The sequence below is a fragment of the Coregonus lavaretus genome (genome assembly GCF_964263955.1).
Source record: "Coregonus lavaretus genome assembly, chromosome: 12".
Classification (NCBI taxonomy): Eukaryota; Metazoa; Chordata; class Actinopteri; order Salmoniformes; family Salmonidae; genus Coregonus; species Coregonus lavaretus.
Window position 1 is genome coordinate 43,574,593 of NC_139999.1, and position 144,179 is coordinate 43,718,771.

The 144,179-nt window shown below is 43.5% G+C and overlaps 2 protein-coding genes across 4 annotated transcripts; both read left to right on the forward strand.

Annotated features, from left to right (window-relative positions):
- The first annotated feature begins 10,308 nt into the window (after positions 1-10,308).
- Positions 10,309-114,884, forward strand: plekha6 (pleckstrin homology domain containing, family A member 6). 3 transcript variants are annotated; one of them, XM_084173440.1, is made up of 25 exons: positions 10,309-10,404; positions 31,653-31,736; positions 43,826-43,976; positions 44,183-44,287; positions 44,868-44,940; positions 56,105-56,205; positions 83,730-83,905; positions 83,986-84,564; positions 84,849-85,374; positions 85,517-85,603; positions 86,105-86,158; positions 88,207-88,275; positions 88,424-88,504; positions 88,731-88,880; positions 89,265-89,360; positions 90,322-90,433; positions 90,761-90,900; positions 95,279-95,378; positions 96,010-96,116; positions 96,356-96,511; positions 97,194-97,349; positions 103,802-103,935; positions 104,182-104,339; positions 109,909-110,016; positions 111,690-114,884. In XM_084173440.1, the coding sequence occupies exons 1-24, from the start codon at positions 10,349-10,351 to the stop codon at positions 110,004-110,006; spliced, it is 3,549 nt and encodes a 1,182-aa protein (XP_084029566.1). In that variant the 5' UTR covers positions 10,309-10,348; the 3' UTR covers positions 110,007-110,016; positions 111,690-114,884. The 3 variants fall into 3 exon arrangements, with proteins under 3 accessions (XP_084029566.1, XP_084029567.1, XP_084029568.1); XM_084173441.1 differs by lacking the exon at positions 86,105-86,158; XM_084173442.1 differs by lacking the exons at positions 10,309-10,404; positions 31,653-31,736; positions 43,826-43,976; ... (1 more) ...; positions 44,868-44,940; positions 86,105-86,158 and adding an exon at positions 55,437-55,988.
- Positions 114,885-131,259: 16,375 nt separating this feature from the next.
- On the forward strand, positions 131,260-142,766 carry golt1a (golgi transport 1A; the record flags this gene model as incomplete). The annotated part of the gene is made up of 5 exons (XM_084173480.1): positions 131,260-131,284; positions 131,559-131,650; positions 132,037-132,215; positions 142,068-142,131; positions 142,563-142,766. 5 exons carry the CDS (start codon positions 131,260-131,262, stop codon positions 142,602-142,604), a joined length of 402 nt encoding a protein of 133 aa, XP_084029606.1. The 3' UTR covers positions 142,605-142,766.
- Positions 142,767-144,179: the final 1,413 nt, after the last annotated feature.

The window sequence follows — 144,179 nt, forward strand, 5'->3', positions numbered from 1 at the left end:
GAAGAATAGAGAGAGAGAGAGAGAGAGAGAGAGAGAGACCTCAGGCTGTGGTGTGGGCTGCTGACTGTCATAAATAAGGGTTTAGGTGTGTGTGTTTGTGTGTGTGTATGTGTGCGTGTGTGTGTTTGTGTGTGTATGTGTGCGTGTGTATCAAAACAGCTTGCGAAACATTCTTACTTAAATTGATTTGAAGTTGGGTCACTGACTGATGAAGGTTTACGAGGCCAAGCATCCGTATGGAGACTTGGATCTTTTGTAGTAACGGTTGATATATAAGGCCTGTTGTGTCATTGTGGATCCAAATATAGTAATATGTTTAGAACAACAGTGAAGTGTTCCAAGTGTATAGTCTGGCTATTGATGGAGAAACTGTTGCAACATCGATGTGTGTGTGTATGTGTGTGTGTGTGTGTGTGCATGTGTCAATGCGTGTGTGTGTGTGCATACTGTATATATGTCTGTGTGTTTGTGTACCTACTCACAATATCTGTGGGGACAATGAACGGTCAGGGCATTTTTTATCAGGTCAATAGAGACTGTCTATCTGTACTGTTTCATAATTCACCCTGTTAAGATTGGACTAATACTCTTTAAACGTTCCTATCGATCCTCGTGGATTAAGTGTGTTTTGGCTCCTTAGCTCCATAGTATTTTAGATGGATCCACAGAAGCTGGGTTTCATTGTGATATACAGTCACTTTTGGACTCGTACATTACTGTACAGTATAGTTGACCAAGCAAATGCTAGGAGGCCTATCTAATATTGAATGTGGAATAAAAGTGGCTTGCTTGATATAATGTTAGCTAGCTCTGGTCCAGGTAATGTGCACTAACGACCTGGACCAGAGCTAAATAGTAGCTAACATTCCCAGCAAACAAAACAACACATGGATTAGTTAACTTGCAGCCTGGTTGAGAAATTCATGTTGTGTTAATGATCTGCTGATGGACTGTTGATATGGATCTAACTGTTGATGACGATTTAAGAGTGGGTCTTAAGGGATGTTGATAAAAGAAGGGAAAACTACCAAAGACATGCACAATTATATTTGCAACCAATTAGCAAAGATCCTATCCTACACAATTGAATGCAGTGCTTACCACAGCTTTTGCTCATACATGGTAGAATTAGACATAGTAACACATAATAAACCTTGTGTTATTTTGGCTTTCTACCATGCCTCGCGTCGAAAATAACATTATAGTCTGCTCTCATTTAGCAGCATCTGGTTTATGAATGAATCAAGAAACAACAGAGGCTATACACTGTAGTGAGTCATTCTGCTGGAGAGATAGTGAAGGTTGTAAAATGGGAAGTATCAATGAGAAACCGTCTCTACTAGTACAGCTGAGTCTTTGTGTGTGAGGAGTTCTTAGAAAACAGTGTAAAAAAAAACCAGAACCCTACTAAGCCAACTTCAATCATACTAGTGTCCCCTGGACTATCAGAGAGACCACAGTGAGTTATGTGGACAGGGCTGAGGAAGAGTTTGTATAACGGGAAAGGCGAGTGGAGACAGTATCTCCAGGCTGTTGAGATAGAAGGTACTACACTAGACAGGACCTCTACATTGATGTGTACTGTGAGTGACCACGTTAATGTTTCTTGCCACAGCTTAGTATTGCTGGGCCGGAACCAACCGGAACCAACCAGAACCAACCGGAACCCATGACTAAGCTGTGGCAAGAAACTTTAACTGGTCACTTACAGAGCACAACATTGTAGAGCTCGAGTCTAGTGCAGTACCTTCTAACCAGTTATGTTATACCAAGCATTATAGTTTGAACGCTATGTAGCATCAGACTCAGAAGCCTTGCTGAGACAGGTGTGGGTAAGCGGTTGACTCTCCAAGGCCTCCCTAATGCAAAGATGAAGGGAAGGAGGGACGGAGGGATGAGACTGACTGGAATCACTGAGGAGAGGAGAGAGAGATGAAAAGGAAGACAGCTGGAACAGAAGGAGTGGAACGTTAGATGGAAAGAAGGGAGGAGGTGGAACAGGAATAGAAAGATAGATGAGAAGTGTGAAACAGTAGAGAGGGGCATCTGTAACGCATTAAGGGTGTGTCTGTCTGTCGGTCTGTCTGTCTGCCTGTCTGGGACCTTCCAAGGACCTGTGGAATACACAAACCCCAATGTGTTGGCCATATGATTTTATCACTTCTACCTTTAGCTTTTGACCAAGCTTTTGAGATTCAACAGATTCTTCAGAGTTCTTCAGAGTTTAGCTTTTTGCCGTTATGTAACATGCAGTAGCTCATCAGCACAGTCTCACATGGATTCTATGCAGGCATGCGTGTGTGTGTCTGTGTCAGTGTCTGTGTGTGTGTACCTTGCCTTAGCTGTGAAGATGACATGATTAGGGGTGGCCTTGGGGTTGGGTTGAGTGTTGGCGCAACAGATAGAGTGAGATGGCGGGGGGGGGGGGGGGACTGAAGGGGTTAAGCTGGCCACTGTCTGCCTCTGACAAGAGTTAATGATTGGAAAGGAGAAGACAGGCAGAGGATAGCTGGGGGAGTGTGGGAGCACGTGAAGGAGGGAGCGGATGGAGAGAAAGAGGGGAATGAACGTCGTGCTTCAATCCAGCTGTCTGCTCCTCTGGGAATGTAATCCACGAGTTCAGCTCAGGGAGAAAGAAAAAGATATTAGCCGCAAAGGAACAACTGTTTCTGCTCTCTCCCCTGTTTAAATTCCACTCATACTGGCCCCTGGACCTTGGCTCTGAGTCAACTGTCTGCACAGAGAGACAGAGAGAGGGGGAGGGAGAGAGAGAGAGAGAAAGTGGGACGACATTGAGAGTTAGATAGCGAGAGGGGAGTAAGCGAGTGGAGTGTGAGGGTAGAGTAAGTGAGAGGGAAAGAAGAGAAAGAGAGGAGAGGGGGAGAAGACAAAATAGTGGAAAGAGAGAGGGCAGAGCAGACTGCATTTCCAGACTGCGAGAAAGGTGCATTAGACGGAGAGTTCAAGAGAGAAATGAGAGGGAGAAGGGGGGGATCATGGAGGAGTCAGCAGTGAGGTAGGTCTGTCTTCATTCTGCTCTTACACTATATATAACAAAGTATGTGGACACCCCTTCAAATTAGTGGATTCGGCTATTTCAGCCACACCCGTTGCTGACAGGTGTATAAAATCGAGCACACAGCCATGCAATCTCCATAGACAAACATTAGCAGTAGAATGGCCTTACTGAAGAGCTCAGTGACTTTCAACGTGGCACCGTCATAGAGGAGGCTGGAGGGCGTAGATTTAGGAGGACAGGCATCGTAATGACTGGACTGGAATGGATGGAAAGATACTCAAGACAATTATTACACCATTTCATTTATTCCACCCCAGCCATTACAATGAGCCTGTTCTCCTTTATCTCCGCCCACCAGCCACCACTGACAAAAACACATGCAAACCCCAAATCAAATCACATTTTATTTGTCATATGTGCCGAATACAACAGGTGTAGACCTTACAGTGAAATGCTTACTTACAAGCCCTTAACCAACAATGCAGTTTTAAGAAAGAATAAAAACGTTTAAAAAATCACACAAAAAAATACAATATCAAATAACAGGGGGTACCGGTACATTTTACATTACATTTGAGTCATTTAGCAGACGCTCTTACCCAGAGCGACTTACAGTCAGTGAGTGCATAAATTTTTCATACTGGCCCCCCGTGGGAAACGAACCCACAACCCTGGCGTTGCAAGCGCCATGCTCTACCAACTGAGCTACAGGGGACTATGTCAATGTACCGAGTCAATGTGCGGGGGCACCGGTTAGTCGAGGTAATTGAGGTAATATGTACATGTAGGTAGAGTTATTAAAGTGACTATGCATAGATAATAAACAGAGAGTAGCAGCAGCGTAAAGGGGGGGGGGGGGGGGGGGGGGGGGGGGGCAATGCAAAGAGTCTGGGTAGCCATTTGATTAGATGTTCAGGTGTCTTATGGCTTGGGGGTAGAAGCTCTTTAGAAGCCTCTTGGACATAGACTTGGCGCTCTGGTACCGTTTGCCGTGCGGTAGCAGAGAAAACAGTCTATGACTAGGGTGGCTGGAGTCTTTGGTATATAGGTCCTGGATGGCAGGAAGCTTGGCCCCAGTGATGTACTGGGCTTTACGCACTACCCTCTGTAGTGCCTTGCGGTCTGAGGCCGAGCAGTTGCCATACCAGGCAGTGATGCAACCAGTCAGGATGCTCTCAATGGTGCAGCTGTAGAACCTTTTGAGGATCTGAGGACCCATGTACAGTCATGAAGATACTTACATGCATACCTATACACACTCACGTCACGGATGCACACATAGACAAAACAACCTGTATCTCTTTGTGATACAACTGTAGCCACGAAAGAGGAGACCGCGTGGACTCAATGAGAGAGAGGTGTGTGGGTATGCATCTATGATTGTAGTAATGGGACGTGCTTGTCTGTTTGTGTAGCTCACCTAGTGCAGAGAACATGCTCTCACTCCTAAACCAGGTCAGCAGTAGTGAGTGGTACAGTATGTTAATAGTTGACCAGGTGATTGTGAACTTGCCTCCTGTCTAGCTGTTCTGTTCAAGGTTTCCTTTTATATAACTGCTCTGGCCTTCCTATCAGCATATATCATGGTAAATAGTCTGTGTCCCAAATGCAACCCTATATAGGGCACTACTTTTGACCGCCGCCCATAGGTAATAAGGTGCCATTTTGAATGGCCATTCACATGTATTTATTTTCATTTAGTAGACACTCTTATCCAGAGCAATTTAAATACTGGTCCCCCTTGGGAATCTAACCCACAACCCTGGCATTGCAAGCATGATGCTCTACCTGCCTTACCACATGGCCTGTTCACCTGCTGAGACCTTCACTCTATTTAACAGAGCTGCCGTGTCATAGGTTGGACTAGGTCAGGGGTACTCAGTATTTGAGAAGGTCTGGTCACACAAATGCCTTAGGTGGCAAATGTTCAGATGGATATTGTAATTTGTCGGCATACTAACAAACCCCCACCTCGCAACACAACTGTTCAAACTGTACACACCACACTTGTTGCCGGAGACAATTTGCTTTTAGTCGGGACACGCTTCTGGTTCCGGATCCAGACCCCGGTCTGCCTTTTGAGTACGGCTGGACTAGGTAATCTGTATGGAGATCTTACAGTAGTAAAGTGACCAATCAATGGCTAGTGCCCAATCAATGGCATTTACTGAGTACCAATGGGCTTCAGTACCAATAATCATTGATCCATTGGTCTTTCCTGGAGATCCATTGTGACCACCCCTTGTGAGACTAATGATGTTACTGAGGGTGATAAGATAGTTATTCTCCCTGACCTCTTGTTTTGTGGCTGGGTTCAAAGGTCAAAGGAAGGACTCCTGCCTGACTGAACCTTCTGTGAACCTATGCACACATGGACACACACCCCTGAACAGACACACTCACACCAGTGGCGGTTGGTGCCGTTTAAGATGAGGGAGGGTGATCTTTTTTCTTCTTCTACTACAGCATATTGGATGACTGTCATTCATATTCCATTCACCCACCTCAATGTAACATCGATAGGTTTACGCTACTACATGATACTATAATTTTCCCTGTACCCATCATGAGGATGCTACAACGTAGCCTATTAATGAAAGTTTACAACATAGGTGCACAGGTCGAGTAATCAAGTTGACAGACTGTGACACATTCAATACCGCCTTGCACACTCTTGCCTGCATCTAGCTGATCTAGAGCGCAATCATTAGTCCAACAGTTGCAAACAAGCATTTCTATCGGACAAATTCAGTTATGTTTATCCCAGTTTCGTTCCGTTTACTTCCGTTTAAAAAATGTTTTTCAACAGAATTGGCGCAATGAATACACCCCTGATCACACGCAAACACAGCACTTTCATAGTAGCCACATACAAACAGCTCGTTGTATATATAATTCCTTCTTGCATCTATCTACGCTCTCTCCTCCTCTCACCTTTTCCCTTTGCTTGTGGACTTCAGTGGACAACACATCAACTTTCCAAGTCAAACCTTCATATCATGAATGCGAACCGCTACACACAGCCTACATCGTTGTCACGTCATAGTCAACATAGCTACTAGAACTAACGCGTTAGTAAACCCACTACATATATATATATATATATATATATATATATATATAGTAGTATAGTATGCTTACTTACTTAATTGTGTACTTCATATTGCCTATTCTAATTTCTCATGTGTTTTTTTCTAGTAATACATTGTTATTGATTATTCCATTGTTGGGTTTTGCGTTTGCAAGAAAGGCATTTCACTGTACTTGTGCATGTGACATTAAAACTTCAATCATGCAGTACAGTGTACAGTCAGCAGCAAGCAGTTTAGCAGTTACAGCGGCTAAATTAATACAACTAAAAGCTTACCTTGACTTGGAAGAGTTACAGTGTTGGATAGACATAGCCAGTTAGCTAACATAGCATCCCTCTCTGTTTGAGCCGGGTGTTTGAGTAGGCTAAACTAGCTAGCTAAGTAAGTGAAAGTGAAAAAATATATACTACGAAATATACTGTAGCTCTCTCTCTCTCTCTCTCTCTCTCTCTTGCTTCTCCTTAATTTTGGAAGAAATTAATTTGTTCAAAACTGTTCAAGTATTACATTTTTATTTTTTTGAGTCAACTACTCACCCCATTTCATGCACTGCAGTGCCAGGTAGCTGTAGCTTATGCTTTCAGTACTAGATTCATTATTTGATCCTTTGATTGGGTGGACAACATGTCAGTTCAGGCTGCAAGAGCTCTGATAGGTTGGAGGACGTCCTCCGGAAGTTGTCATAATTACTGTGTAAGTCTATGGAAGGGGGTGAGAACCATGAGGCTCCTAGGTTTTCTATTGAAGTCAATGTACCCAGAGGAGGACAGAAGCTAGCTGTTCTCCGGCTACACCTTGGTGCTACCCTACAGAGTGCTCCTGAGGCTACTGTTGACCTTCATTGCAAAACAGTGTGTTTTAATACATTATTTGGTGACTTGTGAATATATTTAGTATAGTTTTTTAATGTTTCACTATTTATATTTTTCTGAAATTCACTGAGGAGGATGATCCTCCCCTTCTTCCTCTGAGGAGCCTCCACTGACTCACACACATACTGAACCTGCTCTTGACCTCCTTTTAAACGTGGCTCATTGTAAGGGAAGGCTAGTAATTCAGTGACCTGAGGAGAGAACAGGAGAGGAGAGGAGTGGAGAAGAGAGGAGAGGAGAGGCCTGGGGTCCTCTGATACACAAACTCTGTCTAGGTGGGTATGGAGGTGAACTGGATGTAGGTGGTGTAGGGTTAGAGGAATGATGGAGTTTTGGTGGTTGGATGTGTGTGAGAGATGTTTGTCCTTGACAGTCAGACCCTGTGGACTGTGGAGGGTAAGAGTGTTTTAGGGGAATGGGTGAGAGGAGAGGATGAGGGCTGTAGGGGAGGGTTGACATGGGGAGCTGGGTTGTCAGAGATGAGGGAGGGAGTCTCTCCCACCAGGACGTTTTCTTGGCAAACAGAGAGAGGAGACTGGCCTGTTCCTCTAGTTCAAACAGAGAGAGAGAAAGAGAAAGAGAGAGAGAAGGAGAGGGTGAGAGAGAGAAGCAAGGGAAGTGTGTGATAAAGAGAAAGTTTGAACACAGTTCACCCACAATAAAGTTCAAGAAGAGGAAAGAGTGACAGACTTTTGAGTTCCCCAAGTGAAACCATTTTAATTCAGCTCTATTTACACTGTGCCTCAAGTCATTTATCACTCTATGACTAACAAAGGGCCCATGCCTGTTCCCTTCAAAGTGGGGCCAAACACAACAATGGTATAGTACAAAACATATAGGCTGAGAACTGTGAGAAATAGAAAAGGACCAGATTCTAGAGGGGCAACCCATCCTTCTCTCAACCAGTCTAGGACAAGTATGGTGTTTGATTCTCTGAGACAAATACAACATACAGTAGAGGGGAACAGGAGCAGATAGTAGCATTTCTGGTGATACTGAAAGTCAGACAGATAACTTTCTTCTCTATGGGTCAGTGCTCTGTCTGGGACTGTCTGAATGATTTGTTGACAGGTGAACATGTGAGCAGGAAGCTGTCACATGATCAGGTGTCACTTCTGTTCACATCTCACCTGAGGGTTCAGAGAGGACATTCACCTGAGCAAGTGGAAAACCACACACACACACACACGCACACCTCTGTCTCTCTACAGTAGTAGGTAGTATCTATGTGTGTGTCGTGTGGGGCCTCTCTCTGGCATTGTGCCAGGGATAGAGAGACGGATGGGGGATTTTATGGCCTGGAATGTTCCGGCATCGCCCCTCTGCAGCTGGAATGTACCGGCATCGCCCCTCTGCAGCTGGAATGTACCGGCAATGCCCCTCCGTAGATGGAATGTGCGCTTAATGGGAATCTTCCCTCTGCAAAACCGGGAATGGGATCAAAATAATCAAACTCTTCGAGAGTTTGGGACTATAAGGTTCTATCTGCAAAATGAGGATTCTCAGGTAATTGGTTTTAAAGTTCCAAACCCTCATTGGTTTGAATGGTGTCAGCAATTTAGCAATTGTTATATTGTATTCTTTTGAACTTAACAACATTAATTGGGGTATTTAGAGTACTATATAGGTACAGAACATTGAACAGAACAAGGCTATGTCAATAACTCAATTTGGATAAAAATGCAGCTAGAACCTTCTAGCCCCAAGCTCTCGACTTCTGGCAGGATCTATTAGCTTCTAAGAGTGCATGCTAGAACTTGATTTTGATTGTAGTAAGAACTTCAGTAAGACTGTACTGTCAGTATGTTGTTCTGGTGTCGTAGATAGCATTGGCCTCAGTCAATGCTGGTATGCTGTTTTGAAACGGTATGCTGTTGAATCACTCCTGGAGGTCTGGGACTGGGGTTGGGAGAGAACGTGTTATGCAATGAGCTCACTGTGGGACTGCGGGAGGTCAAACGAGGAGCCAGAAAACTTGACGGCTGAAGAGTTCTTAAGAGTATGCTTTTGCTTTGAGTGCATTGCTGATATCACAATATGTACATTACTATATGATTAGAAAGGTAATCTCTCCATGTACAGAATCTATGTCATAAATACATAGATTGTATTTGTATTGTATAGTCCCTGTGTAGCATTAGAAGCTTGCTATGAGCATTTATTTACTTAAGCCACTGGGGTTCCCCTTGAATGAGGTTTCCACTGTGAGTTGCCGCTCATTCACAGACTCCAGTGCCAGAGGAAAGTCACAAACGCTCACGCGCACATATGCACGAGCGCACACACCCACCCACGCACCCACAATCATGCATGCATGCACGTACACACACACACACACACACACACACACACACACACACACACACACACACACACACACACACACACACACACACACACACACACACACACACACACACACAAGGGGCTCACCTTTGTTTAAGAGCCTCGCCACCATGACCAAGCTGATTAGCTAGTGTGGTTATGTAGGCTCTAGTAGCTAGCCTGAGCTGGATAAGCTCCTAATTGCAAAATGAACAGCAGGGGAATTCCTAACAGACACGCAAAATCACCTCTTTGTTTTAGCATTCACTCAAACGCATTGGGTCAGGAGGTTTACAAATTTGGATGATAGAGGGGCCAATTTCCTCCAGTTCTATGTGAATGTAATCAGGGAAAGATGCTCCATGCTAGTTAGCCAGGCATTCAGCTCTGGAACATTGGCCAAAAACAGGAACCTCTGACTGAGGTTATTCACCACAACCTGCGTTCAACTATGACTCAGAGCAGCCCTATTATAGACTCCCATGCAACATCTAAATACCAAAGCCATCAATGGCTCCAGGAATAGTCTTTGTACCAGAGTGGTTTGTGTAACAAGCACAGTGGAGACTTTCTGAAGTGAATGTTACCATTTACCGGTTTCTCTGTCTTCATGCTGTTTTTAATCCTCATCCTCATTCTCGTTCCTGGGTTGTTAGCAATGAGTTGAGTATTCCACATGTTATTAGTGTGTTTGTTCTCTGTGTATCGGGGCAGTGCAGCAGGCATATGGTTTATGTTAGCGGTTAGCGTCTAGTGCTAACAGGGATGTTATACACTAACTAGCCTGACTGAATGCGTATCTGCCTGTCTTTAACTAAAGGCCAGGGAATGGCCAGGGCCAGGGGCCAGCCTGTCCTCCGGTTCCCCCTATCCTCTTCTCCGCTTCCCCCTCTCTCCTCCTCCGTTTCCCCCTCTCTTATCTGAGATGGAAGATGCCTGTCTCCTAACTCCAGCTGCTGTTTAATCAGATCCGTTTCTTTCTCTTTCTCCATGTTGACACAGGGCTATAATTGGAAACGGGAGCGATTGAAGGGAATCGGATGTCCCTGTCACAGAGAGAAGAAGGGAGGGGAACTAAAGAGGAGGCAGATTATATGTAATGTTCCTTTTCAGCCTTCTGATTTAATGTAATGTGGTGTTTAGAGGATGGAGGGATCATATGGTTTAGGTTTGACGGACAACCAACAGAACAGATTACTTGTTGTTGTATGTTCTATTCAGATCCAGTTTCACAGAGCCAGATTAAGCCTACAGATTAAAAGCATGTTTAAAACCTCTTAAACGTTAACTCCCTTATTTAGGGGACTGAGCGGTTCTGGACCAATTCCGACTGACATTTTTGTGTACAGAGCGCTCTGTGAACGGTGCAACATCAATTGCTGTGCACTCCGTGAACGCTCTAGTTGTCCTGCTTCGCATATCGTTCTCTGCTCTCGTCTGAGATGCAGAATGTGAAATCTGACACCTCATTTGCATAGGTAGCACCACATCACATTTCCTGGCCTATCCAGACAAAGGATCGATTTCCTCTGCCTGTGAACCTCGCAGCTTCGCTTACAATACGGCATATGAAACGGGAGACACTAGCGATTGCAGCAAAAGCAGTCTCGCTGTGATGTTCGCAGATGGATTTAGAGCTCTCAACCAGAAAAAATACAAAATAATTTTGTAGAATTTAAACAAGACCACGTTCTCTTGGTCACATAAAGCTGAATTTGTAACAAGTCAGTAGGCATTTGAATGGCGTCTTTGCGTCGCCCAGAGGACACTGGGCAGCTATATGAAATGGTGCCAATTTTGAACTGTCACTAAGTATGATCATATCTATTTTACAGTTATAAGAAAGGTGAAATATTATAGTAAGTAATTTCTAATTTGATTGTTATTATATTTAGAAAGTATTTCAATAATTTCAAGCCCTGTTACCCCACTTTTGTTGAGTAGGAAAAAAATAACATATTTGTACTGTGTACTTGAACTTGTGTCCTCAAAAGTGAATACACGTCAGCAATTTATTAAAACAATTTCACCAGAAAGGTGATATTTTAATATTTACGGTAGTATAAGTATAACTAGGTATTGTCTATGGCATTCATGATAAATAATGACTTTGGGGTATGTCTATTTAGGTGGAAATCTACATTTTGATATTACATTTAACAGGTTTTTAAGACAACTCCCCTTTGAGTCCAGGAGTATAGTTAATCTGTGAAACCATAGAGTAGAACTTAGCCTTTCACACAGAAAAGGTAGACAGACAAATAATCCTTCCCCTATCGCTGCTTTGGATTATGTCCCGTTGGTAGCCAACACAGTCCCAGCGTCATATGAGCCCTTTCTCACTTTCTCTGACAGTGTGAGTTAGCAGGATGAATAGGACATGTTAAAGCAGTAAATGTTAATTCCTTCATAGTTCTGTTTTGTCATGATGCTTTCCTCCTCCTCAGCCTCTCTGTGATTTTATCTTGGACTGTCTTGTTAGCTCTGTAAGGAGGTTGACAAACTCCAGCTGCGTTGGTCCAAGGAGTCATTTGTCTAGAACATTCCAAGGCCTGATCATTCTCCCTCTCTGGGCTGTGTCTTAATCCATCTCTGCTTGTCAGAGATTAGCTAGTCTCTTTGTCTTGGTGGTATGCTGCCTTCCGCCCCACTAACTAACTGGCCTCTAGATGTAGAGGAGGACGAACTTGATCACTGTTAGCACATCACTGTGCCCAAATGAAATGGCAAGTTTGTGTTTGATGATACTGAATCACTGGGCCTCACCGCTAAACAAGGTAGAAAGCTGTCTGTTAGCCAAAACAAGAATGGGTTTCATCAATGACTCTAACATGGCTAGCTGCACGCGTGTGTGTGGGTGTGTCTGGGATGACCCTGTCAGGGTAGAGCAGCTTAACTGTGGCTTGACTGTCAGGATGTTAGAGGAGGGCCCCACTAGAGGCTAAGTGAGGTCATTCGACAAACGTTATCTGGAGGAGGTGACATATACAATAGACTGTACATTTGGACTGCTAAACTGATGAATGTCCTTGAATTTTAGTCTATTTACAGAACATGTTATTTGGTATACTTTAATAGACTGACATCACAAACAAAGTTATCTTGTTGGAGTTATCCTCTAATCAAATTTTCTCCAGTCTAATTGGCATCAAGAAAATAGTCTTCAAATTGTCAGTTTCTGTTTAAGGTTGCAACCCCTCTCTGTTAGAAAAATTATAATTATCTATGATTATTTATGCTCCTATCGCTCATTATCTTACATAATTCAGTCAATACTACACCTGCGGCGTTAATACACTTAATACAGGATATTATCTGGTAAACCTGACTGCTTTTTGGATATATCTACAGAGACTGTTGATAGTCCACCTAAACCATGATAGTTTGCTGACTGCTGTACTGTACTGAATTCCAGCCAGTCCACTCCTGTGTTAACTCTGACATGGCTCTGTATGCAGCTGGGCCTGAAGTTTAGGAAATCTCTCCAAATCTCCCCTTAATTACACACACATACAGGATTTAGTTGCCACTTGTAATTAGAAAAGTGTGTGTGTGTTTGTGTTTGTGTCTCTCTCTCATTCTCTCACACGCTCATGTAGAGAACTGCTTTCACTGAGTTTGTGGACGCACTGAGTGACATGTTAGTCTATGAACTTAATCCAGCTGCCTCCAGAAACACATTAACTGCTGGGAGGATTTGCATTGATGTTACCATCACTGATCAATAAAGTTAATTTAGATTAAGGTTTGGTGCGCCAGAGGTTCAACATTAGGTTCTACTTAGGTCATCAGTAAATGACGACGTTGACGGCATGTTTGCAGTAGTTTGTTGCTTGTAGGCTACATTTTACAGTGTTGGTTAACTCTTTTGAAGGCAGTGTGTGGTCAAACAATGTGTTTAGTCCAGGGCTGTTCACTTCCGATCTTGGAGGGCCGAAACACTTCTGGTTTTTGTTTCTACATGGTAGTTAATTCCACTCACCTTGTGTACCAGGTCTGAATCCGCCCCTGATTAGAAGGACCAGAAGTTTGAACTGTGAATGACAGTTTACCACACACTCCAGGATCCTATTCATTAATAATCCCCACTCACTGTTATCGGACCTAGATGGCTCTCAGCTTTCACAGTCATATCGTAACAGTATGGATCACTTTCCTCTCAGCGTCCCGTTAAAAAGACGCTGTCTGACTCACAATAATTAGAGGACACAGATACATTGCTTGTTATGCTCTGCTCTGGGCATCAGCTGATACTCTGAGACAATGGGACTCTCTCTCTCTCTCTCTCTCGTGCTGGGGTCTGTTTCAGTAGAGCTGCAGTGAGTGTGGGGGGACAGAGAGGGACCGCGAAGTGGGCTGATTCAACACTAGAGGGGGCTAGTCTTCTCTAGAATGAGACTGTTCCCCTCACTTGTTTTATGCACCAGTATTAATATCAAAACCATTGGCAGTTGTGAATAATTCCAAAATATCTAATAATTGACACATATAAAAGTGTCTACAACATCTCATGAGCAAGACAATATTGAGTTAAACTTGAACATAGTGGTATAGTTGCAAATGCCATCTCCTCTAGCTAGTATAGTGTGTTCACTACCCTTCTCTCCTGTCCTAGTGCGTAAGTGGATAGTAACCAGTCTGCAGTGCATACTCACTCACCATGCTGTAAGGGTACTAGATTATGTCCCAAATGGCACCCTATTTCTTTAGAATAGGGCACTATTTTTGACCAGAGCCCTATGGGCCCTGGTCAAAAGTACTGCACTACATTGGGAATAGGGTGCAATTTGGGACTCTATTGTCCCCTATAGTACTTCATATCCTCCTGCTATCAGATACAATATTGTGTTGGCTCAGACTTGGCACTCAGCACTCAGCTGCTGACTTTATATCTGTTGGCAAGCAGGCTGTGGCCATGTGAATCTTATTTCAATCTCAATGATCTTATCTGCGTGTGTGTGTGTGTGTGTGTGTGTGCACTTGTTTGTGTTTGTGAATGTATGTGTGTAGCCTACACACACGTGTGTGCATACGTGCCTGTTTGTGAGATACACTTGATGTTAATGTGTGACAGACCCAGAAACAGACTAGCCTAGTTCCCCTTCAGCCATAATGAAGTCCCATGCTATGAAGTGTCCTGGACTAGATTATATGTTAGAGTAATTCATATGGTCATATTCCTGTCAGCAGTACAGCAATCTCATTAAAGAAGCATGCAATTACCATTACAGTATTACAGGCTTGTGTTTGACCTTGTCTACCGAGGGCGGTAATGTCCGACCCTGCTACTCTCAGCTTACTACAGTAGAATACAAATGGTACACAGCTATACTATTTTTGTAGGCCAAGTGTCAATTAGAATAATGTTACAGTATATGCTATGAAAGCAAACACATCATCATGTCATGTAGCTGGCTATCTGGTTGTACTGATGGAAATGCTGTGTTTATTACTTCGTTGTACAGCCAATGACCAGGCAAAATAAATCCTCCAATAGGGGATTGTTGGTGCACTGGCTTTTCATACATTCATCTATCATGGAGGATGAGACTGAAGGTCAAATCCTCAACCTCCACAGAGGAAGCATTCTGTAGGGTGACAAGGAAATAGTAGGATCTCAGGAAGTGATACTGACAGACAGAAATGTGGTGGCAGATAGTCTCTGTCTCCCTCTCTCTCGCTCTCTCTGAGGAGCGACACACATGTTTGTTATTAGACATTTCATTTCTCTGACAGTAGAACTCCCTTCAGACCTCCGAGGCTGTCTGTCATCAGCTTGAGGAAGGCTGCAACCATGTTATAACAACACGCAAACCTACACGGACAGGTCTCATTCCCTCTAGTCCTCCTCCTCCAAAGGAAGAGATAGAAAAAGAAAAGAAAGGGAGAGCGAGAGAGAGAGAGAGGGAGAGACAGAGAGAGTGAGAGTGAGAGAGTGAGAGCGAGAGTGAGAGAGAGAGAGAGACATAGAGTGAGAGAGAGAGAGAGAGAGCGAGAGGGAGAGAGAGAGAGAGAGAGAGAGAGAGAGACAGAGAGCGAGAGAGAGAGAGAGAGAGAGAGAGAGAGAGAGAGAGAGAGAGAGAGAGAGAGAGAGAGAGAGAGAGAGAGAGAAGAAAGATCTCTAGACCTGGCACTGAGCCCCCATCCATCTCCCTGGTGGTATGATGTCATCAGGGTGTGTCTGATAGATTTACAGCCCTCTGGGCACACAATGATGACCCGTATCCATAACCGATACATTACATCCAGATCTGCAGGATCAGTTTTATGATGCAGTTACGCAACGCTGCAACCTGTTTACCGAGATTATGGACCGGTTCAAAGCCTGTGATTGGTTGACTTTCTGTGGATTTCTGTTTATTGTTTCACATTGTGGCTGTGGCAAGAGGCTGTAAAAACTCGGAGACCAATAAATACCTGGTCATGATGTTTCTCAAGGGATCTTTCAATGGGACCAGTTTTCTAGGGCAAGAGTCAGCATGTTATCTACAAAAGTAGCATTCTCTTGTGCTTGTTATCTGGTGGTGTGTTAGTAGTGTAAACTGTGCTTAGCTGTATTCTGTTAGTGTATCTTAGTGAGATACAGTGTGTACATTTATGATATGTGTTGCTGAGGCATTTGTTGTACTGTGATCTGTGCCATGTTGTAATGCTACTGTATATCGCTTTACTGTGCTGACCTGTGTTGTGCTGTGTTAATGTGTGATTGGTAATTGTGGGGGTTGTTCCAAGGAAGGTCCAGTAAGGTCCAGTCAGCAGTCTGTCTGCCCAGGAATCATTGATCTGTTTGCGGGGAAACTGAGGCCAGAGAAAGCCTCAGTCTCCAGAGACCCAGAGATCAATACCCTCAACAGCCTGTTATCATACATTAGACATGGATACACTCAATACACAATACACCTAAACCCATCTCTCTCTCTCTCTCTCTCTCTCTCTCTCAGTTAAATGGTGGCTTAGTGCAGGGCTGGCCAATTATATGGGTTGTATCTCTCTCTCTCTCTCTCTCTCTCTCTCTCTCTCTCTCTCTCTCTCTCTCAGTTAAATGGTGGCTTAGTGCAGGGCTGGCCAATTCCGGTTCTGCTTTTCATCCTGTCCTAATCAGGGACTGATTCAGACCTGGTACACAAGATGAGTGCAATTAACTACCAGGTAGAAACAAAAACCAGAAGTGTTTGTGGTTCAGTCAGCTCTGTGTATCTGATTAAGTAATTGGAGGCCTTGAGGAATATGAGAGGGAATCAGGAAGCCTTTTCATGCTGGACTGTACTCTCTTCTTCCTTACACAACCAACCTAATAGGGTATTTTTCATATGTGTGTGCGCGTGCTTGTGGACTTTTACGTCTGTGGAATATTTCCGGAGAGGACCCCTGTAGTGTCCCACTAGTTTGCCTTCATCCCCTCAGTTTCACCACAGCAGTGATGGGATCACACCCTGCATGAAGTCATGATAACTAACACTCCCAGGCAGGCATACATTACATTACTATTAATACATTTCCTATTTACCTATCCACACAAAGCCTGCAGCGACTCTTTTCGGGTTACATTCAGATAACATTACAATAACAGTCAGATAACATTACAACACAAAACGGTCTGTAGGTCACTGTAGCCTCATTCCTGCAATAAGGAAATATTTAAAATATTCCTTCATGTAATGCCCAGAAGAGAAAGGTAGAGTTTTTTGTATGGAGCTGGGATTTACAGATCTGTACACAGAGATTGCGGTTGTGCCCATGTGGTAATAAATGTAGTCTTATCTCTGGATAATGTACTGTATGTTATTTGAGAAAGAACGAACAACTTGAATGTTTCGACGTTGGTCTTTGCCAGGTTCTGGGTATGAACAATCATTGGGCACTCATTACCAAACTTCCTCCTCCTCCTCCTGTCCTCTTCCCTTCAAGTCCCTGGGCCTTTCTGTGTGATGTGGTTAGGGCCGTGGCCATATTAGGAAGTCAGAGTAGCTATTACATCACTCTGCGACAGAGGCTTTACTGGAAATCTTTGTTTACTGAAATGTTAATATGATTCATTATTTGCCTACCATATCATTAGCATCAGAGCACACTATCGTATAGGCCTTTATAACAGAGTACTGCAGTAGTAGTGAAACAACCCTATGTTAGTAGTTTGGAACAGGCTTGTAGGTACATGCGTTTATCCTGCACTTAGGCCTACTTTTTCTGTTTTACACGTTTTACTGTTTACTTGGATAAAAGTAATTAGCAGTGGTAAGGACTATGAAACTACCTGTACTTACATACAGGTACCTGGTACAAGCTGATTAAATCAGTTGTTGCCTAGAGTATGTGAGGTAAAGCGTTTCCATTGAGGTTTACACAGTAATGGGATGCTTTTAAAAATGTGTTTTAATAGATTACATATGAGTACTGTGAAAGACAGAGGCTGATATTCATCAGAAACTCCAAATGAGCAATTCAACATTTTTGATGAGGAATTCTAAATTCTTAATAAGCAATTCCAAATTCTAAATTAGGAATTCCAAATTACAAGACCCATTACCTATTGTAGAATGATTCCTCTAGCTACACTATATATCCAGAGCCACCCAGCTCTGATGTTCTAATGCGAGGTGCAGTGTAGCTGTAGTTTCTTTACTTCTGTCTACATCTCTGTAGGTTCGATAAGGATTACAATGCCCAAAGACCATTCTCCTGCTATAGATAAAATCGAGTGATCAAAAATGCATGGAGAAAATATCTTTTAGCTATTAGCTATTCATGAGACTCTGAATATTCATCAATTCACACTGAGCGAGGATGATATTATTCAAGAAAGCCATTTGACAAAATAAAGCATTAATGCTCAAATGAATAATTCAATAAGGACATAAGGCAAGATTAATGGAAAATAAGGCGAAAGCCTTCGTCTCTTTCTCACGCACAATGGAAATGCTAGATATTTCTGGGTACTTTCAACAACTCAGCATTAACTTTTTTATTTTATTTTAATAATTTTTTTAGGGGGTAGATCAGCTTTAATATTTCAGATAGATTGTAACTTCCATCAGTGTAATTGTCTGCATCACTTCCAATCCCCCATATGTTTTTTTCTCTCGCAAATATATATATATATATATATATATATATATATATATATATACAGTGAGGGAAAAAAGTATTTGATCCCCTGCTGATTTTGTACGTTTGCCCACTGACAAAGAAATGATCAGTCTATAATTGTAATGGTAGGTTTATTTGAACAGTGAGAGACAACAAAAAAATCCAGAAAGATGCATGTCAAAAATGTTATAAATTGATTTGCATTTTAATGAGGGAAATAAGTATTTGACCCCCTCAATCAGAAAGATTTCTGGCTCCCAGGTGTCTTTTATACAGGTAACGAGCTGAGATTAGGAGCACACTCTTAAAGGGAGTGCTCCTAATCTCAGTTTGTTACCTGTATAAAAGACACCTGTCCACAGAAGCAATCAATCATCAATCAGATTCCAAACTCTCCACCATGGCCAAGACCAAAGATCTCTCCAAGGATGTCAGGGACAAGATTGTAGACCTACACAAGGCTGGAATGGGCTACAAGACCATCGCCAAGCAGCTTGGTGAGAAGGTGACAACAGTTGGTGCGATTATTCGCAAATGGAAGAAACACAAAATAACTGTCAATCTCCCTCAGCCTGGGGCTCCATGCAAGATCTCACCTCGTGGAGTTGCAATGATCATGAGAACGGTGATGAATCAGCCCAGAACTACACGGGAGGATCTTGTCAATGATCTCAAGGCAGCTGGGACCATAGTCACCAAGAAAACAATTGGTAACACACTATGCCATGAAGGACTGAAATCCTGCAGCGCCCGCAAAGTCCCCCTGCTCAAGAAAGCACATATACAGGGCAGTCTGAAGTTTGCCAATGAACATCTGAATGATTCAGAGGAGAACTGGGTGAAAGTGTTGTGGTCAGATGAGACCAAAATGGAGCTCTTTGGCATCAATTCAACTCGCCGTGTTTGGAGGAGGAGGAACGCTGCCTATGACCCCAAGAACACCATCCCCACTGTCAAACATGGAGGTGGAAACATTATGCTTTGGGGTGTTTTTCTGCTAAGGGGACAGGACAACTTCACCGCATCAAAGGGACGATGGACGGGGCCATGTACTGTCAAATCTTGGGTGAGAACCTCCTTCCCTCAGCCAGGGCATTGAAAATGGGTCGTGGATGGGTATTCCAGCATGACAATGACCCAAAACAGCCAAGGCAACAAAGGAGTGGCTCAAGAAGAAGCACATTAAGGTCCTGGAGTGGCCTAGCCAGTCTCCAGACCTTAATCCCATAGAAAATCTGTGGAGGGAGCTGAAGGTTCGAGTTGCCAAACGTCAGCCTCGAAACCTTAATGACTTGGAGAAGACCTCTGTGATTGGCAACAAGGGTTTTGCCACCAAGTACTAAGTCATGTTTTGCAGAGGGGTCAAATACTTATTTCCCTCATTAAAATGCAAATCAATTTATAACATTTTTGACATGCGTTTATCTGGATTTTGTTGTTGTTATTCTGTCTCTCACTGTTCAAATAAACCTACCATTAAAATTATAAACTGATCATTTCTTTGTCAGTGGGCAAACGTCCAAAATCAGCAGGGGATCAAATACTTTTTTCCCTCACTGTATATGAGAAACTGGATAGGAGTAAAAGAGGAGAGGAATTATTGCGTTTTGACTGAGAAAGCCAATCCGCCTACACACACACACACTCTCTGACTCACATTGTTCTGTAGGCCTACTGTATACACACTCTGTCTCTCTGCCTCTCTCTTTATCCGCCTCTCTCTGCCTCATTTCTCTTTCTCTCTCTCTCAATTCCTCTCTCTTTCTATCTCCTTGTGTTTGTCTGAGTGATAATATAACTCTTCCTCCTCCTACGGCTGCTGTTAACACACTGACCCTCTCGCGGGCCCTGGTACTGCTCCCTGAGGGGATTACTGTGTGTGGTTGGAGATACTCAAACATAGTAGAGAAAATACATCCATACAGTGTCCATGCAGTGATTTTTGCGGCACTCTTGTTTTCTTCACAAAAATAATTGATTTTATATAACTAGCCCTTAAGGTACGGGATTATCCTCTACGTAGACACTCTACATGAAAGAAGAACAACTGACAAAGGACCCTGCTCCACCCACCCAGCATTGCTACTATACCCTGATTGGTTGGTGGGAGTATAGGTCTGGCAACACTGAAGTTGGGATTTGATTCCCTATGGGTCATATATGTGTGCTAATGATATCTATAAATTGTGTAAAAGCTTATTTTTCCGGGTGGAGGGAATAATTTGAATCATTACTTCCAATATGATTTATATGGAAAAATCGATGTAATTGAAATAAGAGTATATTATGCATCTCAGCCTGGCTTTCTGCATCAATCCCCAATACATCTCTTGTTTCATCTGTCATCACACACACACACACATACACACACACACACACACACACACACACACACACACACACACACACACGCACATTAAAGCCAAGCCTTTGCTACCATAGGAAAAAACTGCCATTAGAAACAGATACTGGACATGAAAAAATAAATGTCTTACATGGCAAATGGTGACATTCACTGCATGAAAAAGCACATTAATGGGTCGAACACTCCAGTGCACAAGTCCGGAAACGTAACATTTCTGGAAATTTGCGGGCACGTGTCCAGCAGTGTTTGGCCCTGCACACATCCCGTAAATCTCTGATAAAGGACCACTTTTGTTCACGGACATGTATACGTCCGAAAAAGGTTCAGTAAATCACCAGAAACTACCTCTTACGTTCACCCACTTACCAGGATAATAATAATAATAATAATAATAATAATATGCCATTTAGCAGACGCTTTTATCCAAAGCGACTTACAGTTATGCGTGCATACATTTTTGTGTATGGGTGGTCCCGGGGATCGAACCCACTACCTTGGCGTTACAAGCGCCGTGCTCTACCAGCTGAGCTACAGAGGACCATCTTGGCTTGACGAACCAGGATACATCTTGAAATTCCAGTGCACGCCTTTGACATTTACATTTTAGTCATTTAGCAGTTGTTCTTATGCAATACATCTCCATCCATGTCTGTACACGTCTCTCCCATAAATGGCAGTAAATCGCTGTGCACTTGCTCAAGGTTGCGCATGCTTCACCCCCCACTGAATGCTAATACTAGTCATTGCTAGCTTGTCTTAGTGGCTGGTATATTAAAAACACAATAAATTATAACATGAAGGAATGAATTACGTTGAATTAGGAATTAATTAATGAATAAATGACTTTTAATTATTTGTATAATTCTTAATATCACACATCAGGGTTTCTACACTTTTTCAGAAATAACATTCAAGCACCACTATCAAGGTTTTTCAAGCATCTCACAACATCGCTATACTAAAACAACTCTTATTTCCTTGAATAAAACACACAAATGCACTTCTTGAAGGATGACAATTTCAGTAGAGCAGGAGAAAGCAGGTAATAGCATCTGCATTTAGGCTAAGCAGGGCCAAGCTGGATGACTCCTGCCAGTAATCTGCTCGATTCTTTTGAAAACACTTTCATTCATCTTTGAATTTTGAATGTGCTGCTTATATAAATTAAAGGGAGGTGGGGGGTATACCTCATATGGAGGAATATGAACGAGCCTGTTCAAACTTCAAAGATCAACAAAAGTGTTTTCGAAAGAATCAAGCACAGTACTGACAGTAGTCATCCAGCTTGGTCCAGGGTGAACCTCCATTGGGGGTGCTATAGTGTTGAGGGTTGAGGGATCCGTTGGAATACAGGTTGGCTTGATGAAAACTCCCCAGAAATGATCCGTGTGGTGTGGCTTGCCAAGTAGCTCTGGTCCCTCTCCAAGCAGCTCTGTAGTTCTGGACTAAGGGCAGTGAGCACCTCACTCCAAAAGTAGGGGGGCTTGACGAACCACACTGGTTTGCCGTTTTGCAGGCCATCCTCCTAATCGCTCATCAGGTCCACATTAACTCCTCTTCAAATGTCTCTCTCAACCTCTGCAAGCACTCTCGACCGTGCATCTAGAACCAATTGAATACAATAAACCAATGCATCAGTCTCAAGTCCCACCAACCCCAGATTGATAGTAAAGCAGAATTCCAACCTTTGCCCTTTATCACTTACCTTGATTGTAGTTCCCCCAAACAGTGTTTTATATCTTGTGAAATTAATGAGATTATTGGTATTATTGTATTATTGTGAAAAAAATAGTTGAATTCTATCTACCTGGTTTAAAGGGGCTCCAAATGCCTTTGGCTACATGCACTCGATGTATCACCCACAAACACCTACCAAAAGGTAATTAAAAGTTTTGCATGTGATACTGTCAGTTCACAGAGCTACAGGCGAGTAGTCTAGAGTAGGAAAAATAATTTTTGCCAAAATGTGTACCAAGCTCATGATTACTGTTATTTTGAATAAAACAGTCAATGCAGTTCTGATATAGAGGCAATTAGTGTTCCAACAAAGTACCGTAATTGATAATTTATGGAACTATGGGGGCTATAGCAGCCACTCTAGATCAGTCAAAAGTTTGGACACACCTACCCATTCCAGGGTTTCTACATTGTAGAACAAAACTATGAAATAACACATATGGAATCATGTGGTAACCAAAAAAGTGTTAAACAAATCAAAATATATGTTATATTTGAGATTCTTCAAAGTAGCCACCCTTTGCCTTGATGACTGCTTTGCACATTCTTGGCATTCTCTCAAACAGCTTCATGAGGTAGTCACCTGTAATGCATTTCAATTAACAGGTGTGCCTTGTTAAAAGTTAATTTGTGGAATTTCTTTCCTTCTTAACGCGTTTGAGCCAATCAATTATGTTATGACAAGGTAGGGGTGGTATACAAAAGATAGCCCTATTTGGTAAAAGACCAAGTCCATATTATGGCAACAACAGCTCAAATAAGTAAAGAGAAACGACAGTCCATCATTACTTTAAGACATGAAGGTCTGTCAATCTGGAAAATGTCAAGAAATGTTTAAGTTTCTTCAAGTGCAGTCGCAAAAACCATCAAGCGCTATGATGAAACTGGCTCTCATGAGGACCGCCACAGGAAAGGAAGAACCAGAGTTACCTCTGCTGCAGAGGATAAGTTCATTAGAGTTAACTGCACCTCAGATTGCAGCCCAAATAAATGCATCACAGAGTTCAAGTAACAGACACATCTCAATATCAGCTGTTCAGAAGGGACTGTGTGAATCAGGCCTTCATGGTTGAATTGCTGCAAAGAAACCACTACAAAAGGACACCAATAAGAAGAAGAGACTTGCTTGGGCCAAGAAACACGAGCATATTAGACCGGTGGAAATCTGTCCTTTGGTCTGATGAGTCCAAGTTTTTGGTTTTTGGTTCCAACCAAAAAGTAGGTGAATGGATGATCTCTGTATGTGTGGTTCCCACCGTGAAGCATGGAGGAGGAGGTGTGATGGTGTGGGGGTGCTTTGCTGGTGACACTGTCTGTGATTTATTTAGAATTCAAGGCACACTTAACCAGCATGGCAACCACAGCATTCTGCAGCAATATGCCATCCCATCTGGTTTGCGCTTAGTGGGACCATCATTTGTTTTCCAACAGGACAATGACTCAAAACACACCTCCAGGCTGTGCAAGGGCTATTTGACCAGTGATAGAGTGCTGCATCAGATGACTTGGCCTCCACAATCACCCGCCCTCAACCCAATTGAGATGGTTTGGGATGAGTTGGACTGCAGAGAGAAAGAAAAGCAGCCAACAAGTGCTCAGCATATGTGGGGACTCCTTCAAGACTGTTGGAAAAGCATTCCTCATGAAGCTGGTTGAGAGAATGCCAAGAGTATGCAAAGCTGTCATCAAGGCAAAGGGTGGCTACTTTGAAGAATCTCAAATCTCAAATATATTTTTATTAGTTGAACACCTTTTTGGTTACTACATGATTCTATATGTGTTATTTCATAGTTTTGATGTCTTCACTATTATTCTACAATGTAGAAAATAGTAAAAATAAAGAAAAACCCTTGAATGAGTAGGTGTGTCCAAACTTTTGACTGCTACTGTATGTCGTACTAGTTGTGTATGGATCAGGATTTGAACCGGGTTAGTTAGCTAGCTAGTTACCTAGCAACTGTTAGCTAGTTTATCACTAAAGATGGTGGTGTGCAAAACCACTAAATATACACCCATGCATTGTATGGGCAACAGTACAAACCAATTATAGAAGAGGCCTGTGTATTAAATGTAACAAAAACCCATGAACTGCTAGCCAACAACAACATAAACTATAAGTAGCTAGGTAGTAGGGAGAAATGGTAGGCTAGCTAGCGCTTAGCAGTTAGAAATTAGCATACAACCGTTAGATACACATTTCATAAAAAGTAAACTTCTAAAATACATATCTTTAGTGTTGTTTATATGTACAAACGTTTATAAAAGAAATAAAAATCATCTGAGACGCTATCTTGTTCTCATTAACTTACATACAAAGTGAGCGAGCTTAGCTTGGCTACACTCATATGAATGAGAAAATCTCACTTGTTTTTCACTCGGTCAAAATACTTAAATTATACATCAAAATGAGTAGAAAACTCATCACAGTTTAGATAAACATGTCATCTCCAGACTTTGAAAAGAAACCGTACGTTTAAATGTTACAAACCTGAAAACAGGATAAATAAGGAGACACAGAGAGTTGGCTTCTTTTCACTGGGCTTCTCTTCCAACAGATGAGGTAGAGAGGCACGCGCCTGTGACAGTTGAGAATGTACGTGATGTGCACAGACCGGAGTAATTGAGGTAGATATGTACACTACCGTTCAAAAGTTTGGGGTCACTTAGAAATGTCCTTGTTTTCGAAAGAAAAGCAATTTTTTTGTCCAATAAAATAACATCAAATTGATCAGAAATGTAGACATTGTTAATGTTGTAAATGGCTATTGTAGCTGGAAACGGCTGATTTTTTATGGAATATCTACATAGGAGTACAGAGGCCCATTATCAGCAACCATCAGTCCTGTGTTCCAATGGCACGTTGTGTTTGCTAATCCAAGTTTATCATTTTAAAAGGCTAATTGATCATTAGAAAACTATTTTGCAATTATGTTAGCACAGCTGAAAACTGTTGTGCTGATTAAAGAACCAATAAAACTGGCCTTCTTGAGACTAGTTGAGTATCTGGAGCATCAGCAATTGTGGGTTCGATTACAGGCTCAAAATGGCCAGAAACAAATAACTTTCTTCTGAAACTCGTCAGTCTGTTCTTGTTCTGAGAAATGAAGGCTATTTCATGCAATAAATTGCCAAGAAACTGAAGATCTCGTACAATATTGTGTACTACTCCCTTCACAGAACAGCGCAAACTGGCTCTAACCAGAATAGAAAGAGGAGTGGGAGGCCCCGGTGCACAACTCAGCAAGAGGACAAATACATTAGTGTCTAGTTTGAGAAACAGATGCTCATTGGTCCTCAACTGGCAGCTTCATTAAATAGTACCTGCAAAACACCAGTCTCAACATCAACAGTGAAGAGGCGACTCTGGGATGCTGACCTTCTAGACAGAGTTGCAAAGAAAAAGCCATATCTCAGACTGGCCAATAAAAAGAAAAGATTAAGATGGGCAAAAGAACACAGACACTGGACAAAGGAAGATTGTAAAACAATTTTATAGACAGAAGAATCGAAGTTTGAGGTGTTCGGATCACAAAGAATAATATTTGTGAGACGCAGAACAAATGAAAAGATGCTGGAGGAGTGCTTGATGCCATCTGTCAAGCATGGTGGAGGCAATGTGATTGTCTGGGGGTGCTTTGGTTGTGGTAAAGTGGGAGATTTGTACAGGGTAAAAGGGATCTTGAAGAAGGAAGGCTATCACTCCATTTTGCAACGCCATGCCATACCCTGTGGATGGCACTTGATTGGAGCCAATTTCCTCCTACAAAAGCACAGCTCCAAACTATGCAATAACTATTTAGGGAAGAAGCAGTCAGCTGGTATTCTGTCTATAATGGAGTGGCCAGCACAGTCACCGGATCTCAACCCTATTGAGCTGTTGTGGGAGCAGCTTGACCGTATGGTACGTAAGAAGTGCCCATCAAGCCAATCCAAGAATGCCAAAGGTCTGCAAGGCTGTAATTGCTGCAAATGGAGGATTATTTGACGAAAGCAAAGTTTGAAGGACACAATTATTATTTCAATAAAAAAGTATTATTTGTAACCTTGTCAATGACTACATTTCCTATTCATTTTGCTATATTTCCAATTCAAACTCATTTAATGTATGGTTTCATGGAAAACAAGGACATTTCTTAGTGACCCCAAACTTTTGAATGGAAGTGTACATTTAACTAGGAATAAATAAACAGTAGTAGCAGCTTATTTGATGAGTCCAAAAAGTTAGTGCAAAAAGGGTCAATGCAGGTAGTCTATGTAGCTTTTTTGGGTAACTATTTAACTAAGTATTTAGCAGTCTTATAATTGGGGTTAGAAGCTGTTCAGGGTCCTTTTTGGTTCCAGACTTGGTGCATGGGTACTGCTTGCTGTGCGGTAGCAGAGAGAACAATCTATGACTTGGGTAGCTGAAGTCTTTGACAGTTTTTAGGGCCTTCCTCTGACATCACCTGGTATAGAGGTCCTGACGGGCAGGGGGCTCGGCCCCAGTTATGTAATGGACTGTACGCTCTACCCTCTGTAGCGCCTTGCAGTCGGATGCCAAGCAGTGTCCATACCAAGCGGTGATGCAGCCAGTCAAGATGCTCTCAATGGTGCAGCTGTATAACTTTTTGAGGGTCTGAGGGCCCATGCCCTCCTGAAGGGAAAGAGGCATTGTCGTGCCCTCTTCACGACTGTGTTAGTGTGTGTGGACCATGATAGGTCCTTAGTGATGTGGACACCTAGGAACTTGAAGCTCTCGACCTGCTCCACTATAGCCCCGTCGATGTGAATGGGGGCGTGCTCGGCCCTGCGTTTCCTGTAGTCCATGATCAGCTCCTTTGTCTTGCTGACGTTGAGGGAGACAAAGGAGCGGATCGTATTGATGCATAATTGGGAAGTTACTATCCCAGAAATTCCCTTATCACGCAAGTGTTCCGGGATACACAAAAGTCTACAGGAGTCCGTACACTCACATTGGGAAATTCCCACCCACAACCGTGCATCTTAAATTTCACAGGAATATAGCAGATCCGATTTCACACAGAAACTCTGCTTATCATGCAGTGATTGTGACATTTTAACATGGCCGCCCCAGTCGGGGCACTTGGCTCTGTGTTTTAATGCTGAGCTTGTCTCCTTGTGAAATATGGATCTAATTATGACACTATGAGTGACTGAGAAGCTACGTCTCTCTGTTAGGAGGAGGGAAGGAAAGGAGAGGAGGAGAGGGTGAGAAGGGAGAAGAGGAGAGGATGGGGAAGGGAGGGAGTGGCACTGATGTGCTGGCTGTTATACCTGAATGGCAGACGACATACGTCCTTTATTTATCCTCCACCCTCTACCCCGCCATCCCCTGCATCCCCCTCCTCCACCCAGGCTGGGATGCTGTTCCCTGGGGAACAATGCTCATGACTCTCACTGCCAGACTTCCACAGACGCTGGGGATCATTCAGACCTCAATCTGGGGCCCGGCATGACGCCACATGGGTCTCTGTTATACCATCTCCCCACTGGGAGAAAACAATAGCGAGGGAGAGGGATGGAGAGATAGAGAGAGAGTGAGAGTCGGAGAGAGATAAAGAGAGGGAGAGAGAGAATGAGACCGAGATAGACAGCCAGATCCTGGGACTGAATAAGCTGAGCCTTGCAGTTCTGTTAGGCAAGGGAGCATGAGAGAGAGAGAGCAAGATAGAGAGTAGGGGAGATGCAATGGACAGTGATAGAGAGTGGGTGAGTGTGAGAGAGAGAGAGAGGCTGGTTACAGCATGCGTCCTCAAGGAGAGAAAGGAGGACAGCAATTACTATATCCAACACCCCTACAGCGACAGCAATAAAGCGGCTTTCTCCTGGCACTGTGTTAGCTAGCCAGCTGCTCCCCTCTCTTTATCTCTCTCTTTCTCCCTCTCCTCTCTCTCCCTCTCTCTCTCTCTCTCTCTCTATCCCTCTCTCCCTCTCTCTCTCACTCTGTCTGTCTCATCTGTTATATGATTGATCCGGTGAAGGATGCTGAAGTTTCGCGCGGACCGGAGGGTGAGGTAGGTAGGGGACAGCGGAGTAGCTGAGTCTGGGGGGAAGTGGACTGTGCTGGGGCTGGCTCGCAGCGTGTTGGGGGGAGAGGGAACCAGAAGCTGGAGGTCAGAGAGGACTGCAATGCAGTGCTGCTGGAGAGAAAGAACAGGGAATCTATTTTATGGCTTTTATTTGGCAGTTGTGTGAGGCAGAGACTGATACAGTAAATAGGATATGTGTATAGGATTGTGTGTGTGTGTGTGTAGCTGTGTGTGTGTGTTTGTGTGTAGCTGTGTGTGTGTGTTTGTGTGTAGCTGTGTGTGTGTGTAGCTGTGTGTGTGTGTAGCTGTGTGTGCGTGTGTGTAGCTGTGTGTGTGTGTGTGTGTAGCTGTGTGTGTGTGTGTGTGTAGCTGTGTACGTGTAGCTGTGTGTGTGTGTGTGTAGTTGTGTGTGTGTGTGTAGCTGTGTGTGTGTGTGTGTGTGTGTGTGTGTGTGTGTGTGTGTGTGTGTGTGTAGTTGTGTGTGTGTGTTGGGGCTAGTGTTAGTAGCCTAGCAGGAATGGCTAAACACTGCTACCATATGTTTACCCTATATAACGTGAGGGCAGTAATTGGAACTAGTCCATTGTTTTTGTAGTCATTTTGTAGTCCAGTTTGTGGTCATATTAAGGACACTGATGTTACCGTATGCTGTTTAGCCATTTGTTTTTCCATAAGCAGAAGCAGGCAGCGATGTATCTCTCTCTATATAGGTTTGTAGGTTATGCATGAACAGGCATGCTCAGTTGCAGAACCCTCTGAGACCAAGTCACACACACATGTTTGGACCCCAGGAAGAGTAGTGGCTGCCTTGGCAGCAGCTAATGGGGATCCTAATAAAATACAAAAAAACACACAGAGACACACACACACAGAGACACACACAGAGACACACACACAGATCAGCAGCAGCTGTCCCAGTTCCCAGGCAGGCTGTAGGAGGTTTGTCAGTGGTTTGTCAGGGGTTTGTTATGGTTAGCAGCACACAGTCAGAGGGGTGTGTGTATTGTTCCTTTGGTGTCAGGAGGTGCATGCCTTCTGCCTGACTCTGTTCTTGGCTGGCCACCCTCATCCTCTCTACCTATCAGTATGTGTGTGACTTTGTTTGTGTATGTGTGTGTGTCAAGTGTGTGTGTGTATACGTGTGTGCCCAGTGTGTGTCCAATGTGTGTGTGTGTCTGTGAGGAGGAGGATACACAGACTTTCTGCACGACAGGGTCCGGGCCAGATGCCACACACATATTATCATCCAGTAGTGGGTAGAGCCAGAGACAGAGAGAGAGAGCCAGGCTGTGGGGGTGGAGGTGTTTGGCCCTGCCTTACATAGAGCGATGTTCATCAACCCTGGTTCTGGAGACCCCCAGGGTGGTCAGGCTTTTGTTCCAGTCCAGCACCAAAACATCTGATTCAACTAATAAACTAATCATCAAGTTGTTAACTAGCTGAATTAGATGTTTTCAGTGCTGGAACAAAAGCCTGCACAACCTCTGGGCCCAGGAACAGTGCCTTAGTATAATGTACGGCAAAAGACTACCATATGCTGTCTGTCCTCGTCAACTGTTCAAGGCCCCATCTAGTGCTATCTAGAATCTAAAACAGTTATTTGGCTGTGCCCATAGGAGAACCCTTTGAAGAACCCTTTTTGGTTCCAGGTAGAACCCTTTTGGGTTCCAGGTAGAACCCATTTGGGTTCCATGTAGAACCCTTTCCACAGAGGGTTCTACATGGAGCCCAAAAGAGTTATACCTGGAACGAAAAAGGGTTCTCCTATGAGGACAGCCGCAGAACCCTTTTGGAACCCTTTTCTTCTAAGAGTACAGTATATCTATAGGTAAGAAGGGTGTGTTCCTATAAACATCTTTCTGACTCCAGGCCTTTCCTCCTGTCCTAACAATCTTACCAGCCCCTCCTTTGATAAGGCCCTCATGTCTGCAGTCTTTCTTTCAGACTAGCAGCAGGGGAATTCCACAGTCAGCTTTGAGCACACTCCTGTATGTTTTGTAAATCCGCTTAAGAAACAGTCCCTGAGATCAAAAGGGATCCACTGTTATCTTTCACTATACAAAGCACTGTTAGTTTAGCTCCCATAAGGGTACATCTATGTGTACCATATGTGTGTGTGAGCATGTATGTTTTGTCTGTGTGTGCATGCGTGACATGTGAGTGTGTATAGGTATGCATGTAAGTATCTTCATGACTGTACATTACTAGGTGATTAGGGGTTTACATGTGTTTTTGTCAGTGGTGGCTGGTGGGTGGAGATAAAGGAGAACAGGCTCATTGTAATGGCTGGGATGGAATAAATGAAATGGTGTAATAATTGTCTTGAGTATCTTTCCATCCATTCCATTCCAGTCATTACGATGAGCCTGTCCTCCTAAATCTACACCCTCTAGCCTCCTCTGGTTTGTGTTAATGTGAGCGTGCCAGGTTGTTTCTGTATTGAATCCAGTCTACAGTGGGATTGATCAGATGAAATATTGAATAGAGTATAGTATAGCTCTGGTGAGGAGAAGGGAAGGCAGGGTACCACACTGCACCACTCCACCTATAAAACTACAGCTATTTACGACTGGTTAGATTACACTGTGCAGCAGAAACAAGAAAGACGTGCACACACACCAGCCCTTGCCTCGGCTCGCCGCAGTTGTAAAATCAATAGCAGGGAAGGGACACCGACACACAGATCACAGAAACACTTGTACATCCAGACAAACAGAGAAAACCACACCACACCACTCCAGGCATGGACTTATTTCCTATATAGACTGTCTTACTGAGTGCAGACATAATGTTTTAGCATGCTGTCTGATGGACAGAGGAGCTGAGGGAGAACTCATATTGTTTCTTGATCATCTTGACCATCATATTGATGGAGGTGGTTGAGTAGGACCCTGATTGACCACGATGTCATGCTGACCACTCACCACACACTGATTCTGGATCAGTAACTAATCACCTCTGTTGATAATGAAAAGGTTCTGGTTGCTGAGGTGCTGTGTTGCTGCTGTGATGTCAGGGATCAACAGATCAGCCATCGATCAGCTGCTCTCATCATGTCTTACAGCATGGATCTCTCTCCACCAATATTCACTTCTCTCTTTCTTTTTCTCATCTCCTTCTCTCCAGCCAAAATGACCCGAGCGGACCAGCTGGACATCCAGTGATCCAGATCCAGCTGAAAGAGACCGGACCGATTCACACCTACATAACGTGAGTACAACATTAATCTTACTTTAATACAACCTTACCCTAAGTAAGCATGGACCACTACACGATTACCTGACGTGAGTACAAGCCAATTAAAATTCAGAATATAACCTAATCTTAGTTTGAGATTTGGGCAATTCTACTTACCCAGAGTCAGATGAACTCATGGATACCATTTGATGTATCTGCGTGCAGTTTGAAGGACGTTGAATGTCGTTTCTGGAGCGATTGCTAACTAGCGTCAGTGCAATGAATGGAAGTCTATGGGATCAGCTAGCATTAGCGCAATTAGAGTAGAAAAAGTAGAAAAAAGGCTTACTGTCCAAATCTCGAACTATCCCTTTAAACCAACGTAACCATAACCAGACAGATACACAAATACTTGACGAGAGTACAATCCAAGCTCAACCTTAATCCAACTTTATCGTGACCGTGAAACAACACATGTGTCTACATTGAGTAAAACTCAACCACAACCTTCAAACAACCTCACTCTAACCTAACTCGGACCACTACACACATACTTGCAGGAAGAAACATCAAACGTTAACCCTAACCCTAATATCCGTATTCCCTTTACTTTTGGTTGGCACCACCAGCAATACAAGGGAAAATGTAACGTGAAAAATCTCTGCTGTTTTTTTTCAAAGTGTTGCTGTATTCAGAAGAATTAATAAAACATCCCATTCACTCAACTTTACAGCCGACCTGACACTATAGCCTGACACCAGACAAGAGAACAGTTGAGACACACATAATTGTGTCACGCACACAGACAAATGTGCTGTGATTAAGGAGAGGTAGAGACAGTGTGTGTGTGAGAGAGGGTACACTCTTAGAAAAAATTGTTCCAAAAGGGTTCTCCGGCTGTCCCCACAGAAGCACCCTTTTTGGTTCCAGGTAGAACCCTTTTTGGTTGAAGGGAAAACTATTTTGGGTTCCATGTAGAACCCTCTGGGGAAAAGGTTCTACATGGAACCCAAAAGGGTTCTCCTTGGGGACAGCCAAAGAACCCTTTTAGGTTCTAGATAGCACCTTTTGTAGAGAGATGGAATATAGTAGCAGGTTTTCACTGAGTCCCTTTGATCACACCTGTCACTAAGGGGTTTGTCACACAGTCTCTACATGGGAATGCACAGTGCAATTGTTACAGGAAAGCACTTGAGCTGATGTGGCTCAGCAATCTGCTCATATGCAGAGAGCTGGGGTCTGCTTGCTGTCAAACTGTGCATGTGTGTTCGGGTCACCCGGGCTTATCCAAAAAGCTGGCACAAGAAAATACATTAAGGACTATGACATTGAGACCCACCCACCACCCCCCTGCTCAGTCCCCCCCACACACACTCACACAAACACATAACACACTTCATACACTCACACAATGCAACACTGTTTTGCTGCTAGCATATGGGATCCAGGCTCCTATTGGATTTTGAGGGTGGTATTATAACAGTTATACCAATAATTTCACATTCCTGACAGGAAGATAAATGCCCCGGTGGTGTTAAGACAATACTCCCACCCACTTCAGCTTCTGTTTCCCCACCACAATCAATACTGTATCGAGCTGATGATGAATTGTACATTAATAAGATATGATGTTGCCAGTAAAGAGGTAGTGTTTTATAGCAAGTTATTGTTCAAAGCTACAATATAAAATACTGTAGCTAAACGTTACAATGGGGATATTTACTATATTCAGTATTTACCTTCAGTTTACTAGAGGAGTTGATGAAGAACACTTTTACAGCAAAAACCTGAGGAAGAGCTGCAGTGGAAGGGAAATGGTTAAATGATTGAACTGGAAGTATTTTAAAGGGTCAGGTTGGAAACGTAGTCAGCACACCGCGGGGTGAACATGTTAATTGTCATGTCATGGTGTGGGATTATTTAAAATACTCTCACTATGCGAAAAGCATCAATATCAGGGGATATCTTGATCTATATATATCTGGATATGTGACATTTTATTAGATATAAGGAGTAAACATGCTCCAGATACACATGTCCTTAATTGTATATATTGAGCTAGGATATTCTCCGTAATGGGACAGTTTCTACATACATCTAATCCGGACCTCAGAAATCTCCCTGCTGCCGAATGAGTCCAGGGAGGTACCTGGGGTGAGATCCCTTCAAGACATGCCCCTGATGCGTGTACACACGCTTACATATTTGTAGACTATTTTAACTCCGGAAAGAGTATGTGTCAACATGCTGACATATCTAAGACTTTATACTTAGGCATGAACGAATCCATGTATTTTAAGAAATGTACCACGAGTCATTACCTGATCATTTATGGATCCGTATTTTTTTTTTAAATCTTAATTTCAATAGATATCCTTAAATGATCTGTAATATTCATCCTCGTATGTCTGATCGAAAATGGGCTAAATCCGACGCATTATCAATGTCCAGCGCCCAAATTATTTTACCTTTTCAGGCGCCGAAAATCATTGTGCTTCTTCACATGAAGGTGACATAACTGAGCATACATTTCCACTACAAGGCATGGAAAAGCAAACATATTTAATCCAAAGCACATCTATGCTATTTCTGCAACTCCAGAGCTCCATCTCCTCTAACTGAAGCAAATTGTAGAGATTTTTTTTCTATTGATAATGTAAAATTAACAGCCAAACAGAAAGGCTCATGTGAAGGTGAAAGTACAGAGGAACTTCTGGATGCAATTAAAGGATGCAATTAAAGACTTTAAGTCCGGGAAAACTCCAGGGTTGGATGGCATACCAGTCGAGGTATACCAAACCTTTTTTTGATATACTCAGAGGACCGTTATTAGTATGTTTTAACCACTCCTATGTAAATGGTAGATTATCAGACACTCAAGAAGATGGTCTGATTTCATTATTACTGAAACAGGATACAAGTGGAAAATATAAAGATCCAGTCCATAAAAAAAATTGCCGGCCCCTTACACTTCAGTGTTGTGATGCAAAATTTCTAGCAAAATGTATAGCGCATAGAATTAAAAAGGTATTGTCGGACATTATTCATTCTAATCAGACAGGTTTTTTACATGGGTGATACATTGGAGATAATATAAGGCAAGTACTGGAAACAATAGAACACCATGAAAAATCTGGGAAACCAGGCCTACTATTCATGGTAGACTTCGAAAAGGCATTTGATAAAGTACGACTGGGGTTTATATATTTGCCTACGCCTAGCGAACAGTTTTTTAAATTATATGAGAAAAAAATATTCCATTTTATTTGGAACGGCAAGCCAGACAAAATTAAACAGGCCTATTTATATAATGAATATGAATTAGGAGGACAGAAATTACTAAATATTAAAGCATTAGACCTATCACTAAAAGCTTCATTCATACAAAAATTATACTTAAATCCGAACTGGTTCTCTAACAAACTAGTAAGATTGTCTCACCCAATGTTCAAGAAGGGACTTTTTCCCTTTATTCAGATTACAAACCCTCACTTTCAGGTATTTGAAAAGGAAATCATCTCCCAAATATCACTATTTCTAAAACAAGCCATAGAAAGTTGGTTGCAATATCAATTTAATCCTCCAGAAATGACAGAACAAATATTGCAAAAAATATTGTGTTTAAACTCAAATATACTAATTGATAAAAAACCGTTCTTCTTTGGAGGGAGTTAAAAGTCCGTGTTGCCCAGCGACAGCCCCAAAACATCACTGCTCTAGAGGAGATCTGCATGGAGGAATGGGCCAAAATATCAGCAACAGTGTGTGAAAACCTTGTGAAGACTTACAGAAAACGTTTGACCTGTGTCATTGCCAACAAAGGGTATATAACATATTCTGATGCAACGAATTCTGATGCATTTCTGAGTTTTCAGCATATGCTCAATAATTTGTCAAATATGAAATCCATATTATTCTTTCATGCACAAATCATTTTAGGATTCCTTCCGGATATCATACATGGTATGACCAGTTGTTGACTCATTAGATATCCTGAGATAGGCCTATGTGGAAATCATATTTTCTCTATATGATGACAAATACTGACAGTAGGCCTTCATAGTATATTTTCTCAGCATATACAGTGGAGAGAACAAGTATTTGATACACTGCCGATTTTGCAGGTTTTCCTACTTACAAAGCTTGTAGAGGTCTGTAATTTTTATCATAGGTACACTTCAACTGTGAGAGACGGAATCTAAAACAAAAATCCAGAAAATCACATTGTATGATTTTTAAGTAATTAATTTGCATTTTATTGCATGACATAAGTATTTGATCACCTACCAACCAGTAAGAATTCCGGCTCTCACAGACCTGTTAGTTTTTCTTTAAGAAGCCCTCCTGTTCTCCACTCATTACCTGTATTAACTGCAACAGTTGTTGCCTTCTCACCAAGCTGCTTGCCTATTGTTCTGTAGCCCATCCCAGCCTTGAGCAGGTCTACAATTTTATCCCTGATGTCCTTACACAGCTCTCTGGTCTTGGCCATTGTGGAGAGGTTGGAGTCTGTTTGATTGAGTGTGTGGACAGGTGTCTTTTATACAGGTAATGAGTTCAAACAGGTGCAGTTAATACAGGTAATGAGTGGAAAACAGGAGGGCTTCTTAAAGAAAAACTAACAGGTCTGTGAGAGCCGGAATTCTTACTGGTTGGTAGGTGATCAAATACTTATGTCATGCAATAAAATGCAAATTAATTACTTAAAAATCATACAATGTGATTTTCTGGATTTTTGTTTTAGATTCCGTCTCTCACAGTTGAAGTGTACCTATGATAAAAATTACAGACCTCTACAAGCTTTGTAAGTAGGAAAACCTGCAAAATCGGCAGTGTATCAAATACTTGTTCTCCCCACTGTATATGCTGAGAAAATATACTATGAAGGCCTACTGTCAGTATTTGTCATCATATAGAGAAAATATGATTTCCACATAGGCCTATCTCAGGATATCTAATGAGTCAACAACTGGTCATACCATGTATGATATCCGGAAGGAATCCTAAAATGATTTGTGCATGAAAGAATAATATGGATTTCATATTTGACAAATTATTGAGCATATGCTGAAAACTCAGAAATGCATCAGAATTCGTCCTTATTTTCAGCATATCAAAAAGTATATCAATATCCGGATATGAACCTCAGCCAAGAGAAGCATATCTGGAATCAATATAGTTTAATATCTTGAATGTGCTGAGAAAATACAGATATGCGATGTATACAGTCAGTATTTGTCAACATGAAGAGAGAAAATTGGATGTCACATTATCTCATGATATTGAATGAGTCCATATCCGGCCATCGGAAATGTCCATGTGTGATATTCGGAGTAATCCCAATATCATACTGTATATCGAAAAGACACATCTGGATTCAGCATTTGTCAGGATATGGTGCAAATCCACAAAACTCAAAATATGCACTGGAAATGGTCTGTATTTTCTAGAATATCAAAAATGTGTCATGTAAAGATATCCCCTGATATGGACAGTTTTCGCCCCCAGTGTCTATGAAGAAGTAGGGTTTCAGATGTTTTCGGAAGATGAGCAGGGACTCTACTGTCCTACCTTCAGGGGAAAGCTGTTTCCACCATTGGGGTGCCAGGACAGAGAAGAGCTTTGACTGGGCTGAGCAGGAGCTGCCCTCCTGTAGGGGTGGGAGGACCAAGAGACCAGAGGGGGCAAAATGGAGTACTCGAGTTGAGGTGTAGGGTTTGAGCATAGCCTGAAGGTAGGGAGAGGCAGTTCCTCTTGCTGCTCCGTAGGGAAGTACCATGGTATTGTAGTGGATGCGCGCTTCGACTGGAAGCCAGTGGAGCATGCAGAGGAGCGGGGTGACATGGGAGAACTTGGGAAGGTTGAATACAAGGTGGGCTGCAGCGTTCTGGATACATTTCAGGGGTTTGATGGTACAAGCAGGGAGCCCAGCCAACAGCGAGTTGCAATAGTCCAGACGGGAGATGACAAGTGCCTGGATTAGGGCATGCGCGGCTTCCGGTGTGAGGTCTGCTCGTACTCTACGGATGTTGTAGAGCATGAACCTGCAGGAGCGAATCACAGCTTTGATGTTTGCAGAGAACCACAGGGTGTTGTCCAGGTTCACCCCAAGGTTCTTTGCACTCTGGTAGGGGGACACCGTAGAGTTGTCTACTGTGATGGAGAGGTCTTGGAGCGGGCAGGCCTTCCCCGGGAGGAAGAGCAGCTCCGTCTTGTTGAGGTTGAGCTTGAGATGATGGACCGACATCAAAGATGAGATTTCTGCCAGGCACACAGAGATGCATGTCGCCACCTGGGTGTCAGAAGGGGGGAAGGAGAAAAGGAGTTGAGTGTCATCAGCATAGCAATGATAGATACACTATGTGAGTATATGATGGAGCTGAGTGACTTGGTGTATAGAGAGAAGATGAGAGGGCCTAGAACCGAGCCCTGGGGGACACCAGTAGTGAGAGTATGTGGTGCAGACACAGATCCTCTACACGTCACCTGGTATGAGCAGCCTACCAGGTAGGATGCAATCCAAGAGTGTGCAGAGCCTGAGACGCCCAGCCCTGAGAGGGTGGAGAGGAGGATCTGATTGTTAACTGCGTCAAAGGCAGCGGATAGATCTAGGAGGATGAGAACAGAGGAGAGAGAGTCAGCTTTGGCAGTGCGGACAGCCTCAGTGACACAGAGGAGAGCAGTCTCGGTTGAGTGACCCATCTTGAAGACTGACTGATTAAGGTCAAGAAGATTGTTGCGAGAGAGTTGGTCAGAGTCAGTAGGCTCAAGTGTTTTGGAAAGAAAAGAAAGAAGGGATACCGGCCTGTAGTTTTTGACGTCAGAGGGGTCGAGTGTTAGTTCTTAGCTCAACATCTGTGGAGACAAATCACCAATATCACCACACTGGCAGCCAATCACGTCACCCCTGACACTCACTTGGAGCCATTCAGTGTTGTTGTTTATGTATGTAGCTAATGGGTTAAGCTGTAGCATTAGCAATGTTTTTCAAAAATAGATTTTTGTAAATTCTTACAATGATTCTGAATATGACATTGAGGAATCAGATTCTGACAGTGACAGTGAGGAGCTTCCCCCCAACCTTATGGCCATTGAGAACCCTGAATCTGAGGACCCCTTCCCCACCAACAAAGTCCCAGGTCCCTCTGAAGATGCTGGTGGTGATGGAGGCACACCAACAGTGGGTGAAGTACAGGAGGTCTGCGGTAGCTGGAAGGCCTCCAGACATTTCACCCCTCCTGGCACTGCTGTTGGCTTTGATGCGTCCCAGTCTGGAGTGCAAAGCCCCTTGCCATCTCTCTCTGAGGCGTCAAGCTGTTTCTGACAGAGGAGCTGGTGGGAGACATAGTGGAGGAGACCAATCGCTATGGCTTGGAGCTACAGGAGAAGAGAGAGCCTCAGGGAAGGTGGACCACATGACAGGAGAGAGAAAGATCAAATCAGACTGTGCTTGACCATAATTGCAAAATGGGGGCAGTAGATAAGGCGGACATGATGAACAGCTTTGTGGCATGCCCCCGGAAAACCACCAAGTGGTATAATAATATATGTGACCAAACACCTCTTTTCAGTCTTATGTTGCAAAATTTGAAATTGTGTTGTTTACATTGGATAAAAGTACAGACTCAGAGCTACAAAATGATATATCATACACTGCAGTTCAGGAACAAAGTGAAAGTAATTCTGCTTTGAAAGTTGATAAATTTGTAACCCCACTTTTGAGAAAATGGCCCTTGAATGGCCCACTCTTCAGCCATTCAGCATCGTTCCTACCATCTTAAGCCTTTGCCCCCCCCCCCCCCCCCCCCCGGCTAACTTGATGGGTCATGTAATCATCTGGTGAAGTGGAATCTTTTGTTTAGACATGTAGCTAGCTAGCTAGCTAGACAATGACCCATAAACCGAAACCATACAGTACTAGACATACAAACAGATTGTCATAGCTAGCCACCATGCATGAAATGCTGTAGTATGAATCTGCAGGTAAAATCTAACCAACTAGGTTCAATGTTATCTAGCTACCTAACATTAGGCTATAACTAGCAATGCAAATGGATTTCTGAAATACAAATAATATTACTACACAGATCATGCATTTAGCGTTAGCTAGCTAGCCAGCCAGCTAACGTCAGCTAGCTAGCTAACAGTACGCTTTAACTTGCAATGAAAATGACTTTCTGACAAAATTAGAAATGTATAAAATCTGAAAATGTAGCTAGAGTCTTACCCGTATAAATGGATGAACGCTTCATGGCAGACTGGAACCCCTTTAACTAAGACGTCTTGTGTCGTTTCCGTTTTGTTTGTACAGCTTGCTTGGCCCATTGTGTAAGGTCACTCCGGTTCATTGCACATTGACCATGTGCAATGCCATAAAAATCATCAGATCTTTCTATCTCTCTGTCAGGTATGCAATCAAACGCATTAATTTTCTCCTTCTCGTACTCTGCTTCCACCGGGCATTCCACTGATTTCAAAGCTCAGTCAACTTCTTCAGTGACAACAACACTGTTGACCGCCGTATCTTCCCCATCACTGTCATCAGAAGACTACAATGTCTGGTTCAATGAAAATGTTTTTACCTAAGTCAGGGATTTCCTCATCATCTGATTCATTTTCAGAGTCAGAGAGAGTCCTCCAGAAAGTAGCCCATCACAACCTTTTCCCACTGATCTCTGTCGATAGCCCCTGCTAAATTCAGGGCAGCAATGTTGAGAGCAGTAGCAACACTTTTGCAGTTCTTCATGTCTACTATATCTTTCAAAAAGGCTGTGGTAGCAAGGATTATCTACACATGTTATAGACAGAAGCATGCTACAGGGCAGACCAATCAGAACTCATCTCTCGGCATGTCCAGCCCATCCATTATCTCAGCCAATCATGGCTAGCGGGAAGGTTCCTGTATTTTCCAGTGGCTAAACCAACTAGGCTTGTAATTTAACAATTTTATTCATTTTTACAGATGGCATACAAGTTTGTTATTAAGGCAGATGAAAGTTCACATGTTCCAGAAGGCATTTCAGCCAGAAAACGCATAAAAATAAAATAAAATAAATAAAAGTTCAAATGCCTCTCATGTGAAGTAGTGACATGTGACATATGCCTAGCTTCCTGAAACGGGTCACATATTTTTACTGCACAAGGTTTTTTGTAATTGCACATATAGTTAATGTACAAATCAAATACAGTTCCATTATGCAATTATATTGACAATATCTCACCCACCTCCCCACTCCCTCATCATCCCCTCCACTCCCTCACCCTTCCTACTCCCTCTTCAAACAGTATGTTGCAAAATATGTCTCGTTCCAGTTATGATGTTGGCAAGGTATGTTCAATACTGTGTGTGTGTGGTTTCTGAAAGTACAGAATAAAGAGGAATTATTAGTAATTAGAATCAAATATCAGGATAGCAATAAAACAATATTACAAGTAACATAATAACTGAAGAGCTCCACAAGGGCTCCACAAGGGGGCAGAGCTATGCAGGCCAAATGAGTACACAGGCCAAATGCAATGGTCATGATAAGGCCAGGGCAGCTGATCATGGCTAGAAGGGATCCAGCTTTAGTCAAATTAACATCAGAGTTGACTTTTCGTAGCAGGTTAGGAGAACTTACGCAGCAGGTTAGGATAATTAACGTAGCAGGTTAGGAGAATGAGGTTAAGGTTAGGAATAGGGTTAGGGTTAGCTTAAATGCTAATTCTACGTTTGACGTTAATTTGACAAAAGCTGGATCCCTTCTAGCCATGACCAGGGCAACTTCAAAAGATACAACACAAGCTAATACTTATTTGACGCCATTAGCATTAGTATTGTTTTACAGAACTAAATGTAACAACATAACCACAATTGAGTATAACACCATAAAGGTTATGAAATCAGTACCTCGAGGAATACACACAAAATACATTATGCTCCATACATAAATATGGTGTGCTACAGTATAAATACACTACATTACCAAAATTATGTGGACACCTGCTCGTCGAAAATTTATTTCCAAAATCATGGGCATTAATACGGAGTTGGTCCCCCCCTTGCTGCTATAACAGCCTCCACTCTTCTGTGAAGGCTTTCCAGTAGATGTTGGAACATTGCTGCGGGGACTTGCTTCCATTCAGCCACAAGAGCATTAGTGAGGCCAGGCACTGATGTTGGGTGATTAGGCCTGGATCGCAGTCAGTGTTCCAATTCAATCGAAAGGTGTTCAATGGGGTTGAGATCATGGCTCTGTGCAGGCTAGTCAAGTTCTTCCACACCGATCTCGACATACCATTTCTGTATGCACCTCGCTTTGTGCATGGGGGCATTGTTATGCTGAAACAGGAAAGGGCCTTCCTCAAACTGTTGCCACAAAGTTGGAAGCACAGAAGCGTCTAGAATGTCATTTTATGCTGTAGCGTTAAGATTTCCCTTCACTGGAACTAAGGGGCCTAGTCCGAACCATGAAAAACAGCCTAAGACCATTATTCCTCCTCCACCAAACTTTACAGATGGCACTATGCATTGGGGCAGGTAGCGTTCTCCGGGCATATGTCAAACCCAGATCCATCTGTCGGACTGCCAGATGGTGAAGCGTGATTCATCACTCCAGAGAACATGTTTCCACTGCTCCAGAGTCCAATGGCGGCAAACTTTACACCACACCACTCCAGCTGACGCTTGGCATTGCGCATGGTCATCTTAGGCTTGTGTGCAGCTGCTCGGCCATGGAAACCCATTTAATGAATCTCCCGACGAACAGTTATTGTGCTGACGTTGCTTCCAGAGGCAGTTTGGAACTCTGTATTGAGATTTGCAACCAAGGACAGCACTTGGCGGTCCCGTTCTGTGAGCTTGTGTGGCCTACCACTTTGCGGTTCAGCCGTTGTTGCTCCTAGACGTTTCCACTTCACTATAACAGCACTTGCAGTTGACCGGGGCAGCTCTAGCAGGGCAGGAATTTGACAAACTGACTTGTTGGAAAGGTGGCATCTTATGACGGTGCCACGTTGAAAGTCACTGAGCTCTTCAGTAAGGCCATTCTACTGCCAATGTTTGTTAATGGAGATTGCATGGCTGTGTGCTCGATTTTACACACCTGTCAGCAACGGGGTGTGGCTGAGATAGCCGAATCCATTATTTTGAAGGAGTGTCTACATACTTTTGTATATATAGTATAACACGATATAGAGAAACTCTGGACTCCTGCGCTTGACTCCTTCTTTCACACCTCGTCACACCCTGTGCCACCACCGTGATGACCAGATGCTCTCGGATTATGAGAGAACATGTAGTAAGATGAAGAGAGAGCAGCTAGAGTATTTGATTTCTGTATATATTGTTGTCTTTGTGGCTTTTTCTGTGCATCAGAGCTTCCAGTTTGTTTGTGTCTGCATCATGTGTGTGGGTGTTTGTATGTACAGATGCTATTAAAAATGAATCACACATTAGCTTTGCTAACCTTGCTTATGCAAATAATCATGCTCTGCTCACAATTACTGTACTTTCAAAGCGTACTGGACCAGAGAAAATGAGGGGAGGGGGAGAACGTGAGATATAGGAAAATAGAAAGATGGAGGGAGTAAGAGAATGTGATAGAGGAAGAAAGAGGTGAAGATCATGCAGAAGAAAGATAGAGAGAGAGATGTGGCTATAGAGAGAGAGAGACAGAGGGGGAAGCAGGAGGGAGGAAAATAAATAGAGAGAGGAACAGAGAGGGCAGGATTGGAGGTGAGTAAAATAGATAGATAGAAAGAGAGAGAGAGAGAGAAAGAGAGGAGATTGTAAATTCATCCCTCCTGCTTGTCAGTGGATCAATATCTTGCAGGGTGGGCAGAGCAGAGCAGGACTTGGCCAGGCAGGGAGAGGCAGAGCATGCCTCTATAGAGACTGAACACAGAACACAGGGCTGGGCAGGAGCAGAGGAAAGGAGAGAAGTCTTAGTCATTCTCCCTCTTTTCCTCCTCTCTCTCTCTCTCTTTATTCCCTCTCCTCTTCACCCTAAAAGCATTTGAGGGTCATTTTTGACACTCCAACCTCAACTAGGCGGTCTCAAAGATAATGTGTTTACATGTGTTATTAACGTTGAGTGTGTAAGTCACTGACTTTATCTCTCTGTCTCTGTCTCTCTGTGTAGGAGCTGTGATTTGGAGATGAATGGGAAGGTGGGAGGTAGAGGACCTGTGAGTTCACCCAACGACATGAACTGCAACTCCAACAGCATCACCATGGTATCAGACCTATCCTCCCCAGAGTCTCAGACCCAGTCTCAGCCCTTCACACCCCGGGTCAGTACACACACACACACATACACTCAAGCATGCCCGCACGCAAGCACTCCCGCACACACATACACACACCTCACGACACCGTTACACCTCACTACACCACACACCACATCATGGTTTCATGACAGATTCAGTGATACAAAGAGGTGCATTTTGTTCTCTCATCTTCCCTCTGCCCCTTTCTCCTTCCCTCGTTTCCTCTCCAGGCATCTCGTACTCCAAAGAAAGCTGCGATGTTTGGGAAGCGTTCTAACTCCATGAGGAGGAACCCTAAAGCTGTAGTAGCTAAGCAGGGCTGGCTATACAAACAGGTAATTCAGCTCTATACACTATACTGCATCAGCATGATGCACTTTCCCTTATGCTTAGTGGTATAAGGGTTTTAGGCTCGGTTTCTGTATAAGAACTTTGTGTCAACTGCTGTTGTAAAAAGGGCTCTATAAATAAATGGGATTGATTGATAGACAAATGCCCCACAATACCCCATAAATATCTCATAACTAGGACCAGATAAACTCTTCTTCCAGTATTGTCATTATTCTCTACATGTTTCAGTTCAATATTCCTTGTCTCTCCCATTTGTTTTGATCCAGTGTGTTTCAGACACTTACTTTGTTTTGGTCCAGTGTTGCTTTCCCTCTCACGTTGTTTAGGTCTCATAGAATTTTTCTTCCTGTCTTTTACATAGCGCATTATTTTTCACAATGTTTAAGTCAAGTTTCTGTGTTCCCCCTGAAGTTGTTTGGTCCAGTCTAAACTGTTGTGTCTACTCTCTGGAGTCCCATCCATTTCAGTGTGTGTTTTTAGTCCCCTTGTCTGTCTCTCCCTTTAGGCCAGTCAAACCCATCTCAATGTGTGTTATTCTCTCTGTCTCTCTCTGTCTCACTGTAGGCCAGCAGTGGAGTGAAACAGTGGAACAAGAGATGGTTTGTCCTGACTGACCGATGCCTCTTCTACTACAAAGGTAGGTTACTGTCATAGCGTTGCCGTCTTACTTTTAGTTCTCTTTTATTTTTTTGATAACCCATCGCCACCCTTCATCTGAGGACATCTTTATAATTACGCTTTATTTTATTGCATTTTATTGTATGCTTTAGTCAGAATGGTTTTTTCCTTCTTTCTTGACATACTGTTTCTCTTCTCTTGTCAACAGATACGGTAAGTTAGCTTAATGGTATACATGTGTTTCTGTGGTAGTGTGCTCTGTTATTTTGCCAGCAGGTAGAAACCACAGTAACTGACAGATCCGGTTATTCAACCATGTGTTGGCTACGTCCCAATATACTGTATCTTGTTTTCTGAGTGTTTAAAAAAAAAAAAAGACTGGTCAATCTTATCCAACAATCTCTGCTATGCAGATAGGTATCCACATATACATACATGGGGTTGACTTAACATAATATTTACATTCATATTTTACAGTATGTATAAATTTTCTATCTAACCTTTATTTGATCCAGGAAGTTCCACGACATGGGTAGCGTCTCAGCTGACATTATATTCCCTATATAGAGCCCTTTTAAACAGAGCCCTTAGTGGCTAGAATCTCTTTTTCAATGGAAACCTGGCCAAGACACCTCACTACACCTGCTACTTCTGTCTCTCTCTCAGAGTCCTACTCTGTGGATTTGTTTGCTTGTATCTGCTTTGGAAACTGGAAAGCTTTGATCCCTCCTTGGCTTGGTTGTACTGTCATGGGCTGGTGTCACATTTAAAACGGCCCCCTTGTTTGTGTTTTTTACCTTAGCTACATGATGTCATGTCAGTGTGTTCTGTTGGCAGAGTAGAGGGCCGTGTGTTATGTGCATGTCACCAATATGTCAAGAGGACTGTTGACTTGTTCAAGGTGCTTTAATACCACACAGCTACGCAAGTCATATTCTCCTAAGTGTCTCTACTCTCCTCCATGCCAAGTCCCTGAGTCTTTGTGGTCTTCATCTGTCATCTTCTGAGCCACAGCCAGGAGTGGAGAATAAACAATGTGGCATTTGAATATATCACACTGCTTGAGGTATCTTCTTCAAGTTTGATGTACGAGCTAAGTGTGTGTGGGTTTATGTGTGGCTCTGTGTACATATGGAAGTGTGAGAGGGTCATTGTAGTATGTATTGAGAAATGTTTTACAAAAGACATGAGTACATTGGGCTATGTAAACAATCTATTGATGGACATTCAACGCACGCACGCACACACACACACACACACACACACACACAGACACACACACACCTTATACAGCACAGTCTCTCCATCAGGGCAGCGGTGAATGTGACTCAATTTGATTGCACACTACTCTAGAAGTAGACATTCTGAGAGTGTCGAGGTTGTCTCTGTCTCCTAATGTGACAGATGTTAAAGTCTGTAATTCCCCTGGTCCACCTGCAGCCCTCTGCTCCCAATACAACCCATGGCAAATAGAAGGGGAGAATAGTGACTTACAAGATGAAAAAGAAAGAAGATGATGATTGTCTTTCCCCCTTCCCCTCTCTTTCTCTCTCTCTCTCTCGATGTCCCTGAAGGTATAGAGATTTTTTTCAATTTTCTGTCGGCAATGTATGAAGGGAAAGGGGATACCTAGTCAGTTGCACAACTGAATGCATTCAATTGAAATGTGTCTTCAGCATTTAACCCAACCCCTCTGAATCAGGGGTGTCTTAGTGCCACAGTGTATTGCTCATGAGAAACTCTCTCTACTATTATTGCAGAATAGACAACACTCCTTCTCCAGCACCAAAAAGTCTAATGACATTCAGCGATTGCCCTTAGGTCTACACTTTTGTAGCTTGAATTAATTGATGCGTCTTGCTGACAAATTCACCTTTTTTGTCAAAAGGAAAGTTGGGACACCTGAAAAGGGGCTGAAATATGGGACGCAAATACAGCTGTGTTTGTCCTGAGCTCATCGAACTGTTTCAAGTTCGGTAGCGGGCTGGACCCAGTTGATAATGTTGCAAGTTCGCTAGCGGGCTGGTCCCAATCGATACAATGTTGCAAATTTGCTGGCGAAAGATCAAGACAGACAGATGGAAAGGCTGACAGGCAGAGTAGAGAGATGAACACGATTGAAAGACCCTGAACACTGAATGATAGAGAGGCGGGGGGATTGTTTAATTTGGAATAAGCTTTTATTTTAATATTTACCACTGTAGTAGTACAAAATAGCATTTTAAACAAATAGGTGACAAGCTAGATCCCTACAATGTCTCATTGAAGATAACCTTTCTGGACTAAAACCTAATTATGATAAATGTACAATATTGCGTATTGGATCTTTAAAAAATACAACTTTTACATTACCCTGGAGTTTACCTATGAAATGGGCTGATGGTGAAGTAGACATACTTGGTATTTATATCACAAAACAAATAAATGAGCACAATGATTTTCAATAGAAAACTAGTAAAAAATAGACAAGATCCTGCAACCATGGAGAGGTAAATACCTATCTATTTATGGAAAATTGCCCTGACTTACTCCTTAGTCATATGTCCAGTTTACTCACTTACTTATGGCGCTGCCTACTCCTGATTATTCATTTTTCAAACCATATGAGCAAAAAATAATTCGCTTTATCTGGGATGCTAAACCAGACAAGATAAAGCGTGCCTATCTATATAATGAATATGAATTGGTTGGGTTGAGATTATTAAATATAAAAGCACTAAACCTCTCTCTAAAAGCATAACTTATCCAAAGTTTTACTTGAACCCTAAATGGTTCTCAAGTAGATTAATAAGAAAAGCTCATCCATTGTTTAAAAATTGCCTTTTTGCCTTTGTGCAGATTGCCATGTCTCATTTTCAATCAATTGAAAATGAAACTTTTTTCAAAGTATCTCTCTTTTTCAAACAAGCATTGCAGAGCTGGCTACAATTTCATACCCCTGAAAAGATAGAACAAATATTACAACAAAAATTATGGCTGAACTCAAATGTGCTGGTTGATAAAATACCTGTATTTATGGAAAATATGTTTGAAAAGGGTATTTTGTTTTTAATTGATATTGTAAATTGGAATGGCAGAGTTGTGTTTTTCATGGAGTTATCAGAATTGTATGGGAAGGTCTGCTCAATCCAAGATTACAACCAATTGATTACAGCATTACCCCAAAAATTGAGGTCTGGTCTGTCTGCCCAATATAAAGGATCAAAACTGGCGGAGGAATAAAAATAGCATAAATAGGAAAGTATACCAGTTTCATTTGAGGACCAGGATGCTGTGCCATACAGATTACAAAATAGTTGGGAAGAGTTTTTTGATGTACCGATTCCATGGTACAGGGTGTACGAGTTGATATATAAAACAAAGCAAGATTCAAGAATTCTTGCCACCAACAAAATGTTGAATATTTGGGACATACAATCATCACAGCTCTTCAGATTTTGTTGTGAGGATACAGAATCAATAGACCATTTGTTTTGGTATTGCCCTCAGGTAGCCTGTTTCTGGTCTCAGGTTCAGGAATGGCTGAAAATGCATAACATTGATCTAAAATTGACCCTAGAAATAGTATTGTTGCGAGATCTGGAGAGACCAGATATATGGTGCGTAGAAATCCGAAGAGGGTGGCCAGCGGAGATGGTGGAATTATTTTATTTTTCTCAGGGGCAGCTGTTGGGGAACTGTGGGGGGGATCTTGGAGGGCTGGTGGCCTGGCGGTTGGGAGCTTTGGCCAGTGGCTGATGGGTTGCTGGTTCGGGTCCCCGTTTTTGACGTTATGGGAGATCTGTCGACGTGCCCTTGAGCGGGGCGTTGACCCTGGTTGCTTCTGTGGGTCGCTCTGGATGGGAGTCTGTTAGATGACTAATGTGATGTAGATGTTGAGCTGCTTCACTGCAAGTAGATTGTATGTTTTAAATATTCAATATAAAAAAAATATTTAAAAAATAATAATAAACAAATTGGTGAATGGTTAAATTAGAGACCCCCCAAAGTTGGACTTTTGTTGCATTTAGGGGAGCTTATGTGTGTGTGAGCCACCCTTGTTTCTAGGAAATCATACACAAAAGGTATCATTTGTCCAAATATTTAGGAACAGGTCATCATTTCATAGAGTCTGTGAAGGAAGAAACCACATAGAAAAAGTGGTTTCCCCTAGTCAAATTAATGTATTGAATTAGAGGTTTCATGATGCTTGCATCTAAACCAAAGTTGTTAATTTTAAGATTGTTTTGTACTTGTTTAAGATTGTTTTGTACTTGTACGTCAGTTGGAGTCTCTATAAGCTTCAATATGAGGTCCTAAACCTAGCATGAAAGTCATCCTTGTAGCTGTGTGGGCTAATATAGTCAAAATGTGTTTGCCTTGGGGTAAATTGAGCCCATTGTTGAGCCAATAGCAAGTTGAGCAAATTGAAGTGATTTCTTCCCAGGCGTAATGCAAGGCATTATCGCTGGCATTAGGTAACAACAGGGTCTGGCCTATGTTAAAAGTGTTTAAAAAAGTACAAAGTGTTTGTTATGCCAAGAAACCACTTTTTTTGGACAGCTATGTTTTCAAAACTGTAATGTTTACATTAATTCTGATTATTATTTCCTGAAATATACACTGAGTGTACAAAACATTAGGAACACCTTCCTAATATTGAGTTGCACCCCCTTTTGCCAATGAGCTAAGATAAGTAGTGGATTTGCCTAGCAGTGATTTATAGATGGCCTGGAGCCAGTGGGTTTGGCGACGAATATGTAGTGAGGACCAGCCAACAAGAGCGTACAGGTCACAGTGGTGGGTAGTATATGGGGCTTTGGCGACAAAACGGATGGCACTGTGATAGACTACATCCAATTTGCTGAGTAGAGTGTTGGAGGCTATTTTGTAAATTACATTGCCGAAGTCAAGGATCGGTAGGATAGTCAGTTTTACGAGGGCATGTTTGGCAGCATAAGTGAAGGAGGCTTTGTTGCGAAATAGGAAGCCGATTCTAGATTTAACTTTGGATTGGAGATGCTTAATGTGAGTCTGGAAGGAGAGTTTACAGTCTAACCAGACACCTAGGTATTTGTAGTTGTCCACATACTCTAGGTCAGACCCGTCGAGAGTAGTGATTCTAGTCGGGTGGGCGGGTGCCAGCAGCATTTGATTGAAGAGCATGCATTTAGTTTTACTTGTGTTTAAGAGCAGTTGGAGGCTACAGAAGGAGTGTTGTATGGCATTGAAGCTTGTTTGGAGGTTTGTTAACACAGTGTCCAATGAAGGGCCAGATGTATACAAAATGGTGTCGTCTGCGTAGAGGTGGATCTGAGAATCACCAGCAGCAAGAGCGACATCATTGATATACACAGAGAAAAGAGTCGGCCCAAGAATTGAACCCTGTGGCACCCCCATAGAGACTGCCATAGGTCCAGACAACAGGCCCTCCGATTTGACACATTTAACTCTATCTGAGAAGTAGTTGGTGAACCAGGCGAGGCAGTAATTTGAGAAACCAAGGCTATTTAGTCTGCCAATAAGAATGCGGTGGTTGACAGAGTCGAAAGCCGTAGCAAAATGCTTATTGAAATTCGCGATTGGTGATAGTGTTTCCTAGCCTCAGTGCAGTGGGCAGCTGGGAGGAGGTGCTCTTATTCTCCATGGACTTTACAGTGTCCCAAAACCTTTTGAAGTTAGTGCTATAGGATGCACATTTCTGTTTGAAAAAGCTTGCCTTTGCTTTCCTAACTGCTTGTGTATATTGGTTCCTAACTTCCCTGAAAAGTTGCATATCTCGGGGGCTATTCGATGCTAATGCAGTACGACACAGGATGTTTTTGTGCTGGTCAAGGGCAGTCAAGTCTGAGTAGAACCAGGGGCTATATCTGTTCTTAGTTCTGAATTTTTTGAATGGGGCATGCTTATTTAAGATTGAGAGGTAAGCACTTTTAAAGAACAACCAGGCATCCTCTACTGACAGAATGAGATCGATATCCATCCAGGATACATGGACCAGGTCAATTAGGAAGGCCTGCTCGCTAAAGTGTTTTAGGGAGTGTTTGACAGTGATGAGGGGTGGTCGTTTGACCGCGGACCCGTTACGGACGCAGGCAATAAGGCAGTGATCGCTGAGATCCTGGTTGAAGACAGCTGAGGTGTATTTAGAGGGTAAGTTAGTCAGGATGATATCTATAAGGGTGCCCATGTTTACGGATGTAGGGTTGTACCTTGTAGGTTCCTTGATAATTTGTGTGAGATTGAGGGCATCTAGTTTAGATTGTAGGATGGCCGGGGTGTTAAGCATATCACAGTTTAGGTCACCAAGCAGTACGAACTCTGGGGATACATGGGGGGCAATCAATTCACATATGGTGTCCAGGGCACAGCTGGGGGCTGAGGGGTGTCTGTAGCAAGCGGCAACAGTGAGAGACTTATTTCTGGAAAGGTGGATTTTTAGAAGTAGGAGCTCAAACTGTTTGAGCACAGACCTGGATAGTATGATAGAGCTCTGCAGGCTATCTCTACAGTAGATTGCAACTCCACCCCCTTTGGCAGTTCTATCTAGACTGAAAATGTTGTAGTTGGGGATGGAAATATCTGAATTTTTGGTGGCCTTCGTAAGCCAGGATTCAGACACTGCTAGAAAATCAGGGTTGGTGGAGTGTGCTAACGCAGTGAATAACTCAAACTTAGGGAGGAGGCTTCTGATGTTAACATGCAAAAAAACGAATGCTTTTACGGTTACAGAAATCAACAAATGATAGCTCCTGGGGAGTAGGAGTGATACTGGGGGCTGCAGGGGTTAACCTCTACATCACCAGAGGAACAGAGGAGGACTAGAATAAGGATACGGCTAAAGGCTTTAAGAACTGGTCTTCTAGTGCGTTGGGTACAGAGAGTAAAGGGGGCAGATTTCCGGGCATTGTAGAATAGATTCAGGGCATTATGTACAGACAAGGATATGGAAGGATATGAGTACAGTGGAGGTAAACCTAAGCGTTGGGTAACAATGAAAGAGATAGCATCACTGGATGCACCGATTGAGCCGGTCTCCGCGTGTATGGGGGGTGGAACAAAGGAGCTATTTGAGGCAGTTTTAGAGGGACTTGGGGCTTTACAGTGAAATTGTATAATAAGAACTAACTGGAACAGCAATTTGCAAGGCATATTGACATGGGAGAGAGGCATAAAGCAATCACAGGTGTTATTCGAGAGAGCTAAGACAACAACTGGTAACGGCGATGAAAGTTTGGGCTGAGGCTAAACAGATGAACAGGACAGGGTACCGTGTAAAGGAACAGTCCAGCAGGCATCAGCTGTGCAGCTGAGTGATCATAAGGTCCAGTGAACAGCAATATGTGAGTCCGAGAGCAGTTTGAATTGGTGCTACAGCACAGGCTAGCAGGAAGCACGGCTGTTGTTTGCGTGTGCTAGCGGGCCGGGGCTAGCAGATGGATCTTCGTGGTCTTCGCAACGGGAAGCCTGTTGAAACCACAGACGATTACGTCGGCAGACCAGTCGTGATGGATCGGCGGGGCTCCGTGTCGACTCTAGGAGGTCCCGTCTGGTTGACAGAGAGGTAGATAGCCGGGAGATGGGCCTGACTCGAGGCTAGCTCAAGGCTGATTAGCCAACAACAACATTAATTTGGTTGCAGCTAGCTAGTTGCGATGATCAGGAGTTAAAGGTCCAGTGATTCAGTGATTCCGGCAGAAAAACCGATAGGTCGATAACGCGCTGTGCAGACAGTGCAGACTGGCCGATAATAGTCCAGGCTAGAGCTGGCTGGTAGGTAGTGCAGGCCACGGACAATGGTGAAAAACCGCTAATGGTGGCTAATAGCAAGTAGCTAGTTAGCTGGCTACTCCCGTCCGGTAGACAGAGAGGTAGATAGCCGGGATATGGGCCTGGCTCGAGGCTAGCTCAAGGCTAACTGGTGCTTGCTTCGGGGAAAGTGGTGATATGCCAACAGCAATGTCCATTCGGTTGCGGCTAGCTAGTTGCGATCCAGTGTTAATGTCCAGTGATTCAGTTATTCCGGCAGAAAATCCAATGTTCTGGGTGAAAACCGCTAACGGTGGCTAATAGCAAGTAGCTAGTTAGCTGGCTAGCTAGTTTCAACTGGAGATTCTAGATAAAAGGTAAGTCAATAATAGAATCCATTCCACATTGAGTGAGGCGGGTTGCAGGAAAGTATATTTAGTAGAAGGAGGAAAAGTGTGATAGGAAAATATGTACGAAAAATATAAAAAATACAATAATTTACACGGACACACACAGAGTACACGACCGCACTGCTACGCCATCTTAGATCTATTATGTATTATGTGTATGTACATATCTTTGTTAGAAAGAATATTATATTTCCCTTAACGGAGTGATGCTGAATGAAAAGGATGGCTCAACCTTCCCCACTCTACCCTATTGAAACCACTCAAACACGTCTTCCTAGTCCTGAGAGAGAGTGAACTCCAGGTTCTTTGGGTTAAAAGTGATTTTGTTAGTGGATCTACCTGTATTCTGTGAGCTACAGGATGCAACTAGGCCAGGTTTTAATTCCCATTTTGCCCTGTAGTTAACCTCCATTCCCTACCCGGTACACACAGATGCAAATCCGACCTGAATAAGGATGTCTTCAAAGCAAAGCAGAGAAATAAAATGATAAGAATAGAATAGAACAGTCAGAAAACGCCCCCACAGGAATTGGAGCTTAGCAGCTTCTAAGAATCTTTCATATTGAAATGTTCCGGCTGTTCTGTGATTCAATAGCTCAGTGTGAAGCGACGGTCAATTTTCCAAATTCACATTCAACAATATTCACAACTGGCCCCGAGCCCTGTTCGCTTTTCTATCATTTCTCCATTTCCTTTCCTTTCCTTTTCTTCCCCCTTCTCTCCTTCTGGTCACAGTGATTCTTCTCTCTGTATTTCACACACGTCTGATGGGATGTTTTCGTCTCCCTCCCTTTTCTCCCAGCTGTGGAAAAAAGAGAGGGAGGAAGGGAGCATGTGTGACTTACTGCCACGATCACCATGCCAGCAAGGAGAGAGGGCCGAGAAATGGCCAGAAAGATGCAAAGGTCTTTTGTTTTTGGGACTTGGGGGTGACATTGTCAAAGCATGCCAGCTGTCTTGGCCAGTAGTTCATCTGTACAAGGAGATTAGGAGTGTGTATAGAAGTCCCCACTTCTTTTAAGTGCCCAGCCAGGGATTTTAACTAGCAACACTCCAGCTACAGTTCTGCAGCTCTAACCTCTAGCCTACATACCACCCCCATCTCCAAAGTATCCCAAAACATCGCAAATATCAAATTCCCAAAACACCTGACTGCCTAATGCTGTACGTACAATCAGGGACTTGACGTCACAAGTTACCAATGTCCTAGCTGACCCGGGTGTACATATAGAGGAATTCTCTGTGAAATAGAGTGTTAGTCCATTACATAACTAACTGTCATCTTCAGAAGCGTTGAGCTGTTGTTGTTTTGAGATGCTAATATATAGCTGTCAGGGAGCTGATTTACTCTCATCCTGTGTCTTAACACTCACACACACACACACACACACACACACACACACACACACACACACACACACACACACACACACACACACACACACACACACACACACACACACACACACACACAGGTGAGGGAGTCTGTGTGGTGCAAACAGGTGTTACATATAGCAGCAGGAGGGAATGCAGCCAAGAGTCAGACTGCCCTAAAATGAATCAGAATGAGGTGAAATTTCACAATCATTGTAGGCAACCTTTCAAGGACTTTGCTTCTTCAAAAGTGTTTGTGCTAGCAGGAGTGTCTTCAGAAGTGTGTGTTTTCAGAGGTGTGTTTTGCCTCTCCTAGCTTCTCTGTGTCTCTGGATGGGGACGACATTTGTTGGTGAACACTGAGAAGCTCTGCCACAGGTTTCACAATCACAACTCTGTTTCTTCTAACCAGTCTTCTCCTCAGGATTATCTTGAGTCGACTGTGAAAGGCTATTTGGCAATAAATCACATAGTTTCTTATTACATCCGTTATTAATGTGTGACTGTGTTTGTATGATGCTGTATATTTCATTCAACTTGATAGCCTATATAAGATATTTCAGTTGTAGGGTAGAACTGTTTGAGAATGAACACATTTTTTTTTGTCTCTTTCCAAGAATATCTGTGAGTTTTGCAATGAAATACAGAACTTCTGAGGTCAAGTTTGAATTTGTTTGAGAGAGAAACAGGGGGAGAGAGAGAAAGAGACGTGGCTATTTACCTGTCTGTGTGTGGCAGAAAACCCTGCTCTCTGATTGGTGGAGAGAGGGCAGGTACAGTTTGCTGAAGGCCCGTATTCAGGATTCCAGCAACACTGAGTCACATGGGCTGATCGCTATCTCAAACACACACACACACACATACACACAAAGACAGCAGACAGTACTGTATGATTGCACAAACACAACCCCCACAGCTCCCCCTCCCCCGTCCCTCCTCTCGGTCCCTCCCTCCTCCCTCTCTCTCTCTATTTCTCTCTCTCTCTCTCTCTGTCTCTCAAACACACACGTGTGCTCAGCAACAGAGGAAGGCTCTTACGTCTACGCAGTACAGCTCTACTTAGAGAGAGGGAACGAGAGAGGGAACAGCCGAGCGAGAGAACAAGAGAGCCAGGCAGAGCGAGAGAGAGAGAGAGAGAGAGAGAGAGAGAGAGAGAGAAAGAGGGAACGAGGGAACGAGGGAGAGAGAGATAAGGAGGGCAGTAGCTACAGTGGATTCCCTGTCAGCTTCATCTCCAGCCCTCGAAATTGTCATCATCTGCTCCATTATTTAATCAGCACAAGTGCTGCTCTCGCACTCCTCTTTCTTCTCCAGCGATCTGCTCGTAAAAAAAACAATATCTGACCACCGTTGGATTTAAGCGAGTGTGTGTGTGAGAGAGTGTGTGTGAGAGTGTGTCACTTATCACTGGACTGCTGGACGAAAATGGATATTTCCCCTACAGTGGGATGTGGGTGTTGTTCCAGGGATGTTATATGGTAGTGCTGACTGAGCCAGCTAAAGCCACAGCTACCACTAGAGGAAAGGGCAAACTGCCCCTCTTTACTTACTATAGGTGTGGAGCCTTGTTATATTAGATCTCTTGCGTTTTTTCAAATATGTGATTTCTTTGTTTATTTTGATCCCGATCTTTATTCTTTCTCTCTTTTTTTCCCTCTTCCTCCCATCCAGACGAGAAGGAGGAAGGAGTGTTGGGAAGTCTTCCTCTGCTCAGCTTTCGGATCGGAGAAGTGCAGGCGTTGGATAACATCAGCCGCAAGCACGCCTTTAAGGTCAGTACCCTCTAGGACTAAGTATGATGATGATGATGATGAGGATGATGATGACAATGATGATGATGAGGATGATGATGAAGCCATGTTATGATGATAAAGCAATGTTTTTTTGGACTTCTTGAGCTTCCAAGAGGTGGGGGATAACATTTGGGGCAGGTGGTCAGTGAGGTGAGAGGGGGAATGACCTTTAGGAAAGTGGTTGGTTTGAGAGGATACAAGTACAAGTACAATGAGTACTGAGTGTACAAAACATTAGGAACACCTGCTCTTTCCATGACATAGACTGAGCAGGTGAATCCAGGTGAAAGCCATGATCCCTTATTAATGTCACCTGTTAAATCCACTCCAATCAGTTTAGATAAAGGGGAGGAGACATGTTAAAGAAGGATTTTTAAGCCTTGAGACAATTGAGACATTGATTGTGTATGTGTGCCATTCAGTGGGTGAATGGGCAAGACAAAATACTTAAGTGCCTTTGAACGGGGTATGGTAGTAGGTGCCAGGCGCACCGGTTTGAGTGTGTCAAGAACTGCAATGCTGCTGGGCTTTTCACGCTCAACATTTTCCCTTGTTTATCAAGAATGGTCCACCACCCAAAGGACATCCAGCCAACTTGACACAACTTTTTTTTTTTGGGGGGGGTTTAAATGCTGGGCAGACACGTGATCGTCACTCATACAGCCCAGTGACAAGCAGTGACATTGGGGGACAATGGGGGATAATAGGGAATAAGCAGAGATGTCTGGCAGCATTTCAAAACCAAACCCCTATATTTACTCTGTGTTTGTGTGTGTGCGCGCGCCCGTGTGTGCATGTGTTTGTGTGTGAGAGAGAGAGAGTATGAGTGTGTGTTTGCTCACACTGTACTTTGCACCGAAGTGCTCATGAATAAACAGAATGCTGAGAGAGAGGGAGACACACACAGACAGCATGAGAGGGAGACACAGAGAGAAAGAGAGAAGGAGTGATAGAGAAAGAGAAAGGGAAGGAGAGAGAGAGTCCTGTCACAGTATATTCCTCTCTGGTCTTCCAGGCAGTAGCTGAGGGATGGTCAGAGGGAGAGAGGAGGGAACAGTCTTACATAAACCCCTACCCAGCACCACCACACCATATTAGCATGATATATAATATCATGTTCATTCATATGATTTATTTATCACAGCCAATGCATATTAATCACCATCTCAGAATGTGGCGCTGCAGTACCATCTAAAAGCTATTTCCCAACATAGTCCCTGTCAGTAGTAGTATGTCACTAACCAAAAAATCCTGTCTAGTCCCATAAACAAAAATTATTCCAGATTTATCACCATAAAAGTGCAATCACTGTCAAGCTAGAACGCATCTTTGGTTTTCCAAACACACTGTCTGTTTCAGAAAAGGTGATGCAATACCGTTTTGTAATATTCTACAGTTAGTCAAATCTCTTCTTAAAATATTCGGATTACGTGGTCTCATTTGGGTTCGGTGGTTAAGACAATGTACGGGTTGTACAGTATGTGTGTTGCAGTGTTTCTTTGTTGATAGAGTTGCTGTGTGCCATTGGTTGTAGCCCCAGTGTCTCTGTGTGTCGGTGTTGATACGAGACCTGTTGTGACAGCCACGGTGACATGGCATTTGCCTGACAGTTCTACGAAGCAGTAGACTATATACTGTAGACCAGCAGCTAGAGGGTTCAGCTTGTTACACTGGCTCCTCTGTAGACTTTCATATGTCTGTGTGCATGCTTTTAAAGGCAAATAGCAGTAGAAGAAGAAGACACAGGCAAAATAAAGAAATTAACCTTTTCACACATGAGTTCCAAATATCTCTAAACGGTCGCCCCAGCGTGAGTTGTTTTATGCACGTGATGTCAGAATGCGCTCACTGTTCCAAAATGGGATTGTTACGCAACAGAAAAGGTTAAACACCAGTAAATGTTTCAATGATATGTGTCCAAAAGCCTTTCAGGTACAGTACAGGAGAGACTTAATGTTCTTACTTATTGACACAGTATTCTAGGTAGCCTATTCAGCTGTGTTGTTATGGTGGTGGTGGTGCTGGCTAGTAAAAGGTTATTTGTCTCCTTCCCGCCATGCTGTTATCCTGCTGCTTGGTGTTGATTGTACAGGGAGGCAGTGTGAGTGTGAGACAATATGAGTCATGAGGATGGAGCAGAGCAGCCAGTGGTTTGTAGAGAACTTTAGCCTTCCAGGTATTTACAGTGTGGACTGGAACTGTAAGTGCTGCGTAGGTTATGGTGTTATGGTGTTATAACACTGAAGCTTCAGGATCTAGCAATCTCTGCTGAAACAATGTCAACCAAGTACAGTGAGGGAAAAAAGTATTTGATCCCCTGCTGATTTCGTACGTTTGTCCACTGACAAAGAAATGATTTGTCTATCATTTTAATGGTAGGTTTATTTGAACAGTGAGAGACAGAATAACAACAAAAAAATCCAGAAAAACGTATGTCAAAAATGTTATAAATTGATTTGCATTTTAATGAGGGAAATAAGTATTTGAACCCCTCTCAAACAGAAAGATTTCTAGCTCCCAGGTGTCTTTTATACAAGTAAAGAGCTGAGATTAGGAGCACACTCTTAAAGGGAGTGCTCCTAATCTCAGCTTGTTACCTGTATAAAAGACACCTGTCCACTGAAGCAATCAATCAATCAGATTCCAAACTCTCCACCATGGCCAAGACCAAAGAGCTCTCCAAGGATGTCAGGGTCAAGATTGTAGACCTACACAAGGCTGGAATGGGCTACAAGACCATCGCCAACAGCTTGGTGAGAAGGTGACAACAGTTGGTGCGATTATTCGCAAATGGAAGAAACACAACAGAACTGTCAATCTCCCTCAGCCTGGGGCTCCATGCAAGATCTCACCTCGTGGAGTTGCAATGATCATGAGAACGGTGAGGAATCAGCCCAGAACTACACGGGAGGATCTTGTCAATGATCTCAAGGCAGCTGGGACCATAGTCACCAAGAAAACAATTGGTAACACACTACGCCGTGAAGGACTGAAATCCTGCAGCATGGTCCCCCTGCTCAAGAAAGCACATATACAGGCCCGTCTGAAGTTTGCCAATGAACATCTGAATGATTCAGAGGAGAACTGGGTGAAAGTGTTGTGGTCAGATGAGACCAAAATCGAGCTCTTTGGCATCAACTCAACTCGCCGTGTTTGGAGGAGGAGGAACACCATCCCCACCGTCAAACATGGAGGTGGAAACATTATGCTTTGGGGGTGTTTTTCTGCCAAGGGGACAGGACAACTTCACCGCATCAAAGGGACGATGGACGGGGCCATGTACTGTCAAATCTTGGGTGAGAACCTCCTTCCCTCAGCCAGGGCATTGAAAATGGGTCGTGGATGGGTATTCCAGCATGACAATGACCCAAAACACACGGCCAAGGCAACAAAGGAGTGGCTCAAGAAGAAGCACATTAAGGTCCTGGAGTGGCCTAGCCAGTCTCCAGACCTTAATCCCATAGAAAATATGTGGAGGGAGCTGAAGGTTCGAGTTGCCAAACGTCAGGCTTGAAACCTTAATGACTTGGAGAAGAGTGGAACAAAATCCCTCCTGAGAAGTGTGCAAACCTGGTGGCCAACTACAAGAAACGTCTGACCTCTGTGATTGCCAACAAGGGTTTTGCCACCAAGTACTAAGTCATGTTTTGCAGAGGGGTCAAATACTTATTTCCCTCATTAAAATGCAAATCAATTCATAACATTTTTGACATGCGTTTTTCTGGATTTTTTGTTGTTATTTCGTCTCTGACTGTTCAAATAAACCTACCATTAAAATTATAGACTGATCATGTCTTTGTCAGTGGGCAAATGTACAAAATCAGCAGGGGATCAAATACTTTTTTCCCTCACTGTACATTGTTTTCGATGTTGTAGACCTTTGTGCTTAATTGTTTAGTTTTGTAGATAGTAGACAGTACTTGGGGTTAATATACTGTGTGGCACAATTTCTACTTACATGTATAGGAGTGTGTAGCCATGTATGTAGGTCTAAGTGTTGTGTAGGAGACAGACAGACAGTACAGGTATGTCATGGTGTTTACGTGTTCTCAGTACTAATACAGGGTGGTGAACTGGTCTGATTTGGTCTGGCTGTTGTTAGTTGAGGTAAGTGGAGGGAGGGGAGCTTTTGTTTCTGGCCTAGTGGGGCCCCTCGGGGCTGAGGAGGAGAGGAGACAGGATGGGATGGAAGTCGAGTTTGAGCACGATCCTGGAGACTCGGCTGGGATTCCTGTAGAACCCCTTCTTTATGACACCTGTAATTTCAAACTGACCAATGAGAGAGAGGTAGGGTGCGGGGGAGAGGGAGAGGGAGAGGGGGAGGGAGTGAAGACTCTAACCTACATTTTTGCCTTTGATTATAAGATTACCTTTCAGAGGTGGACTGGTTTGACTTGACTTTTCAGTACCGACACCCTTTTTTTTTTTTTCATGAAGGCGTGAATGCTTCATTAAATGCTTAACGGAAATTGTGTAAGTTCTAAAACTTTGGATATGAGCCAGGACTGCAAGGACTGTTGTTTTGCTGCGAGCTCCAAACAGAGAGAGCTGCCTGGGTCTGCTGTTCCAACCTGACCGTACCTGCAGGTTCACTAAGTACAGGCTGAGGTAACAAAAACAGAGGTGTGGTTGGAACCTGGAATAGACCTTATTTATGATCGGGGTCACCCAGCCGTTACAACACTATCTACAGTATCTTGGTCCAACCCTATCTGACCACACTTGGTTCAACCCTGCATGGTTTAGACATGTAAAAGGCTATAATGTCTAACAGACGCCTCTCAGCTCACAGCATTTTTCAAAGCAGCCTTTTCCCTCCCGTGGATTGAAGTAAATTATTAAACGAGAACACTTGGCCCGGGTGTGGTGTGGTGTGTTGTACGGTGTGTATGACTGGTTTACTAGCGTCTTAAGACTGAGTTACAGCTAGATGTGTGTGTGTGTGGTGTGTGTGTGTGTGTGTGTGTGTGTGTGTGTGTGTGTGTGTGTGTCTGTGTGTGTGTGTGTGTGTGTGTGAGAGACCATACGTGTACACCCCCAGGGAGTGCACTAGTTATTAAACCCCCTGTTGAGAGTAAATGTCATGGTCCATACCACCTTCACTCAGAGGGGTGTCACCTGAGTGTAAGAGAGGGAGAGAGAGAGAGAGAGAGAGAGAGAGAGAGAGAGAGAGAGAGAGAGAGAGAGAGAGAGAGAGAGAGAGAGAGAGAGAGAGAGAGAGAGAGAGAGAGAGAGAGAGAGAGAGAGAGAGAGAGAGAGAGAGAGAGAGAGAGAGAGACAGAGAGAGAGAGAGAGAGAGAGAGAGAGAGAGAGAGAGATTTACATTTACAATGCCTTCAGAAAATATTCACACCCCTTTACTTTTTCCACGTTTTGTTGTGCTACAGCCTGAATTTAAAATGGCTTAAATTGAAATGTTGTGTCACTGATCTACACACAATACCCCATAATGTCAAAGTGGAATTTTGTTTGTAGAACATTTTTTAAATTAATACAAAATGTAAAGCTGAAATGTCTTGATGTCAATAGGTATTCAACAGAACTGTCAATCTCCCTCAGCCTGGGGCTCCATGCAAGATCTCACCTCGTGGGGTCAAAATGATCACAAGAACGGTGAGCAAAAATCCCAGAACCACACAGGGGGACCTAGTGAATGACCTGCAGAGAACTGGGACCAAAGTAACAAAGCCTACCATCAGTAACACACTACGCCGCCAGGGAGTCAAATCCTGCAGTGCCAGACGTGTCCCCCTGCTTAAGCCAGTACATGTCCAGGCCCGTCTGAAGTTTGCTAGAGTGCATTTGGATGATCCAGAAGAGGATTGGGAGAATGTCATTCAGATGAAACCAAAATATAACTTTTTGGTAAAAACTCAACTCGTCGTGTTTGGAGGACAAAGAATACTGAGTTGCATCCAAAGAACACCATACCTACTGTGAAGAATGGGGGTGGAAACATCATACTTTGGGGCTGTTTTTCTGCAAAGGGACCAGGACGACTGATCCGTGTAAAGGAAAGAATGAATGGGGCCATGTATCGTGAGATTTTGAGTGAAAACCTCCTTCCATCAGCAAGGGCATTGAAGATGAAACGTGGCTGGGTCTTTCAGCATGACAATGATCCCAAACACACCGCCCGGGCAACGAAGGAGTGGCTTCGTAAGAAGCATTTCAAGGTCCTGGAGTGGCCTAGCCAGTCTACAGATCTCAACCCCATAGAAAATCTTTGGAGGGAGTTGAAAGTCCATGTTGCCCAGCTACAGCCCCAAAACATCACTGCTCTAGAGGAGATCTGCATGGAGGAATGGGCCAAAATACCAGCAACAGTGTGTGAAAACCTTGTGAAGACTTACAGAAAACGTTTGACCTGTGTCACTGCCAACAAAGGGTATATAACAAAGTATTGAGAAACTTTTGTTATTGACCAAATACTTATTTTCCACCATCATTTGCAAATAAATTCATTAAAAAATCCTACAATGTGATTTTCTGGATTTTTTTCTTCTAATTTTGTCTGTCATAGTTGACGTGTACCTATGATGAAAATTACAGGCCTCTCTCATCTTTTTAAGTGGGAAAACTTGCACAATTGGTGGCTGACTAAATACTTTTTTCTCCCACTGTATATATACACTACAGTTCAAAAGTTTGGGGTCACTTAGAAATGTCCTTGTTTTCCATGAAAAAATACATGAAATGAGTTTGAATAGGAAGTATAGCAAAATGAATAGAAAATGTAGTCATTGACAAGGTTAGAAATAATGATTTTTAATTGAAATAATAATTGTGTCCTTCAAACTTTGCTTTCATCAAAGAATCCTCCATTTGCAGCAATTGCAGCCTTGCAGACCTTTGGCATTCTAGTTGTCAATTTGTTGAGGTAATCTGAAGAGATTTCACCCCATGCTTCCTGAAGCATCTCCCACAAGTTGGATTAGCTTGATGGGCACTTCTTACGTACATTACGGTTAAGCTGCTCCCACAACAGCTCAATAGGGTTGAGATCCGGTGAGTGTGCTGGCCACTCCATTATAGACAGAATACCAGCTAACTGCTTCTTCCCTAAATAGTTATTGCATAGTTTGGAGCTGTGCTTTTGGTCATTGTTCTATTGTTGGAGGAAATTGGCTCCAATCAAGCGCGGTCCACAGGGTATAGCATAGCCTTCCTTCTTCAAGATCCCTTTTACCCTGTACAAATCTCCCACTTTACCACCACCAAAACACCCCCAGACCATCACATTGCCTCCACCATGCTTGACAGATGGCATCAAGCACTCCTCCAGCATCTTTTCATTTGGTCTGCGTCTCACAAATGTTCTTCTTTGTGATCCGAACACCTCAGACTTCGATTCGTCTGTCCATACACTTTTTTCCAATCTTCCTCTGTCCAATGTCTGTGTTCTTTTGCCCATCTTAATATTTTTTTTTATTGGCCAGTCTGAGATATGGCTTTTTCTTTGCAACTCTGCCTAGAAGGTCAGCATCCTGGAGTCGCATCTTCACTGTTGACATTGAGACTGGTGTTTTGCGGGTACTATTTAATGAAGCTGCCAGTTGAGGACCTGTGAGGCATCTGTTTCTCAAACTAGACACTCTAATGTATTTGTCCTCTTGCTCAGTTGTGCACCGGGGCCTCCAACTCTTTCTATTCTGGTTAGAGCCAGATTGCGCTGTTCTGTGAAGGGAGTAGTACACAGCGTTGTACGAGATCTTCAGTTTCTTGGCAATTTCTCGCATGGAATAGCCTTCATTTCTCAAAACAAGAATAGACGGATGAGTTTCAGAAGAAAGTTATTTGTTTCTGGCCATTTTGAGCTTATAATCGAACCCACAATTGCTGATGCTCCAGATACTCAACTAGTCTCAAGAAGGCCAGTTTTATTGCTTCTTTAATCAGCACAACAGTTTTCAGCTGTGCTAACATAATTGCAAAAGGGTTTTCTAATGATCAATTAGCCTTTTAAAATGATAAACTTGGATTAGCAAACACAACGTGCCATTGGAACACAGGACTGATGGTTGCTGATAATGGGCCTCTGTACACCTATGTAGATATTCCATAAAAAATCAGCCGTTTCCAGCTACAATAGCCATTTACAACATTAACAATGTCAACACTGTATTTCTGATGAATTTGATGTTATTTTAATGGACAAAAAAAAAGGTTTTCTAGAGAAAACAAGCACATTCCTAAGTGACCCCAAACGTTTGAACGGTAGTGTATATACACTACCAGTCAAAATTTTGGACACACCTACTCATTCAAGGGTTTTTCTTTATTTTTACTATGTTTTACATTGTAGAATAATAGTGAAGACATCAAAACTATGAAATAACACATATGGAATCATGTAGTAACCAAAAAATTGTTAAACAAATGAAAATGTATTTTATGTTTGAGATTCTTCAAATAGCCACCCTTTGCCTTGATGACAGCTTTGCACACTCTTGGCATTCTCTCAATCAGCTTCATGGGGTAGTCACCTGGAATATATTTAAATTAGCAGCTGTGCCTTCTTAAAATTTAATTTGTGGAATTTCTTTCCTTCATAATGCGTTTGAGCCAATCAGTTGTGTTGTGACAAGGTAGGGGGGTATACAGAAGATAGCCCTATTTGGTAAGTCCATATTAGGGCAAGAACAGCTCAAATTAGCAAAGAGAAACGACAGTCCATCATTACTTTAAGACATGAAGGTCAGTCAATATGGAACATTTGAATCATTTTGAAAGTTTCTTCAAGTGCAGTCGCAAAAACCATCAAGCGCTATGATGAAACTGGCTCTCATGAGGACCCCCACAGGAATGGAAGTCCCAGAGTTACCTCTGCTGCAGAGGATAAGTTCATTAGAGTTACCAGCCTCAGAAATTGCAGCCCAAATAAATGCTTCACAGAGTTCAAGTTACAGAGACATCTTAACATCAACTCTTCAGAGGGGACTGTGTGAATCAGGCCTTCATGGTTGAATTGCTGCAAAGAAACCACTACTAAAGGACACCAATAATAAGAAGAGACCTGCTTGGGCCAAGAAACACGAGCAATGGACATTAGACCGGTGGAAATTTGTCCTTTGGTCTGGAATCCAAATTAGAGATTTTTGGTTCCAACCGCTGTGTCTTTGTGAGACGCAGTGTGGGTGAACAGATGATCTCCGCATGTGTAGTTCCCACCGTAAAGCATGGAGGAGGAGGTGTTATGGAGTGGGGGTGCCTCGCTGGTGACACTGTCTGTGATTTATTTAGGATTCAAGGCACACTTAACCAGCATGGCTACCAGAGCATTCTGCAGCGATACGCCATCCCATCTGGTTTGGGCTTAGTGGGACTGTTTTTCAACAGAACAATGACCCAACACACCTCCAGGGTGTGTAAGGGCTATTTTACCAATAAGGAGAGTGATGGAGTGCTGCATCAGATGACCTGGCCTCCACAATCCCCCGACCTCAACCCAATTGAGATGGTTTGGGATGAGTCGGACGGCAGAGTGAAGGAAAAGCAGACAACAAGTGCTCAGCATATGTGGGAACTCCTTCAAGACTGTTGGAAAAACATTCCAGGTGAAGCTGGTTGAGAGAATGCCAAGAGTGTGCAAAGCTCTCATCAAGGCAAAAGTTGGCTGTTTGAAGATTCTCAAATATAAAATATGTTTTGATTTGCTTAACACTTTTTTTTGTTAGTACATGATTCCGTATGTGTTATTTCATAGTTTTGATGTCTTCACAATTATTCTACAATGTAGGTAATAGTAAAAATAAAGAAAAACCCTTGAATGAGTAGGTGTGTCCAAACTTTTGACTGGTACTGTATATATATATATATATATATATATATTCCCCTTTTTCTAATCACCATTACTATTATTTATTTTCTACTTTTATTGTTGATGTTATCATCTCAGTGGCCTTGTCATTCATGCTACTAAAGCTTATCTGTCAGAGAGAGAGAGAGAGAGAGAGAGAGAGAGAGAGAGAGAGAGAGAGAGAGAGAGAGAGAGAGAGAGAGAGAGAGAGAGAGAGAGAGAGAGAGAGAGAGAGAGAGAGAGAGAACCTGTGTTGAAGTAAGGCCTTTTATGCTTACCTTGTCAAAGTGATCAGATCAAGTTACAGTACATGCTAACTGGTGTAGCTGTATCAACTGCTGTCATGTGCAACATCCCTATTGTATTAGCTGGCGTTTCATTTGGTTCAGGCAGCCGTGGCCATGCAGTGAGAACACTGATAGAATATTGATGAAGGGGTCTTACATAAGCTTAGTGCAGCAGCAGTGTATCAGTCTGATGGTTCTCTCTCTTCTACTCTGTTAGAACTACCCCCCTCTGAGATACCAACCATGATCTAACCAGGGAGAAGGAACAACGTTATTGTTTGTGTGTGTGTGTCTCTGTAGTGTGCCCAGATTCATATATGTACACAAACAACAAGGGTTGCAAAATTCTGTCTCACTTATAATTCACTGTATCACAATTCCAGTGGGTCAGAAGTTTACATATACTAAGTTGACTGTGCCTTTAAACAGCTTGGAAAATTCCAGAAAATTATGTAATGGCTTTAGAAGCATCTGATAGGCTAATTGACATCATTTGAGTCAATTGGAGGTGTACCTGTGGATGTATTTCAAGGCCTACCTTCAAACTCAGTGCCTCTTTGCTTGACATCATAGGAAAATCAAAAGAAATCAGCCAAGACCTCAGAAAAAAAATTGTAGACCTCCACAATTCTGGTTCATACTTGGGAGCAATTTCCAAACGCCTGAAGGTACCACGTTCATTACATTTTACATTTTAGTCATTTAGCAGATGCTCTTATCCAGAGCGCATACAATCCTTTTTTAATTTTTAATACTGGTACGCAAGTATAAACACCATGGGACCACGCAGCCGTCATACTGCTCAGGAAGGAGACGCGTTCTGTCTCCTAGAGATGTACGTACTTTGGTGCGAAAAGTGCATATCAATCCCAGAACAACAGCAAAGGACCTTGTGATGATGCTGGAGGAAACAGGTACAAAAGTATCTATATCCACAGTAAAACGAGTCCTATATCGACATAACCTGAATGGCCGCTCAGCAAGGAAGAAGCCACTGCTCCAAAACCGCCATAAAAAAGCCAGACTACAGTTTGCAACTGCACATGGGGACAAAGATCGTACTTTTTGGAGAAATGTCCTCTGGTCTGATGAAACAAAAATATAACTGTTTGGCCATAATGACCATTGTTATGTTTGGAGGAAAAATGGGGTTGCTTGCAAGCTGAAGAACACCATCCCATCCGTGAAGCACGGGGGTGGCAGCATCATGCTGTGGGGGTGCTTTGCTGCAGGAGGGACTGGTGCACTTCACAAAATAGATGGCATCATGAGGAAGGAAAATTATGTGGATATATTGAAGCAACATCTCAAGACATCAGTCAGGAAGTTAAAGCTTGGTCACAAATGGGTCTTCCAAATGGACAATGACCCCAAGCATACTTCCAAAGTTGTGGCAAAATGGCTTCGGACAACAAAGTCAAGGTATTGGAGTGGCCATCACAAAGCCCTGACCTTAATCCTATAGAAAATGTTTGGGCAGAACTGAAAAAGCGTGTGCGAGCAAGGAGCAAGTCAGTTACACCAGCTCTGTCAGGAGGATTGGGCCAAAATTCACCCAACTTATTGTGGGAAGCTTGTGGAAGGCTACCCAAAATGTTTGACCCAAGTTAAACAATTGAAAGGCAATGCTACCAAATACTAATTGAGTGTATGTAAACTTCTGACCCACTGGGAATGTGATGAAAGAAATAAAATATGAAATAAATCATTCTCTCTACTATTATTCTGACACTTCACATTCTTAAAATAAAGTGGTGATCCTAACTGACCTAAGACATGGAATTTTGACTAGGATTAAATGTCAGGAATTGTAAAAAACTGAGTTTAAATGTATTTGGCTAAGGTGTATGTAAACTTCCGATTTCAACTGTATGCTGTAGGGAGTGCCCATGTTGTATAAATAGAGAGAGCTGTGCATTGTAGCGGGTCTTCGATATAGATATGGAGGATCATGTGTTGTAGTCCCTTACGTAAAAAACACATGAATTTCACGTGATCACATGTGAAGTGTTCCAAAAACATGTTTTCATGTGATCACGTGATCATATGTGAAGTTAATGTGATAATGTGACAACATGTAAAGCAACATGTGATATCATGAAAATAAACATGTGAAAACGTGATCACTTGAAGTGTTCCAAAAACAGATGTTTTCACATGATTTCACATGTGAAATTTCATGTGAAATCTTGTGATTTTCCACATTTGAAATCCTGTGGTTTTTCATGTAATGGATAACACAGAGTTGGTGAGAGATGCTTGGCCTGGCGCTATCTCTTTTTCTACCTCCCCTATTGTAGTCCCAAACTCCCTTTCCCACCAGCCTGCCCAACCTCTGATTGTATGTGTTTGTAAAGTTAGTTTGAATGGTTGTCTTTTTTGTGTCTTTCCTCCCTTTGTCGAGTCCCACACTCCCCTTGTCACCACTCTTCCTCGCTCTCTCCCTCTCCCCATGCCGCCCTCTCTCTCTCTCTATTTCTCTCTCTCTCCCTCTCCCCATGCCACCCTCTCTCTATCTCTCTCTCTCACTGTCTCTCCCTCCCTTCATCCTCTTCCCAGCTTGGTGTGGTTTCCCAGGGTCAGGGTTGTAGGGTTGTTTATTGCATTACCTTGTCCTCAGCCTGGGAGCAAGACGTGTGTTCTATCTGTGTCTGTCTGTCTGCCTGTCTGTCTGCCTGTCTGCATGCCTGCCTGCCTGCCTGCCTGCCTGCCTGCCTGCCTGCCTGCCTGCCTGTCTGTCTGTCTGTCTGTCTGTCTGTCTGTCTGCCTGTCTGTCTGCCTGTCTGTCTGCCTGGCTGTCTGCCTGTCTGGCTGTCTGCCTGTCTGTCTGTCTGTCTACCATGGATGCTCTCTTAGGACACACACACACATAGGGACATATGCATGCGCACACATACAGGGACATACACATGCACTCACACGCACAGGGAAACACACACAGGAACAGGCACGCACACACACACACACTCTTACATACACTTTGGTACAGTGCAGGGAGGTTACAAGTTACACTATTACAAATCATCCCAGCTCATGTCTTGGTAAAGTAGGGGTGCTGAGGGTGCTGCAGTACCCCCTGAAAAATAAAAATAAAATAATAACAACATTTAAAAAATCACAAAAGTAGTGCACTGGGCCTTTACTACTATTAGCGGAATGAATTAGAGGTCTGTATTGCGGGCAAAACATATTTTTCATCATCTCTCCTTTGGTAGAAAAGGTAGTTGTATAATAACAGCATCTTGCAGGATTCAATAGTTGGAATTGTTGCCCTGTTCCTTTCTCTGCAATTGTCATTCTAGTGGAATCCAGAAAGAACAAAACCCTGTCATCAAACATTTACATCAAAAGGTGCAAAGTTATGGGAAAGACCCAAAACATCCACAAAATAAAATATTTTTATTGATAAAATAACATGGAATACAACCACTTTTGTGCAGTATTAATTTACCATCCTTACTAACCACTTAATGTAAATGTACATTACTGTATTGTACATAGGCTGGTCATCTAGGTTTATACCTGTAGACCTTCCATCACCATGAAGTAGAACAATGCGCAATACAGTAATTGAGTACATTGAGACATCAAGTGGTTTGTGATCATGTGATGTGAGGTAATGATGTGGCTCAGTTGGTAGAGCATGGCACTTGCAATGCTAGGGTTATGGGTTCGATTCCCACGTGGCACCAGTACAAAAAAGTACAAAAATGTAAGGTCTGGATAAGAACATATACTAAAATGGAAAAGGAATGTATAGACCATTTCAGGTTTCACGTAGAAATAAGTTGCATTTGCAAAGTACAGTGCCTTGCAAAAGTATTCATCCCCCTTGGTGTTTTTCCTATTTTGTTGCGTTACAACCTGTAATTTAAATGGATTTTTATTTGCATTTCATGTAATGGACATACACAAAATACATCCCACGGAGCACCATTAAATCCATTATTAAAAAATTGAAAGAATATGGCACCACAACAAACCTGCCAAGAGCGGGCCGCCCACCAAAACTCACGGACCAGGCAAGGAGGGCATTAATCAGAGAGGCTTCAAAGAGACCAAAGATAACCCTGAAGGAGCTGCAAAGCTCCACAGCGGAGATTGGAGTATCTGTCCATAGGACCACTTTAAGCCGTACACTCAACAGAGCTGGGCTTTATGGAAGAGTGGCCAGAAAAAAGCCTGTTTCAGTCTTCCAGAGATTTGAGACTGGGACGGAGGTTCACCTTCCAGCAGGACAATGACCCTAAGCATACTGCTAAAGCAACACTCGAGTGGTTTAAGGGGAAACATTTAAATGTATTGGAATGGCCTAGTCAATGCCCAGACCTCAATCCAATTGAGAATCTGTGGTATGGCTTAAAGATTGCTGTACACCAGCGGAACCCATCCAACTTGAAGGAGCAGGAGCAGTTTTACCTTGAAGAATGGGGGGGGGGGGGGGTATGCACGCTCAAGTTCTCTGTATTTTTTTTCTTATTTCTTGTTTGTTTCACAATAAAAAATATTTTGCATCTTCCAAGTGATAGGCATGTTGTGTAAATGAAATGATACAAACCCCCCAAAAAATCAATTTTAATTCCAGGTTGTAAGGCAACAAAATAGGAAAAATGCCAAGTGGGGTGAATACTTTCGCAAGCCACTGTATTTAAGGAAACTGGAAAACATATACACTACCGGTCAAAAGTTTTAGAACACCTACTCATTCAAGGGTTTGTCTTTATTTTTACATGACATTTTAGCAGACGCTCTTATGAGTGCATATACATATTCTTTTTTTATACTGGCCCCCCGTGGGAATCGAACCCACAACCCTGGCGTTGCAAACGCCATGCTCTACCAACTGAGCTACACGGGACCACAACATTGTAGAATAATAGTGAAGACATCAAAAATATGAAATAACACATGTGGAATCATGTAGTAACCAAAAAAGTGTTAAATAAATCCAAATATATTTTCAAATAGCCACCCTTTGCCTTGATGACAGCTTTGCATACTCTTGGCATTCTCTCAACCAGCTTCACCTGGAATGCTTTTCCAACAGTCTTGAAGGAGTTCCCACATATGCTGAGCACTTGTTGGCTGCTTTTCCTTCACTCTGTGGTCCGACTCATCCCAAACCATCTCAATTGGGTTGAGGTCGGGGGATTGTGGAGGCCAGGTCATCTGATGCAGCACTTCCCGTTCCATCCCCCGTCTGCAAAACAATCGCTGCACCCACACCCCCAAACTACTTCCCTTAGCTATACTGCTTGCTTTTTGACAGACAGACAGACAGACAGATAGACAGACAGACAGACAGACAGACAGACAGACAGTAGAGAGAGAGAGTTTTGAAAAACCCTCTGCAGTATTATCAACAGCAGACGCCAACATTTACTCAGTTAAAACAATGTCCGGAGCAAATGTCAAATACTGTACGACAGACCACGCATTCACCGTACACACCCTTATTGGCAACCAAACCAAACCAACCAAAACAAAAATAAAGTCTACTCATGCTTTGTTGATAAAAAACAAAAAACATTTGACTAAATTTGGCATGAGGGTCTGCTATACAAATTGATGGAAAGCTGTGTTGGGGGGAAAACATATGACATTATAAAATCTATGTACACAAACAACAAGTATGCAGTTAAATTTGGCAATAAACACACAGATTTCCTTCCTCAGGGCTGTGGGGTGAGAAAGGGTTGAAGCTTGAGCCCTTCCCTCTTCAACATTTATATCAATTAATTGGCGAGGGCACTAGAACAGTTTGCAGCACCCGGCCTCACCCACTGGACTCAGAAATCAAATGTCCACTGTTTGCAGATGATCTGGTGCTTTTGTCCCCAACCAAGGAGGGCCTACAGCAGCACCTAGATCTTCTGCACAGATTATGTCAGACATGGGCCCTGACAGTGAATCTCAATTAGACAAAAATAATGGTGTTCCAGAAAAGGTCCAGTAGGCAGAACAAATTATATCTAGACACTGTTGCCCTGGAGAACCTAAATAATTATACCTACCTCAGCCTAAACATCAACACCACAGGTAACTTCCACAAGGCTGTGAACGATCTGAGGCAAGAAGGGCCTTCTACTCCATCAAAAGGAACATAAAACTTGACATCCCAATTAGGATCTGGCTAAAATTACTTCAATCAGTTATAGAACCCATTGCCCTCTATGGTTGTGAGCTCTGGGGTCCACTCACCAACCAATAATTCACAAAATGGGAAAAACACCCAATTGAGACTGTGCATGCATAATTCTGCAAAAATATACTTTGTGTGCAACGCAACACACCAAACAATGCATGCAGAGTAGAATTAAGACTATATCCGCTAGTTATCAAAATACAGAAAAGCGATGTTAAATTTTACAACCACCTAAAAGGAAGTTATGCCTACACGTTCCATCACAAAGCTCTCATCTACAGAGAGATTAACCTAGAGAAGATTCCCCTCAGCCAGATGGTTCTGGGGCTCTGTTCACAAACACAAACAGATCCTACAGAACCCCAGGACAGCAACACAATTAGACCCAACCAAATTATAAGAAAGCAAAAAGATACAGTTGAAGTCGGAAGTTTACATACACCTTAGCCAAATACATTTAAACTCAGTTTTTCACAATTCCTGACATTTAATCCTAGTACAAATTCCCTGTTTTAGGTCAGTTAGGATCACCACTTTATTTTAAGACAGTGAAATGTCAGAATAATAGTAGAGAGTGATTTATTTCAGCTTTTATTTCTTTAATCACATTCACAGTGGGTCAGAAGTTTACCTACACTCAATTAGTATTTGGTAGCATTGCCTTTAAATTGTTTAACTTGGGTCAAACGTTTCGGGTAGCCTTCCACAATCTTCCCACAATAAGTTGGGTGAATTTTGCCCATTCCTTCTGACAGAGCTGGTGTAACTGAGTCAGGTTTGTAGGCCTCCTTGCTCGCTCACGCTTTTTCAGTTCTGCCCACAAATATTCCATAGAATTGAGGTCAGGGCTTTGTGATGGCCACTCCAATACCTTGACTTTGTTGTCCTTAAGCCATTTTGCCACAACTTTGGAAGTATGCTTGGGGTCATTGTCCATTTGGAAGACCCATTTGCGACCAAGCTTTAACTTCCTGACTGATGTCTTGAGATGCTGCTTCAATATATCCACTTAATTTTCCTTCCTCATGATGCCATCTATTTTGTGATGTGCACCAGTCCCTCCTGCAGCAAAGCACCCCTACAGCATGATGCTGCCACCCCGTGCTTCACGGTTGGAATGGTGTTCTTCGGCATCCACAGGGACACCTCCAATTGACTCAAATGATGTCAAGTAGCCTATCAGAAGCTTCTAAAGCCATTACATAATTTTCTGGAATTTTCCAAGCTGTTTAAAGGCACAGTCAACTTAGTGTTTGTAAACTTCTGACCCACTGGAATTGTGATACAGTGAATTATAAGTGAAATTGTTGGAAAAATTACTTGTGTCATGCACAAAGTGTCCTAACCGACTTGCCAAAACTATAGTTTGTTAACAATAAATTTGTGGAGTGGTTGAAAAACGAGTTTTAATGACTCCAATCTAAGTGTATGTAAACTTCCGACTTCAACTGTAACTATTTGACACACTGGAAAGAATCAACCAAAAAAACAGAGTAAATTGGAATGCTATCTGGCCCTAAACAGAGAGTACACAGTGGGAGAACACCTGACCACTGTGACCGAACCAAAATAAGAAAATCCTTGACTATGTACAGACTCAGTGAGCATAGTCTTGCTATTGAGAGAGGCCCCCATAGGCAGATCTGGCTATGTGCACACTGCCCACAAAATGGGGTGGAAACTGAGCTGCACTTCTTAACCGTATGACCACCTTAGAGATACATATTTCCCACAGATCACGCGAACCCACAAAGTATTTGAAAACAATTCAAACATTGATAAACTCCCATATCTGTTAGTCGAAATACCACTGTGTGCAATCAAAGCAGCAAGATATATGGTCCGTTGCCATGAGAAAAGGGCAACCAGTGCAGAACAAACAACATTGTAAATACCACCAATATTTATCTGTTTATTTATTTCCCCTACTATGAGAGAGAGAGAGAGAGAGAGAGAGAGAGAGAGAGAGAGAGAGAGCTCCTGTCCTATTGTCTCAGAGAGAGTATGAGCTGTAGATGCCCAGAGCAGAGCATAACAGGAAGCGTATCTGTAAGAGAGTAGTCTACCTCTTCACCACATGGAAGAGACTCAGTGACATAGAGAGAGAGACATGTTGCCAATGTACCCCAGGGCGTGTTTGACTAGTCAGGCACACTGTACTGTATCCCTGAATCTGTGGCCCTGGTGTTTACACACACACACGCACACACACACATAGATTAGATCAGGGGGGAAGTGGGGGGACAGGATAGTAGAAGAGAAAGGTTCAAAGAAATGAGACAAAAATAATGAGGGGAGGGACGAAAGGAGAGAGGGGGCATGTTTGCCGTTTTAACGGTTGAGAACATCTGCACTGGTCTGGCACATCTGTCCGTTCCCTGTTCGTGATTCCCGTTGTCTCCTGCACAGTGTTCAATGGAGCGAGGGAGAGAGAGGAGTATTCCATGAACACCAGCTACACCCCTCACCAGTGTCTATTACACTGTAATCCCTATACACCCCTCTCCCCTCTCCTCCCTCTCTCTCTCCATTCATCGCTCAACTCTCCTCACTCCAGATCCCCCCCCCCCCCTCCATGCGGAGCCCAGGTACAGCAGATAATCATACATCTTCAATCCAGACTCATGTTACCAATGACCTGCATCCCTTATAACAGCTAGAATAAAAGTAGAAAGAGAGAGATCTCTTGAGTAAAAGCCAAATTGGATTTATACCAAAACATTGTATGACCGATCAGATTTACACCCTACACACCCTGATAGATAAACATGTCCACCAAAATCAGACCAACATTTATGCTTGCTTTATCAACTTCCAAAAAGCATTTAATTCTATTTGGCATACAGGACTGTTCTAAAAAAGTTATTGAAAGTGGTGTAGGGGGTAAAACATGACATAATTAAATTAATGTATACTGGCAATACGTGCAGCATAAACATTGGGAAGAAAATAACAGAAATTTTTAACCGGGGGCTTTTCAATATTTACATCAACGATATGGCAACTATTCTAGAAAAATCCTCAGCCCCTGGTGTAATTCTCCACAATTCAGTGGTTAAATGCCTGCTCTTCACAGATTACCTGTGCCTGCTGTCACCCACAGCGCATCATCTACAACAAAGCCTGGACCTGCTAGAGCAGTACTGCCAGACCTGGGCCATGGCAGTAAACCCCCAAAATACAAAAATAATGATTTTCCAGAGAAGATCCAGATCTCAGGGAATTAGACCAAAGTTCTCAATTGGTACAAAATATATAGAGTACTGCACACACTACAATTACCTTCAAAATAAAAACTTTAACTGACACCTAAATGAGGCAGTGCATGAACTGAGAGAGAAGGCACTCAGGGCATTCTATGCCATTAAAAAACAAATTCAAATTGAAATACCTATTAAAATTTGGCTAAAACTAATTGATTGTGTCATTGAACCAATTGCACTTTATGGCAGTGAGATGTGAGGTCCACTTGCGAAACAAGATTTCACCCAATGGGACAAACAACCCATTGAAACCCTGCATGCAGAGTTCTGTAAGATTCTCCTACCTGATCTGTGGGCCCCGTGTAGCTCAGTTAGTAGAGCATGGCGCTTGCAACGCCAGGGTTGTGGGTTCGTTTCCCACGGGGGGCCAGTAAGAAAATGTATGCACTCACTAACTGTAAGTTGCTTTGGATAAGAGCGTCTGCTAAATGACTAAAATGTAATGTCCAGAAGAAAACTACAAACAATGCATGCAGGGCAGAGTTAGGCCAATATCCACTAATAATAAAAACTCCAAAAAGAGCAATTCAGTTTTGGAAACATCTCAAATACAGTGACCCCCTCTCATATCATTACTAAGCCCTGCAATGCCAAGAGCTGAGCAAAGAAAAGAGTCCCCTCATCCAGCTGGTCCTGGGGCTGAGTTCACAAACCTGTTATACTAACACACTGAAGCATCAGGACCAGAACATCCAATCAATGAGAATAAACCAAATTATTACACAGTCAAAACAAAACTACATTACCTATTGGTTAACACAAGCACAAAGCAAAATGTAGTGCTATCTGACCCTAAATCGACAGTACCCCATGGCAAACTGTTTGACTATGGTTACTAATCAAAACCTTGACAAAGTACAGGCTCAGTGAGCACTGCCTTGTCATTGAGAAAGGTAGACACAGAAAAACCTGTCTCCCTGTAGAGGAAAGGTAACCACTGCACCACAGCAGAACCCTAGACAGAGCTGCATTTCCTGACTAAATGTAAAAAATATAAAACAATTAGAGTGTAATTTCCCTTACCCTTATTCAAGGTTTCAAAGACCTCTCTGATGACAATAGGCTACCCATCCTGTTGGGGGAGGATTAACAGAGCTATTGGTTGGCAGCGCACTACATTGCTGCCTGCCATAAGATGAGGGACAGTGTCTGACAGACTAACCTGCACCTCTATGCCATTGTTATTGTTATTGTCCATTGTATGGTTATTTTTACCCGTGATTATTGTTGTTACTGATTGTCCCGTTGACAATCTTGATTGTTATTATTTTAATCATGTTATACTGTAAATAAATTACCTAATTAAAGTACGCCTTGGCAATATGTACATTTATACGTCATGCCATAAAAGCAATTTGAATTGAGAGAGAGCGAGAGAGGGAGAGATGGTGAAAAGAAAGATATGGGTATAGAGGAAAGAGTGAGGGCAGACCTTGGTGTAAAGTACCTAAGTAAAAATACTTTAAAGTACTACTTATTCGTTTTTTGGGGTATCTGTACTTTATTTTAACATGTATATTTTTGACTACTTTTACTTTTACTTCACTACATTCGTAAAGAAAATAATGTACTTTTTACTCCATGCATTTTCCCTGACTTAAATCCTTTGTCTTGCCCATTCACCCTGAATGGCACACATTACACAATCCATGTCTCAATTGTCTCAAGGCATAAAACTCATTCTTTAACCTGTCTCCTCGCCTTCATCTACACTGATTGAAGTGGATTTAACAAGTGACATCAATAAGGGATCATAGCTTTCATCTGGATTCACCTGGTCAACCAATGTCGTGAAATTAGCAGGTATTCTTAATGTTTTGTATACTCAGTGTGCATACAGTATACCCTACTGGTGCTGATGCTGCTGTTAATATGGTGTTGCCATGGCTTGCATCAGCATCCTCTCTCCAGGGGCAGGTCCCCTAGCACTCTTCAACGTGCACTCTCCACCCCGGGAGGCAAAGACGTCGATGGCATCAAGTTTGCTATCTAGAAACGATAACGACACACATAAACAAATGCATGCGTTTGTGCGCGCACACACACACACACACACACACACACACACACACACACACACACACACACACACACACACACACACACACACACACACATACCAAACGATGTCTGGACTGCCTATTTCTTCTCACCAGGCACTGATGCCTGTTTTCTAGGTCCAAGTTATAATTACCCACCTGAGGATAAATATAGAGCTTCAGAAACAACAACCTGACAGAAACACTCACATCACAGGCACACACACACACACACACACGCATGCACGAATGCACACAAACTATCACGACTCAGGAGATGACCCAGATGCAGACACAGGAGGCAGACAGTACAGTTCTCAATAATAATTTATTAGAACACTGGGCAGGCAAGCGGCAGGTCGAGGACAGGCAGAGGTTCGTAATCAGGTCAGAGTCAGGCAGGTACAGGACGGCAGGCAGGCTCGGGGTCAGGGCAGGCAGAATGGTAAGAATCGGGAAAACTAGGAAATAAACACTTGAGAAACAGGAAAACGGGAAAGTACGCTGGTAAGACCTGACAAGACAAGACGAACTGGCAACAGACAAACAGAGAACACAGGTATAAATGCACAGGGGATAATGGGGAAGATGGGCGACACCTGGAGGGGGGTGGAGACAAGCATAAAGACAGACGAAACCGATCAGGGTGTGACACAAACACTGAGAAGAGTGGATGAGAAGAAGGAGAAAAGAAAGATAAGGGAGGATGGCTTGGATACAGGCATTGGTCATCATGGCTATGGCATTGGCCTCAGTGAATCACTAGGCCTGGGAGAGACACTGGTCTTGTGGTTGTCTTTAACAAGCATGACTCACAGCTTGGTACTGATTTATATCATTAGACCAGGGATGGGCAACTTTGATGGGGATGGGGGCCACAAAAAGATCTGAAATCATGATGAGGGGCCGCATAGGCTCGGAGGTCTGCGTACCTACATCCATACCCACACATGCAGTCAGAGCCGGCCCTAGCCTTTTGGGGGCCCCCCTCCCCCCACCTTGCAAGCAAAACGTTAGCTGACGTGCTAATTGAGTGACTGTCAGTGACTGACATAACAAAATAAAAACTGCTGATTCACAACCAAATTTCGAAATTGCACCTCGTGTATTCTACTATTCTAACTCTCAACAGTAAGTTGAAACCCCGACTGAGTTCCTAAAGAATATATATATACTCCGTAGGTGGAGTGTGTCACATGTGTGGTAGTACAAAACCAAGAGACAGACAAGGCAGTTCAGCACTCAAAAAAATTGTTCACAGGTAGCCTGGGGAATCTTCATGTCCCAAAAGAATGTTCTCACAAAAAAACAAGGCAAATACTCAAAATCAACAACTGGCCCTTTATGGCAGTAATTGAGCGTAAACAGTGGGGAAGATCTTTTAACCCAGGGCAGAGAGAGCCTCAAACCTTCAGCATTGGTTGCTTACTGGTCCAATGTTTGCGACAGAGGTTCGGCGTGTCCTCCTCACGGCTCTCTCTCTCCCTCCCCGAATACCACTGCCTCCCCATGTTCTGCTGCCCTAATTGCAGTCAGCTGTCCAAGATGTGCAGCTGCAGTCATTTAAGTCTCTGTGGAGATGCCACACCTTGTAATGAGTGGTTTAGCCACCAGGTGGGGCCAAAAGCCGGTCCTTCCCACCCCTACATACCTCGGGTGCTCACAATATACAGTATACATTCACTACCGTTCAAAAGTTTGGGGTCACTTAGAATTGTCCTTGTTTTTGAAAGAATATAATAGAATAGCCTTCATTTCTCAGAACAAGAATAGACTGACAAGTTTCAGAAGAAAGTGATTTGTTTCTGGCCATTTTGAGCCTGTAATCGAACCTACAATTGCTGATGCTCCAGATACTCAACTAGTCTCAAGAAGGCCAGTTTTATTGCTTCTTTAATCAGCACAACAGTTTTCAGCTGTGCTAACATAATTGCAAAAGGGTTTTCTAATGATCAATTAGCCTTTTAAAATGATAAACTTGGATTAGCAAACACAACGTGCCATTGGAACACAGGATTGATGGTTGCTGATAATGGGCCTCTGTACGCCTATGTAGATATTCCATTAAAAATCAGCCATTTCCAGCTACAATAGCCATTTACAGCCTTAACAATGTCTACACTGTATTTCTGATCAATTTGATGTTATTTTAATGGACAAAAAAATTGCTTTTCTTTCGAAAACAAGGACATTTCTAAGTGACCCCAAAGTTTTGAACGGTAGTGTGTCTATATATATATATATATATATGTGTGTGTGTTTCATCATTGTTTTCTTAAAAATTGATCCGCTGGCCTACAAAAGGGGGACCGCTGCCGCATGAGGCTCGCCTGAGGCCAGTTGCCCATCCCTGCATTAGACCTTTCATTGACTTATTGTTACTGTTGTTATTTTTTTGTTTACTTCTTTGATATTTAACTGCACTGTTGAGAGGTAGCAAGTAAGCAGTTCATAGCACAGTTTACACCCCTCTGTATCCTGTGTATACGATGAATAAACGTTGATTTGATTGGAATTTTAGTACAAATATTGAAAATGATTACTTTGAATATCATGCCTGTTTTACTATCTAACTGACTAGCTGCTGTTTCTATAATAAAGAGTATTTTGCTGAAGTTCCTAGACCAAACTGTAAACTATATAAATCATGCAAACCAACAACTGCCAAGTAGCACCCTGTCGACTTCAATCTAAGTAAAGGCTGTAGCTAGCTAGCAGGAGCTGCTGTGCCATGGCCCTTATAGTGAATGAGTCACAACACAACACAGGAGGGGGTGTTATTCTCCTCAACACTGACTCTGGGGTGAGTTCTGCCCCAGGTGTGTAAGGGATCCTGGTGATCACGCATGCACACTCACACTCACACACACACTCACACACACACACACACACACACACACACACACACACACACACACACACTCACACTCACACTCACACACACACACACACACACACACACACACACACACACACACACACACACACACACACACACACACACACAGGGCTCACAGTCTGTGCAGGACTGGTTTTGCCACTGCACTGGGGTGGTGTGTGAGTTGAGCAACAGTTTGAGATCACACACACACTTGAACTTATGGTTGTTTTGTCTTGTTAAAGGACTATAGAGCTAACTTTATCTAGCCAGGTCATCCATTTGAGATTCAAATCTCTTTTGCTGTTTTCTTCCTGTTGTTGTTTTGACCTTGACGATGTACAATAACAATTCCGACAATGTTTTAAAGATAAAATAGCAGAGAAACCATCTCTGAAACCGTCAGTCAGGCTGTCAAGCTAAAACAGCCAGTAGTGTTCTATGTCTTGGGACTAGAATTGTGTTGTTGTCCTTTGGTCTGGGTTTTTAATAGCAGTTTTAATGATTGTGTTGAGTGTGTGTGTGTGCAATGTGTTTGTGAGTGTGTGTGTGGGTGAACGTGTGTGTGTTTGTGTCTCAGCCCTCCCCATTCCCAGTCCTTCCGGCTGGTGTGGAGTTGCTCTGTTCACAGGCAGACTGCTAATGTGCTGACAGAAGGACAGAGAGCTGAAAAGGTTGTTATAGCTCAGACAAACACTGACCTCAGAGACAACTTGGCCGACTTGGTTTTACATTTAGAATATTAATGTACGACATGTTGACTCTCAGAGTTCCAAGACAGTTAGGCTACATTCTAGTTAGAATACAAATGAGAATGTTGTTGTCGTGATTGGTGTTTGGTGCCAACATGGAAGCTAGTTTGGCAGCCACTGTACTGTATACAGTGTCTATAAGCCTACTGTGCTCTGTCAAACACTAGTTTGCTGTTGCTACTGCTCAATACTTCTGTCTCATACTGTATCTCCTTTCGTTCAGAGAGTAGTTCTCTGTACTGACCGTTGTTGACTGTGTTCTCCCCACTGACTAACCGTCTACAGAGGCACAAGGTATCAGGAGGGCTTTCACTAGGAAGACTAATTACCTTTAAGTCAACATTTGCTATGATTGAGCAAATCAATGCTTTAGGTTTTCTTTACCTTCTACTGATTAGGATGTATGCTGTGTACCACTGTGTATGTTCTCACACTACTCCCTACGTATGGTGCCTCGTTAGGCACTCCCTGTCTCCCTATGTTGGACTGCTGCCAGCCAATACCATCTACTAAGAGGCAATATTACTCACATGCGTGCCAAATACTTAGGGGTTTCTAGTTGAGGAGTTTGTCAGGTGTGACTTGGGGAAAGATAGAGCAGGGGAGAGGATGGGTTTCTCTCATGACTCTTCCTGATCAGGGTTATTCTTTGTTGTCTTGGATTGCTGTCTTTGGGGGCTTTGGGTTGCTGTTCAACACCTAGTGACAAATGCATGGTTTAAACCTCCGTAGTAGTCAGGGACCATGGACCTTTGACATAGTGCTTTATCTATTAATATGTTCCTGTGTGTATTATTGCCTTATCTGTACTGTGTCAAAGATGACTGGGGTCAGTGAACACCTGTCCAAGGTCTATATGTAACTGGCAGAATGTGTACTACTAGCCGTCATGTTTTGGACAAAGTGCATCGAAATAGATAGTTTGATGGCTGAACTTACTTGCACCCCTTTTACTGCACATCACACTTGTTTCCACACACCTGTGCCCTCTTGTCTCAGTAACAGATCATCATTGTCTCATTCCTCTCTGTAGACATGATTGTGCACAATGAAGTTATACTTTTACATACTTCTCTGAAGCTGATATGCCTCTACTGCCCTCATTTGGCAGATGAGAGAAATGATGGTATTACCCACATTACCTTTACATGTTGATGTTGTGTAGCTTAGAATGACCTGTGAGCTAGCTAACCAAGCACAGTGGCACCAGGAAAGAGAAAGGACATGAATGTATTATTATTAACCAGTATTTCTTTCAGGATACCAGTCCTTGCAGGGTATTTGTGGGTCCTTGAGTTTCACAGAAATATAAGACATATACTGTAGGTCTTACTGCACCCTTACCTCTGTCTAGGATCCTCACCCATCCCCTTGCCTACCTTTACCCTCTGGGTACCCCACCAATCAATGTGCTCTGACCTCTGAACTTTGACCTTTATAACCTCTGACCCTCACCGATCTCTCCTCTCCTCCCTCTCACCCCAACCTGTGAGGACCCCTGAGCATAGCTGTCCTCCATTGTGCGTGTGTAGAGTTCCCCAGATGATCTTGTTTCATGTAGGTAGTATTCCCCCTTTATTCCCCCTTCATTCCCCCTTTTTCTTCACCTCCTCCCAACCGCATGGTTCCTCTGCTCACTGCATGGTGTTTGTCTCTAACTGTTACAGAGTGAGAACCTGGATTCACCTTGTTGGTTTTACTGTCAAGCGTCTGTGGATGCAGTGACTGTTTTTAAACTGCATGTTAATGGGCTTGTTCGACATTGCAGCCAGCATTGTAGGCAAGGCGCGATTGACCAATCTACAAATCACCTTGCATCATAAATAACAACTTCTTATTACTTGTAGATCAGTGAGTCACAATTTACCCACAATGCATTACGGATTTGATATTTTCAAACACAGCCATTGACTGAGTTCTAAATGGCTTCATTGATATGACCATCCTTAACTGCTGCGGTGCCATTCTAAAGGCTGGATATTCACCACTAACCTGGGCTATTTTCTGTCTGCTCTAAACTGGCTGTGGTTTGCATGCTCTAACTCACCAATAATACATCAGTCAATGAAACAGTTTGTGCAGTATTTGCTTATAATAGAAACCAAATACAGCTGTTTCATCATACTCCACTATACTAGTCATGCTGTGTATGAAAGGTTTGTTGGCCATTGACAATTATTCAATGCAACATTAAAATACATGCTTTTTATATGCATGTGTTTGAGACCTGTGTGCGTATTTTTTGCTTCAAATGCATGAACGTGTGTGATGATGCTGCTGCTGATGGTGATGTTTCACGTGAGGAAGGCTAACGCTGTATCTCCTCTCTGTCTGTTCCAGGTTTGGTACGAGGAAGAGGAGGAAGGTGAGATTAAGGGCCCAATTGTGTTCTGTATGCAGGCTGAACACGCAGGAACACGCACGTACTACTTCAGCGCTGAGACTGCTGAGGAACAGGAGGAGTGGGTCGATGCTATGAACGAGGCTGCACACGTCCAGATACAGCCTACACAGAGGTAAGCACACACACACGCACTCACGCACGCATGCATGTACGCACACACACACACTTTCTAACTATGTCCCTTCCCCACAGGACCACCAACTCCGAGGCCACCACGCCCACAGCAGAACTCCATGGTAACACCTTGGTAACCAAAGGACCTGAACCACACACCCAGACACACACACACATCGAGGACAACGGCCAGACGACTGACCTCCTAGACCCCGTGCGCGGACCACGAGAACCTGCACATCACAAGGTCAACGGGGTCAATGCCATGGAAACTCCCCCTCCCTCCACCAGCCACTCAGAGAAGGAGGGGAGGATGGGGGGAGAGAGAGGGGAGAGGGGGGAGAGAGGAGTACTTGGACCTGGGGGTGCACCCTATCACCAGCCCAATGGGTGGGGCCCCTACGGCCCCCCAAACGGGCCCCCACACCATGGAAACAGACCACCCCAGGGTAAAGGGTGGCCGCCCCAGGGACCTCCAAAGGGAGGGACGCGAGAGGGGAGGGAGGTGAGGGAGCAGCCTGAGAACGTGGTGCTGAGACGGGGCTTTGTGCCACGGACGAACCCTGAGAGACAGGCCCAGAGGAAAAGCTCCATGACCCAGCTACAGCAGTGGGTCAACCAGCGCAGAGTCATGGCTGTACAGGAGGACTTGATCAGGTGAGAGAGACAGAGGTAGAGAGAGAAAAAGAGAGGGGTATGGGAGAGAGTGTGAGAGAGAGAGTGGGATGGAGAGAGAGAGAGAGAGAGAGAGAGAGAGAGAGAGAGAGAGAGAGAGAGAGAGAGAGAGAGAGGGGAAAGGATGGGAGAGAGGATGAGTAAGAGAAGGTGAGATTAAGGGAGTGGTAGAGCGAAGGTGAGAGGAGCAAAGACTTTTATGTATTTTTGTGTCTACAACTACATGTTTTCCCTTCAACCATCTCTCTCTCGCTCTCTTCCCCCAGTCCATCTCAATATTATACAGTGAACCGTGGCGTACCAGATGACTACTACAGCGTCTACAGTAGCGTGGGGGGCGGTCCGGGCTATGTGGAGGAGTACCCCCTCTACCCTCCGGGCGTACGCCCTGACAGCATCTGCTCCGTGTCAGCCGTGGGCTACGACCGCCTGGGCCCCCCTCGCTGGACCAACGAGGAGAAGAGACGCTCACTGCTGGACGGACCCCCCTTCTACGGACCCCCGCCCCCCCGAGACCCATACGGCCCCCCACCCGGCCCTGCCTATTACGGCCAGATGGATGCAGCCCAGACCTCCATGAGGCGTCTGTCCATCCAGCCTAGGTCTAGGTCCGTTCCCAGGTCCCCTTCCTCGTCCACGGGTGGTCCCTACTCTCCCAGCCCCCATAGCTTTGCCTCACCTGTCTGCTCGCCCTCAGCCCGGTTTGACAGAGGACCAGGCAGGCTACGGGAGGATGTGATCTACGCCGACCCCTCGGTGTATGGACTGAGGAGATCACTGAGTTCTCCCAAGGTGAGAGAGGGGAGAGGGTGTGTGGGTATTTGTGTGTGTGTTTCAGTCAGGAGTCAGCCGTTAAGATTGAAGATTTTTGTTTGTGTTGCTAGGCCAAAATCACAGTGATCCAAGAACATCCTGGTTATTTATCTTATTTCAGTATGATTACTCTGGAGACAGGAGGTCGCTAAGCCAAGGAATGTACCACTACAACTACCCTGCCTCCCCCTCTCTACACAGCAAAATGGTACGTCTTCCCACATCATGTTACACTGTCAAGAGATACAGACCAACGAGTCCAATGTCAAGTTTGGGAGACACTTGACTATAGCACTCACACACACTTTCACACACCTACACTCGCTTAGCGGGGGTAAGGTCCTCGACAGCTACCTCTGCTTAAAGTTTAACCAGCATCTAAAGGTATGCTATAGCTGTGCTTTCCTGTTGTATCTGGTTTGAGTTCTTATGTCTGTCCTCCCTGTCTCCACTATCTCACTGTCTCTTTTTCTTTCTTTCTCTGTCACTCTCTCTCTCCCTCTTTTTGTCTCTCTCTTTATTTCTGGCTCTTTAACTCTCTCTTTCTTTCTACACACACACTCTCTCTCTCTCCTTACACTCTCTCTGTCTGTCACTGCGTCTGCTGGTGCCACTGATGCTGCTGCTACTGGTTTCACTGGTGTCTCTGGTACTGGGTCTTGCACTGTCCTTGTCCTTGTCACTGTTGCTGCTTATGCTGCTCTATTAGGAGGACATTTTAGACCTGCAGCTCCAGAGAAATCTGGAGTACCTCGATCAACAGGTACGTACCGTAGGCATCTCTGGACACACCTCTACCCCTGCACAGGAACACTCACACACCAATCGTTTTATACATTCTACGTCACACATTTCGTTGATTCAACCAGTTTGTGCCCAGTGGGGAAGCTTAGGAACTACTGACTACAGAGAAGAAGTCGTGAGAAAATGAGAAGAGTGACATTCGGATCATCCATAAACTGTTGGTTATGTTAAACCCCATCCCATAGTGTTGGTGACAGAATTTGTGTGAGGTTTACCACATTGTCATGTGGAAGATTGTCCATGTTGTCAACTCTACCACCTGCTAAACACCTGTTTCTCACAAACACAGTCCACATTCACTCCCACTGTCTTACCTTCTCTCCCCTGTCTCACTGTCACTGACTGCTTACACCTTATGATAATGACCAGTCCATAGTGATCCAGTATACACACTACTTCAGATCACTCTACCACAGTACTGGAACTCTTTGTTGAACATTTTACACAAACAGAAATGTGCCTCTTTGATGTATCCGATTTCATTCTCAAATGTAAGTAAGATTTTTTTTTCAAATACTAGTCAGGGATTGTTACTGCTAGACGTCAGGCTCCTGTCATTACTGTGGCAACCAGAAGAATGATGGGCAGTGTGTTTCGCCCCAGGTGACCGGCAGAGATCACCTTATCGGCACGGTAACCAGAATGGTGGAGCGATCCTCCCCTAGAGCAAAGCTCTTCGCACAAGTAAGAGAGGAGAGAGTGTCCCAGAGAGACAGGCTTCAGCTAGACCCACAGCCCCCCACAAACAATGGTTTTCCAAATGATTTTCCACCTAAAGCCTTTGAACTTTTCATATAAGTAACCAAGTAAAAATTATGTTTCTAACCATGACCCAGTCATACACCATACCCAAAGGAAGGCAGTTCCAACCCAGTATTTGTAAAACACTGCTCCACAAAGACTCCAATACCCTCACACTATCCCCCTCCTCTAATACTAATAATAAGACACATGTATCTATGTAATAAGACCAGTAAATGTCTACTAATGCTTTTCCAAGATGCCTGGACCATTATAGCACAGATTGTAGCCACAGGGTTTCTGCTTTCAGAGTGTAACTAAGCTTGTGCAAGGTCTCTCTTTCCACAGAGGTCAACTACTGCCCTCTTCAGGGCTTTTCTAGTCACTAGTGATTTAGGCTAGGAGGTTCAGCTGTTGTCTAGACAGAATCAAGGTGAAGGATTCCCCCCCCACTCCACAGTCTCCCCAAAGATCTACACGGCCCAGCCCAGCCCAAGCCTGCCTCTCTCTCCTCTCTCCAGTACCCTACTCTAGCATGTGGATGTTAGAAGCTAGGCTCTCTTCTAGCTTTCGGTTTCTTTGTCCAACCAATTCGATGGCGATTTTAGTTCTCCATTTTGCTTCACCATGCAGTGTTTTATGTGTCTTTGTTATGTTCCTTTGTCATCCCATCTGTGTTCTGTATCATATCCTGTCTTGTGCTGTAGTCTTATTGTGTCTTGTTACTTCACAACAACCGCCCCTCTTCGGCGTACCCATCTCTCTTCACTGTGATGTCATATCCTCCTTCACATACTATCCAATCACAGTGCTCCATAAGGACATGGACAACCTGGATATGACCTTTGACCTTTTGACAGAGGGGTTTGGCATTCCAGCTCATCCTGTTGGCTCTTACTGCTCGATACTGTAAACAACACAGATTTATATATGCTTTTTTAAAGTTATTGTTTTGTTATTATTATGATCTTATTTGTCCAGTATATCAGTATTAATATTGATGCAATATGTATTGTCCTGTGTAGTAGTGATGTTCTATGTACAGTATGTACTATGCACATGGTATGGTGTTTTTACACTTATTCTGTTTGGTTCTACGCTATTGATAAAGTGTTGTTTACAGCCGCATGGATCTGGGCCATTCCAATGGCTCACTCTGGCTGTGAGTTGTTCTACAAACCCTTGGTCTATGAAGGATTTGTTTGAATAGGGTTCTGGTTGATATAATGTTAGTATTAAGAATGAGTCCTGCCTCTGTTTTTCCAGGTGCCTCCGTTCCATGACCCATACAGGGATCTTCACCCCACACTGAAACTCAATGAGATTGAGACCAGCGTAAGGCCACATCCCTCCATCTAACCATCCCATAAACAACCTCACTCCTCCCCTCCTAAACAATCAACCTTCAGTCACCATCCTCTCCCCTGCAAACACACTCTCTCTCTCTCTCTCTCTCTCTCTCGCTCGCTTTCTCCTCTGTTAGAAACTCTTGGGTCGTCTGTGTGAGCAAAACAGGATTCTAAAGGACCAGGAGGCAGTGGTTCACAGGCTGAGAATGGACAAGGTACTGTACGAAATACAAAGCTGCTAAAGAAAGTAAACATAAAAGTACGCGCCGGGGTGAAGTTTCCCCTAGGTAAAGACTTAGGATCAGCTTCCCCTCCCCCTATCCTAACCTTAACCATTATCAAGTGAGAATGCAAAACTGACCCAAGGTCAGCGTCTAAGGGCAACTTCACCCTACTCCCCAACCATTGCCTGACATGTCCCCTGTTACCTGCTGTTCCCAGGACAGCCTAGAGGGAGCGCTGGTGGCCACACATCAGGAGATGGAGCTGTACCGGGATCAGCCGCTGGCTGCAGACAAACTACAGCTGAAGAAGGAGACACTGCAGAACCAGCTCATCAATATCAGAGGAGAACTCTCCCAGGCATCCAGCGTAAGACACATACAGGAGATTATAACAATCCATGATAATCCACAGTGATCCCATTATATATAATCTCAATTATATAAGTAAATCAAGGAGATCCCTTCAACGTATCCTGTGTAAGAGATATGGAGGATAACCAATATCTCTAAATCTAAAATTTGATCATCTATTTGTAATCTATAACATCTGATCACCATCAGATGACAACTCTCCTACTCCAGTGTGATAGATACTGTATAGTCAATGGATTCAACATACAGTCAGGGTTTTTCATGCTTAGGAAAAAACGCTTGTGCCCACCAACTAAGCCCCTTTTTGATCTAGGAAAAACCTTGATAGTGTTCATAGTTCCAGGTCCTGAGTGTGTGTTCTATCCCCTGCTGTCCCCAGGCTCTGACCACCACTCGGATGGAGTTTGAAGCTCTGGAGGACGAGGTCAACGCTATCCATGGGGACCTGTGGGAGCAGCTCAACGCAGGCGGGCAGGTACACGGACACCCTCTCTTCATCAGGACCCTACACTGGCCATCTTTTCTGTGACCCACCTAAATCTTCTGAAGTTTTCTTGTGGCTTACAAAGAAGAAGAAAAAAGTGTTTTTAACCAGTCACCAATTGAACACTGAATTTGAAGCCTAGAAATGAAACGACTAGAATGCATCTGATCCTATAATCTCACCTGCTCATAAACCCACCTGCATGGTTCCATTCTAGAGTTTCTAGGGCTTTTCTTTGGCTGTTTTCCAGTTACCATAGTGTTATCCTAGGTTGCTAATAGCTGAGTGGAAACCTTCCTTCTAATCAATAATTTAAACAGTATATGAATCCCTCATCTATAATAAATTAAGACAATTATGAATTTTCATAATGTCCTATTTATCATCGTGTAGTCAACGTGCCCCATTAAACACCTGAGTGTCCCTCCTTTCCATGGAATATAACCTGGCTCATGGTGGTGAACTGTGAAGAGACTGTCCATAAGAGTGCAGTGTCTGTGACCCACTCACTAACACAGTCGTATTCACTAGGAACGAAATGGAAGCAAACGGGCCAAAACTGGGAGAGAGTACCTGAACTTGTCCAATAAAAACGCATGCTTTCATTTTCTGTTGCGAAATGTTTTTCTACGTTTTGCTACGGTGTGCACTGATCAATGCAACCCTGTTGTTTTCTAAGACAATAATGCTACCTGGTGTCACTCTCTCACACCACCTCTGGTCTTTTAACTGAGCCACCTACTGTAACTGCTCCTGCATCACTCACTAACTTATTTTCTAACAGAAGACTTGATAATAACAAAAACAAGTTATTAACAAGTTATTATTCAGTATTATACTTAAAATATTATTCTCTAACATTTTTCTCTCCTCTATCCTTCTCGTATCACCTTTCCTTCCCTCGTCTTCTCTCCATTCTCTCTTGTCCTCCACCCCTACTCTCCTCGGTCAGAGTGAGATGGTCCATAGACACATTCAGAAGGAGTTCTGGAGAGTTCAGGATGTGTGGGAGGGACTCCACAAGAGCAACCTTTCCAGAGGCACAGACACAGCCAAACACAGGGGTACGCCTGCACCTCACAACAACATAACATACAGTACAGTCTTACACACATATAGTCATTGCCACCCCAACACAACACCTCTGATGTTTTTTTTTCAATCTGTCTGAAATGTACATTATTTTTTAAAAACCCCTTTTAGACACAGTAGATGATATTCAAAAGAAGTAATAAATATGAGTATATGGATGAACAGTATGCTGCATGCATATTTCACTCCCTTCTCTCTCTTTTTTTTATCAATCTCTCCTCTCTTTTTTTGTTTATGCAATTCTCTTTCCTCTCCTCTTCTCTCATGTCCCCCATCTCCCTTTTCCCTCTCTCCCACAGTGGCCAGTGGGGCATCAGGTTCCTTTAGCACCAATAGTCCTGCCAGTCCCTTGAGTTCAGTAAGCCTCACCAGTCCACTCAGCCCCTTCTCCCCAGTGCCTGGCTCCCAGGCCTCCCCCACCAAACAGCTGGGTCCGGAGGTAAGCACTGGCCCTTCCTACCACCCACGCAACCACCCAAATACCCACCTGGGTCTCCACCTGGGTCCTCAACCTAACACCCAACCAGATCAAATTTTCCAACTAGATCCTGAATCCAACACCCAACTAGGTGCTGATCCAAATAAACCAGTTTCTAAGCCAATAACCCACCCGGGTCCTCAACCTATCATCCACCTTGGTCCTGATCCAAACACCAAAGACACCCATATACACTCCTTACCTCACACCCAGTACAGGGCCCCCAGTCCTGAAACACAGTACCAAATCCTGTACTTAGCCACCCAGTCTCTTCCTAAACTGAAATCCCCTACCCCTACTGAAATCCCCCTACTTAAAACCCAACTAAGTCCTGAGCCAAGTAGGCACCCTGGTCTTGAACCAAATGTCCACCCTGGTCCAGAGCCAAACTCCCACACTTGCACTAGCCAAGCCAACCAGCTTGCCCCTGTAGAGAGTACAGACACCCAGCAACATGCACAACCGTACACCTCCCAAGCCAACCAGCATGACCTTAGAGACACTGAAGACACCCAACCAAACACCAACCCCACCCCCAGCACCAGCCAAGTCAACCAGCCTGACAATATGGACAGTACACATCCAGAGCCATACAGCCACAGAGCCAGCGCTGGATTTCCACTCCTCCGAGTAGACAGCCATAGCTTTACCCACTCACCCACCCACCCTGCCAAACTGACCAATCAGCAAGCACCTACAGGCAGTAACCCCAGCCACCAACACACCCAGCTAGCCAATGAGCTTTCCCCTCAGCCAGAACAGCAAGCCATTGGCTACAGGAAAGATGTTATCCCAGACCCACCTTCCTACCGAGCTAGCGACCCTGTCTTCCTCAGGTATCCACCTCAGCGCACCCACCTGACTGTCCCTGAGACCCAGTACTCATTGTCCCGCCAAAACTCCTGTCTGGTTAGCCATCAAGCCTATAGCCATTGTCCAGATCCACATAAACACTCCCTAACACCTCGCCCCAGGTCCAGGGTTCTCAGTACTGAAACACAGTACCGGGTCCTCTACTTAGCCACTCAGTCCCAAGAACAATCCCAAGAACGATCCCGCTCACGTACCCGCACTCGCCCACTCACCTTCCCCAACAACCAGCTAGATGTTAGCGATGGTAGTTACCCTACACCCCACACCCTGTTACCACCACACACCCATCCAAACAACAGGCCTTAGGTCAAAGTGTACGGGAAGACCTGGTGGACTGTACTGTACCACAACTGCAGCAGTTGTAGCCCACACCAGACAGACTTGATACAACAACAGTTATAATATGATGTTGCACTGTGTTATGATGATGCAGCTTATATTACTGTGTATTGCCAATAGTAACAAGCAAAGCTAGAGGTTTGAAACAGAATGTGTTATGCTTTCTGAGGTAAAGTATAAGGCTGAAGGTGACTAATGATCCTAGTCAGTGGTTAATAAAGTTAAAGGTCCGTGTCCAGCAGGCTCAGGGAATCCTCACTGAAGGACATTCCCAGGAGTTCTCAACCTGCATAACATGTCGTTAAATAATTATATATAGTGCCATTTCAACATCAATTACCTCTTCCACTGCCAGAAAATGTGAGATAAAAGCGATGTAAAAAATAAATAGCTCTGAAGTTTGTGTAGCGCTGTTATTGATCAGGGTGCACGCACACATTTTCCTTTGATCTCTAATCTAAAAAGCATGACCTGGTTAGGACATCCAGACTAGCGGTATGTGTGTCCACCGGCCAACAGACAGCCTTCACATATCTCCTGATCCACTTTGCTAAGATTCAGTTAGAGGCAGTTAGGATGACAGGTTATTTAAAGTCTGCTGCGTAATCCACGGCCAACTACACAGACACACATTCTACGGCAAACCAGCTAGCACTGTCAGAAGCCATTATGGAGATGACTTTAACGAATATTGGAAAGCAGACACGCCTGTTTACTGTAAATTATTTATAGAAACATAATTGGGAGGTGGATTAGAAATGTGGCTAATATTCACCTGTTTCTTCATGGCGTCACTCACTATGTGGAACATGGCACTGAGTGGTGTAGGTCTGTAGGATACAGGCAGACGGTCCGTTCAGTTCCGCACCACTGACCAATCAGGAAGTTGTGTTTTCATCCATCATATCTGTGGTTGGATGGCCATGTGATGTAGTCCTTCTGACCTATACTGTAGTAACAGCTTACAAAAGTTTAGCTCCGTATAGCTTCTCTGGTGCTCCTCCTCCCAACTCCAGTCCTTCAGTGTCTGCTGTTCTTCTTTCCTCTATGGTGCTTAATCAATCAATAGATCCATTATTTGATATCAAGGAATATGACAGGCCAAGATATCACCTCAGCGGGTTTCCCAGCTCCTTATCAGCTGATTGATTAAAAGAGAGGGATGTAGTTCAGAAGATACTGAGGCGCTCTGGCACTGGGGTTGGATACTCCTGTTTTAGTATAAAACCCTGACTCTCAGCCAACTCTCTCTCTCTCTCTCTCTCTCTCTCTCTCTGTTGGGAATGGAGTTCATAATGACGCTATGCTGAAATTTGAATTATAGTGCAGAAAGAGCAGAAAATAACAGTTGATTTTGTGAATCATATAATCCTACGTATCATTTGTGTTGCGTAATGACTGTAACTGATTGCAGTGTCTGTACTCATTCAAAATGGTGGTGCTACTTTCTATCTTGTTTTTCCTATTCAGCAGCAATCAGTGGTCTGTATCAGTACTACTAATCTGATTTAGAATGCATCAGTGTGTGCGTTCATGCTAGCTCTCAGTCCAGGCATCTCATTGGACACCTGTGACCCTTCACCCCTGAAGTTCTTGGGGTCAGGGCTCCATTCCTCAAATCGTCCCATAATCCTCTATGCTCTGCACTCCGCCTGGCTTTTGTCACTCCTCCTGATGCACAGCGCTCTCTCTTCCTCCTCCTCCCTTCCTCCTCCATTCTTCCTTCCTTCCCTCTCTTCCTCTCCTCCTCCCTCCCTCCTTCTCGTGGCTGTAGGACATTGGCCCGCCACGGCCACCACTTCCCAAATCCTACTGCCCCCTGGAGTCACCCCCCTCCGTCCCCCCTCTGCCCTTCGACAGCTCCGCCTGGCTACGCAGCCTGGGCCTGGATGACGGTTACCTTGACGACGAAGAGTCCCACGGCAGAAAGGTATTTGGTGACGGTGGGAGGGAGGGAGTTACCGTCCCTGCCATGCCCCCGGCCACGCCCCCTGGTCACGCCCCCAAGCAGGTATATGTCCATAACCACTGATTCAGGGACAGATTTATTTTCATCCCCCTACTGGGTAAAGTAAGGATAAGCGGTAGAATAAACGGATCCTAGATCTGTGGTTAAAGGCATCTTTTACCTCAAGCGCAGTTGTTACCTGTCCTAGAAGCCATCGCTGTCCTCCCCAAAACACTCCCGGACCCCTAAACAACAGAGCTCCAAAGCTCTCTCATTCCCCATCACCCGCCTCACCATCACCCCATCCCTCCACCATACACACTCTCACACCTCTCCATCTGTTCTAGTGCTTCACTACTCATGGCTCCTATTCCAGCTTCTCGTCCTTCTTTCTCTCTCTCTCCATCTCGGCCTGTATCAGCTCTCCAAAAGCACCAGCACTAGAAGTGATTATTCTCCTCTGTGACTCTGGTCTCACCTTAGTCTGCTCTTACACATTGGACAACAGCTGTCAATCAATCACTTTCTGTGGTTGATACTGCAAACTCTTCATGCATTTAACAGCACATTCGGTTATTGTGTGGCTAACAATATATTCATTAGTTGACCAGTAATCAATCAAACAAGTTCTAAAGCAACAATATCAAACAAAAAGTACAAACAAAATGCAGTATTTTAAATATAATCTAACAAATCAGTCTAGTGTACTGGGTGCTTTTGAATGCTAAGGCTTAGCTAAGGGCGAGTTGCAGGTTCCCATAGGAATGCTAAGGTTGTGAGTGGAGTTCTGGATCCATCCACAGCTAGTGGTTCCTTTACCATGTTGTCTGTGTGCCAGTTGGTGTAGTGATGTGGTAGTGATGTGATTGTGCTAGTCCCTGTGCTAGTGCTCTGTCTGTGCTGTAGTGTGTAGACTGTACGCTTCCGCTTATGCCAGATCTACTTCCAACCATTGAACCATTTAATGAATCTGCCACTATATCTGGCAATAACCCCATCATTGCTATCCACACTAATGCATATTATCTAATGCATTCTGTGTTTGGGTAACCATATGGCTAATAGCTACCTGCGTAGCTGGGTATGATGCTATTGCCTGAATAGTGCCAACACTCTCCTGGTGTGTAAATCTCTTACTTTTGATGATTCATTAGCTCCTCCTCGTGCTCTGTGTTGCAGCAAAAGTATGGTTACCGACAGGATGTGTCGCTGGGAGAACGGACCAATAGCAACGAAGCTCAGGAGCTGGATCAGGATCGGCAGGCTAACATGAATAAAGGTACAGGAAGCAATGGAGCCTGGGTAATGAAGTTCTGGTTTGTCAGTCTGCATAGACAGCAATGATGAATACATTGTAGTCTACTGCTTGAGGCCTGTGTGGGTAAAAATGTAACGCTACCTTGCATGTAAAGTAGCAGAGTTATACAATCTCTATGGCGCCGAAAAGGGGAGTTCTATCTCAGTTCACTAAACCTGTACTGGAGCTACTGTGAGTTTTTTTTATTGCTATTACTATGACTTATTTCCCAAATATATTTCTGACCTAATCCCAAACTGTTCGATAACGCTAAACCTAAAAAAAAAGAAGTCTCCCCGTTGGAATGAAATCCTGTTCAAATGTCAAGACAAATCTAATAACAGGTCAAATTACATCATAATCGAAAACAATACAATTAGATTACTAATATGGTCCTCATGACTAGCTGTATCTTATAAAAGTCAATCGTTTATAGAATAATAGATTGGATTATAGCCCCCATGACTCATCCTCTGTGTTTTGTGTCCCAAATGTCACCCTATTCCCTACGTAGTGCACTACTTTTGACCAGAGACTATATGGGGAATAGGGTGCCAGTTGGGACGCAACATGTGTCATCCTCTGAAGTGCTGTTTGTCTGTCCCCTGACCAGTGGGGATTGTTCCTCCCAGAACTAAGTCTCCCATGGAAGACCAGTGCCACTCCTACGACCATGGAATCACCCGACGCAACGGCAAGGTGCCCAATGGAATCTCCAGGGTAGGCAACATGTCGGAGAGGGCATTATGTAACTCAGGAAGCTTACATGCTATGTGCATGATGTGATATGATCCATAGACACTATGTATTGTAACTATATTATGATAGTGTTACTGATTGATGTTGCCTTTATGTTGTGGGCCTACGTCTGGGATATTGATGGGTGCAATCAGATTTATCCTTTAAAGATCAAGACATTTGATGGTTTATCGTATTCCCGTGTCATTCCCATGTCACAGGAGCGTCCGAAGAGTGCAGTGTTCCCTGCGGAGGTCAAGTCCAAGATGAGCATTGAGGAGCAGAACGAGCGTATCCGTAGGAACCAGAGCAGCTCTGTCAGGGACAAGAGACGCAGCCTGAACCTGGGTAGCCAGGCAGGCACCAACTACAGAGTGGTAGGCTCTCATAACTATTTACATGTACATATACATTGATAGCCAGCCACCAAGAATATGTACTGCACGTTGAATTGTAACTTGAGGAGGATCCAATATATTGTTCTGGCTAGAGGTTTTCTCGGGTCCAGAAAATTTGACCTGGACCCGAGGACAATTCAGACCCGGACACGATAATTTTTTAAAAAGGGGAATCTGGACCCGAACAGACCCGAGAACAATCAGACCCGAACCTGAATGGACCCGACGACAACCAGACCTAGACCTGAGTGACAAGAAAATAATGTTTATTAGCCAATTTGCTCTTTTGATTAATGAATAGGTCTTTATATGTTGGCTAGGCCTTCTAAAGGTCAATCAATTCACTTAAATATGCAATAGGCTATGCAGAGCTGTGGTCGGGTCCATTCAGTTCCACTCGGGTCTATCAGCTGTAGTTACATAGACCCGAGACCCGATGACAATCAAACAGGATCCGACCCAGACCTGAGGGAAAAGTTTGAATTTTGGACCCCGACCTGCTCGGGTCCCGGGTCGGGTTTCGGGTATTCGGGTTCGGGTGGACCCATGAAGACCTCTACTTCTGTCTCCTTGGCTGTCTCTCCTGGCCTTGTTGATTGGCTGAGCCTTTGGTCCGGCCTCCCAGTCTCTTTCCCGATTAGTTATCTCTGTGCGTGTCCAGGTGAAGCGGAGGCTAACGGCCCATGAGGTGGACATCAAGGACCTGGAGGCTGCAGTACGGGGCGAGGGGGTGCAGGAGTCACCCCGGGAGGAGATTGCTCGCCTCAGACGGTTACAGATGGTACCTGACCACTACGACCTGGACATCGGCAAAGAGGTGAGACACACTCTGGAAAACCAAACGGTGTAATAAAATCCTTATGTGACTATGATCCAGTCGTGATATCGTATCCCAGTAAACATGACCCCATGTGGGTATTTGGTGGGGAAGGTGGGCAAGGGTTAGCCCACAAATGTACACACCAAGCCCACACCAGCCAAACTCGGGTTAGCCCAGCACAGGCTAGCCCAGAGCAATCCCACATTTACATTTACATTTTAGTCATTTAGCAGACGCTCTTATCCAGAGCGACTTACAGTTAGTGAGTGCATACATATTTATTTATTTTTTTCATACTGGCCCCCCGTGGGAATCAAACCCACAACCCTGGCGTTGCAAACGCCATGCTCTACCAACTGAGCTACATCCCTGCCGGCCATTCCCTCCCCTACCCTGGACGACGCTGGGCCAATTGTGCGCCGCCCCATGGGTCAGATCAGCCCAACACCGTCTAACCCAGCATGGGCTAGCCCGCACCAAGCCCAGCACAGGCTAGCCCGCACCAAGCCTAGCACAGGCTAGCCCACAACAAGCCCAGCTACTTCATAATGTAGAGGCGTGGGCTCATTCAAATATTTGGGGACGTGGTTTGCAAATACCCGAATTCATGTTGTTTAGTAACAAAATTATACAATATAAAAATTGCTGACACCATTCAAACCAATGAGGGTTCAGAATTTTTTCAGCTAGAACCTTGTAGTTCTAAGGTGACAAGTTATTTTTGTGCAACCATTACTGAGAATGTAATTCCAATTGAAGTGTTCTGTTGTGTAATGTAATCTTTTTCATCTTGTACAATGCCAATGATGAAGTCTGTAAAAATATTTAAATAAGTACAGTGAGGGAAAAAAGTATTTGATCCCTTGCTGATTTTGTACGTTTGCCCACTGACAAAGTAATGATCAGTCTGTAATTTTTATGGTAGGTTTATTTGAACAGTGAGAGACAGAATAACGACAAACAAATCCAGAAAAAAATTATGTTATAAATTGATTTGCATTGTAATGAGGGAAATAAGTATTTGACCCCCTCTCATTCAGAAAGATTTCTGGCTCCCAGGTGTCTTTTATACAGGTAACGAGCTGAGATTAGGAGCACACTCTTAAAGGGAGTGCTCCTAATTTCAGCTTATTACCTGTATAAAAGACACCTGTCCACAGAAGCAATCAATCAATCAGATTCCAAACTCTCCACCATGGCTAAGACCAAAGAGCTCTCCAAGGTTGTCAGGGACAAGATTGTAGACCTACACAAGGCTGGAATGGGCTACAAGATCATCGCCAAGCAGCTTGGTGAGAAGGTGACAACAGTTGGTGCGATTATCCGCAAATGGAAGAAACACAAAAGAACTGTCAATCTCCCTCGGCCTGGAGCTCCATGCAAGATCTCACCTCGTGGAGTTGCAATGATCATGAGAACGGTGAGGAATCAGCCCAGAACTACACGGGAGTATCTTGTCAATGATCTCAAGGCAGCTGGGACCATAGTCACCAAGAAAATAATTGATAACACACTACGCCGTGAAGGACTGAAATCCTGCAGCGCCCGCAAGGTCCCCCTGCTCAAGAAAGCACATATACAGGGCAGTCTGAAGTTTGCCAATGAACATCTGAATGATTCAGAGGAGAACTGGGTGAAAGTGTTGTGGTCAGATGAGACCAAAATTGAGCTCTTTGGCATCAATTCAACTCGCCGTGTTTGGAGGAGGAGGAACGCTGCCTATGACCCCAAGAACACCATCCCCACTGTCAAACATGGAGGTGGAAACATTATGCTCCAAGTCCCTCTCAAACTGCCTCAAATAGTTCCTTTGTTCCACCCCCCATACACGCCGAGACCGTCTCAATCGGTGCCTCCAGTGATGCTATCTCTTTCATTGTTACCCAACGCTTAGGTTTACCTCAACTGTACTCATATCCTTCCATATCCTTTTCTGTACATAATGCCCTGAGTCTTTTCTACAACGCCCGGAAATCTGCCCCCTTTATTCTCTGTACCCAACGCACTAGAAGACCAGTTCTTAAAGCCTTTAGTCGTATCCTTATTCTACTCCTCCTCTGTTCCTCTGGTGATGTAGAGGCTAACCCAGGCCCTGCAGCCCCCAGTATCAATCCTACTCCCCATGAGCTATCATTTGTTGACTTCTGAACCGTAAAAGCCTTGGTTTTCTGCACGTAAATATCAGAAGCCTCCTTCCTAAGTTTGAGTTATTCACTGCGTTAGCACACTCCGCCAACCCTGATGTTCTAGCAGTGTCTGAATCCTGGCTTAGGAAGGCCACCAAAAATTCTGAAATTTCCATCCCCAACTATAACATTTTCCGTCTAGATAGAACTGCCAAAGGGGGTGGAGTTGCAATCTACTGTAGAGATAGCCTGCAGAGCTCTATCATACTATCCAGGTCTGTGCCCAAACAGTTTGAGCTTCTACTTCTAAAAATCCACCTTTCCAGAAATAAGTCTCTCACTGTTGCCACTTGCTACATACCCCCCTCATTCCCCAGCTGTGCCCTGGATACCATATGTGAATTGATTGCCCCCCATTTATCCTCAGAGTTCGTACTGCTTGGTGACCTAAATTGGGATATGCTTAACACCCCGGCCATCCTACAATCCAAACTAGATGCCATCAATCTCACACAAATGATCAACGAACCTACCAGGTACAACCCTAAATCCGTAAACATGGGTACCCTCATAGATATCATCCTGACTAACTTACCCTCTAAATACACCTCCGCTGTCTTCAACCAGGATCTCAGCGATCACTGCCTTATTGCCTGCGTCCGTAACGGGTCCGCGGTCAAACGACCACCACTCATCACTGTCAAACGCTCCCTAAAACACTTTAGCGAGCAGGCCTTCCTAATTGACCTGGTCCAGGTATCCTGGATGGATATCGATCTCATTCCGTCAGTAGAGGATGCCTGGTTGTTCTTTAAAAGTAATTTCCTCTCAATCCTAAATAAACATGCCCCATTCAAAAAATACAGAACTAAGAACAGATATAGCCCCTGGTTCTCCTCAGACTTGACTGCCCTTGACCAGCACAAAAACATCCTGTGGCGTACTGCATTAGCATCAAATAGCCCCTGCGATATGCAACTTTTCAGGGAAGTTAGGAACCAATATACACAAGCAGTTAGGAAAGCAAAGGCTAACTTTTTCAAACAGAAATGTACATCCTGTAGCACTAACTCCAAAAAGTTTTGGGACACTGTAAAGTCCATGGAGAATAAGAGCACTTCCTCCCAGCTTCCCACTGCACTGAGGCTAGGAAACATAAATCTACAATAATCGAGAATTTCAACAAGCATTTTGCTACGGCTGGACATGCTTTCCACCCGGCTACCACTACCCCGGCCACCAGCTCTGCACCCTCTACTGCATTAGCATCAAATAGCCCCTGCGATATGCAACTTTTCAGGGAAGTTAGGAACCAATATACACAAGCAGTTAGGAAAGCAAAGGCTAACTTTTTCAAACAGAAATGTACATCCTGTAGCACTAACTCCAAAAAGTTTTGGGACACTGTAAAGTCCATGGAGAATAAGAGCACTTCCTCCCAGCTTCCCACTGCACTGAGGCTAGGAAACACTATCACCACCGATAAATCTACAATAATCGAGAATTTCAACAAGCATTTTGCTACGGCTGGACATGCTTTCCACCCGGCTACCACTACCCCGGCCACCAGCTCTGCACCCTCCACTGCAACTTCCATTCCTGTGGCGGTCCTCATGAGAGCTCGTTTCATTATAGCGCTTGATGGATTTTGCGACCGCACTTGAGGAAAGTTTCATGGTTCGGGCTAACCCTCTTAGTTCCAGTGTAGGGACATTTTAACCCTTCAGCATACAATGACATTCTAGACGATTCTGTGCTTCCAACTTTGTGGCAACAGTTCGTGAAGGCCCTTTCCTGTTTCAGCATGACAATCCCCCCGTACACAAAGCGAGGTCCATACAGAAAAGGTTTGTCGAGATCAGTGTGGAAGAACTTGAGTCCTGACCTCAACCCCATCGAACACCTTTGGGATGAATTGGAATGCAGACTGCGAGCCAGGCCTAATCACCCAACATTAGCGCCCGACCTCACTAATGCTCTTGTGGTTGAATGGAACCATGAGATGTTCGATGAGCAGGTGTCCACATACTTTTGGTCATGTAGTGTATATATACACTGAATAAAAATATGAACGCAACATGTAAAGTATTGGTCCCATTTTTCATGAGCTGAAATAAAACATCCCAGAAATTTTAGTGAGCATTTCTCCTTTGCCAAGCTAATCCATCCACCTGACAGGTGTGGCATATCAAGAAGCTGAATAAACAGCAGGATCATTACACAGGTGCACCTTGTGCTGGAGACAATAAAAGGCCACTCTAAAATGTGCTGTTTTTCACACAACACAATGCCACAGATGTCTCAAGTTTTGAGGGAGCTTGCAATTGCATGCTGATTGCAGGAATGTCCAACAGAGCTGTTGTTCATTCCTCTACCATAAGCCACCTCCAATGTCGTTGGCAGTACATCCAACCGGCATCACAACTGCAGACCACGTGTAACCACGCCAGCCCATGACCTGCACATCCTGCTTCTTAAGGGTGGGCTTATGTCAGGCAAAGTGAGGGCTGCCCTTGAAGCCACCTATCTTGGTGCCAATGTGGAGCCGATGAGCAAAGGTGCATCGGCCGAATGCATGTGTCCAATGTTTTAACCCTCATCTACATGGTTCCAATGTTTTTAACCCTCATTGGGCCCACATTGTGCTAATGTGGGCATTGTTTGCTGGGAAAAGATGGGCTTATTTCAAGCAAAGTGAGGGCTGCCCTCACAAGACATGGGCTGCCCACACTGGGACACACTGGGGCAATGCCTTGCGGGCCAATGTGGAGTCGATGAGGAAAGGCACATTGGCCCAATGTGGGCAGCCTACTTGAGGCCAATGTTTTAGCCCGCATTGTGTCAATATGGACATGTTTGCTGGGTTAGTGCTTAATGCAAAGTTAATGAAACACTTTGAAAACAGCCTGAAGCGATTTCAGTAACACTTAATTCTGTGGTGCTGTCTCAGATGGTATTTCAAAATGACGTGGTAATTGATACATTTTGTACTGGCTTCAAAGAATTCCCCATAATTGGCATTTAATTGTATTCGTAATTTTGGTTGTTTATGTAATGAATCATTTTACAAGGTAATTTCTATCATTGCATACCAAGTATAATGAACAAGAATATAAACGCAACATGCAACAATTTCAAAAATGTTACTGAATTACAGGTCATATAAGGAAATCAGTGAATTGAAATAACTTAATTAGGCCCTAATCTATGGATTTCACATGACTGGGAATACAGATATGCATCTGTTAGTGACATACAGTATACCTTATGTCAGAAAACCAGTCAGTATCTGGTGTGACCACCATTTTCCTCATGCAGCACGACACATCTCCTTCACATAGAGTTGATCAGGCTGTTGATTGTGGCCTGTGGAATGTTGTCCCACTCTTCTTCAATGGTTGCTGGATATAGGCGAACTGGAACACGCTGTCGTACACTTCGATCCAGAGCATCCCTAACAAGCTCAATGGGTGACACGTCTGGTGAGTATGCAGGTAATGGAAGAACTGGGACATTTTCAGCTTCAAGGAATTGTGTACAGATCCTTGCGACATGGGGCCATGCATTCTCATGCTGAAACATGAGGTGATGGCGGCAGATGAATGGCACAAACAATGGGCCTCAGGATTTTGTCACGGTATCTCTGTGCTTTCAAATTGCCATTGATAACATACAATTGTGTTTGTTGTCCATATTTTATGCCTGCCAATACCATAACCCCACCGCCACCATGGGGCACTCTGTTCACAATGTTGACATCAGCAAACCGCTCGCCCACACAACGCCATACACGTGGTCTGTGGTTGTGAGGCCGGTTGGACGTACTGCCAAATTCTCTAAAACAATGTTGGAGGTGGCTTATGGAAGAGAAATTAACATTAAATTCTCTGGAAACAGCTCTGGTGAACATTCCTGCAGTCAGCATGCCAATTGCATGCTCCCTAAAAACTTGAGACATTTGTGGCATTGTGTTGTGTGACAAAACTGCACATTTTATAGTGGCCTTTTATTGTCCCCAGCACAAGATGCACCTGTGTAATGATCATGCTGTTTAATCAGCTTCTTGATATGCCACACTTGTCAGGTGGATGGATTATCTTGGCAAAGGAGAAATGCTCACTAACAGGGATGTAAACACATTTGTGCTGAACATTTTGGAGAAATAAGCTTTTTGTGCGTATGGAACATTTCTTGGATCTGTTATTTCAGCTCATGAAACATGGGACCAACACTTTACATGTTGCGTTTATATTTTTGTTCAGTATAAAGGGCCAATAAAATAAATGGTTACCAAACCTCCTCTGATGTGTGTTGTGTCCTCAGCTTTGTGCTCCAGACAAGGTTCTGATTCCGGAGCGCTACCTGGATATGGAGCCCAACACTCCTCTCAGCCCAGAGGAGCAGAAGGAGAAACAGAAGAAAGTAGAGAGGATCAAGACTCTCATTGCCAAATCAAAGTAAGTACAAACACTACCAACTACTGTCCAATACACCTCTCACACACACATACGTACAGTAGTGTATTTACTCAAATTTTGGCAAAACTTTCTCTCCTCTCCATCCTCTGTTTCACATCAGTTTTATGGAATGCCACATGTTCTGTATTAAACGTTCTCATTTAATCTCTTTTCTCTTGCTCTCTTTGTCACACTCTCGCCCTCCCCTCTGCCTCTCTCCCCTGCCACCTCTCCCTCTCCCTCCAGTCTCCAGAATGTGGTTCCCCTATTGGACGGTCCTACTGAGGGGGGCGGTCCTCATCACCAGGGCAACCCAGAGCAGAAGATTCAGGAGCAGGAGAAGAGGATCGAGATCTCCTGTGCTCTGGCTGCCGAGGCCTCGCGACGCTCCCGCCTGCTCTCCGGTGAGGACGCCTCCGCCGCCTACCGCTCCACTGTCACCACCCCGACCACTCTGTCACCACGGTTAACGCCCTCAAGGTTACCGTTGCCAACCTCGACCGCGGCCCTGTCGCCCCCCTGCCACTGAGGGGACCCCCAGCGACGAGAGGCGATGTGTTGCTGCAACACCTCCTCCTTCCTCCAAAACCCCTTCCCTCCTCCCCTCTATGATACACATTTCCTTTATCAATCACTGAAATGTTCAATCCCTCTCCAACTGTTTGCAACACACTCAACACCCAACATCAATGACAGCTTTGTAGGGGTTCAATTGGAGGTGAACATAGTGGAACTGCCTTGTTCGAAAGAAAAACATTTTGATAAAATATATACAGTGAATTTTTGAAAAGGTTCTAAGGGCCAGTTTCATCAACTATAAAATCCCAATGTAACCCCTAACTCACTGTAAAATGTCTGCAATATATTCCACTATCCGCTGCTTAAACCCAGCCTACCACACTCCTTCACTCCCTCACTGTCTGCTGTACTGCAATATAATCCACTATCCAGTGTCCACTACCCAATCACTACCTAACCCCAGCCAACCACACCCTCACTTCCTCACCGTGTGCAGTAGTTTCCACCTGGGGTGTTTTCACTAGAAACCAAAAGAAGCAAATGGGACAAAACGGGGAGGGACCTACCTGAATTTGTCCAATAAGAAACTCTCGTTTTCGTTGCGAAACATTTTCCATTACAAAACATGTTGCTACAGTTTGCAACAGTGTGCATTAATGAAGAAAAAAAACTGGTGACAGATACACACATTGCTATTCAAGGATCTGTATTTGCGCCTACAAAAACGGTTCATAAACCTTGTCCATTCACAGGGCATCCCAAGACAGTCCCACATGTTACTACCTTTCTCTGTCCCCAAAGCAATAGATTAACAGAGATATGATCAACTCAGATGAACCGAGATTTAGAATCTGTAATGTCGCCATGTTACCACCAGGCGTTCTAAAATGATCATCTTCTATTGAGAAATTCAAATTAGAATGGCATTGTTGTGGAAAGTCTGGTGCCAGCAGGGAAGATATTTTACCAAACTGTTTTCTCGAACTCTGGCTGTCTCGCTGTCTGTTTCACTAGTCCACTCCTATCCATAGGTTGCACGTTTGGCCACAATATTGTTTTGGACATTCGTTTTAGGACTCATGCCCAACTGAGCATTCTACTCAATGCATTCTCAATGGACGCTGATGAAGATTCTGTCTAAAGTGCATTACAGGGGCTTGGAAACACGATGACGTATCAGAAGTTGGCAAATAATGAGTAGGCAAAACTTTTGTCATCATTGTGATGTCGCCAGATTGCCTTTAGAGGCAGTATCACTTTAGCTAGCTAGCTAAGACAGGGGACAGCATCGAATTTTAGCTAGCTAACGTTAGCATTGCTGCATTTGATGAACTTTGCTAGCTAATGGCAACGTTTCCATCCCTCTAAAGTACATTTGACGAAATCATAACGATGGTAAAGTTGTTTCCTACTAATTATTTGCCTACTTTAGCAATGTCATCGTATTTCCAGGCCACTATAGTGTAATTTAGATGAAACAGTCGTTAGCCCCTGTTCAGAGTGACTGGACACCAGGGCCCGTATCCTTAAAGATTCTGAGAATCCTCTCAGAGAGCTCCTAACTTAACCTAAAAATTCCTTGCCAGGAGTTTTAGCTTAGAAGTGATTCCAGAACATTTTCAGTGAACTCTGAGCCAGGAATGGATGAAAAATCCTATCTTAGTGAGGAGGTGTGGTTGACCCCGTTGCTAGGTATGAGTCATCATTTCAAAAGCCGTGATTGGTTGATCCTACAAGTTTGATGAAAATGAACTTTTGGTGATAATGAGCAAAGGATGTACCCTCAAATCAATAAACATAATTATACACTCTAATCTTATGCAGACTATAATTGTAAATAATATTTCACATTCAAGAAAATATCTGGAAAATGAATAGTAAGCTGTAGGGGTTATAGCCTAACATTAGAATCTAAAATATGTGAAAACTTAAGCTCATTACACCCTGTTCAAATAATGATTTGTGTCTCATTTGCTCATATTAATATCCTAGCTGGCATATTTTGTACTTTCACTTCCATATGGACCCCATTGAAAACAAGATGGCCTATCTCAAGGGGCTGTCCTTAATGAAGTAGAAATTGCAACGTTACAACTCAGTGTGAACTTAACGAGGGTAACACAGCTCAGCTTTTAACAATGTCTGTGATTACTTTCTTCTCCGGTGTAATAGCGTTGTGGCGTCGAGTTGGTGAAGTAATTGCATCTCTAAGGAGATCCACCACAAACATGATTCCTGCACGATCCAATCTGTAGCGTCTCAATAATTCCCTGTCATCCAGTGTTTGCAGGACATCTCTCCTGCCTCCTCTGTTGGCCATTTTGTGCAGCTGCTTAGGGTAACTCCTAAGCCACTAAAAGTCCTCTTCCCTGCTCTTAGCAGATCTCGCCTTAGGAGCCCTTTTAAGCGCTAGGACTCTTGAGGAATAGCTTTTATATTAACTGGGATTTTCGTGTCACTTTTAGGGGAAATTCTAAGAAAACGTCATGCCTCTGAGAATTTTCTTAGAATTTGGCCGCTAGGAGCCACTTTTTGCACAAAAATTCTTTAGAGATACGGGCCCAGGAGCCGTTTGCACCAGTTGGGCATAAAAAAGTTGGTCTTAAATGCTAGGTCGGGCGTAGATATGTCCGACTTTGTGATCAGAATTTACACTTGTTGCACCAACCAAAAATATGACTAGTCGTAGCTAAATCCGGCATAAGCAATGCGCGTTCATGACATTTTATTCTTCATAATGATGGTTGCTAGGCAGCACCTGTTACTAGGCTGTTACCATCCTTGTGGCAGTTCTAAACTATGCGAGGCATGTCCCATCACTATGCATGCACATTTCTTAACCACAACTGGCTGGATCAATCAATAATTGCTGTGGGAATGAATATCACTGAATGATGAAAATATTGGAATAAAGTACGCTAATGCCATTGAAGGCATTTATCATATTATTGCTTAAGACATCCAAATTAAGACATCCAACCGTTTTAAATACTTTAAAGCAATAGCCGTGTGTGGTCAACTATAATTTCAGCAACGTTATGTTTGGGACAGCGTTATTGCGCTGCATCGAGACAAGCATGGGGACTCGTATTGATAAATCAATCAATGTCATATTTTTGTTTTCACGGAATCTCCATTTGGATATGTGTTTACAATTAAGCTGGGAAAATGTTTGCGAAATTGAGGTGTGTTCATGATGACAATCTTTAGTCTAGTTTACTCGTCAAATAGTGTTATCAGAACATTTTGCTAGCGTGTTATGTAGCCTACGTTAGCCTAGTATAACAGGTGGATTAATTTGCTCGTCACTCACGTAGTAGCCTAGGCTATATCCCGACTAAAAGCCTTTGACTTGTCTGATAATCAATCAATGTGATTTTGTTTCACTCAATCTCTGTCTGTATATTTGGTTATTTGATCTCTGGCTGGGCAAATTAGTGGAGGTGGCAGCTGTTATATTATACTGAACAAAAATATAAACACAACATGCAACAATTTCAAAGATTCTACTGAGTTGCAGTTCATATAAATACATCAGTCAATTGAAATAAATTCATTAGGCCCTAATGTATGGATTTCACATGACCTGGCAGGGGCGCAGCCATGGGTGGGCCTGGGAGGGCATAGGCCCACCCACTTGGGAGCCAGGTCAACCCACTGGGGAGACAGGCCCATCCAATCAGAATTTGTCCCCCCCCCCACCGACGATCCCGCAGGTGAAGAAGCCAGATGTGGAGGTCCTGGGCTGGCGTGGTTACACGTGGTCTGCGGTTGTGAGGCCGGTTGGACATAATGCCAAATTCTCTAAAACGACATTGGTAGAGAAATGAACATTATATTCTCTGGCAACAGCTCTGGTGGACATTCCTGCAGTCAGCATGCCAATTGCATGCTCCCTCAAAACTTGAGACATCTGTGGGATCTGTGACAAAACTGCACATTTTAGAGTGGCCTTTTATTGTCCCCAACACAAGGTGCACCTGTGTAATGATCATGCTATTTCATCAGCTTCTTGATATGCCACACCTGTCAGGTGGATGGATTATCTTGACAAAGGATCAAATGTTCACTAACAGGGATGTAAACAAAGTTGTGCATATGGAACATTTCTGGGATCTTTTATTTCTGCTCATGAAACATGGGACCAGCACTTTAGATGTTGCATTTATATTTTTGTTCAGTGTAGATTGATAATATCTGCTCAAATACATTTAGCATGCTATAATGTAGCATAAATCAAAAGTATTATTTTGCTATTATTTTCTGTGCAATTTAATACCCTACACCTGCTCCCTACTAGGTGTAGAATCTATGCCCAGGCGTAGTTCATAGAAGGCCTTATGCCCAGGTGGTCCAACAGGTATAATTTTTAGGTCCTGCGTAGAGCACATTAGAGTTACGACCCACTTACGACCAACTGGTGCAACCGGCCCCAGTAGCCTTTTGGGCAACAATATGGTGGAGGAATCTTAAGAACGTTCATAACAATGGCATGACGTGACTGAGTGATGGAGGCGCAACCCATGAATAGTTAGATCGACAGAGTTTCCGTTTGCTGAAAACTACAGCACAATCGCTCACTGCTTACTACATATCACTATCTCTGTCTCTACCCTACCCACAACCAACCACATATCACTTATGCATAGTCATCACAAATTACTTTATGATAAGGGGAAATTGAACATCAACTTGTCAATGTAATGTAACGAACTGAAGGAAAACAAATCTGGGTTTGATTTATCAAGTCTTATAGGACTGTTAAGTATTCAATCATACTGTGTGCTGACTGCTGTCAGTCGCGGTCATAACATTGTCATGAAACCATACCTTTGAGCATGCGTCACCCTAGACTGGACAGATACTGTTATTGTCCAGCTGCACAGAGTTCAAACCAGTTCAAACCAAGTTTGTACTGTATCTGTTACGCTGGTGCTGCCAGATAGCAGACTTTATTTTATCTTGCCTCCAGAAAAGCACTTTGCTAAATGTTCCACCGTATTACCTTTATAGTCATAATATCCTATATATACAGTGTATATATATATATATATATATATATATATATATATATATATATTCTGCAAGTATACCTACAATTTGTTACTGACGTTCATGCTTTCTGTCATTTACTTTGTAAACCTAATCTAGATAACAGCTGTTCAAACTATTCCATTTTCTAAAGTGTTCTGAATGTGTGTAGCCAAACTCCAGATCCAGGTGCAATGGCTTTATCATAGCATTCTTGCTACATTCCCTTGCTTCCTCAGTACAAAGCTATACAGGCTTAGCACCATATCCCTACAGATGTTATGTTCCTGTTATGCTTGTGGGGTGCAGTGAGGGCACAGTCTTCCCTGTTGTAGCTGCCTCACCCCTTTATTATTGCTTTACACCTTCATGTTTTGCTATTTGTTTTGCTAGTTCTCACCTCACACCCCCATTCCATTCCAGCCCAGTGCGCCCCCAGCCCCCCCGCCTCCCCGACCAACCTGGCCCCTCCCCCGTCCTCCGCCGACTTCTCCGACTCCGTTCACATCATGAAGGTGTGAGTCTGTGAAGGTGAGTCCCCGCCCACCAACCACACTTACATCCCCCCCACCCCCACCCTTCCTCTCCCTCCTCACCCCCGCTCTGGTTTCCTCCTCCTACCTCACACCCCCTCCTTCACCTCTCCTGGTTTGGGCAGGGCTCTTAGTTTTTCCATCAGGTGATGTCTTGACCAATGGCTGCAGGTGGATATTTTATTGCTATCTGCTTTGCTCAATTGTTTTATGAACTGGAAAATAGTTCAGAATGCTCTCAATGAACAGTGCTAACATGATATTTATGTTTACTATACCGAAATAACCGTACAACAATTGTATATTACTACCAGTCCTCATCCACGTACTGTACGCATTTCAATGTACAGAAACGATGAATCAATACAGATATGACAGTGAACTATCCCTTGAAGATTTGTGGAGGCCTCCCCCTGAAGTCGGGATTATCTGTCTCTCAGTTTGTGCTGATATAAGACACAGAGAGGAAGTGAGGCTGAAGTGATGCTGTTAGAGAGAGTGATGACAGCTGACTCGGATGTGAAGTTCTGTACCCTGTACTTGTACACAGGGTTAAATGAGTAGGGCTAAGCTGGGGCCATTCAGGACGGGGCCTCTGTTTTCTGCCATGGACCAGTCAATTTAGAGCTATACGCATTGAATGAAGCCAGGCTGCCACGTACAACACATACTCAGCAATAAAATCCAATAATGATAAACTGCTGTTTCAGATTTGGAGCTAACAACCATCACATTCAACTAATTGGATGATCAAGCTTCCTGTCAGCACATTTTTCATTAGTTTAAGTGGTTGGTTATGACCATAATCCTTACAAAGAACACGGTCCTGTCATTGCTGGTCAAAAACTCACACCTCACAAACGATCCTGATTTATTTCCCTGCAATGTGTTTGGAAAAAACAACTTGAGATATCCGCCATACTTTTAAACATTGGTAGGGTCACACATGGCCCTTCCAAAAGCCAGGAGCACAAACTGAATGCAGACTTACACAAATGGCACAACAATGCAATACCTTAAAAGAGCTTGAAGTCCTTGGGTAGTATCTTCAGTTCCAACCTAATGTCTTCCTGGTTGACTTACGGTGTTCAGGGTCTATTGTCTGCATACCCACACCAAACATTGTTTTATTCTAAATGTATTATATAGAGCGGCGGTCATACTCCCATGACTTTCTATGATCATTGTTGTTGTTTTGAAGCTGATGGCAGTTAAATGTGTGTCTTGTGAAAGCACCATTGTGGACTTGTTGTACCCAAATTGCAACCACGCAGAGTATGTTCAGTGGAAAATGTTGACAAGTTGACGTTGCACTGCAGCTTTCTCAGCCTTGTTGTGACAACTATTGAGTCCCCTCAATAACCACTCTCAAACATAACAGGGGCACATCCTGTACTCAGTGACAGGATCCTCAGCAGTGATTGGTACAAACTGGCTTGGAGTGGTTTACCAAAATGAGGCAGCACAGAGAATTGTCCTGTGGTCAAATAAGCATTTAGAGAGTTACACAAACAAATTGCAGAAAGGGAACTAATCTGAGTCTGGATACATTTCCTTTCTCTGCTTTCAGTTTCCATTGTGTCTTTGTTTGAGTGTTTTGTAAAAGTGAGTTGTACTGGGGTTAAAGTATGTTTTCTCTCTCTCTCTTTCATCTCTCTCTTTCATCTCTAGCTCAAGCTTTGGCTGCCGTCAAGTTTGATGGAGCGTCCTTCTGAGGATCCACCGGAATATAAAGAAAATGCCCAAAGAAACTGGTTATGTTTAGAAACTGGTTAGTCTCCCAGACCACCTGCCCGCCGGTGTATAAACCCAACGACCTCCACAACAACACAACAGGAAACAGGAAGCTGTCACAGGAAGTCTGGGAAGTTGGCCACCTGAGGACTTTTTCAAGGCAAACAGACTATGATGGAGGTCCATACCTCCCACCTCAAGGGGCTCTATAACAGCACCCTCCACTCTCCCTCTATCATTCACCACACTTACACTCTTCTTCTCAGTCTAGGCCTGGCAGAAAATAGCTTCTCTATAAGGGCAGGTAAAGCAAACTAAACAAAAGCAAATAAAACACAATGCTGTAGTTTTTAACTATTTTGGGGGTGATGCGTTTGACACAGAATTTGATGCTACTAAACTAGCCAGAAAGCAGGGGTGTATACAGCACTCTAACATGCTCTCCGCCATGCTACACAGACAGTGAGACTGTTTCGACAGTTTTTCTCCGTTACTCAGCTCAGGACGGTGTATGCTATGGAGAGATTAGAAGGACCACAGAGACTAGAAGCCAAGGACAGTAGAGTTTTGTGACTGAACGGTTCAGGAGGGGACTTATCGTACGTGATGCACGGATCTCTGTTAAGATGAACAGGGAATAAGACTGCCGGAGCTGGACTTCAGGAAGAGGGACTGGGGAGTGAGAGCTTCTTATTGGTGCAGAGAGCAGTAGAACCAATCAGAGGCTGATGTTACAGTGTAACAGGAAATGGTCACAGAGGAGGAGGAGGATGCGGACTGATGGTAGTTGAAGAGCCATAAAGAGATATAGGAGTGGGAACAGTAACATAACACAGGGTTTCCCAAACTCGGTCCTGAACCACCACCCTACCCCCCCCCTACCCCACAGCTGGTAGAGCATGGGGGCCAGTATGAAAATGTATGCACTCACTAACTGTAATTCGCTCTGGATAAGAGCGTCTGCTAAAATGACAAAAAATAATTTACAAAAATAACCAACTCATCATCAAGATTTGATTATTTGAATCTGCTGTGTAGTGTTAGGGCAAAAACCAAAACGGGGGGAGGGTACTGTATGAAAGCACACACACACCATCCCAGGTGAGGAACACGCCTATTGAACACCTGACCCACTGTGACGCCTGCCTCCCAGCCCTTTCTCTAGGCTAGCCTACACCCCCTCTGTCCCCTTTCCTTCCTACACCCAGGGCTGGTTGGGACCTGTATGTGTATGTGTGTGACTGTCTGCAGGAAGACCCATCCTGCCTCACTCTGAAACTACTGTTAGTTCTCTGGTAACTGTGTGTCTTGATGTGAGTACAGCCCACACACCGTTAGCGTTAAAGCCATTGGAATCCTCTTAGTTCTCTCACTGCTATAAGACCTTACTTCAGTGGTACAGTATATCAATAGATACATGTGTAGATAAAATCTCTCTATATCTACATTTATATATATATACAGTACAGAATATAGTATGTGGAAAGACGTCAGTGAAAAAAAGAAGTGACCTTAGAATTGTAAGTCTGCTAGTTGAAACACATGTTTGTGTTAAGATGGGCCAGCAACTTGCATCACAGCCAACTTACAGTGTACTGTACATATCAGAAAGCTAAATACATCCTACATTTATTATATCCCTAATATTATACAGTGCTATGTTGAAGTCTGAACCTTTTTAGCATATAGAGATGATTTATTCTGATCAACACATTTTTACCTCTCAAAATACATCTAATTATTTTTCTATGACCCATCACTTCTAACGTGATCAACCACTTTGGGTGAGACAGATAGATAGACACATATATAGACATATTACTGTCCTGGTCAGGGTTGGAGGAATTCTAAATGCAAGAAATATAAACATATGTTACATTTCTTGTCTAAATGGAATGGATTGTATGAGTTCTACATTGTAATTCTAAAGTCACTCCACATGCTATCTGAAGTGGAGGACGTATCATGGTGCATTTATGTGCCACATACTCCTCCTCCTCCTGTCCTCTAATATAAGTTGCTGACCCATCATTTGCATTTTGGCTGGAAAATGTGTTTGAACGTGCATGAACGTCAGATCACTGTTAGTGTCTCCAGATTTAACCTGTGGCCTCTGAAAGTACAGCTCTTTTTATTTCTGTCTTCATTCCTCCCTCCATCACTATCCACCCATCTCTCCCTCTCTCTGTCTTTTCCCCCATCCCTTCATCCGTTTCTCCCCCTTTGTCATATTGGCTCAGAGGTAATGTTGTGTCTGTACAGGAAGATATGTTTCTTCAGACTCAAGCCGCCATGTTTGAAGGCAAGTGAAACATTTGTATACACACAAAAAAAACAGAAGTCTGAAGAAAATAATTATATTTTTTCTTGTTTGAGAAAGGGAAAACTAAGGTCAAAAAGATGCAGTACATATTTTTTTAGACGCATGGGATTTGATGACTAAAATAAGGTTTCAGCCGACAGGTTACATTTTTAACACGTAATCTGGAATGTTTTGCGTTTTACATGATATTGGGGGAAAATTATTATTGCAAAAATATTTTATTTTTTTTGCTTTTAAGAATTGTCTTGAAGGGCCTGGTTAAAGATGATTTTGAAAATATTGGTATTTTTTGGAACAATTGGCCTCATATGTGTTGCCTCATACGGGGTGTCCAATATTTGATTAAACATGTAGCATTTGTGGCTAATATTGATGTGGAAGGATTTAGCACATTGGTCTATGTACATATTTCCCATTTCAACTATGTATATCTTAATAATAACATCAACTGTTGCTATTTTGGCGAAAATACACAAACTGCTTGAACTATGCAAATAAAAAAGTGAAAAATCATATGCTTGCTTTAGGAAAACCTTATTGCAATAAAGTGAATGTATACAAATATATACAGTATGTGTTTCTCTTTAGATGCTTTCGTAATATCCCGCCGTACTTTATAAGAACATTTATTATTACCGTTATTGTTTTGATCATGTTATAGATGTTGAGTATCACTGCCAAAATAATCATACTACTGATCATCATACTTTCTCTGTTATATTAATAGACCTTTACTGACAATATCATAAGGACTTTGTTATATTCTATCATGTGTATGTCTGGATAAATAAACCTGAAGATATCACGTAGACTTTGAAGAGTGCCTGGATGTGTGGAAAACACAGTATGATATCAACTGTCATTTTACTTTCCGTATTCCTTTGAGACATTCTCTTCTGCGACCTGAGTTCGAAGGTTAGAGGTCAAACCCATCATTGACATGGTGAACCTATGGAGCTCGGATGGGAACACTTTCTGGACTGTGCTATATGGTCAACAATACTGCACTTCACAGGGATCCCATTTACAACCTCCAATAAAGTATATTTGAATTATTATAAGGTAAAGCTATCATCTGTTTGTTCTTACTGGCATCGGTATCCTAGTGGTAGAGTTTGGCAAACTCTGACTTTTAAACTTCTAATGAAAGATCCAATACATTAGGCTTGCTTTCTAGGAAGAAGTCAAATTACAATTTTATACCTTGGGGCGGCAGGTAGCTTAGTGGTTAAGAGCGTTGTGCCAGTAACCGAAAGGTTGCTGGTTCTAATCCCCGAGCCGACTAGGTGAAAAATCTGTCGATGTGCCCTTGAGCAAGGCACTTAACCCTAATTGCTCCTGTAGGTCGCTCTGGATAAGGGTGTCTGCTAAATGACTAAAATGTAAATGTAATATCTGGCAACAGCAAAACAAATCTGTAAAATTCCCCAAAAGAATGTTGTTGTCATAGAACATGTGTTGCTAACACAGAGAGATGTATGCCCAAACTCTGTTTAGCAGCTCTGGGTATTGGGCAGTCTTTGGACCACTGGAATTGACCCAAGCCTTCCTCAAGAGGGCACTCTGTGTGTGTGTGTGTGTGAGTGAGAGAGAGGGCCCTTACCCTAACCTTAACCCTAGAAATAGCATTTGACCTCATGGGGACTAACAAAATGTCCAGAGTTGGTCAAATTTTTGTTTTGGTCCCCACAAGAATAGTTAAACACATCCACACATTCTCTCTCCCTCACATTCTATTTCTCTCTCCAATCTACACTGAGTATACCAAACATTAGGAACACCTTCCTAATATTGAGTTGGACCCACCTCCTTTTGCCCTCTGAACAGCCTCAATTCATTGGGGCATGGACTCTACAAGGTGTCGAGGTGCATTCCACAGTTGTGTCAAGTTGGCTGGATGTCCTTTGGGTGGTGGACAATTCTCGATACACACAGGAAACTGTTGCCTGTGAAAAACCCAGCAGCGTTGCAGTTCTTGACACATACCGGTGCGCCTGGCAACTACTACCATACCCTGTTCAAAGACACTTAAAATGTTTGTCTTGCCCATTCACCCTCTGAATGGCACACATACACAATCAATGTCTCAATTGTCTAAAGGCTTGAAAAGCCTTCCTTAACCTCTCCTCCCCTTCGTCTACACTGATTGAAGTGGATTTAGCAAGTGACGTCAATAAAGGAGCTTTCATAGCTTTCAACCAGATTCACCTGGTCAGTCTATGTCATGGAAAAAGTATTCTTAATGTCTAACGCTATACCACAGGATGAAAGATAAAAACACCCATGTTTTTGTGTGCAAAGATGTAGTCACTGGGTGGACATTTGATGTTCTAATTCAGCCATACATTATATAAGAACATTGACAATAGGCTACTTTTATTCGTAAGAACTGAACGATTCATTTCTACACAATCTAATATCACCCTTTTGGGGCATTTTGGGGTCACGTTTTCTAAACACTTCTACATGAATGTGGATGCTACCATGATTATGGATAATCCTGAGTGAATCGTGAATAATGATGAGTGAGAACGTTATACATGCTCAAATATCATACCCGCCTAAAAATGCTAACCACCCCTGTTATTGTAATGGTGAAAGGTTGGGGGTATGATATTTGTGCGTCTGTTACTTTCTGACTCACCATTATTCACATTTAATTCAGGATTATCCATACTCATGGTAGCATCCACATTAATGTAGAAGTTTTTAGAAACATATAATATTCTTATTTACAATAAAAGTGACTCCAAAATGAAACAATACATTATTTATCATTCATTTCTATTGGGCACAAAATAATCTGAAACACAACCAAAACAAACAGCAAATGCATCCAACAAAGGCGTAGAGTCACAAGTTTGATGTAGTTGTAGTGTATGATGAATTATGACTTTGCTAATGTTTTCAAGTGGAACCTGAGAGGAGGTTTATTCAGTGTTAGAGGGAGTAGTTTTAGGGTGACACACCATAGAACAGAGGAAGTCTGGTGTGTGGACTACTGGGATTGGTCTGTAGGGAACACCCATATCAGATTACATAGCATATATACCACAGTTGGGAGAAAGGAAGACAGAATAATCATATTAGAGATGGGGCGATTATTCTCCGGGTATCTGCAGGTATCTGTAAATCGACGCTGTAACCCTTTGTTATGAATAAACCTTATGATGAAAATACAGCGTCAGCGGGTCCTCCTTGGTCATCACAGCATAATTAGCAACGTTAACTCGACACTACATAGTCATTGTGCGCTATGAATGTGGGACCAAATACTTAACTTTTTACTACTTCAAGTGAATTTGTCCCAACACTTTTGCTCCCCTAAAATGGGGGGCCAATGTACAAAAAGTGCTCTAATTTCTAAATGGTTCACCAGATATGGATGAAAATACCCTCAAATTAAAGCTGACAGTCTGCACTTTAACTTCGTAGTCATTGTTTGATTTCAAATCCACACTTTTGGAGTAGAGCCAAAATAAGAAAAAATGCTTCACTGACCTAATAATTACAGAGGGCACTGTAATTCATATCATAGACCTAATATTACTGTAGAGCTCTTTTCACTTGCACACAATATAGCTGGATCGCGCCGTCCTGCCCCTAGGGGTCCACCGCCCTTTAGTGCCCTAACCCAACACACCCCACTCAGCTTTAGGATCTTTAGTGAAATATTCATTACTGGTTTCAGGTGTGTTAGGCCAAGACCAGAGTGACAGCCAACAGTACGGCAGACGCCCAGGGCCAGGACTGAGCAGCCCAGCAGCTAGGGATTGCCTAAAAAGGTATCTCCCCTGACGTGGGCATGTTTTCAATACAGTCACCTTTTGTAGTACAGTATTCCATATAAGGCATCCAGACCTTATGAAAGTTGCTCAGTATACCTTTAATCTAGTAATAACTAATATCTAGTGATACATACCTTGACATTTCTGACATTGTGGGAGGATAACCAACCTTCCAATTAATGACAATGCATTTCTTATCCGCTATAAATGCTAGATTACACCGTTTCTTCTGATAACAGTCTCCAGTATCAACATTTCCAAGCAAACAAAAACAGGGAGAAGGGAGAATCTGAAAAAAAAGAACATACTCTTTGCCAGAATTCAGCCAGCCTTCACAAGAGCATAGCATATGCAAATATGTCCCCTTTTGTGTTTTACACCTCCAGCAGAGGAAATACATTTCAGAATGCATGATATTCAGAATGCATGACATTGGCATATACAGTGCATTCGGAAAGTATTCAGAGCCCATAACTTTTTCCAAATTTTGTTACGTTACAGCCTTTTTCTAAAATGTAGTAAATTATTTTTTTCCCCCTCGTCAATCTACACACAATACCCCAAAATGAAAAGCGAAAACAGGTTTTTAGAGAAATTGTTGCAAATGTATTAAAAATAAACAACTGAAATAACACATTTACATAAGTATTCAGACCCTTTACTCAGTACTTTTTTGAAGCGCCTTTGTCAGCGATTACAGCCTCAAGTCTTCTTGGGTATGACGCTACAAGCTTTGTACACCAGTATTTGGGGAGTTTCTCCCATTCTTCTCTGCAGATCCTCTCAAGCTCTGTCAGGTTGGATGGGGAGCGTCGCTGCACAGCTATTTTCAGGTCTCTCCAGAAATGTTGGATCGGGTTCAAGTACGGGCTCTGGCTGGACCACTCAAGGACATTCAGAGACTTGTCCCGAAGCCACTCCTGCATTGTCTTGGCTTTGTGCTTACGGTCGTTGTTCTGTTGGAAGGTGAACCTTCACCCCAGTCTGGGGTCCTGTGCACTCTGGAGCAGGTTTTCATTAAGGATCTCTCTGTACTTTACTCCGTTCATCTTTCCCTCGATGCTGACTAGTCTCCCAGTCCCTGCTGCTGAAAAACATCCCCACAGCATGATGCTGAGACGACCATGCTTCACCGTAGGGATGGTGCCAGGTTTCCTCCAGACGTGATGCTTGGCATTCAGGCCAAAGAGTTCAATCTTGGTTTCATCAGAACAGAGAATGTTGTTTCTTATGGTCTGAGAGTCCTTTAGGTGCCTTTTGGCAAACTCCAAGTGAGCGGTCATGTGCCTTTTACTGAGTAGTGGCTTCCTTCTGGCCACTCTACCATAAAGGCCTCCACAGAGGAACTCTGGAGCTCTGTCAGAGTGACCATCGGGATCTTGGTCACCTCCCTGACCAAGGCCCTTCTCCCCGATTGCTCAGTTTGGCCGGGCAGCCAGCTCTAGGAAGAGTCTTGGGGGTTCCAAACTACTTCCATTTAAGAAAGGCACACAATTCCTTTGACCCCATGGCTTGGTTTTTGCTCTGACATGCACTGTCAACTGTGGGACCTTATAGAGACAGGTGTTTGCCTTTCCAAATCATGTCCAATCAATTGAATTTACAACAGACTCCAATCAAGTTGTAGAAACATCTCAAGGATCATAAATAGAATGCACCTGAGCTCAATTTCTAGTCTCATAGCAAATGGTCTGAATACTTATGTAAACAACAAGTAACAAGTTTATTTATTTTAAATTTTAAATTTTCTAAAAACCTGTTTTTGCTTTGTCATTATGGGGTCCATTTTTGAATAAGGCTGTAACGTAACAAAATGTGGAAAAAGGAAAGGGGACTGAATACTTTCCGAATGCACTGTAGTACCTTCTGTGGATGGTCTTAAACTGCAGTAATTTATGTCTGAGATTATATGAGCAATCAAACACATCTGTTTCCATTCATCATCATCAATAGTGTCTCCCAGTTCTTCCTCATATTTTTGTTTTGCATGTTCTCTGTCATTGGGAAAAGGTTCTATCAACCCTTGATACAGTTTAGAAATCAACTTTAGAGGTTTGTCAGACTGCCTTAAAATGGTTTCAATCTTTGATGTTTCTGGATTGTCCAGTGTTTGGTGCACAAAGAATAAAGTGTTTCATCTGCAAAAGTTCACCTCAGCGCCATCACAGACTGGTCTTCCCTGGTTGCCTGACCCAGCTGAGACCCCTGTCACCATCTGATCCTGCTCAGATAAGGCATGACAATGAATTACCTTGGTGTACATTTATACATTATATTATCCAAGAATATAATCAATTGTTCAATAATTGAAATTAGCATTATTCCCAGATCCCAGAATGTAGCCCACCCATCAACTCAAGATGGAACTTTGTATCCATTCACTGGTTGTTATAATATACTGCAAAATTCACCTGAGCTCCATAGACGGGTCTTCCCTGGCTGTCTGACCCTGCTGGGACACCTGTCACCATCTGATCCTACTAAGATATGATGAGCATAGGGTGATGTACTGACCGTGCACCATGACAGTGATGCCTGTAGGGCTGTATATACCGTGTCAGTGTGAAAGGTAGGGAATTAGATTCAGAAACTGACAGATCAATAACATTACATTGCTATACTGACAATGCTGTCTTTTTCTGTCGCTAAACCAACTAGGCTTGTAATTTAACAATTGTATTCGTATTTACAGATGGCATACAAGTTTGGTATTAAGGCACATGAAAGTTCACATGTTCCAGAAGGCATTTCTGCAAAAAAATGTTTATGTTCAAATGGCTCTCCTGTGACCCGCGACATACTCCTAGTTTCCTGAAACGAGTCACATACAGTGCCGTGAAAAAGCATTTGCCCCTTTTCTAATTAAATTTATTTTTGCATACTTTTGAAACTGAATGTTATCAGATCTTCAACCAAAACCTAATATTAGATAAAGGGAACCTGAGTTTACAAATAACAAACATAAGGGATACTTATTTTATTTATTTCATCAACAAAGTTATGCAACACCCAACTCCCCTGTGTGAAAAAGTAATTGCCCCCTTACACTCAATAACTGATTGTGCCACCTTTAGCTGCAATGACTGCAACCAAATGCTTCCTGTAGTTGTTCATCAGTTTCTCACATCGCTGTGGAGGAATTTTGGCCCACTCTTGCATGCAGAACTGCTTTATCTCAGCGACATTTGTGGGTTTTCAAGCATGAACTGCTCGTTTCAAGTCCTGCCACAACATCTCAATTGGGATTAGGTCTGGACTTTGACTGGGCCATTCCAAAACTTCAAATTTGTTGCTTTTTAACAATTTTCATGTAGACTTGATTGTGTGTTTTGGATCATTGTCTTGCTGCATGACCCAGCTGCGCTTCAGCTTCAGCTTCCACATTTTTATTTTCGACATCTCACTAGTGGGATGTGGGATATGGCCAACTCCTGTATCGCACATGCTCTCCGAAGCCAGGTAGCCTCATATATCGACCCTCAGAGGCCTGACACTGAGGACAGTATGTGCCAATGAAGGTACAGTGAAGTCTAGTTGGTAGAACCTCATAAAAGTATGAGGGGATTCCCAACAAGCTGCATCACACATTTCCTGTAAGGAGATGCCCTTGAACAGTGCCCAAGAGGTAGCCATACCTTTGGTGGAGTGAGCCCTCAGGCCCTCCCGAGGCTGTAACCCCTTGCTATTATAGGCCAAAATAATAGCTTTCACAATCCAATGTGACAACTGTTGATGAGAAAGGGGCCTCCCATTGCAGGGAGGCACCTAGGACACAAAGACTTGGTCGCTCTTGCGCAAAGCTCTTGTCGTATCCAAGTATATGCGTGTTAGAAATTCTCTCTCAAACTCTCTCTCTGGCCCTAGGACACAGAGGCACAAACTTTAGAGAGAAAATCTCCCGCCCAGCATAGGATATCATCCCCCGGTTTCACACCTCTGGCCCTGGCCTTCCGGAACACTCTCCCATTGCTAGAGTCATCTGACCTGGTCAGCCAATCCAGGCTGTACCTGGTGGGGATCTCAAACTCCAACACAGTCTCAAATCAAATCAAATCAAATGGTATTGGTCACATACACCTATTTAGCAGATGTTATTGCGGGTGTAGCGAAATGCTTGTGTTCCTAGCTCCAACAGTGCAGTAGTATCTAACAACAATACACACAAATCTAAAAGTAAACGAATGGAATTAAGAAATATTGGGACGAGCAATGTTGGAGTGGCAATGACTAAAATACAGTAGAATACAGTATAAAACAGTATGTAAATATTATTAAAGTGACCAGTGATTCCATGCCTATGTACATAGGGCAGCAGACTCTAATGTGCAGGGTTGAGTAACCGGGTGGTAGCCGGCTAGTGATGTCTATTTAACAGTCTGATGGCCTTGAGATAGAAGCTGTTTTTCAGTCTCTCGGTCCCAGCTTTGATGCACCTGTACTGACCTCGCCTTCTGGATGATAGCGGGGTGAACAGGCAGTGGCTCGGGTGGTTGTTGTCCTTGATTATCCTTTTAGCCTTCCTGTGACATCAGGTGCTGCAATGGCACTGGAGAGGATGGCTGCCGTTTTATGGACTCTTAACCAACCGGGCTATTTTGTTTGTTTTTTCGCATTGTTTGTAATTTAATTTGTACATAATGTTGCTGCTACCGTCTCTTAAACCGAAAAGAGCCTCTGGACATCAGAACAGCGATTACTCACCTTGAACTGGATGTATCATTTTTCTTTAATGAGTCGGACGAGAGGGATTTGCTCCAGACACCCGATAGGACCCTCATCCCAGTCATTCGCAGTAGAAAGAAAAGGAGATATTGCGGCAGGAGATCGGAGTGCCTGATAAGGAGCCGGCGACGATTGGCTAATCTGCCTTTGCCATCGATACTATTGGCCAAAGTACAATCGCTTGATAATAAAGTGGACGAACTGACGTCATGAATAACATACAGCTGCCGGGTTATACACTGTATCGGCAGGAGAGAACAGCAGCCTCTGGTAAGACAAGGGGTCGCAGCCTATGTATATTTGTAAACAACAGCTGGTGCACGATATCTAAAGAAGTCTCAAGGTTTTGCTCGCCTGAGGTAGAGTATCTCATGATAAGCTGTAGACCACACTATCTAGCAAGAGAGTTTTCATCTATATTCTTCGTAGCTGTCTATTTACCACCACACACCGATGCTGGCACTAAGAACGCACTCAATGAACTGTATACGGCCATAAGCAAAAAGGAAAACGCTCATCCAGAGGTGGCACTCCTAGTGGCCGGGGACATTATGCAGGGAAACTTAAATCCGTTTTACCTCATTTCTACCAGCATGTTAAACGTGCAACCAGAGGGAAAAAAAACCTAGGCCACCTTTACTCCACACACAGAGATGCATACAAGGCTCTCCCTTTTCTTCCATTTGGCAAATCTGACCATAATTCTATACTCCTGATTCCTGCTTACAAGCAAAAACTAAAGCAGGAAGCACCCGTGACTAAAAAAGTGGTCAGATGAAGCAGATGCTAAGCTACAGGACTGTTTTGGTAGCACAAACTGGAATATGTTCTGGGATTCTTCCAATGGCATTGAGGAGTACACCACATCAGTCACTGGTTTCATCAATAAGTGCATCGATGACGTCGTCCCCACAGTGAATGTACGTACATACCCCAACCAGAAGCCTTGGATTACAGGCTGTGGAAGGGCTTGCAAACTATTACAGACTACAAAGGGAAGCACAGCCACGAGCTGCCCAGTGACCCGAGCCTACCAGACGAGCTAAATTACCTCTATGCTATTTCAAGGCAAGTAACACAGAAACATTCATGAGAGCATCAGCTGTTCCGGACGACTTTGTGATCACGCTCTCCGTAGCCGATGTGAGTAAGACCTTTAAACAGGTCAACATTCACAAGGCCGCAGGGCCAGATGGATTACCAGGACATGTACTCCGAGCATGCGCTGACCAACTGGCAAGTGTCTTCACTGACATTTTCAACCTCTCCCTGTCTGAGTCTGTAATACCAACATGTTTCAAGCAGACCACCATATTCCCTGTGCCCAAGAACACTAAGGTAACCTGCCTAAATGACTACCGACCCGTGGCACTCTATGAAGTGCTTTGAAAGGCTGGTCATGGCTCACATCAACACCATTGTCCCAGAAACCCTAGACCCACCCCAATTTGAATACCGCCCGAACAGATCCACAGATGATGCAATTTATTTAGCGCTCCACACTGCCCTTTCACACCTAGACAAAAGGAACACCTATGTTAGAATGCTATTCATTGACTACAGCTCAGCGTTCAACACCATAGTGCCCTCAAAGCTCATCACTAAGCTAAGGACCCTGGGACTAAACACCTCCCTCTGCAACTGGATCCTGGACTTCCTGAAGGGCGCCCCCAGGTGGTAAGGGTAGGCAACAACACATCCGCCATGCTGATCCTCAACACGGGGGCCCCTCAGGGGTGCGTGCTCAGTCCCCTCCTGTACTCCCCGTTCACTCATGACTGCATGGCCAGGCACATTTACATTACATTTACATCATTTAGCAGACGCTCTTATCCAGAGCGACTTACAAATTGGTGCATTCAACTTATGATAGCCAGTGGGACAACCACTCTTCTTTTTTTCTTTTTTTATGGGGGGGGGGTAGAAGGATTACTTTTATACTATTCCAGGTATTCCTTAAAGAGGTAGGGATTCAAGTGTCTCCGGAAGGTGGTCAGTGACTCTGCTGTCCTGGCGTCGTGGGGGAGCTTGTTCCACCATTGGGGTGCCAGAGCAGCGAATAGCTTTGACTGGGCTGAGCGGGAATGGTGCTTCCGTAGAGGTAGGGGGGCTAGCAGGCCAGAGGTGGATGAACGTAGTACCCTCGTTTGGGTGTAGGGTCTAATCAGAGCCTGAAGGTAAGGAGGTGCCGTTCCGCTCACATCTCCATAGGCAAGCACCATGATCTTGTAGTAGATGCAAGCCTCAACTGGATGCCAGTGGAGTGTGCGGAGGAGCGGGGTGACATGGAGCGGGCAGTCCTTCCCCGGGAGGAAGAGCAGCTCCGTCTTGCCGAGGTTCAGCTTGAGGTGGTGATCCGACATCCACACTGAAATGTCTGCCAGACATGCAGAGATGCGATTCGCCACCTGGTTATCAGAAGGGGAAAGGAGAAAATGAATTGTGTGTCGTCTGCGTAGCAATGATAGGAGAGACCATGTGAGGATATGACAGAGCCAAGTGACTTGGTGTATAGAGAGAATAGGAGAGGGCCTAGAACTGAGCCCTGGGGGACATCAGTGGTGAGAGCACGTGGTGCGGAGACAGATTCTCGCCACGCCACCTGGTAGGAGCGACCTGTCAGGTAGGACGCAATCCAAGAGTGAGCAGCGCCGGAGATGCCCAACTCGGAGAGGGTGGAGAGGAGGATCTGATGGTTCACAGTATCAAAGGCAGCAGATAGGTTTAGAAGGATAAGAGCAGAGGAGAGAGAGTTAGCTTTAGCAGTGCGGAGAGCCTCCGTGACACAGAGAAGAGCAGTCTCAGTTGAATGACCAGTCTTGAAACCTGACTGGTTTGGATCAAGAAGGTCATTCTGAGAGAGATAGCAGGAGAGTTGGCTAGAGATGGCACGCTCAAGAGTTTTTGAGAGAAAAGAAAGAAGGGATACTGGTCTGTAGTTGTTGACATTGGAGGGATCGAGTGTAGGTTTTTTGAGGAGGTGTGCAACTCTCGCTATCTTGAAGACAGAAGGGACATGGCCAGCGGTCAAGGATGAGTTGATGAGCGAGGTGAGGTAAGGGAGAAGGTCTCCGGAAATGGTCTGGAGAAGAGAGGAGGGGATAAGGTCAAGCGGGCAGGTTGTTGGGCGGCCGGCCATCACAAGTCGCAAGATTTCATCTGGAGAGAGAGGGGAGAAAGAAGTAAAAAAACAGGGTAGGACAGTGTGAGCAGGACCAGCAGTGTCATTTGACTTAATAATTGAGGATCGGATGTCGTCAACCTTCTTTTTAAAATGGTTTACGAAGTCATCCACAGAGAGGGAGGAGAGAGGGGGAGGAGGAGGAGGATTCAGCATGGAGGAGAAGGTGGCAAAGAGCTTCCTAGGGTTAGAGGCAGAGGCTTGAAATTTAGAGTGGTAGAAAGTGGCTTTAGCAGCGGAAACAGAGGAAGAGAATGTAGAGAGAAGGGAGTGAAAAGATGACAGGTCCGCAGGGAATCTAGTTTTCCTCCATTTCCGCTCGGCTTCCCAGAGCCCTCTTCTGTGAGCTCGCAATGAGTCGTCAAGCCACGGAGCAGGAGGGGAGGACCGAGCCGGCCGGGAGGATAGTGGACATAGAGAGTCAAAACTCCAACACCATTATTAAGGTTGCCGATGACACAACAGTGGTAGGCCTGATCACGATAATGAAGAGACTGCCTATAGGGAGGAGGTCAGAGACCTGGCTGTGTGGTGCCAGTACAACAACCTCTCCCTCAACGTGATCAAGACAAAGGAGATGATTGTGGACTACAGGAAAAAGAAGATGACCGAGAACGCCCCCATTCTCATCGACAGGGCTGTAGTGGAACAGGTTGAGAGCTTCTAGTTCCTTGGTGTCCACATCACCAACAAACTAACATGGTCCAAGCACACAAAGACAGCCCTGAAGAGGGCACAACAAAACCTATTCCCCCTAAGGAGATTGAAAAGATCTGGCATGGATCCTCAGATCCTCAAAAGGTTCTACAGCTGCACCATCGAGAGCATCCTAACTGGTTGCATCACTGCCTGGTATGGCAACTGCTCGGCCTCCGACCGCAAGGCACTACAGAGGGTAGTGTGTACGGCCCAGTACATCACTGGGGCCAAGCTTCCTGCCATCCAGGACCTCTATACCTGGCTGTGTCAAAGGAAGGCCTTAAAAAGTCAAAGACTGTTCTCTCTGCTACCGCACGGCAAGCGGTACCGGAGCGCCAAGTCTAGGTCCAAGAGGCTTCTAAACAGCTTCTACCCCCAAGCCATAAGACTGCTGAACATCTAATCCTGACTCCTGAACATCTAATCCAGTACCCAGACTATTTGCATTGCCTAAAAACTGCATTGTTGGTTAATGGCTTGTAAGTAAGCATTTCACTGAAAGGTTGTATTCGGCGCATGTGACAAGTAAAATTTGATTTGATTTGATATGTAGGTTTCCTGGTGGGCAGGTAGTTTGCCCCTGGTGATGCGTTGGGCAGACCGCCAACCCTCTGGAGAGCCCTGCGGTTGCGGGTGGTGCAGTTGCCGTACCAGGCGGTGAAACAACACGACAGGATGCTCTCAATTGTGCATCTCTAAAAGTTTGTGAGGGCTTTAGGTGCCAAGCCAAATTTCTTCAGCCCCCTGAGGTTGAACAGGCGCTGTTGCGTCTTCTTCACCACCCTGTCTGTGTGGGTGGACCATTTCAGATCATCAGTGATGTGTATGCCGAGGAACCTGCTCCACGGCGGTCCCATCCCATGTGGATAGGGGCGTGCTCCCTCTGCTGTTTCCTGAAGTCCACTATCAGCTCCTTCGTTTTGTCGACATTGAGGGAGAGGTTATGTTCCTGGCAACACACTCCCAGGGCCTTCACCTCCTCTCTGGTGGCTGTCTCGTCATTGTTGGTAATCAGGCCTACTACTTTTGTGTCGTCTGCAAACTTGATGATTGACTTGGAGGTGTGCCACGCAGCCATGGGTGAACAGGTAGTACAGGAGAGGGCTGAGCATGCACACTTGTGGGGCCCCTTTGTTGAGGACCAATGAAGTGGAGGTGTTGTTTCCTACCTTCAACACCTGGGGGTGGCCCGTCAGGAAGTCCAGGACCCAGTTACACAGGGCATGGTTCAGACCGAGGGCCCCAAGCTTAATAATGGGCTTGGAGGGTAAAATGGTGTTGAATGCTGAGCTACAGTCAATGAACAGCATTCTTAAATAGGTATCCCTCTTGTCCAGATGGGATAGGGCAGTGTGCAGTGTGCATGCGATGGGGATTGCATCATCTGTGGATCTATTGGGGCGGGAAGCAAATTGAAGTGGGTCTATGGTGTCAGGTAAGGTAGAGGTGATATGATCCTTAACTAGCCTCTCAAAGCACTTCATGATGACAGAGGTGAGTGCTACAGGGCCATAGTCATTTAGTTCAGTTACCTTTGCTTTCTTGGGTACAGGAATAATGGTGGACATCTTGAAGCAAGTGGGGACAGCAGACTGGGATAGGAAGAGATTGAATATGTCCGTAAACACTCCAGCCAGCTGGTCTGCGCGTGCTCTAAGTACGCTGCTAGGGATTGTGTCTGGGCCGGCAGCCTTGCCAGGTTTAACACGCTTAAATGTGTTATTCACGTCTGCCACGGAGAAGGAGAGCCCACAGCCCTTGGTAGCGGGCCACGTCGGTGGCACTGTGTTATCCTCAAAGCGGGGGAAGAAGGTGTTTAGCTTGTCCGGAAGGAAGACGTCAGTGTCCGCAACGTGGCTGGTTTTCCCTTTGTGGTCTGTGATTGTCTGTAGTCCCTGCCACATACACTTCTGGTCAAAAGTTTTTGAACACCTACTCAGGGTTTATCTTTATTTTTACTATTTTTTACATTGTAGAATAATAGTGAAGACATCAAAACTATGAAATAACACATATGGAATCATGTAGTAACCATAAATGTGTTAAACAAATCAAAATATATTTTATATTTGAGATTCTTCAAAGTAGCCACCCTTTGCCTTGATGACAGCTTTGCACACTCTTGGCATTCTCTCAACCAGCTTCACCTGGAATGGTTTTCCAACAAGGAGTTGCAGGAGTTCCCACATATGCTGAGCACTTGTTGGCTGCTTTTCCTTCACTCTGCGGTCCAACTCATTGGGTTGAGATCGGGGGATTGTGGAGGCCAGGTCATCTGATGCAGCACTCCATCACTCTCCTTCTTGGTAAAATAGCCCTTACACAGCCTGGAGGTGTGTTGGGTCATTGTCCTGTTGAAAAACAAATGATAGTCCCACTTAGCCCAAACCAGATGGGATGGCGTATCACTGCAGAATGCTGTGGTAGCCATGCTGGTTAAGTGTGCCTTGAATTCTAAATAAATCACAGACAGTATCACCAGCAAAGTACCCCTACACCATAACACCTCCTCCTCCATTCTTTACGGTGGGAAATACCCATGCGGAGATCATCCGTTCACCCACACTGCGTCTCACAAAGACACAGCGGTTGGAACTAAAAATCTCCAATTTGGACTCCAGACCAAAGGACACATTTCCACCGGTCTAATGTCCATTGCTCGTGTTTCTTGGCCCAAGCAAGTCTCTTCTTCTTATTGGTGTCCTTTTGTAGTGGTTTCTTTGCAACAATTGGACCATGAAGGCCTGATTCATACAGTCTCCTCTGAACAGTTGATGTTGAGATGTGTCTGTTACTTGAACTCTGTGAAGCATTTATTTGGGCTGCAATTTCTGAGGCTGGTAACCCTAATGAACTTATCCTCTGCAGCAGAGCTAACTCTGGGTCTTCCATTCCTGTGGCGGTTCTCATGAGAGCCAGTTTCATCATAGTGCTTGATGGTTTATGCGACTGCACTTGAAGAAACTTTCAAAGTTCTTGAAATTTTCCAGATTGACTGACCTTCATGTCTTATGATGGACTGTCGTTTCTCTTTGCTTATTTGAGCTGTTCTTTCCATAATATGGACCTAGCAAATAGGGCTATCTTCTGTATACCACCCCTACCTTGTCACAACACAACTGACTGGCTCAAACTCATTATGAAGAAAATATATTTCCACAAATTAACTTTTAAGAAGGCACACCTGTTAATTGAAATGCATTCCAGGTGACTACCTCATGAAGCTGGTTGAGAGAATGCCAAGAGTGTGCAAAGCTGTCATCAAGGCAAAGGGTGGCTATTTGAAGAATCTCAAATATAAAATATATTTTAATTTGTTTAACACTTTTTTGGTTACTGCATGATTCTATATGTGTTATTTCATAGTTTTGATGTCTTCGCTATTATTCTACAATGTAAAAAAAATTGTAAAAATAAAGAAAAACCCTTGAATGAGTAGGTGTGTCCAAACTTTTGACCGGTAGTGTACATGTCAGTTGTTTTGCTCTAGGACGCCCACAGTCCTCACAAGACTTGTCTGAAGGTCCCATGGTACCAGTTGAAAATGAATGGACGTACTGTATACAGTATATGTATGGACGTACTGTATACAGTATAACTCCCGAGTGGCGCAGTGGTCTAAGGCACTGCATCGCAGTGCTAGCTGTGCCACTAGAGATCCTGGTTAGAATCCAGGCTCTGCCGTGACCGGCCCAGCGTCGTCCAGGGTAGGGGAGGGAATGGCCGGCAGGGATGTAGCTCAGTTTGCAACGCCAGGGTTGTGGGTTCGATTCCCATGGGGGTATGAAAAAAATGTTTTTATGTATGCACTCACTAACTGTAAGTCGCTCTGGATAAGAGCGTCTGCTAAATGACTAAAATGTAAATGTAATATGGACACAGTTTAGTGCCATAAATAAGGGGTTAAAAATATCCTGATCTTGCTTATACTGTATCTCTCAGATGTAGGACAGACACTTCAGAACAAACTTCCTTTAGATTTTCTTGGGGGGGACTATTAGTTGTTCCATGTAGTGAATATTTTATTCAATGCATTTGCATGGGCTAATAGAACTTTGGCAAAATAAAATGTTTAATCAAATAATGTTGTAATATTTTTTTGGGCAACTTCAAGGGGTCTTAAATTCTAAATCAAATAGCAAAATGATCTTTGGTATGACCGTCTTAAAACAATTCCATATAGTAGAACCATGTCATTATGGGGTATTATGTGTAGATGGGTGAGGGAAAAAAAATATTTCATCCATTTTGAATTCAGGCTGTAACAGAGCAAAATGTGGAATAAGTCAAGGGGTATGAATACTTTTGCACTGTATGCAACACTCATGCAAGCAACACGGACGGTTTAGTCAGCATGTAACAGAGAAATTGCGCAAAGTTCCAAAAACTAAATCTTAACAGGCCCAATCCGCCCCTGGCTCCTTTTTTCAAACTAAGGGATTGAGTCAAGCTAGGAAATCCCATTATGATAATCTGGGTCCTTTTCAAAGAGATACCTTTTCAGGAAGGCATCTCCAGTAGAAATGAATGGATAAACAGACACTATTGCCAATCCCAGTATTGATTGATGACTAAATGACTCATCGCTAAGGACTGGTGACTTTTGGAGGTTCCCTCCATCTGCATGCCCAACCCCGGTCTGATTAATGTTCACCCTGTGACAGCCCAGTTCAAAGGTCACCGCAGAGAAGGAAGGAGCACAGATCTACACCGATCTCCCAAGGAGAAGGAGCGAGTGAGATACACAACAGGGGGGAGTGAAGGAGAGAGAATTCAGGGGAGGACGAAGACATCATGGTTTCAATCACAGAGACTCAGAGTAAGTGGTAACAGCTGTCCATACGATCACAGTGTGTTTTGTTTTTTCTTCAGCTCTGAGACTTGCGTTAAGCAACATGTACTTGGAATTGAATGATGTCATTGTGAAGACTTTGAACTTTGAAGTGTGTTATGGTGAAAGCCTTTATGGATATCAATACTGTGAGTTTTAACTCTGGAGGTTGTCTAAATGTATGAACAGTCTGTAGGCCTATAATTGATTTAACTACCCGGGCTGACTCTCACAAATGTTTGTTTGTGTGTGTGTGTTCCAGAGATTGGTGTTGGTCTCACAGGCTTCGGCCTCTTCTTTCTGCTCTTTGGCATGCTGCTGTACTTTGACTCTGTCTTGCTGGCGTTTGGTAATGTGAGTAATAATCTCTATCGCACACTGACACTGTGCTCCCTTCTCACCACCATGCAATGTTCCTTCACCGCCTGGCTAGAGGATGCAGGTAACAGGTCAACTGAGGCCACTGATATAACATGATGTTGCACAAAACATGACTTTTACTGTTTTTACATTGCACTCTGTAATTCTATCCCCAATATTTTGGAATTAATACAGAACTGCACTGTACTATATAAAGATTTCTTCATAGCGACTGTGGAACTCTAACGGCAATTGGGTTGCTTGACAATAGTCACAGTAACAGGAAGTAATAGTGACAGGGACAATATTAGCAGCACAAACAGGAAAACTGTATTTTCTACGTATTCAAACAAAGCTTGCCTCGTCCTTCTTTCCTTCAGGTTCTGTTTCTGGCTGGCCTGGCGTTCATCATTGGCCTGAGAAGGACGGCAGGGTTCTTCTTCCAGAGACAGAAGCTCAGAGGCTCCACCTTCTTCCTGGGGGGCGTGGCCTTGGTGCTGTTCCGCTGGCCTATCATCGGCATGGCTGTGGAGAGCTACGGCTTCGTGCTCCTGTTCAGGTATGTAAAAAAAAAGATCACCTCTGGGATAGTGATAAAGAGGATTTTAGTAATTCAGCAGACACTTTCATCATTGAGTGCCTAAGACATACAGAGAATCTTAGAAGACATGCGTTATAGGAAGCAAGGTGGAACAACAACTTAAAAACAGAATAGCTGGGAGAGGATTAGGTTATATGAGAGACATACAGTACCTTGGCCGCAGCACCGTATTTTTAAACGCCTGCCTCGTTTCCTCTCTTTCATACCGACTGTTTGAAAGTTCCAACCACGTAAAAAACGGCGCAAAATTTGTTGAAATCGATGGCAGCAATTATTTGGGCTGAAGCAAGAGAATATTAACTCAGATTTCGGAATGGAATGTTGCCCATTCACATATCATATGTTGCCTGAATACAATATTTTATCTTGATATGTTAATAAATGCATTCTGTTTTAGTTTTTGCATGTTTACATGCCTACAATACCTACTGTGCCTAGATCGCAACCCCATAGTAAGTCAATAGGGCTAACTAGCTAGCTAGCCAAGATTAATTGCTAGTCATCTACCTTGTAAGATGTTAGTTGTAGTTCATTTTGGCTGTTAAACTAGCTGGCTAGCTAGATTATTACGATTCATATGTGACCGACCGCCTCGAGTCGGTCTTATGTAGCAAAATTTGAAATTTTGTTTTTTACATTGGATAAAAGTAGAGACTCAGAGCTAGAAAATGGTATATCATACACTGCAGTTGAGGAACAATGGAAAAGTAATTCTGCTTGAAAGTTGATAAACTTGTAACCCCACTTTTGAGACAATTACCCTTGAATGTTTTGATACACCTACTGAAGAGCTCTTCTTTGTCTACACCCATTCAGCATCGTTCACACCCTCTTAAGACTTAGCCCCACCCAACTCTTTAAGGTTTCACATGTGAGGCCATGTAGTAAACACATGATATATCAAATAAAATCTGTTTATTTGTCACATGCACAGGATACAGAAGGAGTAAACGGTACAGTGAAGTGGTTACTTGCATAGTAGCAATATCAAAAACAGAAAGTGTCCAGATAAAATTATTGTATAAATATTTCATCATTATTAGATGACTCTTACCTGACACACTTGTCTAAATTGATGGGTCATGTGAAGGAAATGCTATAACCACCCCCCAGCCACATCTAGCTAAGTGGATGGGTCGCTATTGTCTAGACATGTACATCTGTTCATGAAATACAATAGATGGCTGTAATCACCCCCAGACACACCTGGCTAATTTGATGGGTTATGGAATAATCCGGCCGAAGTGGTAGCTAGCTAGGTAAACAACAAACCGGCATAATCCCAACTCATACTACTACCAATACAAACATTGTCATAGCTGTAGTATGATTCTGCAGGTAGCTAAAGCTAACAAACTAGGTTCAATGTTAGCTAGCTAACATTAGGCTATAACTAGTAATGCAAATGGATTCTAATAATATTACTACACAGATCATACATGTAACATTAGCTATCGAGCCAGCAAGCTAACGTTTGCTAGCTAACTAACAGTACGCTTTAATTTGCAATAAAAACGGCTTTCTGACAAAATTAGAAACTTATATCTGAAAATGTAGCTAGACTCTTACCCGTATACATGAATGCTTCACGGCAGACTGGAACCATTTAACTCCATTTTGTTTGTAGATACATCTTGTTTGGCCAGCTTTCTGTCAAGTCACTCCGGTTCACACTGACCGTGGCGTGTGCAGAAAGTAGCCCATCACTTTTTCCAACTGATCTGTTGATATTGCCTGCTATATTCAGGGCATCAATGTTGTTGAGAAAAGTAGCAATACATTCGTAGTTCTCGATGGCTAACGTTATATCTTTCAAAAACGGGGCGGTAGAAAGGACTGTCAACACATACTGAACAGCTCACATTATAGACAGAAGCATGCTACATGGCAGACCAATCCGAACTCATCTCCCGGCATGTCCAGCCCATCCATTATCTCAGCCAATCATGGCTAGCGGGAAGGTTCCTGTCTTTTTCCGTGGCTAAACCAACTAGGTTCGTAATTTAACAATTGTATTTGTATTTATGGATGGAATACAAGTTTGTTATTAAGGCACATGAAAGTTCATATGTTCCAGAAAGCATTTCTACCAAAAACACATTTCGATAAAAAATAAATGTTTACATTCAAATTACGATCCTGTGATATAGCTAGCTGATAGTTATGAAGTTTGTTCATGTAGTTATCTTGTGTCGTCTGTATTGCAATTAGCCTAGCCGGCAGCATATTGAGAGTTATAGGCAGTAAAGTTACAGGGCATAGTTGTGCTGAGGTGACTGTGAGGCATGCACCTCTCATCTCCCGACTCCTGATATGGATCAGGCGCAAGCCAGGGATATATTGTTGGATGATGTTTATTTGTAGTGTAGCTAGTACCAGGTTACATTAGCATGTTTTCCCAGGGTTGACAAAGTACTTGTAGGCTGTGTAGTAGCCCAAGTAATGTTAGCCATGGATCATGAGGAGTGATAGCTTAGCTAACCAGCTAACTTGGGCAGCTTGCTAAATAACCATGGATCATGATGATGGATAACCTATAGCTACAGCACTAGCAAGTTACCTTTTGTTAGTAGACAAGTAGAGTCATTATCTATGCTAATGTTAATGTTACAGTGTATTCTGAAAGTATTCAGACCCCTTGGCCTTTTCCACATTTTGTTACGTTACAGCCTTATTCTAAAATTGATTAAATAAATACAAATCCTCATCAAACTACACACAATACCCCATAATGACAAAGCAAAAAGCTGGTTTTTATACATTTTTTAAAATGTATTAAAAATACAAAACTGAAATATTACATTTACATAAGTATTCAGACCCTTTACTCAGTACTTTGTTGAAGCACCTTTGGCAGTGATTACAGCCTTGAGTCTTCTTGGGTATGATGCTACAAGATTGGCACACCTGTATTTGGGGAGTTTCTCCCACTCTTCTCTGCAGATCCTTTCAAGCTCTGTCAGGTTGGATGCGGAGCGTCGCTAGACAGCTATTTTCAGGTCTCTCCTTAGAGATGTTTGATCGGGTTCATTCAGAGACTTGTCCCGAAGCCACTACTGCATTCTCTTGGCTATGTGCTTAGGATCGTTGTCCTGTTGGAAGGTGAAGCTTCACCCTAGTCTGAGGTCCTGAGCACTCTGGAGCAGGTTTTCATCAAGGATCGCTCTGTACTTTGCTCCATTCATCTTTCAGTTGATCCTGAGTAGTCTACCAGTCCCTGTCGCTAAAAAAACATCCCCACAGCATGATCCTGCCACCACCATGCTTCACCGTAGGGGATGGTGCCAGGTTTCCTCCAGACATGATGCTTGGCATTCAGGCCAAATAGTTCAATCTTGGTTTCACCAGACCAGAGAATCTTGTTTCTCATGGTCTGAGAGTCCTTTAGGTGTCTTTGGCAAACTCCAAGTGGACTGTCATGTGCCTTTTACTGAGGAGTGGCTTCCGTCTGGCCACTCTACAATAAAGGCCTGAGTGGTGGAATGTTGCAGAGATGGTTGTCCTTCTGGAAGGTTCTCCCATCTCCACAGAGTAACTCTGGAGCTCTGTCAGAGTGACCATCAGGTTCTTGGTCACCTCCCTGACCAAGGCACTTCTCCTCCAATTGCTCAGATTGGCCGGGCGGCCAGCTCTAGGAAGATTCTTGGTTGTTCCAAACTTTTTCCATTGAAAAATGATGGAGGCGACTGTGTTCATTGGGAACTTCAATGCTGCAGTCATTTTTTGGTACCCTTCCCAGATCTGTGCATCAACACAATCCTGTCTCGGAGCTCTATGGACAATTCCTTCGACCTCATGGCTTGGTTTTTGCTCTGACATGCACTGTCAAATGTGGGACCTTTTATTGACAGGTGTTTCTTTCCAAATCATGTCCAATCAATTGAATTTACCACAGGTGGACTCCAATCAAGTTGTAGAAACATCTCAAGGATGATCAATGGAAACAGGATGCACCTGAGCTCAATTTCGAGTCTCATAGCAAAGGGTCTGAATACTAAGGTATTTCTGTTTTTTATTTTTAATACATTTGCAAAGATTTCTAAAAACCTGTTTTCGCTTTGTCATTATGGGGTATTGTGTGTAGATTGATGAGGAAAAAAACGATTTAATCAATTTTAGAATAAGGCTGTAACTTAACAAAATGTGGAAAAAGTCAAGGGGTCTGAATACTTTCCGAATGCACTGTATACAGTAAGCCAAGCGGTGAGTTCTGGGCTAACACCGTCGCTGACGTTAAGACCACCAACCATGCTGCAGCTCACTGTGGTTCTGATGTTAGTAGCTTCGCTAACAGAGGCCTTCCCCGCTAGCAGCCTCAGATACTCCCACTATACCGAAAGAACTGGCACCCATTAATGAAAAAGTGTCTGTAAAGATTTATATGCCTTAAGAGGACGCACCCATTAATGAAAAAGTGTGTGCATTTCCAAATCATGTCCAATCAATTTAATTTACCACAGGTGGACTCCAATCAAGTTGTAGAAACATCTCAAGGGTGATCAATGGAAACAGGATGTACCTGAATTCAATTTCGAGTCTCATAGCAAATGGTTTGAATACTAATGTAAATAAGGTATTTTTGTTTTTTATGTTTAATAAATTAGCAAAAAAATTTACAAACCTGTTTTTGCTTTGTCGTTATGGGGTAGTGTGTAGATCGATTAGGATTATATATTTTTACATCCATTTTAGAATAAGGCTGTAACATAACAAAATGTGGAAAAAGTCAAGGGGTCTGGATATTTTCCGAATACAATGTATGTTAAAGCATGTTGCAAGCTAATGCAGATAATGTAAACACGAGTCGTCTCTTGCTAAAGTTGGCTAGTATAGCTAGCTAGCTAGCTAGCTATATTTGTTAACCAAATGTCTATGTAGCTTAATAATACAAAACACAAATGGATTAACAATCTCAATTGCTTTACTGACAATAATAATAAACAAAATCAGATCTACAAATGTTTGACATATAACATTTGTTACAGAGGGTAGTCGTGATCCAGGAAAGTCCAGCATAGATGACGCAATATACTCTAAAAGGTCAAAGGTAATGCAGAAGCACAGGAATGCGAGGTGCTTCTCAAATGTAAAATGTATGTGTTCTCTTGTCCTAATAACAACGTGCTCAAGAGAACGCCCTCTAAGAATGCACTCATACATATCTACCTCAATTACCTCGTACCCCTGCGCATCGACTCGGCACTGGTACCCCTTGTATATAGCCAAGTAATCGTTACTCATTTTGTATTTATCCCTTGTGTTATTATTTTTCTATTATTTCCATTTTTTTCCTCTCTGGGAAAGGCCCATAAGTAAGCATTTCACTGTTAGTCTACAGTAGTGGTCAAAAGTTTTGAGAATGACACAAATATTAATTTTCACAAAGTCTGCTGCATACAGTGGGGAAAAAAAGTATTTAGTCAGCCACCAATTGTGCAAGTTCTCCCACTTAAAAAGATGAGAGAGGCCTGTAATTTTCATCATAGGTACACGTCAACTATGACAGACAAATTGAGAAAAAAAAATCCAGAAAATCCCATTGTAGGATTTTTTATGAATTTATTTGCAAATTATGGTGGAAAATAAGTATTTGGTCACCTACAAACAAGCAAGATTTCTGGCTCTCACAGACCTGTAACTTCTTCTTTAAGAGGCTCCTCTGTCCTCCACTCGTTACCTGTATTAATGGCACCTGTTTGAACTTGTTATCAGTATAAAAGACACCTGTCCACAACCTCAAACAGTCACACTCCAAACTCCACAATGGCCAAGACCAAAGAGCTGTCAAAGGACACCAAAAACAAAATTGTAGACCTGCACCAGGCTGGGAAGACTGAATCTGCAATAGGTAAGCAGCTTGGTTTGAAGAAATCAACTGTGGGAGCAATTATTAGGAAATGGAAGACATACAAGACCACTGATAATCTCCCTCGATCTGGGGCTCCACGCAAGATCTCACCCCGTGGGGTCAAAATTATCACAAGAATGGTGAGCAAAAATCCCAGAACCACACGGGGGGACCTAGTGAATGACCTGCAGAGAGCTGGGACCAAAGTAACAAAGCCTACCATCAGTAACACACTACGCCGCCAGGGACTCAAATCCTGCAGTGCGAGACGTGTCCCCCTGCTTAAGCCAGTACATGTCCAGGCCCGTCTGAAGTGCATTTGGATGATCCAGAAGAGGATTGGGAGAATGTCATATGGTCAGATGAAACCAAAATATAACTTTTTGGTAAAAACTCAACTCGTCATGTTTGGAGGACAAAGAATGCTGAGTTGCATCCAAAGAACACCATACCTACTGTGAAGCATGGGGTTAGAAACATCATGCTTTGGGGCTGTTTTTCTGCAAAGGGACCAGGACGACTGATCCGTGTAAAGGAAAGAATGAATGGGGCCATGTATCGTGAGATTTTGAGTGAAACCCTCCTTCCATCAGCAAGGGCATTGAAGATGAAACGTGGCTGGGTCTTTCAGCATGACAATGATCCCAAACACACCGCCCGGGCAACGAAGGAGTGGCTTCGTAAGAAGCATTTCAAGGTCCTGGAGTGGCCTAGCCAGTCTCCAGATCTCAACCCCATAGAAAATCTTTGGAGGGAGTTGAAAGTCTGTGTTGCCCAGCGACAGCCCCAAAACATCACTGCTCTAGAGGAGATCTGCATGGAGGAATGGGCCAAAATACCAGCAACAGTGTGTGAAAACCTTGTGAAGACTTACAGAAAACGTTTGACCTGTGTCATTGCCAACAAAGGGTATATAACAAAGTATTGAGAAACTTATGTTATTAACCAAATACTTATTTTCCACCATCATATGCCAATAAATTCATTAAAAATCCTACAATGTGATTTTCTGGAATTTTTTTTCTCATTTTGTCTGTCATAGTTGACGTGTACCTATGATGAAAATTACAGGCCTCTCTCATCTTTTTAAGTGGGAGAACTTGCACAATTGGTGGCTGACTAAATACTTTTTTTCCCCACTGTATATTCTAGAATGTTATGAAGAGTGATCAGATTAATTGCAATTAATTGCAAAGTCCCTCTTTGCCATGAAAATGAACTTAATCCCCCAAAATCATTTCCACTGCATTTCAGCCTTGCCACAAAAGGACCAGCTGACATCATGTCAGTGATTCTCTCGTTAACACAGGTGAGAGTGTTGACGAGGACAAGGCTGGAGATCACTCTGTCATGCTGATTGAGTTAGAATAACAGACTGGAAGCTTTAAAAGGAGGGTGGTGCTTGAAATCATTGTTCTTCCTCTGTTAACCATGGTTACCTGCAAGGAAACACGTGCCGTCATCATTGCTTTGCACAAAAAGGGCTTCACAGGCAAGGATATTGCTGCTAGTAAGATTGCACCTAAATCAACCATTTATCGGATCATCAAGAACTTCAAGGAGAGAGGTTCAATTGTTGTGAAGAAAGCTTAGGGGGGCCAAAGAAAGTCCAGCAAGCGCCAGGACCGTCTCCTAAAGTTGATTCAGCTGCGGGATCGGGGCACCACCAGTGCAGAGCTTGCTCAGGAATGGCAGCAGGCAGGTGTGAGTGCATCTGCATGCACAGTGAGGCGAATACTTTTGGAGGATGGCCTGGTGTCAAGAAGGGCAGCGAGGAAGCCACTTCTATCAGGGACAGACTGATATTCTGCAAAAGGTACAGGGATTGGACTGCTGAGGACTGGGGTAAAGTCATTTTCTCTGATGAATCCCCTTTCCGATTGTTTGGGGCATCCGGAAAACACCTTGTCCGGAGAAGACAAGGTGAGTGCTACCATCAGTCCTGTGTCATGCCAACAGTAAAGCATCCTGAGACCATTCATGTGTGGGGTTGCTTCTCAGCTAAGGGAGTGGGCTCACTCACAATTTTGCCTAAGAACACAGCCATGAATAAAGAATGGTACCAACACATCCTCCGAGAGCAACTTCTCCCAACCATCCAAGAACAGTTTGGTGACGAACAATGCCTTTTCCAGCATGATGGAGCACCTTGCCATAAGGCAAAAGTGATAACTAAGTGGCTCGGGGAACAAAACATCGACATTTTGGGTCCATGGCCAGGAAACTCACCAGACCTTAATCCTTTTGAGAACTTGAGGTCAATCCTCAAGAGGCGGGTGGACAAACAAAACCCGACAAATTCCAAGCATTGATTATGCAAGAATGGGCTGGCATCAGTCAGGATGTGGCCCAGAAGTTAATTGACAGCATGCCAGGGTGGATTGCAGAGGTCTTGAAAAAGAAGGGTCAACACTGCAAATATTGACTCTTTGCATAAACTTAATGTAATTGTCAATAAAAGCCTTTGACACTTATGGAATGCTTGTAATTATACTTCAGTATACCATAGTAACATCTGACAAAAATATCTAAAAACACTGTAGCAGCAAACTTTGTGAAGACCAATACTTGTGTCATTCTCAAAACTTTTGACCACGACTGTACACCTGTTGTTTAAGAAGCATGTGACCAATAACATTTGATTTGATTGAGTGTGGCGCACGGTAGTGTGCATATTGAGAAACACCCAGTGCATTTAACACAGCACATATACAGTATGACAGATCACTCCCAACACTGTCAAAATGGACGCCCAGTTTGGGAGATCACAGACACTGCTACCACATGTCAGAGATTCTCATTATCCTTATCCAAGGTTCTGACATGACTGAAGGGTCAATGAAGCCTACGTACACTCAGTGGCCAGTTAATTAGGTACACCTATCTAGTACCTGTCTCCAGAACCTCCTGAATTCTTTGGGGTATGGAAACGTTGCTCAATTTGTATCAAAGGACCTAACGTGTGCCAGTTAAACATTCCCCACCCCATTACACCACCGCCACCAGCCTGTACCATTGACACCAGGCAGGATGTGGCCATGGACTCACGCTGCTTACGCCAAATCCTGACCAGAACCAGGATTCGTCGGACCAGGCAATGTTTTTCCACTCCTCAATTGTCCAGTGTTGGTGATCGCGTGCCCACTGGAGCCGCTTCTTCTTGTTTTTAGCGGATGGGCGTGGAACCTGGCGTGGTCGTCTACTGCAATAGCCCATCCGTGACAAGGACCAACGAGTTGTGCGTTCCGAGATGCCGTTCTGCACACCACTGTTTGCTTGTTTGTGGACCGCCTGTTAGCTTGCACGATTCTTGCCATTCTCCTTCGACCTCTCATCAAAGAGCTGTTTTTGCCCACAAGACTGCTGCTGACTGGATATGTTTTGTTTGACTATTCTCGGTTAACCCTAGACACTGTCATGCGTGAAAAGCCCAGAAGCTGGGACGTTTCGAAGATACTGGAACCAGGCACCTGGAAGCCTGGCACCGACGATCATACAATGCTCAAAGTCGCATTGGTCGTTTTGCCCATTCTATCGGCAAATCGAACAGTAACTGAATGCCTCGATGCCTGTCTGCCTGCTTTATAGAGCAAACCATGGCCACGTGACTAACTGTCTGTAGGAGCGAACCATTTTCATGAACGGGGTGGTGTTCCTAATAAACTGGCCACTGAGTGTATATCACTTTACTGACCAGCCTTGAACCACTTTCTAGGACAAACATTTTACCGTGGCCGAATCACGTGAGAAAGCTTCAATTTAAAAAATCATGAATGTCTGATACCTCCCTGTGGTTCTAAGAGAAGATAAATGTAACTTCATATTTCCCAAAGGGACATTTTTCTTGGAAACCAGGGCAATGTTAACGACAGAATCACTCTGTGGTAGTTCTAAGCTGAACTGACAGTGTTTGCTGGGTCAGAACGTTCTCACTTCATATTTATTTGTCTATCTCCCTCCAGGTCATTCTTTCCTGTGGCGTTTGGATTCATTTCATCTTTGGTTAATATCCCCTATCTCAATATGGTGAGAGCAAGAATCTTTCTTTTTTTTCAACTGTGACTGTGACTAAGCAAAATAAGCATGATTTTTATCATTCTCCCATAAAATAACGGAGATCCATCAGTACATTTGGGAACCGTTGTTTGAGCTCAGAAAGCAATGGAAAAAAACTACAATGCATGAGCCCACTCCAAGAATGCTTGACATTTGGGTAGACACCCCCAGATGTTTCAACAAAGAGAGGATTATTCCGCATAACATTTTCACAATGTGTCTAGTGGAAAGCTGTAATCTCCCAATAGTCCTGCTTCATGAAAACTTACATCTCTATTTCTTCTCTTTTTTTTCCTTCTCCCAGGGAAACAGCTCCTCTATGGTCTGAGAGAAGAGAAAGGGAGTGGAAGTTCTCTCTACATTTCTCTCACTCGCTCTATTCTTTCTCTTTCTTATCTCAGTTATACAACAACTTCCTAGGAAGTAGCATTTCTATGGTCTGAGGGAAGAGAAAGAGATGAAAAGAGGTTGCAAAGAAGGGAGGAGGAATGAAAGTGATTGATTTAAAAAGGAAAAGCGTATTTGGGCTCAGACTGGCTACAACCTTTGACAGAGACTGACAGAGAGGGCGGAGTGGTGGAGACGAGGTAGCTAAGAGCCTTCTCCATCAAGAAGTATTAACCGATGGACTTGAACTATTCATCTTAAAATGTTTACATCAAACATGAACTACCAGAGAAATCATGTGTGGCAATGAGTGTCTGCCATTCCACTAATGTATTTATAATAAAACCATATTTTTGATCTACAGATTATCATATCCTGTATTACAGTTGAACTAAAGCAACACACTTTATTTGAAGGTAAACATGTCATCTATTACTTTAAGTGTTGTGTGGTGTAAGTATATAATTTATAAATAGATATGCCTTCTATAGTTCAGAATGTCTAGTGAATACATTTTTTCACTTATTTTTAAGCAAGGGGAAATGGACTAGCAACTGTAGCCAGTGCTATTTTGTAACACCCTGACCCCCTTTTGTGCAGTTTAAATACAAGAACAAGGAACACTATCGTGAAGAACACTATGGGTATGAGGCTACATATTCATCAAACCACTTCTCCTTTGCAATGTTCCATTATTTTGTATATTTTCCGGATGATCTCGACATTCAACTCAATTAACCTGCATTGTGTGCTGGACGGGTTGGAATAAAACTCCATTGGGGTCAATTCAGGGGATTCACTTCTAAGGGATTTTGGCAATCATCGGACAGAATATGTACCCAGAAAGAAGAGGGGAATGAAAGGAGAGATAGAAAGAAGGGAGGGTGTCCAACCACACTAGGTTATACCACAGGAATGATGACGCAAGTGGTGTCACCCTACAAAAGCCCCTTTGGGTTGGGTAGTGAGGACACACGTGGTCACGTATCCTTCCTCTTCAACCGACTCCACAGGGAAACAGGTAAGACAATGTTGTTCCTTCCCTGCTCAATCTGTATGCTATTGCCATGGGCCAGGAGTGGAGTGGAGCATGGACAGCAGATAAACTACTGGGTTACAGGCCTCGTTAGTGTTTAACGAGCCATAAGAGTCTAGGCTTGGCCCAGTGACAGAGGCCAGATCCTCACAGAACCAATGATGCTTTAATCTAAAACCACGATCTGGAGGTTTCTGGGGATTTGGAAAATTATATTATTTGTGGGCTATTTTAAGTTATGAATAATATGTTGAATAGACAAATTCAACTTGTTAATGAAAATATTCTGTGTGGATCCAAAGTGGCAGGCTCACAAGATTTGATTGAATAGGGGCATTAATATAATTCAGGATTTAAGTCAGAAACAAAATATTGGCTTATCAAAAGTGTTTCAGGGCCCACTTGAAAGCTTACTGAAGGATTTCAAGGATGTGGAAATGTTTACGTTATCATCGTTAAGTAAAGTGTTTGGACAGAAATGGGTTTCTAGCAGAGAGTAAACAGGCTACTTGAATATTACATTTTAGTCATTTAGCAGACACTCTTATCCAGAGCGACTTACAGTTAGTGAGTGCATATATTTTTTTTTTCATAC

Excerpts from the sequence above, each read along its gene's own strand:
- plekha6 (XM_084173440.1), top strand. The coding sequence starts at position 10,349 with ATGTCCCTGTCACAGAGAGAAGAAGGGAGGGGAACTAAAGAGGAGGCA. Across the intron at positions 43,977-44,182 it reads CTCAGCCCTTCACACCCCGG|GCATCTCGTACTCCAAAGAA; the intron begins GTCAGTACACAC and ends TTTCCTCTCCAG. Across the intron at positions 44,288-44,867 it reads AGGGCTGGCTATACAAACAG|GCCAGCAGTGGAGTGAAACA; the intron begins GTAATTCAGCTC and ends GTCTCACTGTAG.